Source organism: Bos grunniens, chromosome 15, assembly GCF_055505025.1.
Source record: "Bos grunniens cultivar Pamir isolate PY7600 chromosome 15, Bosgru_T2T1.0, whole genome shotgun sequence".
Classification (NCBI taxonomy): Eukaryota; Metazoa; Chordata; class Mammalia; order Artiodactyla; family Bovidae; genus Bos; species Bos grunniens.
The window spans coordinates 56,221,323-56,348,453 of NC_141179.1; the positions used below are offsets into that span (position 1 = coordinate 56,221,323).

Consider the following 127,131-nt stretch of genomic DNA (forward strand, 5'->3'; position numbering starts at 1 on the left):
CTTCCTCCTGAGATTCTGCTCCCAGTCTGGAGCTCTGGAGAAAGCACGCATTCCAAGGATTCCACAGCCCACACCTCTGCTCTCAGCCTCCTTCAAAGAGGCCGCTGGAACTAGGGTCCTCTTCACAGAGGTGCCAGGCAGTGTGCCCCTCCCAGGCCCCTCAGGCTTTACTGCTTAACTGCTTCTGAAGTTCTTCCAGGGGTGCTAAGAAAGTGCCATGCAGCATGCAACTAGGGAGGCCTGGCTGGGATGGTGGAGTTCAACCTAGATCCAAAGCCAGGGAGGCCCTGGTGAAGCCACTGTCCTCCTGGGACCTCAGTTTCCCTGAGAGTTACAGAGGTAAAACTGGTCAGAGACACAGGGTTCGGTGGTCCTGTGCTTGGGTTTTGGACTTAGATGCTTCTAGGCCCTGGTCCTGCCTTTGACCTGCACAGGGTGTGAGATCTCTGTAGGCCTCAGTTTTTTCCTCCATCAAACGGGGATAGTACCAGCACCCAGCTCACAGGGGACTGTGTGGTTTCGATGAGCTATATAGACAGCCCCCCCAGCTCAGGGCCTGGCCACATGAGCACAAAGGGGAACAGCCATCCCTAAGGGGCCTTCCAAACATGCCCCTCCCCTGCATCACCTCCTGCCACTCTTTGCTCCCCATCACAGGCTCTCCATGCAGTCCTGCCCTGTGCCTTTTGCCATGTTGACCATCCCATCTCTTCATCGAGCCCCAGCCGTGGACCTAGCACAGTACACACCACACAGCCACCCAGGGATGTGGAGGGAATGAGGGACCTTAAATAAGGGGGAGAATAAGAATTCATGGCAGCTTCTCAGGCTCTGGACTGAGCCTCTTTTATGCTCTCTGGCACTTCTCTTCCTGAGCAATCTCATCCCTCACCCTCACCTGGACCCAAAACAGCCCCCTCACTGGTCCCTCTGCCCCTGCAGGATGCTCAGATGTCCAGGTGGGCTTTTTACGCCTCTTTTCCAAGACTCAGTGTTCCTGGGGGCAGGGCCAGGACATGCTTATGGACCTGTCACTCCAGTGCACATCTGGGCTCGGGCAGTGAAGATGCTCAGTCATGGAAATCCTCCAGTGATTGTGACCCTACCTAGGATGGCAGCCTCACCTCGGGCCCTCTTCCCAGGCTCCGCTCTCCAGCTGCATTGACTTTGAACACGCGCTGCCTGCTCCTCTGGTTCATCCTCCACGGGCTCTTTCTGCCACTGGGACCACCCTTCCCTCACCCAAGACCATCCCTTTCCCAGAAGAGTCCTTTCTGACCCTCAGACTGAGTTAGCTGCCTTCTGTCCTTCCTGCCATCTTTCCCAGCAGAGTCATCTCCATCGTGGCCACTTGAGAGGTTAGATGATGGCATCCCTCCAGGGTGTAAGTCCCACAGGGCAGAGAGCTGTGCGGCTTGGGTCACAGAGCGAGCCTCACACTCCTTGACCCTCACTCAGGGCCGTTTCCAGAGCCCCTCTCCGCCTCCGAGGGGCTGGACAGGGCAGGGCCCTTCTGGTGGGTCTCACATGGAAAGTTGAACAGAGAAAGGACTGAACTCAGGCCAGCCCAGGGCCATATGGCCACTTTCCTGCCCCTCACCTGCTCCTAGTGCCCTCTGAGGCCTGAGACTTTCCACCCACACCGTCCCACATCCTCCTATTCCCACTTAAGACTCAACTTAGATGTTACCTCTCCCTGAAGCTGCTGCTGACCTCGGGGCAGGCTTGGTCACCCCAGCCTCAGGGCACCCCTGCGTTAATCATTGGCTGTCTACCAGTCAGTCTCCCCTCTGCACACCAGGCCTGGAGTCCATGGAAAGCAAGATCTGAGCCTCCTCCATCTCTGAGTTCCCCACTCCCAGACAGGGGGACCTCTGTTGCGTTTGGTGTTGACTGATGAGTGGACGGGGAAACGAGGATAGATGAATGAAGTGATTTGAAGGAACACACCCATCTCCAAAAGGCCTCCAGCCAGCCAGTCCTCCCAGCCCCTCTGGCATCCCTGCTGGGGCCTCCCAGGCCAGGCAGCAGTGGGCCTCATCCTGCCCTTGCTGGCCTTGATTTGCGGGATCCCTGAGGTGGTGAAAGGGGCCTGGGCCCCCTTCCCCTTCCTGCTTGGCCTACATGCACCTCTTGGAGGCTCTGAAGCTGAGAACTCCCTCAGAGGAGGCATCTCTCAACGGCATCAGGGAAGGGCCACGGTCAGCTTGGTCAGCCCATTTGTCAGCTCACTGGTCGACACCTGCCTGCTTCGCAGGAGATGCTGGCCCTGGCCCCTCCCTGCCCTGTTTCCCTTGGAGCCATTTCCCAGAGCTGTCTGCTCCCCATGATCAAAATCCACTCATTTCCTTCTAAAAATACAAACCACTTCCTGGCTTCACAGAGAACTGCCCTGGTGAAATGGGCCATGGTCTCAGGATAGTCTGGACACCCCTGTCTACCACCCAGCTGGTCGAGGATATGTCCCCGTCCCCATCCTCCATCCCAGTTCATGTATGTCCCCACAGACACACATGCTCAGCCCACCCACAGTCTCGACCCCAAGCCTCCCATCTGCCCAGCCCTGCACAGAGGACTGGGGCAGGTGCAGAGTGCTCTTTTATTCAATAGACTCCCACCAAGCATCTTTTCCATGCCAGGGCCTGGACTGGGCACTGGGATGACAGGAGGGCATGCCCTGGTCTTGCCTCAAGGCTTTGACCTTGTGGATAAGGAGACCTAGGTATGGAGAAAAGCCAGATCCTGTAAGCCCACATCTGAGTTTGCATCCTGACTTGGCCATTCACAAGGCTATGTGGCCAGGGGAAACCTGGAACCTCGTCCCTAAGTGCAGGTGGCAAAGGACTGTGCTGTGCAAAGGACCAGAGGTGGTGAGCAGATGCCATGAGATGTTCCAGAGGGGCTGTCTCCTGGGCAACCCTAGACTGTCCTTAGTTATAAGCCAGTTATAAGGCAACAGATACTCAGGGTGGGGAGAACAATTCACTCTGAAAGTGCTGAAGAGATTCCCAAGTGGGTGAGATTGCCTGGATCCCCCAGAGGTGGGAGCCTGGAGCCTACCTCTCACTACCTCCAGAAGGGCCTCTAGCCCAGGCCTCCCATTGGACAGAAGGGGGCACTGAGGTCCAGAGAGGAGCAGGACCTTATCTCAATGGAGTATAGCTCTGAGCGACTAGGAAAGGAGGCGGCCCTGAACCCAGGTTCACTGTGGGGTCCCCACACCCTAAATGAAGGGGAAGAGGAGGAAGTGAAAGAAGGGGTGTGGTCTGCAGAGGAATTGGTGGCAGGGGAGGGCACGGATGTAGGGTCCAGGGCGCTGATATAGAGTCTAACAGCACCTGGACATCCCTCATGCCCTGCAGACCCCACCTGTCCAAAACCTCAGCACCCACCCTTACCCCAGCTCTCCCCGCATTCTCTTTCTCAGCGGGAGTGCTCCTACCTCCTAAGCCAAGCCAGAGGTCGGCCATTCCTGGAATATCCCGCCTCTCCCTCCTCCCCACAGTGAGCCTGTGACAAGGCCTGATGGCCCGGCCTCTTGAAAACCTTTCCACGGTGAAGGTGTGAGCTCCTATAACTCTCACGCACTTCTGAAGGAGCGTGGACTGACACAAGTACTTTGGAAGATGGTGCTGCTGTTCAAGCTGAATGTATGCACTACAGCTCCCGTGAACCAGCACTAGGAATGGCCCCGGTGATGTGATGGCAAATGTTGACCACCAGCTCTTTTTTAAAAGCCTCGATTTATAGCACTTGGCAATGCCAAGTGCAGATGCCCCCCAGGGTTCGTTTTGAACTATGTACCCAGGCCATGGCACAGAATGCAGAGTTGGGAAGAGAGGCACGCCATGGGCCCCATTGTGGCACCGCTAGATACATCCCACACAAAGGACGAGAATATTCACAACAGCTCTGCTCCTAATAGCTCCAAACTAGATGCTGCTACATGCCGACCACAGCAGAAACAGTAAGCAAGCTCTGGTCTGTTCACAGTGAAATATCACGCGGCCACGCGAGAGGACAAGCTGCTGAGGCTCCGAGCAGCCCCGTGGGCAACCTTCACGTGTTCTGTGTTGAACGAGAGCAGCCAGACACAAGTGGGGACACGCTGCCCTAAGAAGCCCCAGCGCCGGCAAATAAGCCTGCAGTGATGGAAGGCAGGCTGTCCCTGGGTGAGGTCCTGCCTGGACGGAGCCTGGGGCGCTGTCCTCTCTCTGTTCCTGCTAAGCCGTTACCCAGGCGTGTCCACTTTTGCTAATTTACTGAGCCCTGTGTTTACAATTTGTGTGCTTTCCTGTATTGTGGTATACTTCAATAACGAGAGAAAAACCAACACCCAACCTTCTTGACTGCCCCAAACCACCCATACGCTAGCTCTACCAAACTTTTTTCTTTTTTCTCAAGGCATATCAGTGGACACAGCTTTTATCCATTTCCCCCCTTTTTTATACTGAGACATAATTGGCATACAATAGTAGTTTCAAGTGTACCACATAATGATTCAATATTTGTATATATTGCAAAATTATCACCACAATAAGTCTAGTTAACATCTGCACCACATATTAGTATAAAATTCCTCATCTTATGATGCGAACTTTTTATAAAATAAATTTATTTATTTTTGGCTGTGATGTGTCTTCATTGCTTCGCAGACTTTTCTCTAGTTGCGGTGAGCAGGGGCTACTCTCAGCTGCCGTGTGCGGACTTCTCACCGCAGCACCTTCTCTTGTTGCAGAGTACAGGCTCTAGGGCGCCCAGGCTTCGGGAGTTAGAGTGTGTAGGCTCAGTAGTTGTGGTTCCCAGGCTCTAGAGCACAGGCTCCATAGTTATACTCAATGTGGGATCTTCCCGGATCAGGGATCAAACCCCCATCTCCTCTGTTGGCAGGTGAATTCTTTCCCACTCAGCCACCAGAGAAGCCCTGTGATGAGAACTTTTATGATCTATTCTCTTAGCAACTTAAAATATACAATGTAGAATTTTTAATGACAATAGCCCCAAGCTTCTTCACATTCATTCAAAAGCTAGTCACTGAGGGCTAACCATGTGCCAGGCCCTCTGCCCCACCACTCTCTAAAGGACTGTCATTTTACATGTTCTCTCTGCTGTAAGGACCTTCCCGTAGCTTCGCTGCCTGATGAATTCATCTTCAAAATTCAGGCCAGGCTTCCTCTCGCCATCCTCCCAGGGAGCTCCCTGACCCCAGGCTGTGTTAGGGGCCTCCCCGCAGGTCTTCTACAGCCCCTGAGCTTCCCTTTGTCCCGGCACTGAGCAACTGGTTTGTCATTGTCATTGCCTGTGTCCATACCTGTCTCCCCACAAGACTGTGACCTCAAGCCGGACAAAGGCCAGGTCTGATTCATCTCGGGGTCCCCAGCCCCAGCTTGGGGCCTAGAATGGAGCCAGAATCAGGAAAGGTGTGTGGAGGGACTTCCCTGGCAGTCCAGTGGTTAGGACTCAGCCCTTCCTCCGCAGGGTGCATGAGTTCGATACCTGGTGGGGAAACTAAGATCCCACACGCCACTTGACACTGCCAAAAAAGCGTATGGAGTAAGTGGAGGAAAGGGTGATAAAGGAGCAGAGTCCTGGAGTTTTCCTGGAGATTCTGATTTCACAGTTTCTTTCCAGCTGCCCTCGTAAGAGCTCAGCTATTTGCAGACATGCAAACCATGTGTCTCTACTGATGTTTCAGAAGAGTCTAGGCAGAAAGCACAGTCCAGGCAGAAAGCATCTCTGTGCAGGCGCAGGGCCTGGGAGGTGGGGTGGGGTACGCAGTGGGCTATGAGGCTTGAGTTGGCGTTTGAGCTCTGATTCAGCCTCAGTGGGTCCTTGTTCCCTCAGCTCCCCAAATGTCAGTCCCCAGTCTGTGATTGGAAACTGGAAAGTGTTTGAGGGTTCATGCAGGCAGCCATTTCGGCCCTTGCTGTGTCTTCTCCAAGTTGCCCTTGGGTTTCACACTCTAGTGCCTGTGGCTCTGGGAGGCGAGACCAACAGCAGCAGAGGTGGAAGCCCCAGCGCATTAATGGGACTTGTGTTTACCCAGGCCGAGCCCATAAAATGCCTCAAGCGGAACTGTGCTTGCTTAGAGTGATCTGGCATTGTCCGTTCCAGCTCTTGAACCTTGGAATGGACCACCTGGATAGGCATCTCATTTCCTAGATACCTTGGGAAACTCCAGAGGGAAGCCTGGCAAGGCCTCGGAGCAGAGGAGTGGACAAAGTTGGGTTTGTAAGACTTGGGGACCTGAGGGGTCAATTTGTCCAGCCCCCAATCCCAGGCAAGGATCCCCTGCAGGTTGCATAGTGGCCTAAGGGGAGAAGGACTTGAGCTTGTCCTGCATGCTACCTCTCAGCAGAACCCTGCACTGGTGCCCAGGAGGCACGGCTCTCTGACACGTCACCTCTGCCCAGTCTGGCTTCTTTCCCTACATTTTTTCTGTGCTCCTGAGGGCAGGGATTTGAGTCTCTTCACCCTTCTGTCCCCAGCCTGGCCCTTCTAAGTTCTTCCTTTGTGCCCTGCCCTGTGCTGAGCTCTTGGAGTCAGAGAAGCATCAGATGCAGTCTTTCCTTTGGGTCATTTATGTCTAGCAGGAAAAATAGCTGGGTTTCCAATGCACCAGACGGTAAGTCAGGAATCCATCCATCCATCCAACTAACCACCCACTGTCCATCCCTCCATCTACCCATCCATCCTTCCACCCATCTCTTGACAACAGTCCCATCAGGTTCTGGGAAGCAAAGCTGTAAGGGAAAGCTTTGGGGTCACATGATTTCAAGTTCCAAACTGTCCTGTATTGCATGACCCTTGGCTTCTCTCTCCATCTCTCTCTGGGTCTCAGTTAAAAAACCTGCCTCACTGGGTAGCTATGAGATTCCCTGAGACGAGACAGGCAAACTAATGGGAACAGTGCCTGGCACCAAGGCACACTCAGCTGGAAGGTAATGAGTCCTCTGGAAGATACTCTCAAAACGTGTTCTCACAGCCACATGCTTTTTAAAACTTTTGTAAAAAGTAAGTAATTTTGGCCACAAAGGTAGCACTTTTTCTCCCTGAATTCCCTCCATCTTCCTTTCCAATTGAATGGTGTTGAGTGGCTGAGGCACTTTGGAGATCTGGCTAAAAGGGAAGTTAAGCCGAGGATACACCTATAGCACTGGGGGGTGAGTGATGTGTATGTATACCCTTTGTAGTCACCTATAGGTACAAATATTGTTAGCTGTCCTGGCGTAGAAAGAGCTTCCAGCATGAAGACCCCTGCCGCCCACTGCGCCAACTCCTTTTAGCCTTGGAACTGCACCCAGCCCTGGGAAGTATCAGTGAGAGAAAAACAAGTCTTGAAATGAATGCACCTGGAAGTTAGTCTGTGGAATATTCTTTCAAGCATTAGTTGGGCCAAACCACAGGCAAAGAATTTGGGCCTTATCAAAATAGAAACTCTCTCCCGTCAATAATGGCACTGATAACAAAGTCTGTATAATTAGAAATTATAAATACAGCCTTTTGTCTTGCTGGGAATCATGTGGAATAGAACTGATCTGAAGTTCTGTGTTTGTAGGGCACCATCTGTAGCTGTACACAAATGGTAAGTAGCTCTCCGTCTCAAGGGGCATATTGTATGTATCCCAACCAACAGTAAACTAGTTTTAACTGATCAGACAAGAGGAAAGACTGAAATATCTTTCTACAGATGACATTACAAAAGTTATTATAAGGAGGCAAAGAAAGAGCATGTAATCCAAAATTACATGGAAAAAAAGTGTTATAAAGATATTTGTGACAATTTTTTAAAGATTATATTTATATTTTTCCGAATTTTTTGGTGTTGTGGTATTCATCCACTTTTTAAAATTTGTAATTAGTTGTGACCTCTTTTCTCATTCTGATTATTTACTTTTGTACTTGGTTTTGTAGTTTTTTTGTGTGTATTTTCCTCTCGAAGATTGATCCCAGAATTGTGTAGTTTTTGGGTCCCTCAAAATTGTATCCGGCCCCACTGAGCACAAGTGCTCAGTGGTGCTGGAAATTTCTGAGTTGGTCCTTTTGCTCTAGCCAGGATGCCCGTCAAGGCCTTCTCCCTCCTCCCACCATAGAACCCAAAGCCTCCCACCCATGTTGCAATTATTGGCAGATACATGGCAGCAGAGAGCAGGGCAGATGCAAGGTCAACGCTGGCTCAGCCAGTCAGTGTCTCTATCACACATCTGTCCACCCCACCAGAAGAAGGAAGGCTCCCGGGCAGAGATTGACTTCTTTGGGTCCCCAGTGCCCAACGCGAGCCTGGTGTGGGTGAGGCCCTCAAACCCTCGAAGCAATCTGTCTCGGGCTCAGTGCCAGCCACAGCTGGCACTAGTTCCTTCACTTTTCATCCAATGGACCAAGAAGAGTACAGTTTGGTGGTGTTAAACTGAGACCTCAGGACCCTCAGAGGGGCCCAGGAGCAGCCAAGAGGGTGGAGGGAAGGCTGAGAGGATGGGTTTCTGAGGCCCCCCTCACGTCCCTCAACCCAGAGCACTTCCTCTCTGGTGGATGTATTCACTGGGGTTCTGCTTATGAGTTCCTCTGGAAATATGTTGTAATGCGAGAAACGGGATGGAAAAGCGGTGGTATGTCCCTGCCTCCCATGCCTCACAGGAGTCCAGCTGGGCAGAAGGGATGGCAGACCTAGGCACTACCACACTAGGCTCCCAAGTATTTGCTGAACAAATGAACGAGTGAGCGAGTGAGTGAGTAGGGTCCCCTTGGGCACAGTGAGGTCCAATAGAAAGGCGGCTCAGGGAGGGAGAGGCTTGGACCAGTGTCTATAAGTGCCTTCTGGGCAGAGTGGCCCCCACAGAGGCCCTGCCCTGGGAGGAGTGAGCTCCCCATCAAGGGAAGGCTGGGAGAGTCACTCTGTGAAGGACCCTCAGTCAGGATTGCTAGAGCCAGAGTTCTGGCTCCTGAAGATCTGGTGTCTCTGAGATTCTTTGCACGGAGCTGCTGGGGACCACAGCTGATCACGTCAGGAAGAGGAAAGTGCCTGCAGACTGGACACCCAGCAGGCTGGAAGGTGACCCCTCTGAAGGTCTGGAGGAGGCGGGGGCCCGCGGAGGACTTGAGGCCTCCATGCCAGACAGCCTCCTGGTCTAAACAGCCCAGGCCAGCCTGCCACCAGCTCACCGTGTGGCTTCCTGTAAGTCTTGCCCCCCAGTGCCCTCACCCACTCTGTCTGCTCTCAGGGTTGTTCTAAGGCAAAAAAAAAAAAAAAAAAAAAATATATATATATATATATATATCCTATCCTTCCACACAGTTTGCAAACTAAAAACACAGTTACATTATGCCACTTATATACAGTGGGGAAAAAAAAACACAACTCAAGCTTGGATATATGTCTCAGATGCAAGAATTTCTTACTATAGTGGAGGTGGAGGGCTGTGAGGTGGCCCCCAGAACCGGCCCGTTCTCGTTCTCATCTTCCCCAGAGCCACCTCATTCTTCAAGTCCCTTTGGCTCTCCAAACCTCAGTTTCATATTCCTTAAAATGAGGGTATAAGACTGTTTTACAAAATCAAAACAAACCGAAAAAAGAAAAAGTTCTTAAGAAAGGGATGGCTCTTACCTGACCCCAGGACCTCGAGGGCAGATGTGATGCCTAGAAGACGCCCACCCTGGGCCTGGCTCCCACGGATGCCCCCGTTGGCCCCCAGGTCAGGCGTCAGCGTGGAGAGTAGGCCAGCGTGGGGAGCAGCCCTACCACACGCTGCTTCTGAGCTGCTCGCTCCTCTCACTTTGGCCCCGAGCCGGGAAGACATGGAAACTCTGAGGGCCTCAGACTCCATGTGTTTTATGAGCTCCAAGAACACGGCAGCCCCATAAAGTCACTTCAGATGGCTTACAAGCCCCGAGACCTACCGGGATCACCTGACCCAGGGAGCCCTGAGCTCACTGGGGAGCAGTGGGGCCTCAAAACCCAAGGACGGGCCTCCAGGGCCGAGGGACTGGACCACCAAGGTGAATCCCCCGCCTGCCTCGCTGCTTCTGTGGCCTGACAGACTTGGGAATGCATCTCAGCCAGCCAGACCCAACTGAGGAGGTACTGTGAGACTGCTCCCCTGTGCGCTGGGTGAGCTGAGGATGGACTTGTCCCCAAACCCAGGCTGAGCCTGTGTGGCTCCTGGAGAGCAGTATTAGGAAGGGAGCCAGAGAGGCTGCTCTTCTGCTTCCATCCCACGGGGCCCTGGTCAAAGGCACAGGCTTCGCAGTCAGCCCCGGGTTTGATCCCGCTTCTGCCACTAACCCTGTGGCCTTAAGCACAGCACCCACTTTCTCATCTCTTCAGTGACAGTAAGAGCAGCTGTTTCTACCTCACGTGGTTGTTTTGGGGGTCAAACAAGATAAACGTGCCCAACAGGTGCTATTATTTCATCCCAGCTTTGCCCTCCAGGCACGATGGTGTCAACCCCTGACTCAGTGGATGGGCACATTTTGTTCTCATCACAGCTGCTTCTCTCAGGGATTCACCCCACTCCATTTGACTCGGTCTTGTTCCAGGATTGCCAAGATCTTCCAACAGAAATCTCGGCTCAAGTGTGCACTATCCACACACAGTAGCCCCCCTCAAACTCTCTAACCTGATTTTCAGGGGGCCCTCCTCCACCCAGCCCATGTAGACCTATCATTGCCCTCTGGCTCCCCCAACCTGAAGGACCCACCGTGCTTCACTCACACAGGTAATGTTACTACTACTACTACTAACAATAACTAGCATTTATGGAGTGCTCAGGCTTCCTTCCCAGGTGGCTCAGTGGTAAAGAATCCAACTGTAATGCAGGAGACGTGGGTTTGATCCTGGAGAAGGAAATGGTAACCCACTCCAGTATTCTTGCCTTGGAAAATCCCATGGACAGAGGAGCCTAGGGAGCTACAGTCCATGGGGTCACAAAAGAGCTGGACACAACTGGGCAACTAAACGACAACAATGAAGTGCTCACTCACCGTGTATCACATGGTACACATCATTGAGTTACATGAACAAACTCAATTAATCCTCACAACCACCTTATGGGATAGGTACCCATATTATCCCGCGTTTCAGATGAGGACACAGGCTGAGAGAGAAGTAACCTGCCCAAAGGCCACACAACTGAAAGGCAGCAGAGCTGGGTTTCGAGCTTGTGAAGTCTGGCTCCAGAGCCCCAGGATGCCCGCTCTTGGCTCACACTATATGTTCACTCACAAGACCTGAACGGGGACTGGAGGGCATGGAGACCACGTGGAGGAGGGGCCAATGTCTGGTCTTGGCATCCTGGAGCTGCCCTGTCGCCTGCAGTGTTATCGTCACCAAAGACATCAAAGTGAGGGTGGTGTTTCTGGGATATGTTCTCTGGACCACCTACCTGAACCGGAGCTTTTCACAGGAGCTCGTGGAAATGCAGAGTCCTTGCCCCCACTCCTGATCTGAATCAGAGTTTTGGAGAGTTGAGCTTGAAGGCCAGAAAAAGTAGTGCTAGAGTAGAAAGTTCTGCCCAGATGCTCCAATCCATTCAAATCCTGATTCAAGGGCCCCTGGGCAAGCCATTGAGTTTCTCTGAATCTATTTTTTCATCTATAATTAAGCAATGATGATAAAATTGACTTCAGGAATGGTGTAAGATTCCTTGGAATAACGGATATCATCACTGTCGCTCAAACCTGCCCTAAGGTCTCTCCCTCTCCAGCCCTAACAAGGACCTAGGCTGGAGCCCAGCATTCCTGCTCCAGGTTAGGTATAAAGTGACAGTCTCATTTTTAGGTGGAAATGGGTGCATTCAGTTTGACCTCAGATGGTCACTCACACACAATTTAAAGTTCCTTCTCTACCTGCTGCTGCTGCTAAGTCGCTTCAGTCGTGTCCGACTCTGTGCGACCCCATAGATGGAAGCCCACCAGGCTTCCCCGTCCCTGGGATTCTCCAGGCAAGAACACTGGAGTGGGTTGCCATTTCCTTCTCCAATGCATGAAAGTGAGAAGTACAAGTGAAGTCGCTCAGTCATGTCCGACTCTGTGCGACCCCATGGACTGCAGCCCACCAGGCTCCTCCGTCCATGGGATTTTCCAGGCAAAAGCACTGGAGTGGGGTGCCATTGCCTTCTCCACTTTCTCCACCTACTCAGGCCCATTTTCAGATTTAGCCACTGGGAGGGGGAAAGGAGCTTAGGGGCTTCTATTTCCTCACTTCCCTCCACTCTGTGTCACTCACTGCTTTCAGAGTCAGGTCTGGATGGGGGGACAGAGTAAAGGGGGGCATGGAGGGGGATAGACACAAAGTGACACAGCCAGGCTTGCCTAAGGGGTGCTGGAATCTGGCCTGGGGTTGTGGGGGAGTCCCTTTGCAGACTCTGGGACTTTGCAATGTCCCAGACAAGCTTTCTCTCTTTGGCTGTATTGTGGATTTTTCAATGACTCTCACTCCTTGCTAAGAAAAATGTGTTGACATAGGTGATGCCCCCTCTTCCAGTTGATGTCCATTCTCCCTTCAATGCCAGTTGGACACCTTTGGGTTGGGTCACCTGATCCTGGCAGACAGCAGACCCTTGACCGGTCCTTGCTATATGATTCGTGCTTCGCTCCATTCCAGAGCGCCCACTTGGCCCACAGAAATCTTGTGTTCTTTGTCTGCAAAGCCTAGTAGGGAAGGGTTGACCCTGCAGCCCGCTCTCCTCTCTCTCCAGTCTCAAGGCTTCAGATGCCATTTCAGGAGAGAATCAGACACACAGCCCTCTGCCCCCAAACTCCAGGACCAACAAGAGGAGGGGACAGTCCTTGCACATCAAGCCTGTCCTTCAACTCCTCCTTGGACTGGAAGTGAGTGTCAGACACAGAACTGGTCTGAGGTCATTCTTTTGTCCTGTCCTGCACAGATGCTTTTAAATGTGGGGTGCTGGGTATCAGTGGTATGCAATTTAGGGCCTCAGCATCCAAGTCAAAGAAGGTGTCCATAAAGAATTCCAGGCCCTTCTCTTCCTAAAACAAGAGGAGCTAGGGATTCAAGGAAGGAAACAGAAAAGCAGAAGCAGGGCTACACAAAGCATCAGGCAGAGCAGAGCCTCCGTGGGCTCCCGGAGATGCACATAAAACCAGGGATTGGATGGATTCGGTTTTAATTAAAGAGCAATCGAGGCCCAGATATAAAGTATCATGATACTAATGGTTCAGGAAATCTGGAACCTTAAATCACAGCAATCTCTCCCCAGAGGGCAGGCCTGGGACCCCAGGATTAGATAGGGGGCTCGACATGTGCCAAGGCAGGAAATGCTGAAGGTGAGTGCAGATTCCTCCCCGCTAAAGCATTCAGATAAACAGCGGGTGAGAGCTCAGAGGCCTCTGGGTCCAGTTTGGCATTGTCATTTCACAGATGGGGAAACTGAGGTTTAGAGGTGGGGTGGGTCCTGCCCCAGGTCACACAGAAAGCAGAAACAAAGCCAGAACCAGAACCTGAGCCAGAGGCCATGTCCCTGTATCAGCATTGTGATCACACCCCAGGATGGATGCTTTCCCGTGGTCCCTTACCAGGGTCCTCCAGTGGGGTCTGGGCATCTGTCAGGGTCATGGAGTCAAATGATTTTTTGAGTTTCTGCATGGCTCAGGTTGTGGTGGTGAACAGGGCTAACCTAGAAGCCTCGAAAACAGGGTGAGCCAGATGTCTCCCCTAGGTCAAGGGCCACCTGCACTTACATCATCCAGTGTGGTCCTCACCACTGGTGGAATCGCCTCCCAGCAGCGACTCACCCAGTGACTATAGGAAACCTTGACAGCATCTCCCTTTCCAGCCTCGGTTTTACCATCTGTATGATGAGAAGGCTGGGCTGGACCCTCTGTAGAGGCCTCTCAGTGCTGACAGCCTGTGAGTCTATGAGTCTATTAGCCTGCCATTCCATCCCCCAAAGAGGGGTATTGTGAAGACAGCAACCAGCAGGGTGGAGTGATGATGAATGAGGAGACAGGAAGCATTTTGAGCTCCCAGGGAAGGACTGCAACACAGCCCCCAGCTGCAGGGATCCTTCTGTGCCCCCCTAAATTCTCTGGATTTCCCTCCTTGGGGCTGGCCTGAGCCCAAAGTCAGACACTTCATTCATTCATCCCACAAGGATTTATCACTTCCTGGAATGCTCTGTGCTTCTACAAATCTTGAGAATGTCTGAGAGCATCTAGCCTAAGTGGGTGGGTCTCCCTGCTGTAGCTGAGTAAAAGGCAAGTGGCCAGCCATTGACTTCTTTGGCCATATCAATAGAGATTGTGTCCAAATCCAAGGAGGTGATTTTCTCAATCTACTCCACACTGACGCGATTCCTAGAGAGCAGTGATCAGTGTGGAACTGTGTGCCCAGAGGAGGTGACTAGGGAGGTGAGAACTCTGGAATCTGGAGAAGAGCAGGCTCGGGGGACAAAGGCACCAGTTCCAAACCTCTACAAGGGTGCTGGGATAGGTGGCCCTGTGTGTTTGGTGGAATAACAGACCCAAGAACCAGAAGACAGCAGAGAGTTCTGGTTCAAGCTCTCTTCCCACAGCCTCCTTGACTGATAAACCCCTACCTGGCATCTGCTTCCGTAGTAAGAAGAGTCTGGCAAATAGAAAGCTTTGTGATTGGTGGTGCCCCCACTGGGTACCTCTGCGCCGACCTCTGCCAGAACCCAGGTGGGGTGTTTACCGACCTTCTTTTATTTAATTCTCACAGCTCCCACATGTTAGAATTATATCCCATTCTCTACAAACTCTGAGGTTCAGACAATCCAGCAACCCTCAGAGTTCTACAGCTAGTAAGAGCAGTGCTAGGGTTTGATCTCAGGTCTCTTTGGTTCCAGAGCCATTTACACCAGGAAGAAGTCACCGCTTTCTCGATTCAGCAACATAGAACTCTGCACTCCTGTCCAAACCCACGATGCCCTTTCATGAGTCACTGCCTTGCCTAGAGCTTCTTCTGCCAGGAATGCCTTTCCTCCACACCGGTTTGAAAACTTCTTTTCTCAGGGTTATGTCTTTCTTCGTCTCTGTTTTATACACAGCATCATCTTCTTCATCTAGTATGTTTTATGACATAAAGTAGGTACTCACTCGATGTTTATCTAATCAATACATAAATGCATCAGCAATTCCATCCTCAACAAAACTCTCCCTCACTGTGAAAACTCTTTCCTGCCTTTTGTCTCCAGCTGAGTGACCTGGTTTTGGGGCTCCCCCAGAGAATCCCATGGATGGAGGAGGCTAGTAGGCTGCAGTCCATGGGGTCGCTAAGAGTTGGACACAACTGAGTGACTTCACTTTCACTTTTCACTTTCATGCATTGGAGAAGGAAATGGCAACCCACTTCAGTGTTTTTGCCTGGAGAACCCCAGGGATGGCAGAGACTTGTGGGCTGCCGTCTCTGGGGTTGCACAGAGTCGGACACGACTGAAGCGACTTAGCAGCAGCAGCAGCAGTGCGCTTCCCTGTCCCCACCCTCCCAAACACACACTAACAGGCCCACAGCAACTCTCTAGACCCCAGCACTGGCGGAAAAGGGGGCTCAGAAGGGAATGTGAATTGCAGTGGAACATAAGACCCCCTAATAAAACCTGTAGATGGCTTTATCTAACCTCCGATTGTTACAGAAAAAGAAACTGAGGCCCAGAGAAGGCAGTCCTGACCAGAGAATTGTGAAGAGGAGGCCTGTGGCAGCACAGGGCCGGAGCTGGCCCCAGGCTTCCCGCAAGTCAGCCTTTCCACAGCTCAGCCAGTGAGGCCTACCTCTGGGGCCCTGGAAGGGTGAGCCGGGGGTCAGGGGGGTTACAAAGGCTCCTGCCTCCTCACAGATGCCTTTCGTTTTCCCAGCCAAGAGCCTGCTCCCGCTGGCTGGAGGAAAGGACCCCAGCGGGCGCTGAGTGTGGGGCTGAGATTCAAAGGCTGCCTGCAGCAAGTGCTGGCCCTCCGCTTCTGCCATAAATTTATAACCCCGAAAAGGTCCAGTGTTTTTGGACGGAGGTGGGGAGAGTGAGTTTTTCCGTGGTCGGCCCCATGGCCCTACAGAGTCAACGGCTTGTTGGAAAGTCTGATGGAGATAAAGTATACTTTCCACACGGGGCTGGGGGGTGGGGGAGGCAGGGCCTGCCCAAAGGGACCCCACGTGTAGGAATCTTAAGGCAAGTTTATCGCCTGAACCCCAGTCTGACCAGGCCATTTCCTGTCTTGCAGGGACTCCCACATTTCTTAGGTGATGTTCATGCTTCCTTATCTGGATTCAAAAACCAGAGGGTCACATTGAGGGAGAAGGGGAAGTTGACTCCATACCCCTAGACTCTCTGGGGGGCTCTCTGGGGCTCAGAGCCATGCAGGCCTGCCTGAAATTCCCAGCCCTGCAAAGGGCAGCCAGGACCCCAAAGTGGAGTACCCCTGGCAGAAGCGGCAGCAGGGACCCAGCACACTGAGCATTTGATAAAGATCTGTAGAAAGAGCCCTGCCTGCCCAGGAGAATGCAGCAAGGAGGCCCAGTTCCTGGGAAACCCTTCGCGCTGCCTGGAGGCTGGGGCTGAGCCCCAGGGCCCACCGCTGCCACCCCTCATCACACAACATCAGCACCGGCCTCTACTCTCTGCAGCCAGACCTACACCAGAAACTGCTGGAATTCCCGAGCAGTTTCCCCAGGTACAGGGCACCGAGTGCCACACTCTGCAGAATAGGAAACCAAAAGGGGAAGGAAGTAACTGGTCTCGGGTCAGCGGCTGAGCTGAGTCGTGAACGAGGCACCTGGTTCTTCACCCAGTGTGGCCTGTGCAGCTGAGTGATCACCGGGGCCTGGGCTGGGGCCTTGGCAGGGTCGCAGTATTAGCGCTGTGGGCGACACTCGAGACAATAGAAACTTCCTTGGCACTGCCTCAGCAGCAGGTTCTGTCCTGGCTCTGGGGGTATAGGAAGGTGGGGGAGGTCAGATCTGCCCTGTGCCCCATTTTCTGGAGAGACAGGGCATTGCACTTGAGGTGTTAAGGGTAGGGATGGGGCAAGGATCAGGTGCTCTCTAGGAAAAGTAGGGGAGAGGACAGCCTGAACCAGGAAACCACAACGGCAAAGGCCCAGAGAGATGGGAACGGGTGCAGGCAAAGCTCGCCAGAGAACTATAGGTGGATACAGAGCATCTCTCGTGTCTGGTGAGAGCAGGTGGGACAGAAGGAGGAGGGCAGGGCAGGGGCTGGATCGGGGGAGGGCTCTAGGAGCTTGTTAAAGAAATGGGCTTCACCCTCAGCCCAGAGGGGTTCAATACATCCTTCACACAGCAAGTTGCAGGCAGAGCCCAGACAGCGGTCCAGATACCCAGCTCTCTCTTGCACCCACCCACTCACCACAAAGAGCCACATGTCCCCTTGCCTGGGATTGTGAGGGACAGAGACTTGGCCATGGGTGAGGACCTCCCCAAGTGACCCCTTCAAGCCCCCCACCCACCCAGACCTTGGGAATCGGGCCTTAGCCAGATCTGCCAGTCCTTACCGTCCCTAACCAGGAATTTGCTTCCTAAAGTCTTTGTTTAATTAGGGTCATTTTCTCCCAACTTGCACATCGGGCTGAAAACAAAACAACAATCCTGGCCTCTCCCTCTGCAGCTCTGCTTTCCCACCAAGGAAGGAGCAAGCCCCCACACCCAGCTCACTGCTGCCTTTCAGAACTCCCAGGGGTCAAGGTGTGGTGGGTCAGGCCTGCCCCACCACCGAGGGAGGGGCCCGAAGCATAGAATCCATATAAATTAATTTAATTGGGCCCTATTATCACTTTGCTCCGAGCCTGCAAGTCTAATCTAGCGTTGAAGTAATTCATTGAGTGTGAATGTTCTGGAGCCAAGACTTCCCTCTGCTCTCGGAACAGAACTCTCCACGCTTGGCCTGGGCCCCAGGCCGCTGCAGCCTGGCTCAGCAGAGGGGCTGTGTGAGGAGCAGGGCGGGCAGGAGAGGCCTTAAAATAGTTCTTTGCTTTGGCTGCGTCCCCTGACTTTCCCAGAATGAGGCCCCGGTCCACACCTCCAATACACACACACTCGGCCACAAATGCACACGCCTGGTGATACTTGGGCCCTCGCAGAACCCAAAGTTGGCTGAAGAGTTCCCCAGAGACCTCGGTAAACCTCAAATGACAACAAGAGGTTGGACAAGTCTTTCTTGCCCTTCTGTGCCTCAGTTTCCCATCCTGCCAAGTTCCCTGAATTCTCACTTTAGCAGCTGTGTGACCTTAGGTAAGTTATGAAATCCGTCTGAACTCAGCTTCTTCATCTGTGAGATCCAATGTTGATCCCATGGGGTCATTAGGGTGATGAAATGAATACATCTGTAAAATGATTAGAACCCTGCCTGGCATACTGTTAGTGCTCCACAGATTTCTCCCATCATGTCTGTGAGACTCGGATGGGATGGGGGCAGAGAACCCTTCATGCTACTGTAATCGGTGAGGCCAAGGTACACATTGTAGTTATAAATTCAGAAAAGTAGGAGGAAGCTGTATGGAGTGGTTCCCACGGAAGTTTTGTCCCAGGAGCAGAGCACCTGAGAGCTGAGAGAATGTGAGCTTTGCAGCGTGGTATTGTTATGCTTAGATTTGCATACTTTATGGTGCAATTATTCATACCCTGATGCCAAGCTCATTAAGCAATCAGGCACCATGAACAGAACCTACCTGGGTTGGGCCCCAATCTGAAGGAGAGACATGGCCTGGGGGCCCTGGTCTGCGGGAAGAAGCAGCACACCCATGTGTGAATGCAAGTGTGCATACCACACACCCACAGGGGACCCAGGCCCTGCCAAGGGCCCTCTCGTGAAGAGGCAAGGGGCACAGGCCCTAAAAGGGGTGGGATGTCCTTGTCCACCTGCTCCTTCCCTTGCCCACCTTGAAATACCAACCAACCTGGAGCACAGGACTCCCTCCTCAGCCATCCCTCAACCCCAGCCCTTGTGCGCCAAGCCCTCGGCGTATGCTAACCCCTGAGCCACACAGCGTCCAGAAAGGCAGAGTCTATATATTAGCACTACTCCTAGTATTAATACTGATTTACAGATAGGAAAAGTGAGGGTTGCCAGGTCCAGCCAAAATCTCTCCCCAATAAAAATAAAGTCAAACCAGAGGTTCTTTCCCACTGATATTTGCTCCCTAATTTAGGGATTATATGAGATGGGAGTTATGGTTTGGGGCAGTAATTAGGAAAAGTCAAGAGAACTTTAGGAGATCTGGGTAAGGCCCTGCATGTCTTTGGACCTCAGTCTCCCCATCAGAGCAATGGGAGTGATCAGCTCTCTCCCACTGGGCCCTGGTGTGCATTGGGTGAGACCACTGATTATAAGCCTTCACACGGGGCAGGCACACAAGTACACACAGGATAAAGCAGATGTGAACACAACCCTAGAGCTGCCAAGTTAGGACAACAGTCAAATTGCTCTGACAAGTCTTATTTATTTTTTTACTGCACTGGGTCTTCAGTGCTTTTCATGGGCTTACTCTAGTTGTAGAGAGCAAGGACTACTCCTGGTTGCAGTGCACGGGCTTCTCATTGTGGTGGCTTCTCAAGTTGTGGAGCACAGGCTCCAGGTGCGCAGGCTCAGTAGTCGTGGCACAATCGCTCCTGGTTTAATCAGCAGGCGGATTCTTATCCACCACACCACCAGGGAAATCCCAAGACTAGGCTTCTTGATAATAAATCCTTGACCCCTACATCTAGCCTTAGCTGGAGAATCTCTACAAGGGGTTGGAAGGTAGGAAATCAGGCCCCCAGCCTCCTTACCCAGGACGGAACTTCTCTTGTTCTGTGGCTAATGACTGTGTTGTCAGGGGAGGGCGTCTACTCCCACTTATTCTCTTCCTTCTTTCCGGGGCTCAGCAGACGCAGAAAAAAGATTTAGACAAGATTCATCCAGGGCTCTGTGGCTGAGGCAGCTTGAACCTGTCCCACTTCAACTTACCTCCAGGCATGGACTCGCAGAACTGGCCAGGCCTGCACTTGGAGGGGCTTCTGCTCCACCCTCCTGGGAGGCTGCCAGAGCTCCAGGAAAGTGTGGTGGCTCCCCCTCTGACTCTCCATTCTGAATTCTCTTCCTCTCACCTATGTTCCTTCTGTCCACCATTTATTAATTGGATACCACTGTGCAAGTTACTGCAGCTCCCCAAGCCTCAGTTTCTTCATCTTTCAAATGGGAAAATAAATTGTACATCTTCACAGAGTTGTGAGAACTGCCTGCAGTGTATACAGAGCACAGGTAAAGCACTGACAAATACTTCCAGATGGCTGGGGGCTTGGGCGTTTTGTTTTGTCTGTTTTGCTTTGTTGTTTATCCTGTCTAACCCATGATCCTGGGAATGGCAGGGCCCAGCTCTGCCTCCCCTGTCTTTCCACTAAAACACATGACTTACATCACCCGCTGGCTCTCTGCCGGTACCCAGGCTGTGCCTCTGAAGGGCGCTGGGGGACCAGGGATGGAACCAAGGCCCAAGTGAGGACAGTCCTGGGGCTGTGAACCACCATCGGGAGGTGTGAGATCATCCCCTCCCTCTTGGGTCCCCAGAAGTGGCTTCTGCAGTGTCCCTCTAAGCCCCGAGTGAGGTCACCTGGCAGAGGGAGCAGCCATTCACGGCCCCTGCACTGGATCATTTAATTATGTGGCACCCCCTCAGACCCGCTGGTACTCTGCTGCCCCCATGGCTCCCCAAGCGTACAGCTGGTGCCAAGGGCAGAAAGAAAGGTTGGGGGCAGATGGACGAGCTGAGACTGAGAAGCCATGCCATCACAGAGCAATCACAAAAGCAAATCTTGGAACCTCTGCAAGCCTCAGTTTCCCCATGTGTCACGCATGGGTGACATGTACCTCCCATGTACCATGCTGGGCCGGCCAGGACCTCCTTATGGAATGAAGTGCTGGGAATGCTGTGTCAGCCCTTCCCGAGGACTGGACGGCTCTGCTGACAAGGATCGCTCCCCCTTCTAGGGGAAGCCTTTGTCAAGGATGGACCAACTTGCAGGAGGGAGGGCCCAGCTCCCCACCATGACTGGGCCCAGTCGGAGGTGGTCCCAGCTCCAGAGCTCCCCATGGGCCTGGCCAAGGCCACCTTCTCCCTCTGCCCAACCTTGCTTTCTCCTTCCCAACCATAGCAGGTGGTTCCAAGAGCACACTTAATAAACACCTTGCAAGCCTGTCTCCATCTCAGAGAACGCTTCTCATGTAAGCCAACCCATGACAGATGCTGCCTGAGACATGATAAATGCCTGTCTCAGTGTGTCATTATTTACAGGGCATTCTTTGTCTAATTAAGCCTCTCACTGGACTCTAAGCTCCAAAAGGGCAAGGACCATGCTTATTCTTGCATATTTCTAAGCCTCATACGTAGGAGGTGCTTAATGAAGATGGGTAGAGAAGGAGGACTTCCCAGGTGGCTCAGTAGTTAAAGAATCCACCTGCAGTGCAGGAGACACAGGAGGCTCGGGTTCGATCCCTGGGTCAAGAAGACCCCTGAAGGAGGGCATGACAACCTACTCTAGGTATTCTTGCCTAGAGAATCTCCATGGACAGAGGAGCCTGGGGAGCTACAGTCCATAGAGTCACAAAGTCAGACAAGAATGAAGTGACTGAGCACCCAGGCACCAGAGAGAAGGGAGGTAAGAACCGGAGAAGTAAAATGATCCTGACAGAGGGAAGAGAGGAGGGAGTTGGAGAGTATACATGCAAACTGACTAGATTCGAAAGGGCAGGTAAGACGGCTTCAGGAAAGCAATGTTTAAACTGAGAGCTGATGGAGGGTGGAAGGTGGCCAGCAGTGGATGCCAGGAGGGGTGGATGGAGGAAGCAGAAAGACATATTCTTCCAGACAAAGACGACAGCCCAAGCAAAGACTGAGGCAGGAGTTTGGGGAGTTGAAAGAAAACTGGGCATAGATGACTGAGGGACACAAGATCAGCCTGGAAAGGTGGGCACAGCTGGACACAGATCCACAGAACATGGCTTTAGTCTACAGGCACTGGGAACCTGGAAGAGTTTTCAGCAGAGAGAGACAAGTTCAGGTGTGCATTGTGGAAAGATATCCCACTGCCACATGGAAGACAGGTGAGAGAGACCAGTCAGGGAAATTAGACCTGAGTGATGAGGGTTCACGGAGAAGGCAATGGCAACCCACTCCAGTACTCTTGCCTGGAAAATCCCAGGGATGGCAGGGCCTGGTGGGCTGCAGTCTATGGAGTCGCACAGAGTCGGACATGACTGAGTGACTTCACTTTCACTTTTCACTTTCATGCATTGGAGGAGGAAATGGCAACCCACTCCAGTGTTCTTGCCTGGAGAATCCCAGGGACAGCGGTGCCTGGTGGGCTGCCGTCTATGGGGTCTCACAGAGTCGGACACAACTGAAGCGACTTAGCAGCAGCAGATGAGGGTTCAAAGAGGGTAGTGCTGGTGGAGACAGAGAAAACTGGAAATAGCAGAAACATATTTGAAGGTGATATCCTCAGAAAAACTATGACAAACTTAATGTATTAAAAAGCAGAGACATTACTTTGTTAACAAATTTCCATCTAGTCAAAGCTATGGCTTTTCCAGGAGTCGTGTATGAATGTGAGAGTTGGACCATAAAGAAGGCTGAGCACCGAAGAACTGATGCTTTTGAACTGTGGCACTGGAGAAGACTTTTGAGAGTCCCTTGGTCAGCAAGGCAATCAAACCAGTCAATCCTAAAGGAAATTGGCCATGAATATTCATTGGAAGGACTGATGTTGAAGCTGAAGCTCCAATACTTTGGTCACCTGATGTGAAGAACTGACTCATTAGAAAAGACCCCGATGCTGGGAAAAATTGAAGGCAGGAGGAGAAGGGGATGACAGAGGGCGAGATGGTTGGATGGCATCATTGATTCAATGGATGTGAGTTTGAGCAAGCTCCAGGAGATGGTAAAGGACAGGGAAGCCTGCGTGCTGTAGTCCATGGGGTTGCAAAGAGTCAGACACGACTGAGTGACTGAACAACAACAACAATCCTCAGAGCTTACTGTTTGTTTGTTTGGGTGTCAGAGGCAAGTGGAAGGGAGAGAGGAGTCTGGAAAGATGCTGACATTTTAGGGATCATTTACTGACCTGGGAAAACTGGAAGAGAAAAATGTGGAGCTATTGATGCTCAAGTGTTCTGATTTGAGGAGCCTGGGGGCACCCAAGGAGTGAAGTTCAGGCATCTGTGAGATATAAGAACCCATTGTTCAGTCGCTAAGTTGTGTCTGATGCTTTGCGACCCCATGGACTGCAGCACACAGGCTGCTTTCCTGTCCTCCACTATCTCCCGGAGTTTGCTTGAGTTCCTGTCCGTTGAGTTGGTGATGCTGTCTGACCATCTCATTCTCTGCTGCCCTCTTTTCCTTTTACTTTCAATCTTTCCCAGAATTAGGGTCTTTTCCAATGAGTCAGCTCTTCACATCAGGTGAGAGAGTAAGAATCCATACCTGAGAATAAAGTCCAGGCTAGTGACAGAGATATGGGGACAGCTGGGAGATGGACTGTGGGTCTTTGAGGGTAGGGACACAGTGGGGATCTACTCTGCCATCATAGTATAGCCTAGGCTTGGGACAGCGACCCTGCTGGGTAAATATTTGCTGGGTAGATGGATGGACTAATGGATATATGTGTTCCCCCTTGGAGAACTTTAAGATCTCTCAGGCTGTGATGCCTACCACCCAGCCCAGGCCTGAAAAGTGACCAGGACACAGGATGCTAATGTATTCACCACCCTCTGTGTGAGGCTGAGAGAGAGAGAGGAGAATGGGGAGAAACAGGACATAGTCAGGGTCCTGTTTGTACAGACATGTTGCTGAGGTCCAGAGAGAGATAGAGCCAGGCATGGCTCCTGGTCTAGAGTTTTTTCCCCACAAACAGCCTCTCCATCTTTACAAGCACCTTCAGGAATACTGGGCAATAGTTATCTTCTTGAAACAGATAAAGAAATGAGGCCCAGAGGAAGTCATCCACTTGCCCAAATTCACACCTTCAGGCAGAACTGGAGGTTGTAGCAAACCAGTTTGGAGTTTAAGACTTTAAAAAAAAAAAAATGGAGTTTAAGACTTGATTTCAGACTTGCAGCTGGGTTGCTGGTCACTCAGTGCTAACGGCCCACCTGACCCCTCCCTCTGCAGGTCCCAGGTTCCTCACTGAGAGGCTGGCCCCCAGGCTGTGAGGAGGGCCGCAGGCTTGGTGACTTGCAGAGCACTGCAGACCATCCAACCCTGGGAGTGGATTCCAAGACCTGCCCCCAGCAAAGCCTTGGCTGATGTCAGTGGGACTGCTGGCCAAGCAGGCTTGCTCAGGGCAGAAAGATCAGAGCTGAGATGGAGCAATTCTGAGATGAGATTATGTGAAGCAGCGTGGGGTTAAAGCAACTTGGTAGGCCCTTCTCATACCCTGGCCTTGTGGGGCTCAGGGCTGAAGGGACAAGAACAGGGCAGGGGCTGGGGGTAGCGTCATGCTGGGCATGCACCTCACTCCCAGTTTCTGAGGGGCTGCTGGAGGATCCCGTCACCCCAGTGGACAGAAAGTGAAATTGAAAGTGAAGTCGCTCAGTCGTGTCTGACTCTTTGCGACCCCGGGGACAGGCTCCTCTGTCCATGGGATTTTCCAGGCAAGAATACTGGAGTGTGTTGCCATTTCCTTCTCCAGGGGATCTTCCCAACCCAGGGATTGAACCCGGGTCTCCTGCATTGCAGGCAGACTCTTTATCCTCTGAGCCACCAGTGAACAGATGGGAGACTTAAAGCCAGAGTGGAATAGGCTTTAACATCTTCAGGTGCCTCTACCCAACATCTTCAGGTGCCTCTTGGTATAACTGAGGCCCAAAATTTGCCAACTGGGAATATTTGACCTTTCTGATTCTTTCATACATTTATTTGTTCATTCATTCATTTATTCACCCATCCAACAACCTTCCTTCTTGGCTGCGTCATGCGAGCTGCAGACTCAGAGAGGAATCAGACAAGCCCTGCCCTCAGGGAACTCCTGGTCTGATGGGCAAACGACCACATTACTAGTCAATGACAACATGGAATTGTTGTGACAACAGTTCCCAAGGCTGGAGAGCTGGGAGTGAAGCCCAGCCCAGGCTGGAGTACAAAGTGGCTTCCTGGAGCAGGTGGAGACTGTGGGAGAAGAGGGGCCCTCAGGGGCGTGTTCCCAGCAGAGCGGGGAGCCCAGAGATAGGAGAGCCACACAGGAGGACGAGACACAGGAGCCCAGAGGGGACACCCCACTGCTAATTCAGAGCCCACCCAACCCTGGTTCTCGCCCCCTCCTCAGACTGGCACTTCTTACCCCTCAATGAGGGGGAAGTGGAGAGGAAATGACACTCCAGCCAGTTGCCAGGGACAAACGTGGCTCTGCGCTCAAGGCCCCAAGGGGCAGCTCCTTCCCAGGGCTGGGACTGAACACCGATAAGAGCAGGTCCCCTCATCCAGCCGCCTGTCCTTGAGACTTAGTTCATTCACTCACTCCTTCCCACAACAAACACTTCTTAGGCCCATACTACGTGGTCCATGGGGTCACAAAAGTCATATCAGACTCTCTGAGACCCCATGGACTATAGCCCACCAGGCCCCTCTGTCCATGGAATCCTCCAGGCAAGAATACTGGAGTGGGTAGCCATTCCTTTCACCAGGGCATCTTCCCAACCCAGGGATCGAACCTGGGTCTCCTGCACTGCAGGCAGATTCTTTACCTTCTGAGCCACCAGGGAATGGTTATTCTCACCAGTCACAATCATTTTAAGAAGGAGCAATCATGGTCTTTCCCTATACATGAATGGGGACTGCTTTTTTTAAAAAATAGGTATTTATTTGGCTGTGCTAGATTCCAGCTGCGGCACGCGGGATCCATTAGTTGTGACATGCTACTGGACTCCCCAGTTGCAGCATACAGGATCCAATTTCCTGACCAGTTATGAAACTTGGGGGCCCCGCATTGGGAACATAGAGTCTCAGCAACTGGACCACCAGGGAAGTCCTGGGACAGCTTCTAAATCTATAAAAGATTTAGGAAGACTCACATTCAAGTCCTGGTTCCCCCACTGAGTGACTTGGAAATTTGGGGTCTCAGCTGGTCATCGGAGTAATGATACCCACACCATTCAGAGTGACTGTGAGGTCTGCCCAGAGAAGGCAGCCACACCAAGCACCAGCGGGAGCTCAGAAGAGGCTTGTCCCCTCTCCCCCTGGCCGTCAGGGCGAGCACCCTTCCCCAGGAAGGGAGAGGATGCTTCAGGGATGAGGCAGGGCCTGAGGAAGAGCCAGGGGGCCAGGGGCAGAGGCTCTGGAGCATGCTGAGACTTGCCTGATTGCCCCACTTGGGGAAGGGAGACGCTTTTCCCCACAAGTCCCCCAAGGCGAGCTGGCGGCACCATCCCAGGGCTGATCTGACTTTTCCCACCAGGAAACCAGCAGGGATTCTCCACCAGAAACCCTGTCATCTAGAACCAGATGGCTGGAAGAGGTGCCCTATCCCGAGGCTGATGATCCACGGGAAGAGCTGCCTGCTAGAAGGGGCTGGGCCCCTTGGCTGAGTCCAGGAGAAGACCTGACTAGGACCCCATGGGAGGCCCCGGGAGCAGGCCTCCCCGAGAGAGGATGACCTCACCAAGCCGAGTGATGCCATTGGGTGGGCATGCGTCAGGTTGAGCTGGGCGTCACCACTAGGCAGACACCCCCTCCTCACCAGCAACTCCACACAACGCCCTGCCTCCACACATCCCCTGCAGCTAGTGTGGGCAGGGGTAGACCCAAGGAAGTTCTCCAGCACTGCTCAGAGTGGATTTAGGCCAGCAAAGCACTCTGGACACTACCTCCAAGAGGGTAAGGGTTAAGTCCAGCCATAGGGGCAGCCCTAAGTGACCCCCAGAATGTTCCCCCCAAAGAATCTGAGCACAAGTCTTAGAAGAACAGAAGGGAATGTGCTTAGAGTCATCACCAAGTCAGCCTGGGAGTCAGGAGACCAGGGTCCTGGGCCTGGCTTGTTGTGGGACTGGACAGGCACACCCGCTCTGTGCCTCAGTTTCTCCTTCAGACAATATAGGGCCCAGGTTTCAACACCAAGGGCCCTTCTATCTCTGACTTGTGCGTGGCTTCAAAACTGGGCACTAGACACAGGGGTCCCAAGGCGGACTCCGGGCTAGAATTTTCCTCACTGGCGCCTAGACCAGGCCAAGGTCACACAGCAAGCGGAGGACACACCCATCATTGTACTGCGACCCAGAAGCGCAAAACACTCTATGGGCCTGTCCTTCCACCCATCCCCAGCCCTGGGATTCTCTGCAGCAAATACTTGCAACTCGTTACCACGTCCTGCTCCTACTGGCCAGGTTCATGTGGGCAGCCTGACCTCTGGCTTTTCCCAGCATCCAGCCCACTCACCACAGGGCTCCTTGGAAAGTCCTGGTGTTTGGGCCTGGTCTGATCTCAGACCATGAGCCACCCACCTGCCCAGCAGGGCCTGCCTCTCCCCAGATCACCGGGTCAGCCTCTTCCCCGGCCTTGGCTGCTGCTCGCTGTCTCACAGCCATCATGTGACTGTCTGGTACTCAGGCCCCAGGGCCTTGCCTGACTCAGAACAACTGAGGGCCTCCCAAGCCCCAAGACAGGGAGGGAGCTCACTTTTGAGGGCCATCTGCCCCAGGCACCCCTGACGGCCCCACACGGGCCTTTACTCAGACCCTTGGGTACTTGTGGCTCCTGCTACCCTTCAGCTGAGACCTTGCCCGGCCTGCAGCCCCCTGAGCTCCATTCCACTCACTCACTCACCTTCTGCACTTCTATTTCCTGTTCTGCAAAACCAAGGTAATAACTGCAGCCTCTTACCTGCCCAGGCTTTGTTGGGATCAGAGAGGCTGTGAGTGTGCAAAAGCGCCTAGCTCGGTGCCTGTCTCGTGGCAGCATGCACTGACCTGGTTAACGCTCTGCCCTGAGTGTTCCTGTCAGTCACCCGGTCACCCAGAGAGGCTGCCTGAGCTCCAGCTGGCACCTCCCTGCCCAGGGTGCCCAGCAGAGGACCCAGGGCCAGGGGTGCCCAGTCACACAGTATAGTCACGGCCTCAGGAGCCCAGGAAGAGGTACCTAAACTCCCATACCTCAGAAGCCCCACCAGGTCATGGAGGTTGAATAGGAGTCTGACAGGACAGGGAAGGATCAGCTTGACGGACCCAGAGCAGATGAGGTCTGTGAGAGAGATGTGGGCCTTGTTCCAGGGCCTGAATTCCAGGCTCAGGAGCATTCCCCAGGGTTGGTGGGGCAGGGAAGTGCTTCAGCAGGGAGGATGAAGGTCAGATCTGTGTATGAGAAAAATCCTTGGCTTGAGTGGGGGCACGGTGGGATGGAGAGAGGCACAGGCAGGCGTGGAAGAGACCACCCTGCAGGGGCCTGCGAGGAGATGGGGACGAAGGTCCAGACCAGGCAGATGGATGAGGACTGAGCGGAAAAGAGGCAAGGGGGATGGCGAGGCAGAGGCAAACTGGAAGAGGGACTCAGGAGGAGGAAGGGACAGCAGATCTCCCCACATCAGGCACTCAGTAGCACCCCTGAGATACTAACCCACTTAGCGACTCAAGCAAGCCGCTCCCTCTCTGGATCTTAGTTACCTTACACATCCTGCAATTCTGTAAAGCAAAGCAAGTGGCCCTCTTTGCTCTTGGAAGAGGGGGAGTAAAGCCCACCCATCCCCGCCCCACACACATACACCCCAACCCAACCTTTCTCAGCACCTCATCAACAGAGATAGGGCCCAAGCAGGACTGGGGGTCTCCCTGCCCAGGTGAGGTGCAGGTAGCGCTGCCCACAGGGCTGGATGTGCAAGGAGGCAGCGCCACCTACTGTCGAGCTGGGAAGAGGTCACCATTCCCAGGAGCCTGGCTCCGACCTAAACAGGTCCCCAGGGACTGAAGCCTACGCAAGGGTTCCTACTGGGGCCTCTTCCCTGGTTCCCTCTCCCCTGGGCCTCTCCAGGTGGCTTACCAAATACATTCCCTTCTCTAGTGGATTCTGACCACATCATTCTCTTGCTCAGAAATATTTCATGGCTCCCCATTGCCCTGGGGTTCCATGCACACTCAGCTTAACAGTCAAGGCCCTATACCATTCCAGAGCCCCCAGCCTCAATTCCTAAACAGCAAAACACGCAACAGCCCCCTAAACTCTCCACATTTTCCCAATCCGCATGACTTTGCCTTTGTAGAAAATATCCTTCTCTGCATTATTGGCTTAGAAAACTCCTGCATAGCCATCAAGTGAAAGTCGCTCAGTTGTGTCCAACTCTTTTCTACCCCATGGACTGTACAGTCCATGGAATTCTCTAGGCCAGAATACTGGAGTAGGTAGCCTTTTCCTGGAATCAAACCCAGGTCTTCCACTTTGCAGGTGGATTCTTTACCCGCTAAGCCACAAGCGAAGCCCAAGAATACTGGAGTGGGTAGCCTAGCCCTTCTCCAGGGGATCTTCCCAACCAGGGATCAAATCAGGGTCTCTTGCATTGCAGGCAGATTCTTTATCAACTGAGCTATCAGTGAAGCCCACACAGACGTCGGAGGCCAATGCAAATGCCACCTCTTTGGTGAAGGCTTCCTTAACACATCTTATATCTGAAGTTCAACACTGAGCCCCAAGCCTGCTCTGCTGCAGGGATTCAAGCCAATCTTCTTCTGGGTACTCCTGCCAGTCCCTGGGCTGCCCTTTATTTCTGCATAAACCAGGAATGTTTCTGTGTTCATCTCTTGCTCTTCTCAGGCTCTGAGCTCCTTGAGGAAAGAGAATGTGGGTGTGAACCATTGCTTCCCTACATAAGGTCTGGTGTTCAATTAAGTAGCATTTATTAACCATCTACTCAGTGTCATTGGACTAGAATCTTTCCCATGCCTTATCCCATTTCAGTAACTCAATTTACTTGTGTTGAACAAAGAAGCCTTTACCATTTTGTTCCCACCAGTAGCCTGCTGCATGACCATGGGTGGCTTGCTTAATTTTCATTGGGGCAAAGAGAAGGGTGTGCTAACACCACGGTAGTGGTTCCTTTGGCTGGGATCTCCCATGACTCTGCTAAAAGATGCTCATCCTGCTGTTCCCAAAATGCCCGTGTCCCATGCCCTGATACCTGCTGCAGCCATTCCAAGCCAGGCCCTTGCCAGCTACTCCTCTTGGAACTGCAGCTCGGGGCTTGTGTTCCAGGTGCCTCTGCCTCCCAAGGAACCACAGGCCTAATCCCATGAGACTCCAAGCCCTCCTGGGGAACTAGGCCCAGGTCTGGCCTCTAGAGGTCTGAAGGAGCAGGTACTTTTGCTTCCCCATGAGGATGGCTATAGACGGAAACCAGATTCACAGGCTGGAGGAGGAGCTCATGGCAGCCTGGGAAAGAGTACCGCTAATCCTGCAGTGCTCAGGGCTTTCTGGGAGCTGTGGAACTCACTGGAATCCGGATGACTGAAGGGGCAACAGTGGGGACTCCAGGAGCTACCTTACCCGCCTCTGTAGTCCAAGGCGGGCAAAAGGGCCCTGATCTGCCTTTTGGGAGGTCCAAAGCAGAGCCTCATGCCTTCCAGTCCCAGCCTTAAAATCATTCTGCTAACCCACTCTGTGACTTCTTTCTGAAAGTTCCAGAAAAGAAGTTTTAGGAGACACTTTTAGAGACCTTTGGTTGGTTCACAGCTGACCAACTTTAGTGGGGGGAAGAAAGCTCACTCATTGAGCACACCCCTCATGCCTGGCATACAGAACCCTTCAAGGGAGGATTATTATCCCAATTTATGGATGAGGAAAGCAAGGCTAGAGAGAATGAATGACTTTTCCAGGTCACGGAGCAGGCCCGCTAGGATTCTGTGATCTTAACCACCATGCTGGGCTCCCTTGAAGGCTGCTGCACACAAATTAATTCCACAACAATACAAGACAGCAAATAATCAAACACAAGTTCTGATGTTCTGAAATCCATAAAGGAGAAGGGAAGGCTTCCTGGAGGTGGTGGGGTGAGGCACACTGAATAAGGCCTTAGATCTAAGCTGGATGGATAGGAAAGGAGGGGCACATCATGGGAGGAACACATCATCTTCCCCCTTGCTTCCTACTTGGGAAAGGGTGGGCCACCCACCCATCATCCAGTCTAGCACTGAGTCCTATCCACAACCCTCAGAAGTTTTCCAATCCATCCCCTTTTCTCCATTCCCACTGTAGCCACCTTGGCCCAGGCACCATGACCTCTGTCTACAGTCTCCTCACTCATGTCCTGCCACCCCTCTATTCCACCTCCCACACCATGCCAGAGTGCTCTTTCCTAAAAGCAAATAATCTGGTCAAAATACATGTCCTGCTTACAAGGCTACAGTGCCTGCCCCACAGGGTTTACAAGGTCCTGTTTTGGACTGGTCCTTCCCTGATGGCTCAGATGGTAAAGAATCTGCCTGCAATGTGAGAGACTTGGGCTCCATCCCCGGGTTGGGAAGATCCCCTGGAGAAGGGAATGGCTACCACTCCAGTATTGCCTGGAGAATTACTTCCACAAAGGCTACAGCATGGGGTCGCAATGAGTTAGAAACGACTGAGCAGCTAACACTTTCACACTTTGCCACTTTCTCCAGAGCCATCCTGACACTTCACCTTGAATTCAATACTTCATTAACACAAAATACCTGTGATTTCCCCAACTGCCACTCTCTTGGCCTTTGCATATTCTGTTCCTTACGTCCGGATGCGTTCATCTTTCAGAGCTTAGCTTAAATATCCCCAGGAAGTCTTCCCTGACCCTTGGGTCTAGTGCAGAACCCTCCTGCAGATTTCCCTCATGGGTCTGTTTGCCTCCGCTGCCAGGGCCCGGCACTTGGGCAGCGCGGGGCTGGAGCTCGGGCGCCGTACATTTACCCTACCCGAGACTGCGCATGCGCCCTCAGGCCTCCCAGGCGGAAACGCGCTGACTCGCGTCCAGGCTTCTCCTCGCACAGTTCGCGCCGGGAGGAGATGGTCCAGGTCCGGAAGGCGCGCTGGAAAGTCCGTTTCCGCCCGCTCTGACCCAGGGAATATTTATGGGCTGCTGGAGGCTGGTCAGAGGGAGGCGGGGGCCTTGGCTGCCCGGCAGGCGGGGAGCGCCGTGCACTTGGGTCCCCTGCGGTCCCCGGCGGGGGGCCGGCGCGTGCGGAAAGGGGATCCTGAGCCCCCAACCTCAGGGCACGTCCGCAGCCTATTAGGGAGGCGACCGCAGCCTGGAACCAAAGAGCCCCCAGCTGTTTCCTTCCATCTCCGGGCGGGGCGGATGATTGCGGCAGGGATCCTGGGGAGGCAGGCAGGTGTGGAAAGTGCCCGCGGCACTTCGGCCTTCGGATCCTCGCGTGACTCTCCCACTTCGCAGGCAGGAAAATGAGGCGGTCCCAAAACAAAGCCAAGAAGGGCAGTGCTGACTCCAGGGTCCCCGCTCTGCCCACTGCGCCCGTTTGGCATCAGTGCAGGCCCAGGGCGGTTCATTCTTTGGTGAGCACAAGAATCAAGGGGACAGTTGTTAAAATTCGGATTCTAGTGTCCCGTCTCCCATTGATTAGGTAGGTCTAGGATGGGAGCCAATAACCAGATTTTTAAAATAAGCAAGAGTCAAATATGAAAAAAGTTCTATTGGACTTAATGCACATTTGTCAAAGCCCATTGAACTGTACATTTAAAGCTTGTGAATTTTATTGTATGGAAATTATATTTCACAAAAGCTGAATTTAAAAAGTTGAAGCCCTCTTTCTCCCCCTCTAAAAAAAAAAAAGTAATAATAAAATAAGCAAGCGGGCCATATACCACGCATTGTGAAACATTGGTGAAGAGATATTTTGGAATGGGAAAGCTCCCCTCAACTGATGGCCAGGATAAAGCTAGAGTGAAGAGGGTGGGAGAAGCAGGCAACCTGGAATTAGAAGGCATGGATTTGAATTCTGAAACCAACATTACCAAGAGCTAGTGATAAACCTCTCTGTGCCTTCATTTTTTCTTGCCTAAAATGGAAATAACCTTCTGCCCACCAAGTTCTATGATATCAAAGAGATCTCTGTAAAAATGCTTTGCACACTGACCCACCACCATCATTATTATTTGCTGTCACTGCCAGTCCTCTAGGCAAGGAGAGAAGCCAGGCTGAAGTGGTGGTGGTGATGAGGTCAGATGCCACCTCCTCTGTAAAGCCCACAGTGGTTCAGTCACTTGGGATGAAGCCCTTCTTCCCCTGGACTGCACACCACTCAACTTCTTTAGCCCTGTTCGGTGCTCCTTCTCTGCCTAGGGCTGCCTTTGCAGTACATGTGCCATTTTTTCACCAGAATGTGAGCTCCTTCTTTGAGGAGCCTCTGAGTTAAGGATAATGTCAGAGAGGCTGGATAGTAGAGACAGGAGTTCAGTCCCATCACTCATTAGTTGTGGGATCTTGGTCTGCGGATCCACCTCTCTGAGCCTCTGTAGCTATAACCTATGAAAGATTAAGTGGAACGATGTCTGTAAGTTTCTGTAATGTCTATCACTCAGTAAGTCCAACTTAGGTAAAATAAGATATAAGCTTGGGAGACTGAGGAAGGCATCACAAGGGATGGCTTTTGACCTGCACTTTTAAAGCCAGGAGAGACTGTAACAGGTAAAGAACTGGTGGGGAGTGTCCCTACAGGCCCTCTTCATATTCTGGTTACACTCTATTTACTTCTGTAAATTGGAAGCAGAGAATTCCTGCTCTGAAATGTGTTGCTGTTCATTTAAAAATTGAAATGGGATAAAGATAGCAAGTTGAACACACACTGTGGTCTTTCCTGAAACCAACTAAAACAACAGTAAAGGGATTTAATCAAAATATTGGAAACCAGATGCAGCCAACAAAGAATGGTAACTGACTGACTCCTAAACAGGCAATAAAGAAAGTTGAAGAGCAGCCCAGTTTACATGTGAAACCCCCAAATGGTCCAGGAATTGGCTGTCCCAGGTATTTCTGGAAATTGGGTGGATGGGGAGGCTTAAAAACAGGAAAATTGTTTGAAAATCTATTTAAGAAGCAATCAGACTCCAGACTCTCTCCCCACCTGGTTGAAAAGTGAAGGTCTATTCTCAGGAGAGGGAACAGGATTTCTATTCTGGGAGCACACTAACAACAGGAATAAAGCCAACAGTTTGTATGCAATATTGAGGCCTCTAGCCTTCTTTCTCCACTCAGCTACCCAGACTCTGGCTGCCAGGAGAGTACCCTCCAGGCAGGAGACTGGAAGAGTTTTCTCTTGACCAGCTCAACAGATAAGACACGGAATGGCCCAATAGATCCATGCAGACAGCCCCAATCATGACCATCATGTATCAAGTCTTTTAGTGTCCCATTCTTAATTATAAGAAGACAGTACAAGATGAGTAAATATTTGAGGAAGGCCTCTAAGAGTGAAGTTAAATACTGGGACCAAAAAAGGAACTTAAAAGATAGTGACTATGCAAAAAGAAGACTTAGAAGAGAAAACTGTCATTAATGTCTTAAGAGATAAGATATTGCATCTATGAACAAGAATGGGATGCTACAGAAAAAAAGAAAAAAGAAGAACAACTCTTGGAAATTAAAACTACAAAAGCAAAAAAAAAAAAAAAAAAACTTAAAAAAAATGGTTGGAATATAAATTTGAGAAAACAGAGCAAAAGGGTCAAGAGATGGAAAACAGAAAAGATATGATAGTTTGTGGGCTAGTCAAGGGAACTCAACATCTGAATAACAGGAATTCTAGAAAGAGGGATTAGAGAAAATGTCCTAGAATTGAAATACATCAATTTCAGATTGAAATGCCCAGTTGAGGATTCAGCACAACTGATGAAAGTAGACTGACACCAAGACATCAAAATTTCAGAACCCTGAGAACAAAGAAGTCACAAAAGCTTCCAGTAAAAGAAAAAATAAGCAGACTTCATACAAAGGCTTAAGTATCACAATGGGGACTTCCCTGGTGATCCAGTGGCTAAGACTCTGCACTCCCAATGCAAGGGGGCCAGGGTGTGATCCCTGGTCATGCAAATAAATGCTACAACTAAGAGTTCTCATGCCACAACGAAAAGATCTCACATGCGGCAAATAAGCTCTGGTGCAGACAAATAAATATTTTTTTAAAGAAAAGAATCACAGTGGCATTGGATTTCTAAATAGCAAGGTGAGAACTGGGAGATAGTGGCAAGAGAAAGGTACTTAACACTAAAATGTCCCTTCAAAATGCTGAGGGAAATTATCTCCATCCCCAGATTATACCAGCCAAATGATCATAAAGATTAAAAACAGTCATGTAAGATCTCTTTGTGCATCTTCTCAGGAAGCTACTGGAGGATGTGCTTCAACAGGAATGAGTGAGCAAACCAAGAAAAAGGAGGACATGGCATTGAAGGAGGAGAAGAGAACACAAAGTAGTAGGCAGAGGAATGCCCAGGTCAGTGGTTGTATGGTAGAGAGTAGCTAATCCTGACTGGAACAGGATGGAAGACTCTGAAAGAGATTCCTTCAAGAAGGTGAAATTGGTAGACTATCCAATGCATTTAAACATATTGAGAGGAGATTACATAAGTGTAATTGTTACACAGGAAAGGAAAGGAAAAGTAATCATTGCCTATTACATGGCTCACTTGTCAATGGCATTTATACTGCCTAATAATGCACACAGTGAATACTGTTCCAACCAAACCTGTGAGGTAATTATACTGGGAGGGTGTCAGGGAACACAAAATGGACATGTGGGTGTGGAGAGAGCAAGGATAAAGGGGGTGGGTGGTGAGAGAAAGGTACTTAACACTAAAATAAATCAGGAAGTAGCAATATAAAGAAATAATTTAGGATTGAAAGCAATTGCCTCTGCAGAGTGCCAAGTGGCCTGTGTGTATGCGCTGAGTGGGGGACTGCTATCTTTTATTACCAGCCCTATAGATTTTCTAAACTACGTACATGTACAACTAAAGCTTGTAAAAACTGAGTGAATGGCAAAAAGCTCCTAAGCAAAGGTCACTAGTGCCAGAAGGGCAGTTTGTTTTCAGCACAAGGCTTAGTCTGACACTGACCAAATCTGAAATGCTGGCAGGAGAGGGACATCCTGGGGGACTCTGGGGAACTGAGTAAATGGAATGCAATTCATCTGTCAAGGGCAAATTCAAATACCACGCCTCCCAGAAGCCACTTTCTGTGGTTCCTACAGCCTCGTGAGTACTTCCTTTCCCCTCACCGCTTATCCCACTGCCATTACTGTGTTGTCTGGCTTCAACGGGAGATATTCTGTTTGTCCCACCAAGCTGTGAACTCTATAAGGACAGTGACTTCAGCCAAGTGACACGGAGAAGCTGCTCAATACTTAGCCTGCTGAATGCATGAGTGGTCAGCACCTAGTGAGGCCTGGGCACATGCTTATCGAACACAATAATACTTATTTGAACAAAAGGATCGTCTTCCCTAGAATCACTCTCGCCTGAGTTCTTGGGACAAATCAAGTCCTTGATAAATGTGCATTGCCTCAGTGGAGCGTATACAGTTTCCTGGATTCCCAGCTTGCTGTATGATTTTATCAAATTCCTTAACCTTTCAGAAAGGTGCCAGGATTTCCTCATATAACAATGAAGAGAAAAAAAGAGGTAAAGAATGATTTTCTACATCTAGGAGGGTTGACCTGGGAATTGAGTAGCGGGGAGAGGAGGTGGTGATGATGGTGCACAAAAGAGCCTCCAGGGATTCTTGTGTGTCCGGGGGGCAGAGAGAGGGGAGGCAAGTGGGTGGAAGAAAGAGTTACAGCTAATGAAAAGCAGCTAGAGAAAGGCCTCGATGGGAGCAATGATTCATCCCCGGCATCGCCTGCCCAAAAGCCACTCCTCCTCACTGTCTCTTGGCCCTGGCTTCCAGCAGCCAGCAGTGCTTAGTCCCACATCCGGAGGGACATTTGTCCAGATCCTCCTTACCTATCCCCCAGGACTGGGCGGCTGAATCCCAAGCCAGGACTGCTTCCCTCTGGTTGGTGCATCTCTGAAGATGCCAGTTCCAAGGACTCAGGTTGAACTGCAGAGTGCTAACCCTGCACAGGACATGAGGTCATCTAGCCAAATTTTAAGTCTTACAGATGAGTAAATCTTAAATAAAGAGAGGGGAGACCAGCCTAAAGTTGCCAACTTTTTATTTTGCTTGGTAAAAAAACAATTTTTTTAAAGAATTATCACAACATTCTGTTTCTTAATCTGGGAGGTGGTGATGGAGTGTGTTCACTTAGTGGAAGTGCATCAAGCTGGACACGTGTAAGTGAGACTATGTGTTAGAATTTGTAAAAAGTTCACTCGTAGAACTATCATGTACTATCACACCATCATTTCATCTTAAAAGACATTTCAATGCTATAAAATGGGAAAGGCATAATCTCAATAAAGGACAATCAGTCCTTCTAAAAAGGGGCAGTGGTAAATTCACAACAGCATAGTTTGCATGTATGAGAGTAAAATAAATCTCATCAGGGATGAAAAATTTCATCAGGGATGAAACAAAGCTTTATTTTACAAGATTACTCATACATCAGTTTTGTCAATTTAGGAGTCTATTTCCAGGCTGCACTTAAGCTTTGTCACAGTTCTTGTTTCATTTGATTATCTTGAGGGAAATGGAATGTACTTCCACTGAATTTGGAATGTTCCACTAGAGCTGAGAGAGGCTGAGAACCAGGAGAGCAACCACCAGCCCCTGCTCCCTCTACTGCTTGAGGGAACAGGTGGCCAGGTGGCGTTGGACTCAGAGCCAACAGGCACCCTGCTCACCCAGCACAGAGTAGTAAGACATTCGCCTAAAGGGATGCTGCAGACAGAGACTTTCTGGAGACCTTGGTCAGTAAGTGCATCTGCAAGCTTTTGGACTCCACCCCTCTATTAGATTGAGGCCCAGAGAGAGGGGGTGGTTTACCTGAAGTCACACAGCAAATTAGTGAAGAGTTGAGGCTAAAATCTGGGTTTCTGTCCTGTCAGCCCCATATTCTCCCCACCCCTCTTGCCTCTGGGGCCCCTGGTGGTCTCCTTTCACAATTCTGAAAGGGGCTCACAGGTCTTGCCGTGTTGCCATAAACTTTTCAAGGCTCCAGCTCTGGTGGCCAGAGATAGGCTGGTCCTAGGCTGCAGAGGATCAAGTTTCCTGCTTGGAGTGGGTCTCCCCCAGGAGCCAACCGCTCTCCAGCTTGGCTGGAGGACAACTTGGCGAGGCTGGGTTCATGGAAGATGCCAGAGTTTCTACAATGGAGGGCTTCAGCGATCCAACACCTCCTTTGAGGCTGCTGTCACCAAACCCAAGCTGACACCCTGGCTCCAGGCAGAGGATGGTGGGGGCCACTACGGGGGTGGGGGGTGGAGCACGGTGTGGAGTGGGAAGTGTTCAAAAGGCTCTGCCAGGTAGGGGAGGGAAGGAGGTGGGAAGGCCTGGTCTCTGCAAGACTTCTTTCCCTCCTTGAGGGCTTTGCTTAGGCCATGCCTTTTTCCTGCTTCTCTTTCCTCTTAGACACGCCTGCTTCTACAAAGCCTCTTTGACTAGGGCCCCGAGACCTGTTCTACATTTGGGGCCTTCATCACCTAATCTGTGAAATGGACAGTTGTGAGCATGGGAATATCTCTAAGGGTCCTTTCAGCATAGACATTCAGCCTCTCAGGTCAGCTCTGTGGTGGGTGGGCTCCCAGATAAGGACATGGACCTGGCAGCCCAGGTGGCTGATTCCAGCCCAGAGTGGAGAGGTAGGGAACCCTTACTTTTTCTGCCATATGTCAGAGTGCCTCAAAGCAGGAAGAAAATCTAGTGAACCGTATGTTCCAGGCACCTGGAAGGTCTCAATAAATACTTTGTTGAATGGATGAACAAATATTAAGGTTTAGCTATAGGTTAATTTTAAGAAAGTTACCACTGCTTTAAAAAAAAGACAATCAAAGACCTAGTCCAGCTGTGCTCATATAACAAAGAGGAAACACGCCTGATGAAGGCCTTTCCTTGCTGAAGGTCACACATGAAACACTCAGGGCCAGGCAGGTGTCCCGAGCCCAGCTCTTAGAGTGTTGCTTTTCTGATGGGTGAGAGCCCACTGAGGGTCAGGGCTGAATGACAGCCTCACTACTTCACTCTCAAATTTGTAATTTCCAGGGACACTCCCAGTTGGTACCCTGAGCTTCTTGAAAATCCCGTCATTCCTTGGGCTAGTTTGCTCCACTCCACAGCCCCCTTCTTTTGAATTTTTCCCAAGTTCCCAAACCTCTGCTGTGTGACCTTGAGCAAGTTGCTCAACTTCTCTGATCTTGCATCATTACATTGAGAGACACAGTACTGACCTTGAAGGGTTGCTGTGAGCTTCACTAGCTCTAGGAGAGAGAGTACATGACAAAGTCCACATTTGTGGGACACCCTTCCTTACTCTTTGCCAGACACATGGGAGACACAGGGTCATTTTTTGCACAAAGCAGTGTAGAGGTTAAGGAGACATTAGAGTCACAGGCAGGACTGACCTGAGGTAGAATTCTGGCCCCACCTACCCCTGATTCACCATGTGACTCTGGCAAGACATGTAGCCTTTCTAGGACTCTCTTCTCATCTATAAAATGTAGATAATAATACCTACCTTGCTGGATTGTTGAGAGGGTTAAGTGTGAAACCTATAAATGCCCAGTGCTTGACATATGGTAGGTGCTCAGTGAAGGGCAGCCTTCATGCATTTCTTTCTCCATGAAGTGCCCACTAGGCCAGTGCTGCACTCCAAGCCCCAGCCCTCACCCCCAGGTCCGCAGGTAAGCCCTGGCCCCTGGTGTTTCCTAAGTCCCCACCTCAAGGCTGTGGAATCCTACTTGGGTCTAACCAGGGGCACCAAAATATAGGAAAATGAGGAGGCCCCAAGATGGGGAGCTTGGAGTGGGGGTGCTATGCTCGGCTGGCAGCCAGCAGGCCTGGCCTTGAGCCCCAGGCAATCACCTTTCTAAATCATATCCTTCCCTCCGAGCAAGTGAGCAAGCAAGCAGGCCCTGGCGGAGGCCCTGGCCAAGCACAGCAGAATCTTTGTGAGCTCTTGGCTCTCCCTGCAGCTCCCCGCCGTCATCCTGTCATCACCTACAAGGAGCCCTGGGGTGGGGCTCCAGGCAGGGGAGCAGTTCCCAGGCTCCCTGGCCCCCTTTACCTCCAGGAATCTCTAACTGCCTGAGCCTGACATTCAAAGCCCAAGGTTCTGGTCTCAGCCCCTTCTCCTGTCATCTCCCTCCAGGGTCCTTCCTCCCCTACCTGCCTAGCATCTGGTCTTTGAGTCTCTGGAGAGGTGTGAACAGGGCCAGGGCTATGGAGAGGCAGGAAGAGGACTTCCCTCCAGGAGAGGTCAGCATTGTCTTCCCACCAAAGAGCAACACTTTATCGCCACCCTGGCCAGTCCTGACCACTCACACCTCGGTTTAAGTCTCCACTGGCCAGATGACTTCAGGCCCAAGATTCACTTTCTTCCTTATACACAGAGAGGAAATCCCTGCCTAGAGCAGGCCCTAGTGGAGCAGCTTTCAGTCTACTCAGCGAAAGGCTCAAAGAGACTCCTTGGACGCTGTTCCTTGGCTCCCAGATCCACCCAGGCATAGCTGTGCCAGGTGCCTCATCACCCACCGAAGGACCGACTGGGCTCCAGGAGCCTGCCTCTGAAACCTCCGTCTCTTTGAGATTTAGGCTTGTATGAGTCACTGCTCAGAACTTTTCCCCTGCAGCCTGGACCCTGGTTGTCCCTCCTCATTCATCAGATACAGCCATGGAGGTGCCCCTGTGACATTCTCACTGAACACTGCCTAATGCCCAACGCCCATCACTGCCATCATTGCTTGTCTCCTTCACCACTGGATTCCCAGGGCCTGGAACAAGGTAGGGGCTCAATGAAGAGAACTATCTATCTGACTTAGGACCCCCACTCCTTTTGCTGCCAGCACTCAAATGCAACTTCACTTCACTGAGAAGTGAGCATTTCCGCATTAAAAAAAAATAAAAAAAGACAAATGACAAATGGAGAAAACATACCCAACAGACGAAATGCTAATTCCCTTAATACTTTTTAAAAGTTACTTATTTACTTTTGGCTGTGCTGGGTCTTTGTTGCTGCACCCAGGCTTTCTCTAGTCACGGCAAGCGGGGGCTACTCTCTAGTTGCAGTACGCAGGCTCCTCTTGTTGTGGAACACAGGTTCTGGGCACATGGGCTCAGTTACCCCAAGGCACGTGGGATCTTCTCAGACCAGGGATCAAACCAGTGTCAATTGTATTGCAAGGCAGACAGATTCTTAACCATTCCTAGGAAAATAAGGAAAAGTTACACTTCACTTCCTCTGGAAGGAGGAATTTGCGAGACCAAGGGACCAAGGGTGGGAGGAGAACTTTTCAAAGCATACCCCATTGCTCTGTTTGAAAAATGTATTCATACTGTAAACAGATATTAACTTAAAAAACAAAATTAATCCCCTGCTGCTGCTGCTAAGTCGCTTCAGTTGTGTCCAACTCTGTGCGACCCCATAGACGGCAGCCCACCAGGCTCCCCCGTCCCTGAGATTCTCCAGGCAAGAACACTGGAGTGGGTTGCCATTTCCTTCTCCAATGCATGAAAGTGGAAAGTGAAAGTGAAGTCGCTCAGTCGTGTCTGACTCTTAGCGACCCCACGGACTGTAGCCTACCAGGCTCCTCCGTCCATGGGATTTGCCAGGCAAGAGTACTGGAGTGGGTTGCCATTGCCTTCTCTGAATTAATCCCCTAGTTCCCCAAATAAAGATGTCCCCTGAAACAAATGGATTTGTGGTGAAATAAGTTTGGTCCATGTAGGGTTAAGCAAAGTTAAAGTGTCTTTGTGTAGGATTTGGGGGTGAGGTGCCCTTTAAATACTACTGTGTCTTGTGGTTCCTGAGGAAGACACTGCACGTGCAGATTCCTAGGCTAATTGCAGGACAGTGTTTCCATAGAGCGTCTCTGGGGGCTAGTATTCTGTGACTAGATGCTGGGAATCCCCATCTCGAGGAGCAAACACAAATGCCTTCACCCTCCCTATATTCTCTCCCTCCCTCCTGCCCGCCTTCCCTCTCTTCCTCTCTCTCCCCCTCCCTCTCCCTCTCTCTCACACACATACACACACACACATGCAAACACACGATACCAAAGAATTCCCTCAAGGGCGTTCTCCAGGTCACTGATCTCACAAGATGCTCCATGGTCAAATATTCTTGGGAAATGCTGCTCTGCCAGTGCGGATGACAGATCACTGCTTACCCTTCTCCCAGATTTTACAGATTCTCTGTCTTTGCTCACACCATCCCTTCCATCTGGACTGTTCTTTGTTTTAACCCACTTCTTCCTGCCAAAGTTCTGGCTCATCTGTCAAGGTTTGGGTCTCATGTTTTCTGCACCATGATGAAGGCTTCTTGGATCCTGGCAAAATCCTAGAGATGCCTGACAAGTGTCCCAGACCCTTGTTGAAAGAAAGAAATAAATTACTGATGCAGCAGAGGAATGCCTGAGGGAGGGAGGGGGAAGGGATGCCTGAAGAATGGATGAGTGGAGGGTGAGCGTGTTGGGGGTGACTGTGATTGGGTTAATGAGTGGGGATGCAGCAGCTTGTCATACCTGTGTCTGCAGATCTATTCATCACGGTTGTTGCAGCACAACTTCAGCTCCGTAGATCTGACTGAGGGCCCCAAAGCAGCTTTTTGGCCTGCTCTTGGGCAGTCCCAGGCAGAGGGGAGAGGTCTCTCTCTCCAAAGCCTCTCCCCTGGGCCCTCATCCCTATCTAAAGCCCCACCAAGAAAAATGCCCACCTTTGGATGTGGATCTGGGGATGTCTTGCCACATTTTGTGCTCTTGCCCTTGTCTGCATGGGCACTCCCTAGGAGGTGGGTATCCTCTGAGTTCTTTTAACCAGAGAACCCGCAGGGGTCTGTAGAAACTAAGCTATCCTCACTCCCCACCCAGACTCCAGCCTGACAGACACCCCAACACACATGGCTCAGAGGCCATATGAGAGTGGACCTGCACAGGGACCCAAAATGGAGAGGCCAGTTCTCCTACTTACCTACTTATCTTTAAGCAAGTCTCCTTATAAGCAAGTTTCCTCAAAGCAATTCCCTCTGGAACCTTTAGCAAATTGCCTCATCTCTTTGAACACTCTTTTCCCTCACTCCACAATGGGTATGTCTACCTCACTACTTATGTGTATTAAACAAAGTAGATGAAAGTATCTGGCACACAGTAGGTTTTCAGCAGCAGTTTCTCACTCCCTTTTACCCCAGTGTGGATTCTGAGCTGCTGGAGAGGCTGCTTCTTAAGTTTTCCACTGTGTAGTGTCAGCACACTGAATGAAGGATAAACAGGGACTGATGGGAGAAGGCAGCTGTGGCCCAGTCTGTGCCAAGTACAGGTATGCAAATTTCAAAAGCAGCCTCAGCCCCAGGGAAGACTTCCTTGAGCTTTTCCCTGCAAGGGTTGCTTTGATCATTTTGCAAGTGATCAGCTGCTTTTCTCATCAGTCTCCACTCTCACCCCCACCCACCTTCCACAGATGTAGATTCCCCTCAGGTGCTGGGGATGACTCAGCTCTGTGTCCCCAGTCCCCCTCAGTGCTTGGCACAGAGCAGGCTCAGCAGATGGAGTATTGGGAAAAGCTAGTCTCTGCGGTTGTCACTGAAGTTCCCTTAAAAGACAGTTTGACTCGTTGCCAAGAGGGTATCATGGTCTCAGCCAGAGAGAGGAGGCACCAGGAATCCAGGCAAGAAGGGATGAGGTGGTAAGAGACAAAGATGGTCAGAGCTGGATGAGGAACAAGTTACTTTGTGACTTGCCCTTGGGTATTCATTCATCAAACACAATGAACAGATATTAAGTGCCTGGTGTTTGTCAGGCTCTTTGCACTTAATATTTGTTCATTGTGTTTGATGTTTGCTGGGCTTCCCTGGTGGCTCAGATGGTAAAGAATCCGTCTGCAATGTGGGAGACCTGGGTCCGATCCCTGGGTTGGGAAGATCCCCTAGAGAAGGGAACCACTACCCACTCCAGTATTCTGGCCTGGAGAATCCCCATGGACAGAGGAGCCTGGCAGGCTACAGTCCATGGGGTCATAAAGAGTTGGACACAACTGAGTGACTTTCACTTGCACATTCCAGCTTGTGAGACTACAAGGTGTTTGGTCAAGAGAGATGTGTATCTGGCTCTATGCATTCTTGGGCAAGTTGCTTACTGTCTTTGAGCCTCAGTGATAGCATCAGCAATAAGGCCATAATACTCAATGTTTCACAAAGTTGTTCTGAGAATTGTATTAATTTATGTATGTGAATTGCTTGACACAATCCCTGCTAGGTTACTGTTTACAGATATAATTGTTAAAGATGATAATAATCTTGACTCAATCCTGTGTGGTTAGAGGCAGGACTTCAGGAAGCCTTGGAGTCCAGGCCAGCAATCCAGTTTCCTCATCTGAGAAAACTGGGGCCACAGAAGACCAAGCAGGAAGAACAGATCCCTAGCCAGGGGCTTTCAGGGCACTCTTTCCATCTGAGCTGTTGTTCCTGAGTTCAGAGCCTATAGAGCAAGCGTGTATGATGATTCTCCAAGCACTCCTCTGGGAAAAGTGGTATGTGAAGCTGGGGCGCAGTTTGCACATAACAGCGCAATAAAGGCGACTTCCTGCATCCACAGCTGAGGATGTACTTAAGGCACAATCCACTGCTGGCCTGCAATGTGCTGCTCTGAGCACCTCCTCTCTCTGGCTGTCCCTTCTGCTGAGTTACAGCCTGGCCCAGGAGACTTGATTGCTTCACCCTCAGAACACTCTCCTATTGGAGTTGAGGCAATGATGATACAAGTGTATCTGTAAGACTTTCCACTGTTTCCTTTATGCTGCCATATCCATGATTTCATCTGATCTCCACAACACTTTTTCTTTTTAACAGATGGAGAAACTGAGGAACAAGGAGTTAAATAATTTATCTGAGGTCCTGGTACCAGTCACAGTATTCTCACAAAGTCTAGTGCTTATTCAACCGCTTAAAATAAAGAGTGGACATTCACTAGTTGCCTCGTGGAAGGCAGTCTCCATTCAAAATGCTCTACCAACATTAAGTCCTAGTAATTGTCACAAGCACCCTCTGTGTAGAAACTTATTATATTCTTTCCCAGATGACAGAGGTCAAGTAATTGACCCAAGGTTAGGGTTCAAAACCAGATAGTGGGCTCCACAATCCTCTTTGTTTTTTGACTGCACTGGGTCTTTATTGCTGCGCATGGGCTTTCTCTAGTCGCAGCAACCGGGGCTACTCTTGGTTGCAGTGTGTGGGCTCCTCTTGTTGTGGAGCACAGGCCCTAGGTGCGAGGGCTCAGCAGGTGTGGCACACGGGCTTACTTGCTCTGCAGCAAGTGGAATCTTCCCAAACCAGGGATTGAACCCATGTACCCTGTACCACCAGGGAAGATCTCAATCCACATGCTTAATCTCTATGTCAGGATTTCTTGTGCTATGCACATTTGGGGCCAGAAAATCCTGTTTGGGGGGCCTGTTCTGTGCAATGTAGGATGTTTAACAGCATCTGTAGGCTCTGAATATTAGATGCCAGTAGCCCCCTCAACCATAGTTATAACAACTGAAAACACTTCCACACATTGCCAGATGTCATTGGCGGGGGGGGGGGGGGGGGGGTAAAATCACCCCTCAGTGAGAAATACTGCTCTGTGTTATGCTCTTCTAAAATCATAATATATGCAGTGTTTTTTTTTTTTTAATATAGCAACCTCTGATTTCAGACAAAATATGTTCTATAGATCTCTCTCCAAAATGAATCAACATTCAAATTCAAACCACCTTCACTGCTCACCTCCTATGCCCAGGCAATTTATAGACCATTTTAAAAATGAATTGATGCTTAGGGAACTTAAGCAACTTGCCCAGAATAACAAAGTTGGTATGTGGCAGAACAAGAATGTGAACATCTGTCTCGATCTCTGCAGACAAACGTTTCTGGTAGTATTCATTCTAAAGTGACATATTCTGTATTTTCTCGATGCTAAGATACATTCTCTCCTTCCAATTTAATAGCTTTGAAACTGAGATGCAACTGAAAACCAATGTTTGTTTACGAAGAACTATTTTTTTTATTCTCTCCAAAGCTACTATTTAATTAAAAGTGTGTCTCACAACTAACAGCCTCTTAGAATTGAGACTTGAGGGCAGGAGCTGTGAATGTGGGAGATGCTGATGGAGTCAGATGGGAAGGAAAGAGACAGCAGTAGTGCTCCCTGCAATGGGATGTTGCCTGGTTCTCTGCCCCAGCTGTCCATCAAAACCCTGCATCCTTCCCTGCTGACCCCCATCCAGCCTTTGTGACCTAGCTCATACCACACTCCTCCAGGAAGTCTTTCCAGGTCCTTTGGCATGAAGTTCATCCTTTCTAATTTCATCTAGAGGTGTTTCTCCTTTCACAGCATTTCAGGGACATGATAGAACCAAGAGCTGACTTTCTCCTCAATCATGGGTGATATTTGCAAACTTGCCTTAAAAGATGAGAAGACTGAGACCCAGAGAAGGGCAGCAACTTGCCTAGCCTCTCTCTCAAGAGCACGGAAGAGAAGAGAGTGTCCAGGTTCTTCTCATCAGTGCTCAGGCTTGTTCTGGGATCGATAACCATAACCAGCTGGTTAGCCGTCACGTTAGCAGTCACTTGGCCTTGGAGAAAGTGGCATTCCATGCTGTGGTGAGGTCTGACCATGACTGTACAATAAACACCATGACATCTGAGCTCAGAGTGGTGAAGTGGTTTGCTCAAGGCCCCATAACTCCCAAGTAGCAGCCCTTGGACTGGGTCTCCTCCCACCAGACCTCTGCCCTTTCCCTTGTTCCTTATGGCGGGGTCGTCCAACCTTCTCTCACTCTGATGTTTCCAGGTCTTGACCAGGCCTGCCTCCACTCTCACCAGCAGGAAAGGGACAGCAGCTCTCCAGGCCTCCCTCAGAGAATTAGAACCCACCCCTCTGCTGTCACTGGGGCTGTGGCCTGCACACTCGCCCCCGCCATGCACTGCCCTCAATGATCTAACTCTTCTAGAGCTGGGTTCGAATCCCGCATCCAGCACAGTGACAAGCACGGGTCCCTGCCCAAGCCCCAGACTCCAAAGCAGAGGGCAATAGGGCTGGAGGAAGTCCCCAGGCTGGTGCATTGTGACAAGTCAGCTGGGGATGACTCTGCCAGTCCTACAGGTTGTCATGAAGACTGAACTGACAATGTCTGTGAAAACCTTGGTGCACTCTCAAGTGCTACGGCAGGGTTGGGGCTGGCTGTGCAGTGTGTATAAGGACACAGCCTCTGGCTCTGGACAGACACTGACTGCAGACAAATAATGTCTTTGAAATTCAGTTCTCTCATGGGGACAAAATACCAACCTCATCAAAATATGAGTCTAAATGAGATTATATACATAAAGCATCTTACACAGTGCCTGGCATATAGGAGGCACTAAATATTCAATTCTTCCCTAAGTATAAGCATCATTACATGAAGCACAGCAGAAATCAATACCTTAATTCTATTAATCACACTGACAAATCTTATGCTATGGGTAGGGACTCTAACATCAGTGAGAACTGAGACCACTAATGACTAAAGCACCAGCAGCCATCTTTGTGTTTAGTGATATTTCAGGAGGACTGCAAAGCTGGAAAATGAATTGCAGCCCAGAGGAAAATGGCACAATGTAATGGAGGTGAATTAACAATGCACATCTCCTTCCACACTGTTTCAGGTCTGCTCCCCTTTCCTATAAAAAGGTTCTAAAGAGGGCAATGAAAATTATATGGGCTGTGGTTTGAGAAGGGAAGGAAGAGAAGAAAAAAACAAGGCAAAAATTACTTGACTTGGAAAGGAAAGGGTAAGACAGGTGATAAATAGAAGGGTATTACATGGCAGGGAAGGGTGGTGAGTCACATGCCAAGGCTGTTATTGTGGCAGGGTCTGGGGGGACCAACGGGATCATGTCTCAAGACTTGGAACACTTTGGAAGAAAGATTATACAAATCACAGACACTATTAATTATGATTAACAGTGACCAATGTGGGATTTGCTTTTTAGTTCAACCATGTTCTCTTTTTCTAAACATGCCCAGAAACTGCAGGCCAGACATTACCATACACCTCACCTTTGAAAGGCTCCATTCCTATGGCCAGTTCACACAGACAAGGGACTGAGGCTCAGCATCTCTTGAAGGATTCCTCTGACCAGAGGGTAATGGCCAGCTCCTAAGCATAAATTACAAGTGTTTTCATGGATTGGTCCCTAATTGCCTTTACACCTTTATCTCCAGTTTCTTTCCCCTCCCCTGAATCTTCCAGCCACTCTGAATTTTCCAGTGATCCTAGAACACATCATTTGTGCATTCATTCAACAAATATGGAGCACCAGCTACACGTCAGGCACTACTAAAGGCAGTGGGATACAACCACATCAAACACTACAGTCTCCCAGCCCTTGTAGAACTTATATTACTAACGTAGGAAATCAACTCATTTCTAGAAAAAGGTAGGCTAGTTTCAAAACGGTCATCAGAGAAAGTTGCACTGTGGAGATAATATTTAAGCAAAAATCAGAATAGTGCAAAAAATGAGCTAGGAGTTAATTGGGCTAACAGCTTTCAAGACTCAGCACGTGTAAAGGTCGTGAACAGGCTTCTCTGAATGAGCCTGATGAATGATCATCATAGCTGGGCAGAATGAACAAGAATCAGACTAGAAAATGTGACCAGAGGTAGGCATGGACCAGGTTACATAGGGCCTTAGGGTCATGCTCAGAGTTTGGATTCTGGCCTAAGACCACTGGAAGGGTCTGAGAAGAGGAGGTTCATGATAACTCTGCCTGTTACATGGAAAATAGACTTGGAGAAAAAGGTAAGTGAGAGGTGATAGGAGTTTGAACTAAGGTGGTAATAGCAGAGGTCATGAGAAGTAACTGGGAGCAACTGATTCGCTTGCACTTGAACTGGGACTTGAAGAATCAGTGGCCTAACAAATGGCCACCAGGGTCAATGACTTTTCTTTGTAGACAAAACACCTGGCATAATGCTTGTCATGAAGTGTATTAAATGGAACTGGAAACAGCAACAAATCTTTTGGAAGAAAAATTTTCATGTAACTCATCTTGAGTTTTCCATTTCAGAATGCTACACAATCCTTTCAAAGATGAGAAAAATAAATATGTTGTGGAAAATAAGGAAAAGTTTTAATTCCCCATACTCTTACCACCTAGAAACAAACATTAGTAATTTGATGTACTTCCTTCCACTCCAGTCTTTTCACACCCACTTTTTTTTTTAAAGGTGAGGATTTCCATTCTGAGAAGCAGCCTGCTCTATCAGCTTCGGTTGGTCCGGATTTGACTCTCACTCCACAGCTAAATGGCCTTTTACAAGTCACTTTCAAATCTACAAAACAAGGACAGTAACACCTACTGCCTCAGGTTCCTGTGAGCCTAAATAAAATGATTCATACAAAGTGCCTAATACGACGCTTGGAACATAGTAAGTGCTCAATATATAGTAGTTGCTATTAATAAAAGGAAGTCCAAATCCCACAAGACACAATTATAAGGAAAGTTTTCAACATCTCATTTTTTAGGAAAAAGGCTTTGCAAACCCACAATCTAACCGCATGTACCATTCCAAAGAAAAATAATCATACCAAGAATAAGAATTTGCCAAATAAAGATGTAAGCAATACCAAATATTTTTAAAACCAAAATTTTACAGTAACACAAAATAGCAATGTGCCAAGAACTAACCCCAGGCTCTGGCCTGTATAATAAATCTCTCTCCTATAAACCTGACATACTTATGGGATTACCGTTTACATTAATAAGTTTTAAGGGTGGACACTGCTCACTTGCCAAGAAATGGTTCTTTCAGGCTTTCCATCTTCAGCTTTGGCTGTGTGGCAGGACAGACCACGGCACTGTTAGGCACTTCTGCTCTCCCTGGCCTCTGCCACCACCGAGTGGTGTGATCCTACACAAGCTGTCCTGTTTAGTCATCTGTAAAATGAAGTGCTGTCTATACAATTCTGCTGCTCTAAAGCTTCTACAACCATGCAGATTTTAATATGTATAATACTGGTTTAAGTAAGAACTATCACTTCTTAATTAGCAATCTTAAAAACCTTATATAGCATACTGAGTATCAGAATGATCATCTGGGGCTTTTTTTTTTTTTTTTTTTGGTGGGGGGGTGGCGAGAGATGATTCACATTATATGGATTTATTTCTATACTAAAATAAAATTGTCACATTTTCTTTGAGAAGGAAGTAAGAGGTTAACTTAAAAAATATTCGGGGTTATGTGGTCCCATGGTACATACCATTTTCAAAGGTGGATTTCTCTTGGCAAATGTTACTTTCTCAGTGGCTTCAAACTTATTCCAAATGGACCTCTTATTATGTTAGTGGTCAATTTGGCTTACTTTTACATACCATTATCACTCATTAATTAGATGAGGTAATATATGAGAAAATAAATGTTGCTGTTTTTGTAGATTCCTGCAAAAGCTGTTGCCTATCCTTTGAATTTCTATACTCAACGTTGGCCATCTACTCTTAGCTATATTCAGGGAGACGTGCTGGACCCACACAGGTTCTTGCTGGACTTACATCTAGTAGAAGATCCATCACTTGACTCAGATTTCAGGGGAGGTGAAGGCCCTAGGGAAAGTGATTCTCAGCTGAAGTCTGAAGGTGAACAGCAGGGGTATAAGGGTGATGACTGGAGACAAGAGCACATCTCACTCTCTTCTAGGTCTAGCTAGGGCACCACCTCCTCTAGCTGCTCAGGACCCTCCCTTCACACCATAGGTTTTCCTGAAGCTGGGTAACTAAGTCCTGGTTTGTTCCAGGCAGTCCTGCTCTGTCGTTCTGGCACTAACTAGTAATAGTGACCCCTTATGCTATCAAAATGGCACCCTACTCCAGTACTATTGCCTGGAAAAGCCCATGGACAGAGGAGCCTGGTAGGCTACAGTCCACGGGGTCGCAAAGAGTCGGACACGACTGAGCGACTTCACTTCACTTTACACTATCAAAAGTGCCCTGGTTGGGATGATCAATGATAGGATGACCCTATCCTAGTCCTGCTCCTGGCTTGCATGTCTGGCTCCCTGACATGACTGAGCTCCCTGAGGATATGGGCTCCATCTTACCTCTAAATCCATGGCGTGGGCTTCATCTCATTCATCTTTGTATCCATGACCTGAGTCTCATGCCTGAGGCTCAATTCAGATTGAATATCACAGACATTCAATACAATATTTGAAGTAAGAATGAAAAGCAAATATGAGACAAAGAATTAGACTTGCAATCTTTACATCATGTTAAAATCATGGTTACATCTTTCACTAGCTGTGTGGCCTTCTAATCCTTAGATTTTCACCTGAAAAATTAGGGATAATAGGTGGAAAAGTTTAAAGGAGATAATTCAGGTAAAGTGCTTGAGCACAGCACTGAAATTCAGTGAGATCCTTGTTTGCAGCAGCTGCTACTGGACAATGATGAGCACAGCTCCTGCTGCTGCAACCCTGCTCTAAGAAAATTAAACTAAAACCTAACAAGTATCCAGTAAGCACTCAAGAATTGTGCCCTAAACACATCTTGGCCTTATGCTAGACCAAGCTGGCAGCAGACCAGATTCTTGGATTACAAAATGCATTAAATTACAGTTTAGTGAGACTTCCCCAGTAGTGGTCCAGTCGTTAAGATTCTATGCTTCCACTGCAGGGGACACAGGCTTCCACTCCAGGGTTTGATCCCTGGTCAGGGAACTAAAATCCCATGTGCCACACAGAGCGGCCAAAAAGATTTAAAAAATTACAATTTGGAAGTCAAAAGATTGGACTCTTTTAAGTTCAGTTTAAATAATAACAGAAGAAAAACCCACCTCATATCCACAAGCAGCACAGAACACAGAACACAGAAGCACTACCTGGCCACATTTTAGACATGTTAATTAACAGCATTTAAAATTCATCTTTGTTAGAACCATGCCCTCTTTTAAAAGTTATTTTTCTGTAAGCATGCCAACTTGGATATTTGGGCCCATCTCCTCTCTTTTTGAACTGTCAGCCTCTCAAGTTTTATGTGATTAATGTATATAGAGAAAATTAGAAAAGGCTTCAGATTGAGTCAACAGTAGTTTTCTTGATCCCTCAATTATAATATCCTTTTTGCAGTATATCCTTGTTGAACATTTGGAAAGAATTAAAACTTTAAACTTCCAGATGTTTAAACTACTACTGTAAATTCAAACTCATTAAAAAGGGCAGATTTACTACCTCTACTTAGTTTTGAAGTCTGTTGTTCACCCTGTCCAAATAATTTATGAAACCAAATACAGTGGTAAGTAGTGTATTCTATTTATATAGTATTCATGGTAAGAAATAAGGGGCATGTAAAGAGGTCTGGAAATTAACTGCCATTTTAGCCAATCTATAGATCACATTTGTTGTTGTTTCTAAGCTAGTAATTGTTTCCTGAAACTGATCTAGAAGACTTTTATGCTAATCTGTACTAAAAATTACTTTGCTTTTTCTGGCCACAAAAAGCTGGCTACAGAAGAACATTTGATTACAGCAGAAGACAGCTGCACCCAGTCTCATGAAGTAAATGGACCTGGATCTACAGTCCTTTGTGGTAGTGCCTTGGCAGCCAAACAAAGGTGGCAACATTTCTACACCTAGTTTGTAAAGTCTCAGAAGTTTTGAGCTTCACTTTTTTTTTTTTTTTTTACAAGGAACCCATATTGACTATAATGAGCACATTTTTAGAGATGCTGAATGCTGGCAATGGATAAAGCGAGAACATGAAAGAAGCCCATTCCTAAAGCAAATATTTCTTTTACAAATCTTAAGAATGAAGTGGCTTTCACAATCAATTTTAAGACTGAAGGACTGGATTGAAGTACCTAGTTCTGGCATTTATTAGCTATACAATCTGGGGCAATTCATTTACCTCTGTGAACTTAATTTCTCAACTGAAAAATGGGGATAATTCTTCCCTGAATTTTTTTTAGAACTTGAATGATATATAAGCAAGGTGCCTTGTAAGTTCTAAAATATATAAATATTAAAAACATTCCAAGTACAATTTTTGTATGTTTAATGAATTACTTTAAATAGCACTTAAAAAGTAGCTATCTCTAATATGAAATAAAAACCAGATCCAACTAAGTTACTGCAGAGGAACTGGTCTCAAGAGGGGTGGGAAGTGGAGTCTCTTTCAACTTAATCAATTATCACTTACTTCATGGGGTAACTGCTAAGAGTTAAGTAAAAATTACAAAAAATTATCAATAAAGTATTTGTTCTCATTAATTTACAGGTAACAAATCCTATGTTAGGCTTTAACTTTTTATCCCCCAACATAGAGTGGATATGTCAAAAGCAAAAATTCCTCCAATTATATATGCTAAATCTTGAATATATTTCCTAGTATCTTTTAAAAATTGTTTTGATATGATATACAATCTTTTAAAAATTACACAAAGTTTTTATGGATACCCTATGTTATTTTCTTTTAACTTCAGTAATATGATCCACTTAACTCTGTGAAGTATGTTTGTGCGTGTGTGTGCAGTTATAAGTACAACTGTAGTCCCATGGGCCAGCTCTAGGCTATAAGTTCTGTAAGAAGCACATCTGTTATTGCTAGCAGTTAAGCACACAGAAGCCTGGCACACAATAAGCATTCAACTAATATTTGTGGAATAAATACTGACTACACCAACTACACCAACCAAAATCAGACTGATTTTATTCTTTGCAGCCAAAGATGGAGAAGCTCTACACAGTTAGCAAAAACAAGACTGGGAGCTGACTGTGGCTCAGATCATGAGCTCCTTATTGCCAAATTCAGACTTAAACTGAACAAAGTAGGGAAAACTACTAGACCATTCAGGTATGATCTAAATCAAATCCCTTATGATTATACAGTGGAAGTGACATAGATTCAAGGGATTAGGTATGATAGAGTACCTGAAGAACTATGGATGGAGGTTCGTGACATCGTAGCGGAGGCAGGGATCAAGACCATTCCCTAGAAAAAGAAATGCAAAAAGGCAAAATGGTTGTCTAAGGAGGCCTTACAAACAGCTGAGAAAAGAAGAGAAGCCAAAGGCAAAGGAGAAAAGGAAAGATATACCCATTTGAATGCAGAGTTCCAAAGAATAGCAAGAAGAGATAAGAAGCCTTCCTTAGTGATCAATGCAAAGAAATAGAGGAAAATAATAGAACGGGAAAGACTAGAGATTTCTTCAAGAACATTAGATACGAAGGGAACATTTCATGCAAAGATGGGCACAATAAAGGACAGAAATGGTACGGACCTAAGAGAAGCAGAAGATATGAAGAACAGGAGGCAAGAATATACAGAAGAACTATACAAAAAAGATCTTCATGACCCAGATGATCACGATGGTGTAACCACTCACCTAGAGCCAGACATCCTGGAATGTGAAGTCAAGTGGGCCTTAGGAAGCATTACTACGAACAAAGCTAGTGGAGGTGATGGAATTCCAGTTGAGCTATTTCAAATCCTAAAAGATGATGCTGTAAAAGTGCTGCATTCAATATACCAGCAAATTTGGAAAATGCAGCAGTGGCCACAGGACTGGAAAAGGTCAGTTTTCATTCCAATCCCAAAGAAAGGTAATGCCAAAGAATGCTCAAACTCCCACACAACTTCACTCATCTCACACACTAGCAAAGCAATGCTCAAAATTCTCCACGCCAGGCTTCCACAGTACATGAACCTTCAGTGAACTTCCAGATGTTCAAGCTGGATTTAGAAAAGGCAGAGGAACCAGAGATCAAATTGCCAACATCTGTTGGATCATCGAAAAGGCAAGAGAGTTCCAGAAAAACATCTACTTCTGCTTTATTGACTATGCCAAAGCCTTTGACTGTGTGGATCACAACAAACTGTGGAAATTTCTTAAAGAGATGGGAATACTAGACCACTTGACCTGCCAATCTGAGAAATTTGTATGCAGGTCAAGAAGCAACAGTAAGAACTGGACATGGAACAAGAGACTGGTTCCAAATAGGAAAAGGAGTATATCAAGGCTGTACATTGTCACCCTGCTTATTTAACTTATATGCAGAGTACCTCATGAGAAATGCTGGGCTGGATGAAGCACAAGCTGGAATCAAGAATGCTGGGAGAAATATCAATAACCTCAGATATGCAGATGACACCACCCTTATGGCAGAAAGCAAAGAACTAAAGAGCCTCTTGATAAAAGTGAAAGAGGACAGTGAAAAAGTTGGCTTAAAGCTCAACATTCAGAAAACTAAGATCATGGTCCTATCTGGTCCCATCAGGTCCCATCACTTCATGGCAAATAGATAGGGGAACAGTGGAAACAGTGACAGACTTTATTTTTTGAGCTCCAAAATCACTGCAGATGGTGACTGTAGCCAAGTTAAAAGATGCTTGCTCCTTGGAAGAAAAGTTATGACCAACGTAGACAGCATATTAAAAAGCAGAGACATTACTTTGCCAACAAAGGTTTGTCTAGTCAAGGCTATGGTTTTTCCAGTAGTCATGTATGGATGTGAGAGTTGGACTATAAAGAAAGCTGAGTGCCGAAGAACTGATGCTTTTGAACTGTGGTGTTGGAGAAGACTCTTGAGAGTCCCTTGGACTGCAAAGAGATCCAACCAGTCCATCTGAAAGGATATCTGTCCTGAATATTCCTCGGGAGGACTGATGCTGAAGCTGAAACTCCAATACTTTGGCCACTCGATGAGAAGAACTGACTCATTAGAAATGACCCTGATGCTGGGAAAGATAGAAGGCGGGAGAAGGGGATGACAGAGGATGACATGGTTGGATGGCATCATTGACTCAATGGACATGAGTTTGAGTAAGCTCTGGGAGTTGGTGGTGGACAGGGAGGCCTGGCGTGCTGCAGTCCACGGGGTCACAAAGAGTTGGACACAACTGAGCGACTGAACTGAACTGATTCATTGGAAGGACTGATGCTGAAGCTGAAGCTCCAATACTTTGGTCACCTGATGTGAAGAGCTGACTCATTAGAAAAACCCTGATGCTGGGAAAGATTGAAGGCAGGAAGAGAAGGGGACGATAGAGGATGAGATGGTTAGATGGTATCATTGACTCAATAGACATGAGTTTGAGCAAGCTCCAGGAGATGGTAAAAGACAGGGAAGCCTGGCGTGCTGTAGTCTATGGGGTTGCAGAGTCAGACACGACTGAGTGACTGAACTGAACACCAACCTCTATCTAATCTTGCAAAAATGATAATCTCTGTTTCATCTATGAAGAGACTACCATAGACTCAATCTACCTTCCAAGACCAGAGTTTATGAAGATGCTTAACAAATCAGGGTTTTCAAGCTTTTAATAAATTCCCCGATTAACCTGGAGAACATACATAAATTATGAAAACATGTGGTGGGCATCTTAAAAGCTTAACCAATGCTTGCTACATGAATGTTTTGGATGAATTATTATAGCACACTGAAAACCAGGCCCTATTTTACAGTTCTGGTCATAACGATGAGGAGTCTATTATCCTTATCCTTTCTGAGCCAGCCTTGTGACTTGTTTTGACCAAAATATGTGGTGACAGTGACATTCTGTGAGTTCTGGAGCCCATACTTTGAAGCTATTGCCTTTGGCTTCTTGTACTCTGAGACCAGAAGTGTTAGTAGCTCAGTCATGTCCCATTCTTTGTGATCCCATGGACTGTAGCCCACCAGGCTCCTCTGTCCATGGAATTCTCCAGGCAAGAAAACTGGAGTGGGTTGCCACACCGTTTTCCAGGGAATCTTCCCAACCCAAGGATTGAACCTGTGTCTCTCGCATTGCAGACAGACTCTCTACTGTCTGAGCCACTAGGTAAGTCCCTATAACCATGCCACAAGCCCAAAATAAAAGACCACATGGACAGGCCCAGTTGTCCCATCTAGGCCCCCAGCCAATCTGCCAACTGAATGAAGAGCCCAGATGAGATTAGCAAAAGAACTATTCAAAACTGGTGGTTTAGCTTTTTTTCTTTTCTTTTTAAGCCACTAAGTTTTGGGATACCATTAAGTAGTAATAGATGATTGATGATAAATTATCTAATCCTCATAGCGCAGCATGTGGTTTTACAGTTGAGGAAATATACCCAGATTACACAATCTGCCAAGGTCAAACTGCTGCTTAAGTGTCCTAAGAACTAGATGCAGCTATTAAAAGGCCTGCTCTGTGTCTCCTCCTCTGTCATCCTGCCATCGTGAACCTGAACAGTTCTGTCAAGGACAGAGGTACCTCTTAGAGCTTTGGATATAAGAAAAACCCTGTTATCATTTTTATAGCTTGCATGGGTAATGTGTCCTGATTTGACACATCTGCCCTGTTTGTCTACAAGAAAATGCACTACTATCAGTTCAGTTCAGTTCAGTCGCTCAGTCGTATCCGACTCTTTGCGACCCCATGATTCGCAGCACGCCAGGCCTCTCTGTCCATCACCAACTCCAGGAGTTTATTCAAACTCATGTCCATTGAGTTGGTGATGCCATCCAGCCATCTCATCCTCCGTCGTCCCCTTCTCCTCCTGCCCTCAATCCCTCCCAGCATCAGGGTCTTTTCCAATGAGTCAACTCTTCCCATCAGGTGGCCAAAGTATTTGAGTTTCAGCTTTAGCATCAGTCCCTCCAATGAACACCAAGGACTGATTTCCTTTAGAATGGACTGGTTGGATCTCCTTGCAGTCCAAGGGACTCTCAAGAGTCTTCTCCAACACCACAGTTCAAAAGCATCAATTCTTTGGCACTCAGCCTTCTTCACAGTTCAACTCTCACATCCATACATGACCACTGGAAAAACCATAGCCTTGACTGGACAGACCTTTGTTGGCAAGGTAATGTATGTCTCTACTTTTCAATATGCTATCTAGGTTGGTCATAACTTTCCTTCCAAGGAATAAGCGTCTTTTAATTTCATGGCTGTAATCACCAACTGCAGTGATTTTGGAGCCCCCCAAAATAAAGTCTGACACTGTTTCTACTGTTTCCCCATCTATTTCTCATGAAGTGAAGGGACCAGATCCCATGATCTTCGTTTTCTGAATGTTGACCTTTAGGCCAACTTTTTCACTCTCCTCTTCCACTTTCATCAAGAGGCTCTTCAGTTCCTCTTCACTTTCTGCCACACTTTTTAAGGGTGGTGTCATCTACATATCTGAGGTTATTGGTATTTCTTCCAGCAATCTTGATTCCAGCTTGTGCTTCTTCCAGCCCAGCGTTTCTCATGATGTATTCTGCATAGAAGTTTAACCAGGGTGACAATATACAGCCTTGATGTACTCCTTTTCCTATTTGGAACCAGTCTGTTGTTCCCTGTCCAGTTCTAACTGCTGCTTCCTGACCTGCATATAGGTTTCTCAAGAGGCAGGTCGGGTGGTCTAGTGTTCCCATCTCTTTCAGAATTTTCCACAGTTTGTTGTGATCCACACAGTCAAAGGCTTTGGCATAGTCAAAGCAGAAACAGATGTTTTTCTGGAACTCTCTTGCTTTTTTCATGATCCAGCGGATGTTGGCAATTTCATCTCTGGTTCTTCTGCCTTTTCTAAAACCAGCTTGAACATCTGGAAGTTCACATATTGCTGAAGTCTGGCTTGGAGAATTTTGAGCATTACTTTACTAGCGTGTGAGATGAGTCCAATTGTGTGGTAGTTTGAGCATTCTCTGGCATTGCCTTTCTTTGGGATTGGAATGAAAACTGACCTTTTCCAGTCCTGTGGCCACTACTACTATCAGTAACACCCAGCAATTGGCAAAGACACTCTCATCCTGTTTTCTAAAGCCCAAACAGCACTAACTTATCCCAACATAAACAATTCAATGTCTCTGCAATATTTATTCATTTACATTTTAGCCAGCAACAATTATGCAAAAATTAACTATATCAGGGGTCATATAACATATTTTAAAAGTTAGATAAATCTTACATTTAATAACTTCATAATTTAAATGGTTTTTTTAAAGAACTTATCTTCAATTGTGAAGGTGATATTTTTGAAAAGATAATTTTACCACAAGAATCTGTTTTGCCCCCACCAAAAAAAAAGTATCTGAACTTTACACAAAATTCACATTTTATTTAGGTTGAAATAAACTATACAAAATTGATTTTCTTCACCAAAAATAACAGCAATATTTTCTGTATTATTCCTAGATAAACTACAAAACACTTATTTTTGTAGGCTTTCTAGGCTTTGCTTGTAAATCAAGATGAGGCAGTAGATACAGTCATGGAAAAAGCCAGAAGAAAACAGACAAATCAGCTGTCAGTATCCATGGCCTCTGATCCTTTCTTGACCATGAAATTGAAGTGTTCAACATATACCTGCCAAAAAGCTTATGAAGACGTAGGCTCAATAAAGGAATGTAAACAGCAATACCAGATGTGGAACAACAATGGCAGGCTCTTCCATTCAAATTTTAACTTCATTTGATAAAGAGAAAATCTACACTGAAATCCTTGTTGGACAAGCTTACACATTTCTCTTAGAGTCTGATAATTTTCTTAACTGTCCTTTACAGATTTTTAATAGCATACTTATAACTCCTACTATTCAAAAGTCAGTCATGAGCTTCACTGTAACATTTTACAAAATGCATTCCTTCCTCCCATACCTCCTCTAATTTTATTTTTTCAAAGATCCGATAACTTAATACCTGACAATTTGATCCACAGTGATAAACGTAATGTCTAAAATCACTTAACTAAAACAATTCCAAAGTGCCATTAGCAGAGATCACATAAAACTGTAATATGGTACTTTCAATGCTATCTTCTGGAAGAACAGTTAGGTCTCCAAAGCATGGGCATTTGAACAGGCCATTTAAACAGGCAGATTATCAATGACTAATATACTCAATGGGAGGCCTACAGATCAAGATATTCAGTGATTAAGTGGCCTACCCTTACAACTTTTCTGTAAGATATTTTAAAAATTTCTTACATTTTTTTTTCAAATATCAAATATAAGAGAAAGTCTAGGTTAAAAGTCTCTTAGGTATTTTCAATGGTTTCTGAATTATCTGTAGGAAGCTCTGACTTACTTGTATACAGTTTGATATATGTATCCACCATTAAATCCAAATCGTGTTTTATATCAAAATTTATGTTAAGCAAAGCCAAGTTACTTGATCTTTGATCTGTTAAAGTGTTCCTCAGGTATGCTTTGAGACGCTTTCGCCCATTTTCATAGCGTTCATTCTCAACTTTCATCACAGGAAGAATACATAGGACCTTCAGCAATGCATAAACATTAGGAAAAAACTTGATGTCTGGTAGATGAAGGGCTTCATAAATAGTGGATGGAAGTTCTATATCTTTCCCTCTGTGTTTCCATTTAATTCTCCAACAATGCAGCTCAGCAGAGAGTGTGTCAGGATTAGGTAAGTCACTTCGGTACATGTCAGCATGGTGCTCCTCTGATGTATTGAATTTGAGCTGTCCCATGACAGAGGGTACCAGGGATAAGCATTTAAGCGCTTTGAGGTGCTGTTCTGAGAATATATCTTTCAGTTCCTGAATAATGTGTTCCACAGTTGGAACACTTAGAGTTTCTTTGTAGTAACTCTCAGAGGTTAGCTGAGATTCCAGGTTACTGTGCTGAGCTCTGCGAAATTTCCCTGGGAGTTTCATCTGAATATCAAGTTTGGTTGCCAAATTTGTGGCTTCCTCAAACCAAAATTCATGATAAACTTCAATATTTTCCATCACTTCATTTAGTGAATGTAACACTGCAGTCAAGCTACTGGCTGCAAAAAAGACATCAGAGGTTTGCCCCTGAAGATTCTTCCCAAAAGCTCTTGTAAAAGATAAAACATTTTTAAGAACAACAATGGTAACGATGAAATCAAAATCTGTTACCGCACTACAGAGCACAAATGCTCGGCCAGCTATACAGTTATTCCATCTAACATTTGTGTCACTATTTATACCATCTAAACATAAAACAAGTGCTTGTAGGAGGTCCACTAAGATTTCAAAAGCATCATGCCTGCCTGTCCACTGAGAATGGCAAATTTCCTTCAGTTCTTTGCCCCTTTCTTCATTGTTCTGAAAGAGGAGAGAAATTACATTTTCAAGCTCTAAAAGCAGTTGTGGTGATCGATGAAAAAAAGAACAAACTTCCTCAATTGTTCCTAATGCAACAGATACTCCCATAACAGGCACTGATTTTGCCAACCACATATTTAAGGCACAGGAAGAGCAGAGTGTGTAGATAGCTTGGGGATATTTCTCTAAAAGTCTAGAAGCAACAACTTTCATTTTGGATGAAAATCCACTAGATACAATGTAAGCCTGGCCACGACAGTACTCCATGTTTAATCCCCATTTCTCAGTTATTGTAGTGTGAAATTTCACAGCCAAAATTTCTGCATCAGCTTCGTAAGGCAGGAAGCCTACAAATTCCTCTCTCAGGTTGTGAGCTTCGTCGACAAACCTCACCAACACCGGCAGGTGCTCTTCCCCTGCTATGTCCACCACATCATCAGTGATGATGGAAAAGAAGTGAGAATCTCTCACTTCCCTGAGGGTTTCTTCCCGAATGCAGCTCTCACAGATCTCCAGCATCTGTTTCTGCTGTGTTTTGGAACAGAACAATGTGTTAACTGCTGTTGTCTCAAAGCGCTTTCTCAGAACCTCTTCACCAGAATTGATCCGGCACTCTAGCAGTGCTTGAAAGTTATCAGGAGTAAAAAGACCTTCTGGGATTTCATCAGTTTCATGTCCATCCAGAGGTATGTTTTGTTTTCCCATAAGAATCAAAATTTCAAATAAAGATTTTAAATATTCCTTGTTTTCCTTCTCTTCAAGAGTTAAAGGTAAAATGTCTTCATCCTGCTCTTCACCCACTTCTTCTGCACTGGGATTCTGAGCATTGCTGTTGTTTATTTCCTTATGTTTTGGTTCCTGTTCAGAAGTTTCATCAACTGGAAAACAAAGAATTAATTTTATAAACAGGTTCATAAGGAATCATACAAACAAAAAATTACATATTTGACTGGTTAAATATTTAAAATTCACAAATTCATTCATTCAACACTCACGAGGCACCTACTAGACCACAGACTAGGATGCAGAGATTAAATTAAGACACACTCTAGTGGAGGAGACAAATACTCTGAATGAATATATATTCATCCTACATGTCAATGCTATTATGAGAGGAACAATTTCTTATAAATTTAAGAAGGCACATTACATATACAGAGTAATAACAGACAGTTCACGCCGTCACAAAAAGGACCTGAAGGACTAATATTTACTGAGGCACTGTGTTGTCCTCTTATATGTAGCAGACTGCTCCCTCTACAGGCATGTTATCAACCCCATTTACAAATGAGGACAGTAAATAACTGCCAAGGTCACAGATAGAGGTGAAAATTCAAATCCAAGCTTGTCTGGCTCCAAGGTCCACGCTGACACTTTTAAGCAATACTTTTATATGGGAGATGAGACAATATACTACAAACTATATTCATGCAATTTCTAGGGCTCTATTAGTATATTATTAATAGAAATCTCAGCATAATCTCTTCATATGTGGATGGGAGAACTGAGGCCCTGAGGTTAAGGGTTCTGACCGTACTCACACAACCCTGTAAGTCCTGGCCCCTGTGGCCCCTTTTTTAACCATCATGGGTTCGTAGAAGCTCCAACCACAAAATGAATGTGTAGTTCCCCAACTCTGGCACCCTGTTTCAAGGCACAGAATATCCTTCACTCCTTTCTTTGCCTGACTCCATGTCTCTTCATCTATAAAGGAGGAAAGTAATAGTACTCAAGTACTATTACTAAAGTAATAATTACCTCAAGGCTACCGTGAGAATTACATGAATTAATATATGCAAAGCTTTTAATGACTTGGCACACAGTAAGCACTCAGTAAAAAGTTATGTTAATAATAGTAGTAGTAGGAAGAGATACGAAAGGAAGATTAAAAGTAAAAATTGATAAGAACAAAAACCCCTCTAGTTCTCATTCTTTGGTTACACAGCTCAGGCATCAGCACCTGGAGAACAGCTACTGTGACTCCCACTCTCCATAAAGCCAAGTATCTCAACAGCACTTATTCTTTTAAATATTTACCAAGAACTTAGTATGTACCACCGGAGAAGGTGATGGCAACCCACTCCAGTGTTCTTGCCTTGAGAATCCCAGGGACGGCGGGGCCTGGTGGGCTGCCGTCTATGGGGTCGCACAGAGTCAGACACGACTGAAGCGACTTAGCAGCAGCAGCAGCAGCAGCAGCAGTATGCACCACAGGTTGCATGGACAGAGATTCGGCTCCTTTCCTTCCCTACAATGAGATACTCTGCCTTGTGTCCTACCACACTGGGAGCACCTAGTGGAAAGAGAGAAGGCCAAGTGCGTGGCATAGTGATACTCAATAAAGACTAACTGAGCTACGATTTTATCTCACAGACAATTCCAGACCACAGGACAATGCCTACCACACTCTTACATCATTCTCACAATAGGTTTTTGGACATAAAACATATTTATTTGTCCTTACCAGGTCAAGGCCTTTTAAAAAGGCATTCAGAAGTTGAGTCATTAACACTATCACTTACTTTTTTTCTGTTTCAGTGTCCTGATTTCATCTTCACTCTAAATGATAAGAAAAAAAGAAAAAAATATCTTTAATAAAACTGAACTCCAGTATATCATCACAGACTCAAGTAAAAAGCATATTATGAGTCAAATTTAATTCTTTTTTTTTTTTGGCCATGCCATGCAGCATGTGGAATCTTAGTTTCCTGACCAGGAATTGAACCTGTGCCCCCTGCAGTAGAAGTGTGAGATCTTACTACTGGACCACCAGGGAAGTCCCAAATTTAATTCTTTCAAGAGCATAAATTCTTCATAAAGAATACATTCTTCAAATAGACAGATGACAAGAAAACTAGAATAATGTGCTAATGACTCCAAGTTTATAATAAAATAGTAGAGGGTAAAGAATACATCATTTAACTTACTTTATACCTAATCATCATAATTTGGGATTACAAGTATGTGCTGGCTAATAAAAGGCATGAACGTATATGATGGCATTTGAGGTCAAACTCAAGGTCCATAAATCATGTCCCTCTCCCCTAGTTTAACTCCAGGGGATGTCATGTAAAAGGGAGTTGCTGGAGTCCAGAACCTAACACAAAAGCTGTGAGAAATCTCTGAGAAGCAGAAAGTGACAATGCCAAAATGGAAGAGAAATGGATATAAACAGCAGAGAGAGCCAAGTGGCATCTTCAGGCTTAGACTGAGGGAGAACTTTCCAAATGTGTCCTTTTCTCGCTCTAACCCACTATACGTGACTGAGCGACTGAACTGAACTGAACCCACTATAATTATTAGCTCACAACCTACCCCATTACTATTGTAGGGCATGAAAGCAGCAGTACCAGTGACAGCTAGAGACAGCAGGGTACCTGCTGGGCAGCACAGGACACAGTACTGCTAAAATGTCAGCAGTTTAGCCAGTCTGGAACATTCCCTCCTTATCCTATGGGCTGCGGAGTTACAAGGATGGCAGATCCGGAAGTGAGCCTGCTGTATGATATCTGAGGTTCTTTGAGGGGCAGAGAACAGGAAATGATAGTTACAGGATGGGAAGTGATTGAGCTCCTCATCCTTGCTTCATATTACTAAGAAGAAAGCTGACGTGCAGTGTTAGCACTCATTTATGAGAGGTCCCAGAAAAAAAAACAGAGCAGAAGAAAAGCATGAAGAAATAAAAACTGAGGATTCCTCAGAACTGTACAATATAAGTCTGGATAAGAAAAAAACCTCACATTCAGATATAGTTTAGTCAAATTTGAAATATCAAACATAAAGAAAATATTTAAAGGAGGAAAATGCATTCACCTAAAAAGGAACATGAGACTCGCATTGACGTCAACAGCAATAATGGACGAAAAAAATCGAATCTAGCAGAAACCAATAAAATAGCTCATAAGTACAGCTATCAGTGATAAAACTCACTACTGTTTCTTTGAAAAGACTATTAAAGTAATTTTAGGAGCAGAAAAAGGTAAAACTCTAGGTGAAGCTCATAAAATTTTGGAAACATACAAAGCACAAGAAGAAAGAGAAACAAATAAACAAACAGAAATGATAATCAAAATATTCCCTCATCCACCCAAAGCCCTCTGATGGTTTTACCAAGTTCAACCTAACTTTCAAGAGCAGACAATATCTACCTTATATAAGTTTTTCTAGGGAAGTTAAAAGAGAAAAAAAGAAAAGTTATCTAACTCATTTTATGAGGCCAACGGATCCCTGATATCATAACTGTATAAGAAGAATACATGAAAAGAAATTACAGGCCAAGACTTACAAATGCAAAACTGACCAACTAAATCGAACAGTATATGAAAATGAAAAGAAATATACTGCAATCAATTAGGCAAAGATGGTTCAACATCAGCAAATCCATCAATGTTATCACTAAGCATTAAAGAAGGGGGGAAGAAAGAACAGATACAATGAAAATATTGATAAGTTCCATAAGTTAAGACAAAAAATAAACCTCTGAATATGAGGACTAAAAGAAAATAAACGAAAAAAAAAAAGAAAATAAAGGATATTTCTTTAACTTGATAAAAAAAATTACGTAACAATACCAATGGTAACATCACACTTAATGGAACAAAACAAGTGTACCAGTCGTGACATTCCTGGGACTACTCAATACAGTACTAGAGATGATCCTGACCAAACAATAATACAGGCAACAGAAAACATTAAAATTGGAAGACTGAAAGAAGAGGCAAATCTGTCCTTATTTACAGATGATACAATCAACTACATAGAAAACCCAGTAGACTATTAGAATTAATCTAAAAAAAAAGGATCTTCAAAATTGGTGGAGGAACTTTACTGGTGGCCCAGTGGTAAGAATCCGCCTTGCCACGCAGGTAGCACACGTTTGACCTCTACATGGGGAACGAGGACCCCACATGCCACAGAGCAACTAAGCCCTTGTGCCACAACAACTTGAGGCTGCACACCACAATTACAGAGAGTCCGTGGACCACACTAAAAGACCCCGCACAATGCAATGAAGATCCCATGAGCCTCAACTAAGACCCAACACAGTCAAACAAATAAATAAGTTCTTTAACTGGTGGAAACACTCTCTTAACCAGAAATACATAATCTTACCATAACTTAGCAGGTAATTAAGGAAGGATGTACACGTTCTCTTCTAAAGAACAACAAAAATCCTGACAATTTCTCAAAATTTTTACTTTCTGCACTTCTAAATTATTATAATTTTTTTTTTTAGTGTTTATTTACTTGGCTGCATGGAATCGTAGTTGCAGCACACGAGATCTTTAATCTTCACTGCTGCATGTTGTTTAGTTGCTCAACTCTTTTCAACCCCATGGGCTGTAGCCCACCAGGGTCCTCTGACCTGAATACTGGCGTGGGCTGCCATTTCCTTCTCCAGGGGATCTTCCTGACCTAGGGATCAACCTGAGTCTCCTGAAAGTCTCCTGTATTATAGGCAGATTCTTTTACCACTGAGCCACACTGCAGCATGCAAAATCCTTTAGCTGCGTGTGGGATGAGGGATCTACTGGGCCCCCTTCTTTGGAAATGAGGAGTCTTAGCCCCTGGACCACCAGAGAAGTCCTGTTTTGAAAGTATTTTAATAGTCTTTTCAAAGAACTAGTAGCTTTGTCAATGACTGCTCTGCTACTTGATAGCTATTTTATTGTTTTTTTTCCATTCATGGATATGACTAATTAACACTGTAAAAATACTAATTCAAAGTATTTACAATGAAAATCTCAACAGAATTTCTAGAATATGACAAAAGGATTCTCAAATTCACATGGCAGAATAAAAGTCTACAAATAGCTAAGACAATTTTGAAAAGGAAGGCTTAAGAAATCACTCTATTTGAAAATGATATAATATAAAGCAATGTAAGGGGCAGCATCTTATCCAGACTGATTAACAGACTATTGGGAAAACTTGATCCCTATAAATAGAAAGCTAAATTAGATCTCTACTGGACACTATACAAATTCAAATGGATCAAAGATCTGATTACGGAAGGTAAATATAGAAGAAAATGAGGAAAACTAGACAAATGTTATCTTTAAAAAGCACACAGCCAATGGACTGAAATGACTCATTAAGTACAGGAGCACGGATACAAAATGGAGGAAGGTGAGGAATGGGAATGGTTATAAGGAAAAAAAATGAGGGGCTTCCTGGTGGCAATGGTGACAGAAAGCCATGGCCTGAGGAGTCTGAGTAATTTCATTTTGTTCATTTGAGGCCAACAAAAAACAGGTAGGTTTTAAGGATATCAAAGGTTTATAAAAAACATGCACAAAGATGTCACATAGAGAGACTTAAAAGCTTTTATAAACCTTGTCAGTACTTAATAGTGATGGAATCCTTATCTCTAGTAAAACTACCCATGTCTTAACTTTCACTCTTTCCCTTTCTTAATCCCTTTGTGCCAAAATATTCTAGAAATATACTTCAGTCCCACTTTACCACAAAGGAAGAGGTGAGTTTTTTTTCCAGCTTCCCTGGAAGAAAATGATTTAGTAGCCCATAATTAACAGCATGAAATTAAAAGATGCTTACTCCTCGGTTATGACCAACCTAGACAGCATATTAAAAAGCAGAGACATTACTTTGCTGACAAAGGTCCATCTAGTCAAGGCTATGGTTTTTCCAGTAGTCATATATGGATGTGAGAGTTGGACTATAAAGAAAGCTGAGTGCCGAAGAATTGATGCTTTTGAACTGTGGTGTTGGAGAAGACTCTTGAGAGTCCCTTGGACTGCAAGGAGATCCAACCAGTCCATCCGAAAGGAAATCAGTCCTGAATATTCATTGGAAGGACTGATGCTGAAGCTACAACTCCAATACTTTGGCCACCTGATGCAAAGAGCTGACTCATATGAAAAGACCATAATGCTGGGAAAGACAGAAGGTAGGAGGAGAAGGAGCCAACAGAGGATGAGATGGTTGGATGGCATTACTGACTCAATGGACATGAGTTTGAGTAAACTCTGGTAGTTGTTGATGGACAGGGAGGCCTGGCATGCTACAGTCCATGCGGTGGCAAAGAGTCAGACATGACTGAGCAACTGAACAGAACTAAACTGAATTAACTGCATACTTTGGCTCAAGTCAACAAGTATCAACTGGCTAAATTTGAGGAAGATTTTCCAAAGCAAATACTAAAACAAACTAAATATCTTAGGTCCATGCTACTTCAATAACCATGGCATTAATCCCCCATAATGCTACACCTGATATAGAGAGTAACTTGGTTCAATGTTAACATGAATGCATCTATACTACATTTCATAATATTATAGAGGATAGAAAAGCTGGAGGAAGCACACTGACATACCAATTCTTTTATTCGTTTTCTGTGTCTACTATGTGGATTATTCAAATGGCTGGTAAGATCGAATATTGTTGGTATGGCATTATCTCGGAGAACTGTCCTGTAAGGACTCTGAAAAAGAAAAATGCATTAATGCAGAAACAGTCCTTAAAAATACATTACACACAAACAAAATTGATTGTTAATGATTTCCCCAGTACTACTTCAACTCCAATTCTAAAGTGTAGAGACTTGCAGAATTGATGATGTCAGTCCAGACCAGCTAACTATTTCTAACTCCTTTTACATTTGTCCTTCTGGCAATCTTATAAATGAAGGAACTGAACTGATGATAGGCATAAAAAGTAGAATGTATTTGTATTATATATATATTTTTCTAATTCAATCTTCCCGCTACTTTTCTGTTCTTCCATGAGCCTACAAAGTAAAGCAGGCACAGAAGTTTCTCAAATAAGCTATCCTCTTATACATTTCATAGTAACTCTTCCCTCCTTTACCTGCCATTCCCTCCTCTTTTGCTACTATTACTGAGAAGCATTAAGGCACTGTGAAATAGTACTGACGAGGACCCAAGAGACCAAGAGACCAAGACCTGGTGGCTCAGACAGTAAAGAATCTGTCTGCAATGCAGGAGAACCAGGTTTGACCCCTGGGTTGGGAAGATCCCCTGGAGAAGAGAATGGCTACCGACTCCAATATTCTTGTCTGGAGAATTCCATAGACAGAGAAGCTGGTGGGCTACAGTTCATGGGGTCAAAATGAACTGCACACTACTGAGCGACTAATACTTTCAGAGGAGGCTTAGGGGCTAGCCCTTAATCTACCAGTGACTCACTATGAGACCCTGGACAAATACTTTTCCTTTCTGGACTCAGTTTCTTCTTTTGAATAAAACTCAGGTATTGAATTAGATGAAGTTATTCACACACTAATGATCATAATGCTGACCATTTCAGTTACCCAACCACTTATACTTTTTCATAACTGACTCATTTTTTTAACTAACAAAATCTTAAGGAATAAAAACTATAAAATAATGATTTGATGAGCTAGTTGTATTTTTAACACATATTACAAAATTTAAGATAAAAACTGATTCATGTGCCACTTGTTATCACTCATGTGCCACAAGTTATACACATAATCACATTTTTGCAAACACTGAACCAGGTATTTCTAAATTTCCTTCTAATTATAATATTCTTGTCACTGAAGGATGACCATTCTCTATCCTTATAAACTAATTCAATCTGACTAGAAACTGAATGCAAATTTAGATGGTGACAGTCTCCCACAGCCAGAAAGACCAGAGGTCAGGTAGGGACAAGAAGTTTATTAAGAGGTAGAGTAACAGATGAATAACTGCTACTACATTCCCTTAGCTAGTCCAAAGAAACTGTGCCTTCCCAAATTTGCACTGATAAAAACAAAACACACTTCAGTTTAAAAAGCTTTTGTGGGAGCAATGATTGTTTCAAAGCTAATAAAGCACATTCAAAGTATATGTCAAACAAAAGTAACAATCCCCATATTTTTTTAACTCAAGGAAAGGTTAGGAAAATATGATGGAAAAATATATAATTAAAGAGAACACACTTAAGTTTTATCTAAAGAACTGTTACACACATTTGGGAAGAATTTCTATTTCTATTCAATATTTTCTAGTTCAATCACAAGCCTCAGGGAAAACACAAAGAAGAAAATCTATTTCTTGATAACATTCAACTTCTAGTGCTGGGCCAATTATTCTCAGTCTACTACGGAGTTTCAATCAGGGATTGATATGGTACACAATCACTGAAGGGCACAAACACAATACTATACCCTAAGTGCTTTAGCTTTCCTGCTTGGCAAACATCTCAAAAAGCAAAACCATATCCATATACAGAGTCAAGTCTTGATATCTTCCAATTAAATAAACAGAGGAGGGATAAAACACCATGAAGAACTTAAAAAATTGGTATAAAATTAATCTTCTATAAAGCAAAGGTATTACAGACCAAAAAACAACACATGAATGAAAAACATGCAATATTTTTACACCCACTCTAAGTACCCATGCCAAAAAAGGCTATATTCTATTCCTGTGCATGACAATTTTTATTCAGTATCAAAATTTAATCTTTGCTGAATGAAGGCTTGAGTATAAAGTAATGATCTTACTTTAGCATCAGAGATAATATTTAGCTTTGGTTGAACTAACAACAAATGTTTACTGATGAGATCTTAAATGCCAAACTAATGAATTCAAAACTCTTACGACATTTGGGTATAAACATTAGATAATCCAGCTTTTAACAGCAATATTTTCTATATGTGGAGAATGAAAATCTCTCACATTTGCAATAACGGATTCAAGATTAAAAAATTATGTGGAAATTTAAAAAGTAAAAATAGTTCTGTTCTATGCTCTGACTAAACAAGAACAGAAGTGAACTATATATTTTATATTTCTCACATTCTTGTTGGAATTAACTGATTAAGACATGGTATTTATTAATAAAATAAAAATTTTAAAATTCATATGGTGTGTGTATTCAAAATAATTTGGGATATTTTAATTTAAGGTCAAGAACATAAAGTTTGCCTTTTAAACATATGAAATCTTTTATTTTGATCATTACCCTGTTAACAAAGCAAGGCAAAAATATCCCTCAAATATTTGTGATTAAACTGTTGAACCGGAATAGGCTCACCTCCCAATGACTTCACAAGTATCTGCTTCAATTAATTTTGAGAAATAAAATAACCCAATCATTCTTTAGTTTCCTGATGCCTCTGCAAAATGTATCTGAAAAAAATATCAAAATAAATTGCTGCATAACAATATATAGTGTATCTTCAAATTAAGTTTATGTCTATCCCAATAACTGTTGAGTTATGCCTAAACAAGAATATTTGTTTTCATACCTAAGCAAGAATACTTAACAAAATTGTCTTCCTAACTAGTTTTTAAAGTGTTTCAAGTCTGCTTCATTTTAATCAAATCTGTCTTATCTGTGCCTTTTACGAATCAAAGCAGTAACAGAATCACAGACGGTTAAAAATCTTAGACCTCAGGAATTATCTGGTCTAAATTCTTCATTAGAAATTGGGGGGCTAAGAGAGGAAAAGTGACCTGGACAAATTTACAGTTAACTGTAGTAAGACTGAGAAACTCAGGTCTTGATATGAAATTGCAAATTACTGATGAAAATGTTTTTGTCACATGAACTGTATGATTTGCTTCCTGTTGTATCCAGCACATAAAAATTAAGGGTAGGTTTTAACAGTACACACAAAAATTTGCAAAGAGCTCTATGCCTTGATGAAGATTTCACTCATATAAAAGCTCTAGAGAAGCTGTTCCAAATAAAAATGCCAAATTCACCTTAAACATACACATTTATAATCATCTAAAATTTTCTGAAGGCTACAAAAAAGTTTAAAAAGTGGTGACCTTTGATAAAGTGGGCATGGGGCATCAGAAATAGAAGGGTTAAAACACACACACACATATACACAAAGGTTTTTAAGAACAAAATAGGTACTATTAAGTTCCAAATCTGTCTTCATCTTAAAGGAAAAAAAAAGTGGCAGGGTGTAAGGATACTCTCCAACATTAATATATAAAGATTTACATTTCCAACCAAATAGTGAGTGAAAACAAAACAAACAAAAAAACAAACCCTCTGCTTACTTACAGTTCTGCAGATCATAGAAGTTTCAAAGTGTTTGGCACACAATCGATAATGTTTATTTAGTTGATCAGGTGTTTTATCTTCTAAGTCTGCTCTCCTACAGTTCTCCACCCACTTCTGGCATCTACAAAAATAAAGCCAAAATAAAACTACAGAATATGAGCTTAACATTTAAATTTCAGCATTCAGTTTTAAGGTAAATACCTGTTATGGATAACAGACTTCTGCTCCCCTAGACCCAAAAAATATAATTTGGAGAAGTTGATTAACAACAAAATGAGAGCTGGTAGAAACCTCAGAAATCATTTAGTACATTCATTTACAGACAAGGTTAAGAAGTAACTTGTCAGAGTCATGTACAAAATTAGCAGTAAAACTAGAACTTAAACTTGAATCTTTCAACTCCCAGGACATCCTAGCATCAGAGAGGACTTAATAATCAGCAGTACAAGCAAAAAACTGCACAACCATGAGGCCGATGACTTAACATTCCCCTTAGGATTTCAACTTAAACAAGCATATGAAAACACATTGTCACTGTAGAAAACTACGAAGTAGATGTTCTATAAATAACTAGAGTTTATTATGGAAGCATAATGGCTATATTCATCTGCTTTATTATAAACATGGTTATCTACAACGATATGTGCAAACTAGATTGTAAGCTCCATGAACGCAGGAATTGTGTCTACACAATCTAGTACACAGATGGTGTTAAGAGATAGTGACTGAGACAAAGTCCAAGTCCTCTTGGTGCTTAAATATCTGTAGGAAAAAACTAACATCATCTTCATCATCATAATGCTTATTAAGCACTTATTAAGAGCCAGCTGCTGCTGCTGCTGCGGTTTAGTCACTAAATCGTGTCTATTTGTGACCCCATGGACTGTACCAGACACTGCTCTAAACTGTTTTGAAAGAGGATAGAAATGTTCTATGCACCTAAAAGAGCAAAACTAAGCTCTTGGTAGAAATTTCAGGAAAACAAAATTACCATGGTGAAATGTTGATTATCTAAAATTGTAAAGCATTTCATTTGACCAAGAGGTATTAATTACTATACAGTGACGATGCCTAAGATGTATTTTAATCACATTCTTACATAGTTGTACAATGTGATTATAAACATTTTGATTTCAACACCTAAATTATTTGGTATGAAAACTCAGTATAAAACAATTGCCATATTGCTAGAGTTAAGTTTGCTTTTTAATTCTTAAATCTCTGGAGATCTTCCAAACAGAACAGCACTGTCTGTATTATTTCTGAACCAAAGTGAAATAGCCTTCTGATAAAAAGAAGACTCAGATTCAATCAAGAATAAGTTGAGCAGTTCAGTTCAGTCACTCAGTCGTGTCCGACTCTTTGCAACCCCATGAATCGCAGTACGCCAGGCCTCCCTGTCCATCACCAATTCCCGGAGTTTACTCAAACTCATGTCCCTTGAGTTGGTGATGCCATCCAGCTATCTCATCCTCTGTTGTCCCCTTCTCCTCCTGCCCCCAATCCCTCCCAGCATCAGGGTCTTTTCCAATGAGTCAACTCTTTGCACGAGGTGGCCAAAGTATTGGAGTTTCAGCTTTAGCATCAGTCCTTCCAAAGAACACCCAGGACTGATTTCCTTCAGAATGGACTGGTTGGATCTCCTTGCAGTCCAAGGGACTCTCAACAGTCTTCTCCAACACCACAGTTCAAAAGCATCCATTCTTCAGCGCTCAGCTTCCTTCACAGTCCAACTCTCACATCCATACATGACCACTGGAAATACCATAGCCTTGACTAGACGGACCTCTGATGGCAAAGTAATGTCTCTACTTTTTAATATGCTATCTAGGTTGGTCATAACTTTCCTTCCAAGGAGTAAGTGTCTTTTAATTTCATGGCTGCAATCACCATCTGCAGTGATTTTGGAGCCCCCCAAAATAAAGTCTGACACTGTTTCCACTGTTTCCCCATCTATTTGCCATGAAGTGATGGGACCTGATGCCATGATCTTCGTTTTCTGAATGTTGAGCTTTAGGCCAACTTTTTCACTTTCATCAAGAGGCTTTTTAGTTCCTCTTCACTTTCTGCCATAAGGGTGGCGTCATCTGCATATCTGAGGTTATTGATATTTCTCCCGGCAATCTTGATTCCAGCTTGTGCTTCCTCCAGCCCAGAGTTTCTCATGATGTACTCTGCATATAAGTTAAATAAGCAGGGTGACAATATACAGCCTTGACATACTCCCTTTCCTATTGGTGATAGAAGCAATGTCCGATGCTGTAAAGAGCAATATTGCATAGGAACCTGGAACGTTAGGTCCATGAATCAAGGCAAATTGGAAGTGGTCAAACAGGAGATGGCAAGAGTGAACATCAACATTCTAGGAATCAGCGAACTAAAATGAACTAGAATGGGTGAATTTAACTCAGATGACCATTATTATCTACTACTGTGGGCAGGAATCCTTTAGAAGAAATGGAGTAGCCATCATGGTCAACAAAAGAGTCTGAAATGCAGTACTTGGATGCAATCTCAAAAACAACAGAATGATCTCTGTTCATTTCCAAGGCAAATCATTCAGTATCACGGTAATCCAAGCCTATGCCCCAACCAGTAATGCTGAAGAAGCTGAAGTTGAACGGTTCTATGAAGACCTACAATACCTTCTACAAGTAACACCCAAAAAAGATGTCCTTTTCATTACAGGGGACTGGAATGCAAAAGTAGGAAGTCAAGAAACACCTGGAGTAACAGGCAAATTTGGCCTTGGAGTACGGAATGAAGCAGGGCAAAGGCTAACAGAGTTTTGCCAAGAAAACACACTGGTCATAGCAAATCCCCTATTCCAACAACACAAGAGAAGACTCTACACATGGACATCACCAGATGGTCAACGCTGAAATCAGATTGATTATATTCTTTGCAGCCAAAGATGGAGAAGCTCTATACAGTCAGCAAAAACAAGACCGGGAGCTGACCGTGGCTCAGATCATGAACTCCTTATTGCCAAATTAAGACTTAAATTGAAGAAAGTAGGGAAAACCACTAGGCCATTCAGGTATGACCTAAATCAAATTCCTTATGATTATACAGTGGAAGCGAGAAATTGATTTAAGGGACTAGACCTGATAGAGTGCCTGATGAACTATGGACGAAGGTTCGTGACATTGTACAAAAGACAGGGATCAAGACCATCCCCAAGAAAAAGAAATACAAAAAAGCAAAATGGCTGTCTGAGGAGGCCTTACAAATAGCTGTGAAAAGTTGAGCAGAGGGCCCAATGAACTACACCTACCTGTTCCACATCAAATACCTAGAAATAAATCTAATGAAAGATGTATAAGACTTCTAATAGAAAATACTTTTAATTTTTATTGTTTCTTTTAGAAAAATTTTTTAAATAAATAAACAGAGCAATACACAAGTTCATGGACTGGTACACTGAATCCTAAAGGTATCAATTCTTCTCAAAATGATTTATTGATTTAATACAATCACAATCCCAACAAGTTCTTTTATGCATGTCTCTGTGTAAGAGAGAAATGACAAAGATAATTCTAAAACTTTTTATACAGAAATTCAAAGGATCAGCATAGTCAAGACAATCTTGGGGGGAAAAAGTTGAAAGACATATTACCAGATAGACTTATAACGCTTATTAAAACTGTGGTATTCGACTTCTCTGGCGGTCCAAAGGTTAAGACTTCGAGCTTCCACTGCAGGGGGTGTGGGTTTCATCCTAGGTCGGGGAATTTCCACATGACTCAAGGTGAAGTCAAAAAAATAAAATAATAAAATAAAAATGCATATATCTTTTTTTAAAAAGTGTGATATTGGCACAAAAGCAAACAAAAAAACAGAACAAAATGAAGAGCTGTGGATGCTTAAGACAAGGGAATCATTGCACAGCAGTGAAGCTAAAAGTTTTTCAATAGTCCTGAATTGGCCATCCATATGGGAAAAAATGAATCCTGACCTGCACTTTCATCTATGGAAAATAAATTCCAAGTGAATTATAGACCTAAATATGAAAGGTAATACAATAGAGTTTCTAAAAGATAACATAAAAGACTATCTTAATCACCTTGACACAAAGAACTCTTAAAAAGGCAACAGAAAAAAAGTCTAGAGGCAAAGATGAGTAAATCAGGCTACTTTATAGTTAATAACTTATTCATTAAAAGAATCATTTAAGAGTGAAATGGCAACCCACAAAATGGAAGAAGGGATCTGTAATATACCAATCTAACAATGAACTCATATCCAAAATATATATGAAGAACTCCCTACAAATAATTCAGACAATCTAATATAAAAATGAGAAATTTGAATAGGCCAATACACATGAAAAAAAAATGCTCAGTAAAAAGAAAAATAAAATTTTTTTAAAAGCTCAATCTCACTAGTCATTAGGAAAATACTAATTAAAACTGTAACTAAATTATTACCATATACTCATAAGGATGACTACAATGTAAAAGAAATAATACCAAATGTTGATGAGAAGGTGAAACAACTGTGCCCATCAAGGATAGAAAGGATAAACTGTGGTATACTATACATACAGACTACTATTTTGGCAATGGAATGAATGAACTAGCTAGATCTCACAAACGTGTTGAGCAAAATAAGTCAGGAGTACATACTGTAGGATTCTTTTCATATTAAGTTCAAGGGTAGGCAAAACTCATACATGGTGATTGTGCAGAAAAGGAGTTATTTAACACAGCAGGCCTCAAGTTGCTATCTTCAGAAAGACTTTTTTGTAAGGCTAGTCTTTTGGCTGATGTTGGAACTTGGCTTCTCTACACTGATATAAAAATTTCCTCTAACTGATAAGGTGACTTTTAGTGCCTTGACTATTCATGCAAACAGTATAACTTTTAATGAAAGTCTGTCCTTTTTCTGGGAGTCTGGAATTTTAGCATATGCTAAGCAGAGAGTGTCTAAGTGACCAGAACTCAATAAAAACTTTGGGCACTGGGTCTCTAAGGGCTTCTCTGGCACAAATGTTGCATTTTCACTGCTGGGGAAAAGTGGACTCTGAGTGACCAGACATGGGAGGGAGAAAACATAAGGAAGACTACACATAGATCCTTCCAACTCTACCTCTGTCTTTTCCCTCTCTTAGGATACAGATGTGTGCTCTTACTACATTGCTGTAAGAAACCTTAGCTGTGAGTACAACTATATACTGAGTATATACAGTACAGCTATATACTGAGCTGTGAGTACAACTATATACTTAGTACAACTATATACTGAGTTCCATGAGTCCGAGTGAATCTCTGAATATGGGGGTGGCTTGGAGACCCCCTCAACATAGTAATGATAGTGAGAACAATGGATACATTTAGGGAGAGGTTAACAACCAGGAGTGGGCACTTTCTGAGGTGCTGGTAATGTTTTCTATCTTGAACATGATCTGTATATATTTACCTTACAAAAATTCATAAAATTCTAGACTATCATTTTTGCACTTTTCCCTATGGATGTCATATACCAATAAAACAGCTTCCCATCACTCTTCCCCTCCCCGTCAAAAGCCAACTAATCTAATGTGCATGTAGTCAAACAGTGCCTACCATGGGGGAGAGTAGGATAATAACTGTAAGGACCACAAGGGAGAGGAAGTTCAGGATGTTAGTAATATTCTTCTTTTTTTTAAATCTGGGCAAAATTTTCATGCACATGTTACTCTGAAAATCTAACAAGCTATATACTTATGATTTGCGATCTTCTGTGTATATATGCTTTACATCAGTAAGTTATAAAAATTACGTATGACCACAAGTCTTTTTTTTTACACATACATATATTTGTGTACATGTTAAAATGCACATACACACTTCTATAGTTCTCTCTCAACCTTTTTTTTTAAAACTAATGCCTTCCCTGTCCTAGCTCTCCCTGTCACTGTTCTGTGTCCTTTTTTCCCCTTGGCACAGTGGAATGATTCCCCAAATCCATCAACTTCCAAACTGGTCTTACCTTTCTGTGACCTCTTCTCCAAGTGGAAAATGCTTTAAAAAACCAATTTGAGAATACTATCTTTCTCTGATTAAGATCCTTTAGTGACTTTCCATTACTCTTAGGATAAAGAACCAGCTCCTCATGTGTCTTACAAGATTCTGTACAATCTAACCCTTGTTTTCTTTTCCCTCTTCATATCACACCACCCTTCCACTTTGCCACCTCACATGCCTTATTTCAGTTTCATGAATGCACTGTGATTCCTTTCATCATAGGGCTGTTTCCTATGCTGTTTATTCAACCTAGAATACTCTTCTTGTTGCTTTTTTTCACTTCCTTTGCACAGGAAAATCTATGCAAAGATCTGTCTTTAGATCTTCACTCAAATGTCACTGAGGAAAATTTTTCAGATTTGAAAAGAGTACGTACAACACACACACACACACACACGCACACACCCACCCACCCACCCAGGTAGGTAAGACTATTCTCCCTCCATGTACAGTAGTTTCCTCCTTACCCATGGGGGATATATTCCAAGACCCTCAGTGGGTGCCTGAAACCACGTATAGTACTGACCCCTATATATACTATGTTTTTGCAATACTAATGGGTAGGTAGTGTATATAGTGTGGATAAGATAGACAAAGGGATGATTCACATCCAGGACAGGACAGAGTGGGCCAGTGTAAGATTTCACCATGGTTACCCAGAACAGCTAAAGGTTATGAATTTCACTCTGCCAAATCCAAAGGTCACTTCCTGTCTTCAACTTAATCACCCTTTCAGTACTAGTCAACCATCACTGACCACTCCTTTTTAAAGTTTGAAATTTTTTCTTTCAATGGCCTCCTACTAATGCAAGATTTCCAAAACATATTCCAAAGAAGACTAGTTAAAGAATTGCTCCAATTAAAAACAAAGGAGGTTTCATGGTCAAATAAATTTGGATAATATTACATACTTTATCCTACATTTGGGGTTTTAAATATTTCTCTGGGATCTTGAATAATTTAGCTAACCTCTCTGTGCCTGCTTTTCTTATCTGAAAGCAGAGACTATCTCAAAATTTATTGCAAGGGTTAACTGAAATAGTCTACATAAAACACACAGAATAGCGCCTGACACACAGACTATGATGTATTCTATAAGTATTATTATTATTATTACAATTTGCAGCATCGTTTGGAGGATTAAATAAGATCATATGAAAGTACTTTAAGATTGTATCTTATAGAAGTGATTCTCAAACATAATCGTCTCAGGAGCCCTTTACCCCTTGAATTATTGAGTAACTAAAGAAATTTTGTTTACATGCATTTTATCTACCAATATTTATGACTATAGAAACAACTTAGAAATTTAAAAATATTAGTTCATTAAAAATAGCAATTCCATTACATGTTATCATAGATAACATTTTAATGAAATAACTATATTTTCTAAAACAAAAACCATTTAGTGAAAAGAATGGCACAGTTCACCATCTTTGCAAATCTCTTTTATGTCTAACTTTATACAAGAAAGCTACAGTCTCACATCTGCTTTTGCATATAATCTGTTGCCATACACTGTTTTGGCTGAAGTACAAGAAAGAAACGACTTCTCAATGATACGCAGTTTAAAAGACTATTTCAACATTCCTGTTTCCTACGTAATTGTGGATGTTCTTTGATAGGACACCGAAACTCCACAAGCAGTGGTTTCTTAAAGATTAGCTGCAATGTGGAATCTGAAACCAGACCAATGAGCCTTTTCATACTGTTTGATTAAAATCCACTAGTCTAACTTGCACTTTGAATAGAACTTTCATCCATGTATATCTTTGTAAAATCATGAATTTATCAGTTTGGAAAATCTTAGTTCAGTAAGTTTGGCAGACTGGTTAAATGGTAACATATTTCATTATATGATATATATATATTTTTAAGTCACATTTATCAATATCACCATTGATCTCATCAGAAAAGTCTAATTAGAGAGCTGTCTAGCTCAAGGTAATGAATATAAATTTTCCAAAATTCTAACTTTTGCTTGAATGCTTGGCTGTCAGTTGTTTTTCTTTAAGTGGCAAGCTTATTTTGTTCATTTCCAAGAAAATGTCTGCTGCTGCTGCTGCTGCTAAGTCGCATCAGTCATGTCGGACTCTGTGCGACCCCATAGACGGCAGCCCACCAGGTTCCCCTGTCCCTGGGATTCTCCAGGCAAGAACACTGGAGTGGGTTGCCATTGCCTTCTCCAGAAAATGTCTACTAAACACCTATATCTGAAGTCATACTTAGAAAATTTTATAAAATACAATATATAACTTATCTGAGTAGTGACTTCATAATGTTATAATGTCCCTGAAAAACTCCACGGTACACTCCTGAGATAATGAGCACAAAAAAGGCAAATAATGTCCGTGTATTATGAAGTAGTTTTCACCTTTTTGACTCCCTGAAAGGGTCGTGGGGACCCTCCTGAATTCCTGGAAACCACCATTTTACATTTTACACATTAGAGTATATCAATTTTCAGTTAACTTTGATTAAACTACCAAAGAATCTTACAAGACCTCACTACCTCAGGGGAAAGTACTGTCTGAGAAGAAAGAAGAATGTTTCAACTGCCCAGTTCAGTTCAGTTCAGTCGCTCAGTTGTGTCCGACTCTTTGCGACCCCATGAATTGCAGCACGCAAGCCTCTGGATGAAAGTGAAAGAGGAGAGTGAAAAAGTTGGCTTAAAGCTCAACATTCAGAAAACGAAGATCATGGCATCTGGTCCCATCACTTCATGGGAAATAGATGGGGAAACAGTGGAAAGAGTGTCAGACTTTATTTTTGGGGGCTCCAAGATCACTGCAGATGGTGATTGCAGCCATGAAATTAAAAGACGCTTACTCCTTGGAAGGAAAGTTATGACCAACCTAGATAGCATATTAAAAAGCAGAGACATTACTTTGCCAACAAAGGTCCGTCTAGTCAAGGCTATGGTTTTTCCAGTGGTCATGTATGGATGTGAGAGTTGGACTGTGAAGAAAGCTGAGCGCTGAAGAATGGATGCTTTTGAACTGTGGTGTAGGAGAAGACTCTTCAGAGTCCCTTGGACTGCAAGGAGATCCAACCAGTCCATTCAAAAAGGAGATCGGTCCTGGGTGTTCTTTGGAAGGAATGATGCTGAAGCTGAAACTCCAGTACTTTGGCCACCTCATGCGAAGAGTTGACTCATTGGAAAAGACTCTGATGCTGGGAGGGATTGGGGGCAGGAGGAGAAGAGGACGACAGAGGATGAGATGGCTGGATGGCATCACTGACTCGATGGACCTGAGTTTGAGTGAACTCTGGGAGTTGGTGATGGACAGGGAGGCCTGGTGTGCTGCAATTCATGGGGTTGCAAAGAGTCAGAAAAGACTGAGCGACTGAAGTGAACTGAACTCATCTTCTTGCCACTGCCCTAAGGTGAGTGGATTTTATATATATATATATATATATATATTTAAAGTGCATTAATGCTACTTTTTCTAAACTAATATGAGGTATTAGGGTATGAAATTCCACAGAGTGCCATGTATTAATTATACTCTTGAATTTTAAGTTACTTCTAAACAATTGTTTTAAAAAGTGTGCACAGGGACTTCCCTGGTGGTACAGTGGGTAGGAATCCATCTGCCAATGCAGGGGACATGGGTTTGATCCCTGATCCAGGAAGATTTCACAGGCCACAGGCAACTAAAGCCAGTGTACCACAAATGCTGGAGCCCGCATGCTCTAGGGCCTGCGAACCACAACTAATGACCCCCTGTCAAAGCTACTGATCCCTGTGTACCCATGCTCTACAACAAAAAAAACCCACAATGAGAAGCCTGTGCACCGCAACAAAGAGTACCCCTCACTCAGTACCCCTCACTCACTACAACTAGAGAAAGCCTGCATGCAGCAACAAAGACACAGGGCAACCAAAATTCTTTTTTCATGTGCATGGAATTTATAAATATAATGAATGGGAAATATACTATTTAACAGCTTTAAATATATTTATATTTATGTTAGTTAACAATGTGAGTTAACTTTTGTATAATACATGGGCTGGCCATGTCACCTTTTATCAACCTTCCCTACAACCCATTTACAGAAGGAAAAAAAAAACAACTATAACCACTAACCCTAAGAATACAATTATTAATTCAGTAAGCAACTCTGGAAACTATTTCTTTATTATAATAAACTGGGCAGGGTGAAAAACTGTTAAATACAGTAGAATTTGAAATCCTCTAGTATTGATTTTTGGTTCTGATACAAAGTTAAGACCTTTACTACATTAAGTAAAATTTGACAGACATAAAAGGACTATTACTGTATGACTGACTTAGATAGTATGAGTATAAAGTACCTAGAACAGAAAAATTCATGAAGACTAAAAATGGACTGGGGTAAAATGTTACTGCTTAATAGTTAGGTTTTTGCTCAAGATAATGAAAAAGCTGTGGAAGTAGACAGTGGTGATGAATGCAGAACACAATGAATGGTAACTAATGCCATTGGATTATACACTCAAATATGCTTTTTAAAAAAAATGATTAAAATGGCAAATTTTACACTACTGCCGTTTACATAAGGGACTTGAGCATACATGGATTTTGGTATCTGCAGGGGATTCCTGGAAACAATCCTCTATAGACACCAAGACACGCCTGCATATTTTTATCAAAAAATTTTTAAATTAATAACATGATACACCAAAAGCCACTTAACTGCACATTTTAAAAAGGTGAATTGTATGGTATGCAAATATCTCAATAAAGATGTTTTTAAAAGAGTTTTTAAAAAGCTCGTAATTTGGTCATGAAACACTCAAAGGGCTCTTACATATAGGTTGGTGCAAAAGTAATAGCGGTCTTGCATTGCTGAACTTTGCTGTTTGACAGTGGAATACATCCTTATATAAATGTGGCTATACATCATTTTAATGCTACCCGTCTGATCCACTACAGCTTTCTGAATCCTGGTTAAACTATTACATCTGAGAAGTATGCTCAGCAAATCAGTGAGATGCACCAAAAACTGCAATGCCTGCAACCAGCGTTGGTCAACAGAATGGGCCCAATGCTCTTCCACGGCACATCACACAACCAACGCTTCAAGAGTTGAACGAACTGGACTACGAAGTTTTGCTTCATCTGCCAGATTCACCTGACCTCTCATGAACCAACTACTACTTCTTCAAGTATCTGGACAACTCTTTTGCAGACAAAACGCTTCCACAACCAGCAAGAGGCAGAAAATACTCTCCAAGAGTTCGTCGAATCCAGAAGCACCATTTTTTATACTACAGGAATAACAAACTTATTTCTCGTTGGCAAAAATGTTTTGATTGTAACTCTTCTGATTAATAAAGATGTATTTAAGCCTAGTTATAATGATTTAAAATTCACGGTCGAAAACCACAGTTACTTTTTCACCAACCTAATAAAACTGGGCAGAGTCCAGTGCCAGTCCCTGACAGTCCAGTGGTTAAGACTCTGTATTGCCACTATAGGGGGCACAGGTTCAATCCCTAGTCAGGGAACTAAGATCCTGCATATCACAAGGCCAGGCCAAAAAACAAATTAAAAAAATAGATAAAATAGGACACAGCTTTGTTCATTGTCACCTGAGAACAAAAGACCTCCAAAGCATAAATTATAAGCGGGAGGCACATTTCCACTCAATACAAGGAAGAAACAATAGTCAATCCTGTCCAGAATCCTCAAGTATCCCCTCACAAAGCAAAGGAACTGACACTAGAGGTGGTTTAGCAAAGGCCCACCTGTCAGAAATGTGCAGAAGCCTCTTAAGGGTCCATCAATAACTTGATATGAAATCATCTCTATGTCTTTTCTTAACAGTCATTACATTAGATTCTCAAAAGGAACACAGATCCAAAAAAGTTTAAAAGCCACCACTCCTGAGGGAATTCCAATACTTCAAAGGACACTGTACTAGATCTACAAACTCCTTCCAAATCTGAGACTATAAGCCCCTACAAGCCATACTCCCCAACTACGGAGTATAATGAAAAGAGTATTCACTACCTATAAAGATTAACAACCTGTGGTCCAGAATTGACTAGTGGTGCCTTCATTATGCAAGTGAAATATACTTCCAATTGGGCTCAAAGGAAGATAATGCTTAACAGAGCGAGGCCCAGTCAGATTAAGATGCTCCTCTTCTCTGCTCTCACAGAACCCAATGGCTATTCCTCACTCTCCTGAGCTAGTAGTTCCTTCTTATCTCCCTGAACTATGAACACTAAGAATACTCCAGGGTTCAATCCTCAGACCTAGTCTACTTCACTTATCCAGTTCCATGGTTTTAAATACCCTCTAGACGCCAGAGCATGAGATGGCTGGATGGCATCACTGACTCGATAGACATGAGTCTGAGTGAACTCCGGGAGTTGGTAATGGACAGGGAGGCCTGGCGTGCTGTGATTCATGGGGTTGCAAAGAGTCGGACACGACTGAGCGACTGAACTGAACTGATAAACTGAGAATGACCATATTCACAATCTCCAGTCTAGAAGTCTCTAAATTCCAGACCTGTATATCTTTTAATAGTTTTGGCTCTTAAATATTTAGGTCATTGATCTAAATATGGACAATTTTGAGTTCATTTATGGATATGTATAAAGAAAGACATCTATTCTTGAATGTCTATGAGGCCTCTCAAACTTCACATGTCCTAAACCAAATTTTTTATAGTCCTCCACTGAACCTGCTCCTCCCAGTCTTCCATAGCTCAATAAAGGCTCAGGTTAAAAATCTTAAGAGTCATTCTTCATACAGATGGCCAACAGGCACATGAAATCACTAATCATTAGAGAAACGCAAACCAAAATCACAAAGTACCACCTAACATGAGTCAGAATGGCCATCACTAAAAAACAAATAACAAATGCTGAAGGGGGTGTAGAGAAAAGGGAACCCTGCTACACTATTGGTGGGAATGTAAGTTGGTGCAACCACTATAGAAAACAGTATGGATGTTCTTCAGAAAACTAAAAACAGAGTTACTGTATGCTCCAGCAATCCCACTCCTGGTCATTTATCTGGACAAAACTGTAATTCAAAAGATACATGCACCCCAATGTTTAAAGCAGCACTATTCACCATAGCCAAGACATAGAAACAATCTAAATGTCCACTGAAAGATGGTTAAAGAAAATGAGGTACATATCTATAATGGAATACTACTCAAGACATAAAAAAGAATTTACTAATGTCATTTGCAGCAACGTGGATGGACTTGGAGATTACCATACTAAGTCAGAAAGAAGAAGACAAGACCATATGATATCACTTATATGTGGAATCTAAAACATGACACAAATGAACCCATCTACTAAAGAGAAGCAGACTCACAGACATAAAGGACACACTTGTGGCTGCCAGTGGGGAGGGTGGTGGAGGAGGGCTGGACTGGGAGTTTGGGGTTAGCAGATACAAACTATTATACATAGAATGGATAAACAGCAAGGTCCTATTGTGTAGCATAGGGAACCACATTCAATATCCTGTGATAAAACATACTATAAAAGAATTTTTAAAAGAATGTGTGTACTGGAAAAAAATTTTTAAAAGAGTGTATGTGTGTGTGTGTATATATATATATATATCTGCATCACTTTGCTGTATACCAGAAATAATACAACACTGGAAATAAACTATACTTCAATTTTTTTTTTTAAAGCAAAAAAATCCTAGAGTCATTCTTGACTTCTGTTTTTCTCTTACAACCTATATCTACACCATTAAAAATCCTGCTGGCTTCACCTGACAAACCTCAAACGCAACTACTTACCACCTCCACCTCTATAAACTTAGATTACTGCAATTAAACCTGGATTACTGCAACTGCCTTTAACTGGTCTTTCTGCTCTCACCTTTGCTTCCCTACAATGCACTCATCGAGTTCGCCAGTGATTCTGTTAAACATATAAGTCTCTCTCTTCTAAACCCTTTGATGACTTCCTATTTCACTCAGGATGCCATTGTGCTTTCCGCAGCCTACAATAACCTACACAATTTGCACCTACCACAAACACACGTACATTTTTCTGGTCTCATCTCTTCCTCTCCCACATCCCTTTGGGCTTCCCTGGTGGCTCAGAAGGTAAAGAATCTGCCTGCAATGGGGGAGACCACGGTTCAATCCCTGTTTAGGGAAGATCCTCTGGAGAAGGGAATGGCAAGCCACGCCAGTACTCTTGCCTGGAGAATTCCATGGACAGAGGAGCCTGGTGGGCTACAATACATGAGGTGGAAAAAAGAGTCAGACGCGACCGAGTGACTGACCTTACATAAATCAGCTTGAGGACTCCTGCTTGTACCTCTAACAAGCATGCCCTGCCTTTACATTTACTGTTTCTACAGACTGAAATGTACTTCCCCTGGATGTTTCCATGGCTGACTCCCTTACCTACTTAGGGTCTTTGCTCAAATAGACTCTCTTAGTGAGGCCTTCTCTGATAATCCTATTTAAAATAGCAACTGTGCCTCCCCTGCTGCTGCTGCTAAGTCGCTTCAGCCGTGTCCAACTCTGTGCAACCCCATAGACAGCAGCCCACCAGGCTCCCCTGTCCCTGGGATTCTCCAGGCAAGAACACTGGAGTGGGTTGCCATTTCCTTCTCCAATGCATAAAAGTGAAAAGTGAAAGTGAAGTCGCTCAGTTGTGCCAGACTCAGCGACCCCGTGGACTGCAGCCTACCAGGCTCCGCCATCCATGGGATTCTCTAGGCAAGAGTACTGGAGTGGGGTGCCATTGCCTTCTCCGGTGCCTCCCCTACTACTCCTATTCCCCTACCCTCCCAGCCCCCTCCAGTCAAACATTTGCTTTCTCTCCATAATATTATGACCAACCTAGACAATATATTAAAAAGCAGAGACATTACTTTGTAACAAAGGTCAGTCTAGTCAAGGCTATGGTTTTTCCAGTGGTCATGTATGGATGTGAGAGTTGGACTATAAAGAAAGCTGAGCGCCAAAGAATTGATGCTTTTGAACTGTGGTGTTGGAGAAGACTCTTTGAGAGTCCCTTGGACTGCAAGGAGATCCAACCAGTCCATCCTAAATGAGATCAGTCCTGGGTGTTCATTGGAAGGACTGATGTTGAAGCTGAAACTCCAATACTTTGGCCACCTGATGCGAAGAGCTGACTTATTTGAAAAGACCCTGATGCTGGGAAAGATTGAGGGAATGAGGAGAAGGGGACGACGGAAGATGAGATGGTTGGATGGCATCACGACTCAATGGACATGGGTTTGGGTGGACTCTGGGAGTTGGTTATGGACAGGGAGGCCAGGCGTGCTGTGGTTTCATGGGGTTGCAAAGAGTCGGACACGACTGAGCGACTGAACCGAACTGATCCATCACCATCTGATACACGGTGTATCTACTTATTTTCCCCCACTAGGACGGAGGAGTCTGGTGGGCTGCCGTCTATGGGGTCGCGCAGAGTCGGACACGGCTGAGCGACTTCACTTTCACTTTTCACGTTCACGCATTGGAGAAGGAAATGGCAACCCACTCCAGTGTTCTTGCTTGGAGAATCCCAGGGACGGGGGATCCTGGTGGGCTGCCATCTATGGGGTCGCACAGAGTTGGACACGACTGATGCGACTTAACAGCAGCAGCAGCAGAACGTAAACGCCATGAGAACAAAGTGTTCGTTTTATTCATCTATTCTCTCCCAGTGCTCAGAACAATGTCTAGTACACAGTAGGCCTTCTATAAATATTTGTAGAACAGCACACTATATTATAATCGCCTACTTATATATATTGTATATCCATATTAAATGGATTGTAAGCTTTCTGTAGGCAGGAACGCTGTCTCATAAACTCTGCATTTCCGGGACCTCCAACGTTAGTGCCCTGACACACACTGTAGATACTGACCTGAAATGAATGAATCAACAAGACATGCCAAGGAAAAATCCTCAGACTTTCAAATACAGTCCCTACTCTATCACTCTCTAAATATAAGTGAGAGCGGGTGTGTTACCTCAAGGATGACGTTTCAATAACTACCACCAAGCCCTCTCGCGTACCCCGTCCTCTCCCACGCCCGTTATCCCCAGATTAACCAAGTGAGATAACGAGTAACGGTCAGAAACAGAATTTGAACCATGAACAAGTCCGAAGGAGGGAGTAATTGTGATTGGAGATCAAAGGTGGTCAGACTCCGAAAAGAAACATTGTCCCGGGGGTAGAAGGGCTCCGGAGACACAACCATGATTCCAGGTCCCTCTTTTGACAGCTAGGCTAACCAAAGCCCAGAGAGGCGAGGACCCACCTTACCCACTCGCGCCGCCCAGTTGCCTCTTATTTCGGGTGGTGCCCAACACGCAGAGCCCCCGCGGACGCACGTGCTCCGAGGCCCCCGAGCGCCCGCCCGCCCACCGCTCGAGGCCCGCTCCCCACCTCGGAGCCGGGTTGGGGTCAACAATTGTGCCCCCCTACACGCCCCTCTTGTCCCGGAGTCTGCCCACGGCCAACGGTTGGCAGCACGAACCGCGGAGGAGGGCCCGGGCTGCCAGCTCCGCGCCCGCCGCTCACCTGGTCGGATCCCGCGGGAACCTGAAGAAGGCCAAGTCCGACTGCGTGCTCTTCCGCGTGCAGTTGGGGGCCGCGCAGAAGTTCGGCATCGTTGACTGCCAGCCGGCCGACCCAGCCCTCCCCTCCCCGCCTCCTCAGGGCAGCCCGCCCGCCCGTCGGGGCCGGGGAGGGGAGCCAGGCCGGCCGGCCGGCCCGTGAGAGCCGGTTCGCTGGGGGGGAGGGGCGGGCAAGAAGCCGCGAGGGGCAGGAGGGGCGCCGCGGTCCGAGGCCGGGCTGGAGACGCGGCTCCACAGTGCTGTGAGCGGCCGGGAGGATTTACCGCCGCCGCCGCCGCTGGTGCACCTCCCGCCCGCCCGGGACGCTGCCGCCTCCTTCCCACAATGCACCCTGGCGCCCGGGGGTGCCCTCTCTTCCCTCAGCCTTCCTTCCCCGCCCCCTCCTTTCCGCCGACTTCTCCGCGGGCGGGTACGCGCAAGGAAGCGCGCCCGCTCGGGTGTGGCGAGGCAGAGGCGGGGCCTGTCGCAGGCTGCCGCAGTGCGCCTGCGCGCGGCCTACCCGCGAAGGGAGGGAATGGCGCATGCGGGCGTGTCTCCAGGGACTCCAGAGGCTCCAAGCCCTCTGCAGCTCCGGTAGGTTTGGCGTGCACGGGTTTCCGCAGATCTGGAGCGAGCCTGTACGTTACAACACCGATGCGTCGTTTCTTGCTTCTTTAAATTGCCACGACGTAGGCTTCTACTGCAGAAATTGCCTTAGACTCTTCAGAGCCGCGGGCAACGGGACGATCTTGGTGACTGATTTGCACACCCCCATCAGATCTTCGTGCCCGAGTTGGACGCAGACGTGGGTTGTAGGAGATTTCATTTTCCCCAGCTTTGCAGCTACACTGTGGCCCCGTTAGCTTCTAGATTGGAAGCCCCAGGGGCTAAAATTCAGAAAGGCAATTACTCTTACCTCATGAGGCTTCCAGAAGAGCAAGAATAGCGACATGATTCCACCTACACCCCTATAGAGATTGGTCCCTCTGTCTTTCCTTCACAGTTGTGGCGTTTTAACGTTCTTGTGTTGCTTAAGCCCCAAAATGAGTGACCGATACCTAGAACAAAGGATTAGTATCAAATTTTGCGTGAAACTGAACAAGTCTGCAAGTGAGACTCACCATCTTTTAAAAGAAGCTTACGGGGATGAAGTCATGTCAAGGGCCAGAGTTTTCGACTGGCACAAAAGGTTTAAAGAAGGACGCGAAGACATTCGAGATGATGCCAGAAGTGGTCGTCCTGTCACCCACCGGACGGATGAAAATATTAAGAAAGTCAAGGACTTGGTCTGTTCGAATAGGCAGTTAACCGTGAGGATGATGGCCGAAGAGTTAAATTTAGATAAAGAAACTGTTAGGCTCATTCTGAAAGAAAACTTGAATATGAGGAAAGTATCTGCAAAAGTTATATCGGGTATTTTGAAGGATGAACCTAAACCTCGAAAACTTGACTTTTGCTCTGATCTTTCAAAGGAAACTAGGAAAAACAGCTCATGTGTGAGGGAAAAGGTAAGGAGCTCTGAAGCATGTAGTCATCTCCAGTGAGAAGCTGATGAGGAAATGCCTCTGCCTGTATCCCATCCCAAAATCCGTTCCCCTGCCAGCCAGCTGCTGCAGACTTCGTCTTCAACCACCCTTCCCAGCAGGACAGCTCAGGGTTGGTTCACACCTTGGTGAAAGGAATGTGGGGTGGCTGAACCCAAACTGGAAAGCTGCCTAGCAGTTGGTCACCTTCATTTGCTGCTCATTTATTTTCAGCTTCTTTACTCCTCCTCTCTGTATGTCATATCTCTGCTAGTTACTCTTTACTGAACTCTTGGGCCAGCTTCCTTGCTGTTTTCCACAACTTTGAAGAACTTTTGACTATTGACTTCTGGTACTTGCTTGTGCTTGATTTTTCCCCCTTAACAAGTTTTTTCTTCACTGAGCAGACCTTAGCTTGATGTGGCTGTCCTCTTCCTTTGTTCTCAGTATTCTGCCTCGGGATCATACGAATGAAAGGTGGGAGCATCACCTCTTGGAGTCTCTCTCTCTGTGTGCCCAGGGAGGCGTACTCTGCTGGGAGGACCCTGAAAGAAGGCCTACAGTTCTGACTTGCTTCACAGTCAGGGCCTGAGGTATGGTACAGAAGGCAGTGGCATGCTGACATACAGAGCAATGCTAAGGGCCCGTCCAGACCAAATGACTCAGAGGGAGCCCCTCAGAACTCAGGGGTTAGCCTCCCATTCTGACCTTCTCACAGACCTACCCCTCACAGAAGAGCTGGGTTTGTTTCATTCTAATCTTGTGCTTTGGACTCCCCTCCACCCACTTCATTTGGGTCATATCCTGTCTCATGGAGAAGGAGGATCTGGTCCTGAAAAATATAATATAAACCAGAGGATTCAGGTCCAGGCTGTGATGTGTATAGAGTAAGAAAAGGTAACACTCTAGACCTTGAATTCAGACAGTCTTTTGCCTCTGTGCTGATTCGCACATATCAGCTGTTTTTAGTAACTAATACCAACATTGTCAGGTATTTTTTTGAACACCTTCAGTGTTTAGAACACTGCTGAGCATTGACTGTGTGAGGTTATAAAATAAGATCACCAAAGGTTGGATGGACTTCATGCATGAGATGGTTCCTGGACTGGATCCTTAGGAAATTAGGCACATTTCCAGGCAGGTAGAACAGGATGAGGCTTCGAACCTCTTGTCAGTAGGAAAATGAGGGCACTGTTGGCTGAAATAGCAAAGTCTAAAGAAGAAGATAATAGTGTTGTGCAGAAGATGAACAATTTGAAATAATTTGCTTCCTCTCCTCTGCCCCAAACTCTGTTCTAATAGTTTATAAATTGCTTCCCCCTGAGTCTGTAGGCAAGTTTGTAATAGCCCACTTATTTGATTATCTAATTTTCTCATCAAACCTTCAAAAAGAAGCAGTCTTTACTAGTTTAGACTCCTTTATCTCTTCCTGGCTGTCTGCCAGGATTTATGGAGTAGAACTTTTCCCAAATGGGTTCCAAGAAATACCACATAGACTGGAAACATCTCAGAATGCCTGGAGGAGGAGTGTGTGTGTGTGTGTTGGGTAGTGGTGCGGATGGTTAGTAACAGCATTTCACAGAATTGGCCAATGTCTGTGTTTTAACCCAAGGATTTTTATATATAGTAGCTCCTATTTTTTAACTGGTAAGTTAGTAAACAATACTGGTTGATGGCAGAGGCACAACATTTATTCAACACAGTTGTTTTTAGTTCTTGCACTCTTACCTTCAAAAAATTACAAGTTTCCAACTAATACCTGTCAGTTTTGAGGCACCCTGAAAACTAGACCTTATCTCGCAAATAACAGATATTTTCAGGAAAACTCTAAGCAACAGCTCACAGACTCCTGCCTGCAGAGCAGCTTCTAGGCATTTCATCTCAGGATCATTATATCTTCCTACATCAGATAAAGCCCTGGGCTCCCCATAAGGCCTTTCCAACAAGGACACTGCACTTCTAGGAAGAAAACCCCACAGCTGGCAACCAGAAGCGGGTAATCAGGAGGGTGAGTTCAAATTGTTCTAAGTAGCTGTAATGAGAAAGACTTATTTATTACCTACCTTACCTTAGATCATGTCCTAGGCAGTAGTCAGGTTGAACTATATCACCTGAACCCATTACCCTTTTGCAAGGTCTCTTAGAAATTAGTAAGATCATAATACACTCTAGAAAGCCTCAAGTTTGGAGGGAAATAAAGATACTCATGCAGACTAAATCATTCACGTACAGCTTCTCAGGATCTCTACACCCCATTTTAGAGCATAATCTCTAAGGATTATCCCCAGACAAGAGAGTTCTCATGTAACAGTACCCCTTTTGTGTCCACCCGTCAAACCTGTTTTGTTTCTGACAAGAATTTTGCCTGGCCTGCACCTTGCTGCCTAGGCCCCTTGAGCTTTTGATCTTATAATCTCAGGGATCCACCCATCATCAAGCCCCAGGCCCTTGGCCTTGACTTTTCTCAAATATTACTCAGTTCATTATCCAGTCTACTCATGCTCCTCTGCTTCCCTGGGCTTTGTTTTCAAGTTCTGGACTACACCTCCAGTAGCTGCTTTTGGCTTCTTTGATATGTTGACCTTGAATTCCCCTTTTGGTCTTGATTTTCCACTCAGCTGCAGCTCTTCTCTCTTCTAATTTTTAGATCCCTCTTTGGCTCCCTAGTTCAGCCCTATAGTCTTTCTTTTTTTGTTGTTAGTTTGGTTTTGGCCATGCCATGTGGCTTGTGGGATCTTAGTTCCCCAACTAGGGTTTGAACCTGGGCCCTTGGCAATGAGAGTACAGAGTCCTAACCACTGGACCACCAGGGAATTCCTGGCCCTATAGTCTTAAGTAAAAAAATTAGTCCATCCCTGGCCCCAGATTGCCTTCCTATCCTCAAGAAGAGGGGTGGGGGAACATGGGGAAATGCAATCTTTTTTGTTTGTTTCTAGCCACCTGTCACCCTTAGCCACCAGGGGTTCCATTCCCCAGAGGCAATCAATATTACTAGTTTCTCAAGGCAATTTAGTTACCTCTGGTACTCAGGAATTGTAAAAGGATTTCAGAGGTATAATATGCAAATCCATTCTCCCAGCAACTGTATTTTCCTGGTCAGGAGAAGCTCCATTTAACCATAAGAGATGAAGCCTGGCTCTCTATAGGTTGTCAGAAAGAGAGCTGGCCATCTGCAAACCTTGAGTATAATTCTCAAGCTCAACACACAATCAGGGAATCTCTTTGGATTTCAGGCTGATCTTCCTTATCCCTATTATGGTTCAAAATCCACATGGAATGTTATATATGTTACATGTATATATGTTATATACCATGGCTGCAAGTCTGGAAGGAACAAACACTTTCCAGGGCAGATCATCCCATCATTGAGTTTATCCAGTTCTTTCTTCTCCCATTATCCCACCTTCCTTCCACCTGTCCCACTGGTACTGGGACAGAATAAAATATTCACCAATCTTTGATTTCAAAAAACATGAGTAAGTTCTGCAGTCTTCTGAATTCTGCTCCTGGCTCTGAATTCTCATTGAAATGTCATTGTTTGGGAAGAATGTGTACCTGGGACCTGCTTTCCAGAATCTTCCTTTCAGATCCGTTTCTTAGCATTCAGACTTGCCTTTGGAGATGCCTAAGTAAATCTGGATGCTGAATGACTTGGAAGATGTCTAATACAGGAATGGGGTACTATTGGGAACTGTCTGTCACTATATCACATGTACTGATCAGCCAGCCTGCTATCTGCATATATCATTGCCAGCAAGTCTCACTGGGCTCATTGGAATCGGTTACTAGGGTCCTATGTGGCTCACTTTAAGAGTCCTTTTTGCTGCTGGGATCGTATATGTAACCCTGCATTCTCCAACTGCTCCTTAGTTGGATTAGACCTCTCAGATTTTATCAGGCTTTTGCATCCTATATGAGGCAACTCATGTATTTATCTTCTGTCGTCCTGCCTTGTCAGGTTCTTACAAATCTGTCCCAGTTGCATCACCCCTCTCCAGTATTAATATCCAGGAACAAAAATTCTGTAGGGAGAAACTTTAATACCTCTAAGGACACACTTGGATTTAATGAAGATATCAACAAACTTCTGTAAAGGAAACGTCCTAAGTTGTATGAGTAACTTTCTCAACATTTTAATGCAAAACCAGACATAGCTAATATGGAAACAGATGAGCATGGCTGTGTCCTAATAAGGATTGATCCTTTTCCATCAATAACATTGTTAATGTTAAGTTGGTCTGGCAATATCTGGCAATTTACTACTATAGAAATGGTGGAATATTGAAGGGAATCTCTATGGTGCCAGGAGAGTGAACCTGAGCTGAGTGATTGACTATTTTACCTTGACCATATTCTGATTCACAAAATAAATTTTATGCCATCCTTTACTAAAAATTACAATATACAAACTACTACCTATATTTTGCCCTTGTAATATCTCAACAAAAAAAGAAATGGCAATACTGAAAATGGTGCCAAGTTACAACCAGTGATAACAGAATGAACTGAAGATAATTCCAAAACTGCCTTGACCATGGATGGCGTTTGAATAAGTTTGTTATCAGGAGGTGACAAAACTCATTGAATTACATTTTTTGCATGCTTGTAAAAAAACTATATATATATATACTTGTAACTGATACTAAGCTGTGTTCTTTCAGATATGTTTACTTGTTTTTCTCCCAAAGAGAGCCATATTGTGTCACCATTTAAACTGATTTTCCAAAGTTGAAATAGAATCTCAGGATTGAACAGACATTTGCAGGGGTGTTTAATCCAACCAGTCATGTTTCCTTTGAATCCAGGAGTGGCTAAATACTACAGCTACTGAGAAACTGCATCTGAAAGAAGATTCTGTGTTAATTTTAGCAAATTTTTATTGAGTGGCTCTATGTGCCAGGCACTGTCCTGTGTCCTGGGGTACAGGAATAGACAAAGGAGACACAAACCTTAGATTTGATGGTCTGAAATCTAATTATATTACTCTTCACTCTTGCAAAACTGCTGTTCCATGTGCGCATACTAACTCTTTTTCAATTGCATACCTGGAGAACGATATGACCTTTGCCACAGACCACTCTGCTGTGGTCATGACGCCTCTCCAGCTGCATTAATAATTTAAGGAACGTATTATATTTTATTATCCTTTAGACCAATCTCTATTGATAGAAAAACACGCTGGCAATGTTGGAAGTATAAATTGGCAACAGCTTTCTGAAAAGCAATTTGGCAGTATCTATTAGGAACTTTAAAAATGTTTATATCTTCTGATCCTCTAGTTCCACTTCTGGGAATCTGTCCTAAAGAAATAGTCTAAAATGTGGGCAAAATTTATGCTTTAACAATCCAGAAGTCCAACAGTAGAAGGCTGGTTAAGTAAATTACAGTATGACTGTACAGTAGACTATTATGCAGTCATTGTAATTAATATTTGAGTGAAAACAGCATGGCAAAATGCTTAGAATGTTAAGTGAAAAGTGATACACAAAATTACGTACATAAATCCAAAAGTATTTTTCTAAAATATTATTACTTTTATTATCAGAATACAACAGTAGCACCAAAAGTTGGCAATGGAGAGAGTCGGGCCAAACCATGAGTTTGGCCCAGAAACTGTTAACTGGCTGGGTCCACATAGAGACTGTTTGATACTGTTGTGTTGGTAGCAGGCGTGGAACAGGAGGGAAAAGGGCCTTTCTGAAAGGAGAAGGTGACCAGAATCCCTACCAAAATCCCAGCTGGCATGAGAAGACACCATGCATGGCATGTTCCTGTTACGTGGTCTTAGGGAGGTAAGGAACACATACGGACCCAGTATGTCCTGACAAATGGAAAGGATTTGAAGTACTCTCCTGGGTAAAATTAACCTCATTCTTGCATTCTCTCATACAAAATGAATATTCTTGAGAGATTTTATTACAGCTGATTCTCCGAAGAATCCTTGGGCCATCCATATAATTTCTTTAGGACAGGAATGACTTTCCATGTGCCAAGTCTACCTCCTCCCATACTGGGACACTCAACATGGATGTGCACAAGAATATTGGATATTCCGCATGGAGAATACCACACACATATTAATAGTCATCTTAATGGTGTAACTTACAAACTCTAAGGCTTGCAAATGTTTTATGATGGTATCCAGAATTACTGTGCGTTTATTTATATCTGAAGAGTAATCGTGTCATGGTATTTTCAAGTGAGAAATGATGTCGATAATGTATAGAAGAAATGTTCTGTTGGGGAAGTGTGTCTTTCGTTGTTACTCTAGCAAAATGTTTGTCATTAAAATGCCAAATACATCTCCTTGGTGACTTTCTGACTTTCAAGTGAGTACACAAGGTAAATACATGTTTTGTAAGCATTAAAGGTCTTCAAGGTCTAAGTCTCTTGGTCGATAGAGCAAGAGTGAAACTGGGGTTTTAGTCCTGCTCCTTAACAAGCCATGTGACTTCAGGCAGTTCATTTGCACCACTGGAGCACTTGAGGTTATTCATCCATAGAAGGGGAATAATAAAACCTACCTCTTGGAGGTGTTCATTTGGTTCATTCAGCAAATATTTATTGATTGCATATATGTATCTGCCTCTCTTCTAAACACTGAGACAGCAGTAAACAAGACAAAAAAAAATGTTCCTCTTTATGAGCTTACCTTTAAGTAGGGGAGACAGACAAGAAATAAGATAAATGAGTGAAAATATGGTATGTTAGTGATTATTAGATGTGAAGCTTACATTAGAGTAATGTATGTGAGGTGCCCAGCACAAGATCTGGCATGTAGTAAGTTATTCAATAGAGAGTAATTTCCTTTGCTTCTTCAGTCTTCCTAACAGCTCCTCAATTAGTCTGTAGCATGGTAGTAATCAGCAAAAGGCCTGACCCAGTGCCTTCTACCTCTAGCCAGTTAATAAAACCTACTTTGTTTAAGAAGACAAAAGAATTCTTACATTTACTTGTGAATACACACCTCTGGGAGAAGTAAGTGTTTTGCACTTCCTGTGTGGCAGGTTAATCAAGGTGGTGCCACACTGTTGATAAATATCCTTTTCTGAAACCAGTTGGCGAGGGCCCTTGCCTGGAGCTAGGTGGCATTTGTCCACAAAGACAAATGCATAGTGTCTTTTAAGCAGAATGGACTAGGAAACTATACTGGCTGTTTCTCTTAAAGAAAAGATGTGTGACCTATATCCCGTTCCAAACATTGGAGAACTAGGCAAAGTTTACATTATTTATGGGAAACCAGGGTATTGACTAAAAGCCAGGAAAAGGAAGGTTTAATACTTGTGGTTTCTATATATTTTTTGCCCATTGTAGAAAATTTGGGGAGTTCAGAAATGTTTAAAAAAGCAGCCAAAAGTTCACCTCTAGGGTTCAGGAATTTCACCGTTTGCAGTGGCTTCTCTTGGTGTGGAACACAGGCTCTAGAGCACGGGCTCAGTAATTGTGGCACATGGGTTTAGTTGCTCCGCAGCATGTGGAATCTTCCCAGACCAGGGATCGAAGCTGTGTCCCCTGTATTGGCAGGAGGATTCTTATCCACTGCACACCAGGGAAACCCCTGAGTTCCTTCTTTAGGCCTGCATCTGAACTAGGCACAGAGGGTATAGCCCTTGCCTTCAAGCAGTACCAGCCTTGTGTGGTAGGGAAAGGCCAGATGTGGAGAGACCCCTGAGAATGGGCTCCTGCCTTAGACTGTCAGGCTTTTTCCCACAAGTCAGCTCTAGAACAAGCTTTTGTAAAGAATTGGGAACAAAAGTTGGAATCGTCACACTTAGGGCGATTGTGGGGATGAGAAAGGGGAGTATAAAGAGGCAAAACAGAGAGCAGTGGTAACTGCCTGACTGGCATTGACATCCCCAGCTCCTCTTGTGTAGAAGGGCCTTCAGTTCTGTCCTGTGATGTTACCTCTCAGAAGAAACCGGACGTCAGGCTGTGGGCCATCACTCCTGTGACTTGCTTTAAGAACCTAATAAGTGAAAATTCAGAATTACAACACAGATTAGATGAGGAAATTGGCCCAGGGAGATTGAGTGAGTTTTTTTGAATCACACATCTAGTTGGTGACAGAGCCAGGATAATAATGAAGGATGCTGAATTTCACTCAGTCCAGTGACTTTTTTTCCATTACTCCTTTGGTAATAATTTCCTTCACTAAAGTGTACATTCTTCAGATAACTTTAAAATAATGGTCACTCTTGCATTTGATGAATATGGTTTTAAAATAATGGTCACTCTTGCATTTGATGAATATGGTTTATCAATAACTGATTTACATGCAATTTGGGGAGAACATATTTATGGCATATAAGGTGGTAAAAAGGTTTTTCCAAGTTTTCCTGGGATGTCTGGGCCTTCTCCTTCTCCCAGAGGTGTGTATTCATAAGTAAATGTTGGCATTCTGTCGTTCATTTTTTCCCCAGATGTTCTTTCCAAGTAGTGTGTTAATGTTTTGTGATTTTAATATTTATCACATTTTTTTTAAATCTGGGCACATAAATCTTAATAAAATTCTCAACTATCTCGTCTCTGCTGTCTGAAATTTCCGGGTGTATTTATATTCATGACGGTATCTGAAAGCATGAACGCTGTCACATCATTAGGGCTTATATTCCTAAACCCTAGATTTGTGTTTCTAGATGTTCTGAAAATTCTTTACACTTCACTTGTAAATGCCGCTATACTGCACCATGACATTTCTATAGTAACATATGTTTCAGACAAGAAAACAGAAGAAGCCTAAGAAAAAGGGAAGGAGGTCTCAAATACAAAAAAAATTAAAAGTAGACTACATAAGATGGGGAGGAGTATAAATTCTAGTTTGATGTCCCATAAGAATTGAATGTCCTTCAGGCCCACTTTAAGGACTGGCAATTTCCACCACCAACAAAGTAGCCCAATTTTGGAGTCACACTTCCTTTGACCCTTACATCCTGTCAAGTCCAGGGCATTCCCCTAACACGTCTTAGTGTCACATACTGCATCCAGACAGGGGTGGTCACCTACCTGTCACATCACTGTTCTGAAGTCCATTCTCTGCAGTGCTGCACACATCCTATTTAGTTTGGAGTTTGCTTTTAAAAAAGCCATAGGCTTTTTGATGCCAGCTTTTCTAGCTTGATTAAGTCACACCCTCTGCCTGGAATCCATCCGTGCTGCCATCCACCTGGCAAACTCCTACTCAGCATTCAAGCTTCAGCCTTACCATTGCTGTCCTCCACCCCCTACGTCTTGGTAAAGCAGACCCCACAATGTACAGTGCCCATTCTTATGTCAAGGAAACCATAACACTTATCTGAACTTAATTGTCTGCAGAATGTTCTTCCTCCCCTACCAACCCATGAACTTATAAGCCAATACCACATTTGATTACTTTCTGTATTTCTTGCATCCAGAATAAAGCTTGCCTGGAACTGTTCAATAAATGTTTGATAGATGAATCAAAGAATAGACTTATGGAAATTGTTTTTGTGTGTGTGATTAAATTCACCATTTTAACCAAAGTGTGCATTTCAGTAGCATTTGGCCCATTCACGGTGTTGTGCGATCATCACCACTGTCTAGTTCCAGAACATTCCAAAAGCAAATTTTGTATCCCTCAAGTATTCACTCCTCATTTAACCACTTCTGCAGCACCTGGCAACCACTAATCAACTTTATGTCTCTATGGATTTGCCTATTCTTGGCATTTCAAATAAACGGAATCATGCAATATGTGGTCTTTGTGTCAGCTTTTTTGACCTAGCATAATGTTTGCTAATTCACCCATGCTGTAGCATGCATCAGAACTCCATTACTTTTAGGGCTGAGTAATAGTCTATCGTCTTGATATACCACATCTTCTTTATCTGCTGCTGCTACTGCTAAGTTACTTCTGTCGTGTCCAACTCTGTGCGGCCCCATAGACGGCAGCCCACCAGGCTCCCCCGTCCCTGGGATTCTCCAGGCAAGAACACTGGAGTGGGTTGCCATTTCCTTCTCCAATGCATGAAAGTGAAAAGTGAAAGTGAAGTCACTCAGTTGTGTCCGACCCTCAGTGACATTGATCTGATAGACATTTAGGTTGTTTCCACCTTTTGACTATTATCAATAGTGCTGCTATGAATATGTATGTACAAGTTTTTGTTTAAATATTTGTTTTTAATTTTCCTGAGTATATACCTAGGAATGGAATTGCTGGGTAATATGGTATTATATGTTTAACTTATTAAGGAACCACCTGAGTTTACCACAACAATTACACCATTTTATGTTACCACCAACAGTGTACAAGGTAAGGGTTTCAATTTGTCCACATTCTCTCCAACACTTCATTCTTACTCTATCCATGCTAATGAGTATGAAGTGGTATCTTTTGATTTTGATTCCCATGTCCCTAATAACTAATGATACTGAGCATGTTTTCATGTATTTTTTGGCTTTTGTGTATATTTTCTTTGGGGAAATGTTAATTCAGGTCTTTTGCCCATTTTATTTGGGTCATTTATCTTTTTGTTATTGAGTTGGAAGAGTTCTTTATATATTCTGGATACTAAACCCTGATCAGGTATATGCTTTGCAAATACTTTCTGCCATTTTGTGGATTGCCTTTTTATTTATAAAATTTCTTAATTTTATCTTTTTGGCCATGCTGAATGGTTGTAGGATCTTAGTTCCCCAATCAGGGCTCAAACCAGTGCCCCCCTGCAGTGGAAGAGCAGGGTCCTAACCACTGGACCACCAAGGAATTTCCATGGATTGTCTGTTTACTTTCTTGATAGTGTCCTTTGATGCACAGATTTTTTAAATTTTGATGAAGTCTGCTGCTGATCTATTTTTTTCTTGGTTGCTTATACTAAGAAAACATTGCCAAATCCAAAGCTATGAGGATTTACCCCTATGTTTTCTCCCAAGCGTTGCATAGTTTTAGCACTTATATTTAGGTATTTCATCCATTTTGAGTTTGGTTTTGTATGTACTGTGAGATGAATGCCCACCTTTATACTTGCACATGTGGCTGTCCAGTTGTCCTTACACCATTTGTTGAAAAGCCTGTTCTTTCCCTATTTTCACATTTGTTTTTGAAAAATATTTTCAAATTGTAAGTAAACAATTCTTTGTTCCTTTCTTTCCATATTTGAAAGATTTTGCTTCACTATCTTCTGGGTGAATTCTTACCTTTGTTCCTCTGTATGTACTGTTTTCGCTCATGCTGCTCTTCAGACTTTATCATGGACCTTAGCAATTTTATTAAGATATACCCTGGTGTAGTTTTCTTCATGTTTCTTGTGCTTGAGGTTTATTGGGATTCTTGAATGTGTGGCCCTAAAGTTTTCATCATTTATGTCTATCATTTCTTTCAAAAATTTTTTTTGCCCCTCCTTCCTTTAGGGTCTCCAATTACATGTATATTAGTCTGCTTGAAGTTGTTCCTTAACTCATTGATGCTCTGTTCAATATTTTCTGTCTTTTTTTTCCCTCTTGTGTCTTTTTGTGTAGTTTTTATTGCTATGTCTCCAAGCCTATGAATCCTTTCTTCTGAAATACCTAATTTATTTTTATTTCATTTAATGTACTTCTCATCTGTAGTTTCTATCCCTAGAAATCTGGCTTGGGTTTTGTTTGATTTTTTTAGTAGCTTTTTAGTTTTGGAATAATTTTAGAGTCATAGAAAATTTGCAAAGCATTCCACATGCCTCTCATCCAGTTTCAGTTTCTTCTAATGTTATTTTCTTACATTACCATAATACACTTATCAAAACTAGGATATCAACATTGGTGCATTAATAGTAAATAATTAACACATTTTATTCAGATTTCAATACTTTTTCCATTAATGTCTTTTTTATGTTCCAAGAATCAGCTGAAGATGTCACATTTCATTTAGTTGTTATGTCTTCTCTTCTCACCCACTACAGTTTCTCAGTGTTTTTTTTTTGGTTGTTTTTAATGACTTTGAAAATTTTGAGGCATACTGGTCATGTATATTATAGACTATCCTTACTTTGGATTTGTCTGATGTTTTCCTCATAATTAGACTGGGGTTGTGGATTTGGGGAAAGAATAACATAGAAGTGAAGGGTCCTTATTGTTACATCAAATTAGAGGGCACATTATATCCACATTTCATCATTGGTGATGTTATTTTAATCACTTGGTTAAGGCAGTTTTGCTAGATTTTCCTACTGTAATGTTACTATTCTTCTCTTTCCATACTTTGTTCTTTAGAAGCAAATCACTAAGTTCAGGCCACATTCAAGGAGAGGGGAGTGATTAAGTTCCACCTTTTATGGTGGGGGGTAGTATCTATATATATTATTCAGACTTCTTCTAAATGGAATAGTTATTAATATATTTTCTCCCCAATTTATTTATTTATTCAATGACTGGTTTATATCAGTTTGGATTCATGTGTATTTAACATTTTATATTATAATTCAATACTATTTTATTTATTTTATTGATCATATGGTTCCAGCTTTGGCTACTGGATGCCCTTTAAGATTGATTTCTGTGTCTCTTTGACGTGGTCCATCCTTTCATTTTCTTAGCACTTCCTTACTTTATACTATTACATTATGCTCTGAGATCATCTTATATTTTCCTTATTCCAAATCTGTAATCAACCATTTCTCTAAAGTGCTTTGGTTCCTTTTATTGGAGAACGGTGTTTTGAAACCAAGATATGGACACTGGTTGTAGGGAAGTCCCTGGGTCTTTTTTTTTTTTTACTGTCCATGTCTCTATTATCAAGTGCACTCTTTTCTCTAGTTTCTTATCATGTGGAATATAATTATAACTATTTTAATGTTCTTATCTACTCATTCCACCTATCTTAATCAGTTTTAAGTGACCGGTTTTTCTCCCCTCATTAGGGGTCCTTTTATATGGGTCCTTTGGCTTTTGGAAAAGAGATTTTGGCTGTTATTTTTAAGCTTTGTTAGATGGTACTAGAGCAACTAGGTTATCCTAGGGCTAAATTTGCCCCACTATTGTGACGAAGCCCATCTGATGCCTTGTGATTTATGCCTTGCCACTCTTAATGTTGGGAACAAGCACTGGACCTCTGTGATATTCAAGAATTATTCCTTCTAATTCTTTTGGATGATTCTTTTTCTGGATTCAGGTAGTTTCCTCACATGCATGCTGAAGACTCAGGGTGGACCCGCAGCAGATAGCCAGGGCTTCCTTTCTGTTCAGCTCTCTTCTTTTTGGCATTCTTCTCTATGAACTCACCACCTTAACCACCCTGAGATTCCCCACTCCATCTCCTCAACTCAGGGAAACTATTGAGTTCTGCCTGGGTTTGCTCTCTTGGTACCAAGGCTAGGAAATCTTCTCCAGGAGGAAAGCAGAGATAATCATAGGGCTTACTTCACTTATTTCCTGTCTTTTAGGAATCACTATGTTTAGTTACCTGATATCCAATGTCTTAAAAGTCATTGTTTCATATATTTTGTCCAGAAATAGGTCTAATCCCTATTCCTACATCTTGGCCAGAAGCAACAGTATAAACACAGAAAATTAATAGAGCTAGGGCTTATAATTAGCTCATGGGCATGCATACCATAAAACTTAAAGATGGAATATATATAGTGGTTAAGAGTACAGACTCTGGAAAAAGACTGCCTGGATCCAGATTCTGGTTTTCCATCTTACTAGCTATTGTCAGCTACAAATTGGCACTTGCTGTCTACACGGATTAAATCATGTACTGCTGCAGCTGCTGATTTTCAGCACCCCCTGAAAGAAGCTCAGAGTGGAGAGCAGAAATGAGGCACTCTATATTCCAGGAAAAACTGGCAGAACAGTTCTTCAGATATTTGGATATTTTTAGGAGCTGATTTTATGAGCCCAATTCTTATATCTCCTCATTTCTAGAACAACACTAAAATCCTTCATGGTGATGACTTCTCGTGACTAGCAAAAACCTTCTGCAAAAAATATGCTTGATTGCATGTAGTTTCCCTTCACCAAAATCACATATATATTGACCTTCCCCTCTACCTCTCTGGAGCAGTTTCTTAAGAGTTATCTGAGATGCTGTCTCCCAGGTGGTAGTCCTTATTTTGCCCTAAATAAAACTTGACTCACAACTCTAATGTTGTGCTTTTTCTTTTTTTTAAGTCAACACTATAAACCCTGGGCCAGTCATGTAATCTTTCTGGGTCTCAATTTCCTCATCTTTAAGAGAGGATCTTAATGATCTATTCTCACTGGAATGAGATGAGGGTGAAATAGATTAGTACGTGGAAAGCATTTGGAACAGTGCTAGGTTCAGAGCAAGCATTCAATAAATATTAGATATTATTATTCTGAATACAGTATTCTCCACCTCTTATTTGCAGGGAATGTATTCCAAGACCCCCAATGGATGCTTGAAACCACAAGTAATGTGAACCCTATATGTACTGTTTTCCTATACATACATATTTATGATAAAGCTTAATAAATTAGGCACCATAAGAGATTAACAACAACAACAATGAATAACAAAATGGAACAATTATAATGAGGTACTATAATAAAATTTATGTGAATATGGTCTCTGTCAAAATATATTGTTGTCCTGTACTCACTTTACTTTTTCCTGTGATGCTGTGAGATGATACAATTTCTATGTGATGAGATTAAGTGAGGTGAGTGAAGTTGATATTGTGATGTAACGTTAGGCTACCACTGACCTTCTAATGCGTTGATGAGAATCATCTGCTCCAGGTGATACTGGATAATTGAGAACTATGACAATGTTGATGGTTGGATGTCAGGAACGAATGACACTATGGTTGGGGATCCTGAATAGAATAGACCAGGCAACATGAGATTTCATCAAGCTACTCAGAATAGAATGCAATTTAAAACTTATGAATTATTTCTAGAATTTTCCACTTAACATTTTCTGACTGTAGTTGACCACGGGTAACTAAAACTGTGGAAAGCAAACAACAGATAAATGAAAACTACTGTACTTATTAAAAGTAGCCAGCAAGCTTGGCTGTGAGTTCTCTACTGACCCTAGTAAAGTGGAAGTATTGGTTACTTGATTTAGTGTTCATAAAATACGTACAAACTCTTGCATAAGAGACATACAGATTCCAGAATATTTCCTCCCAATATTCCTCACAAAGAGGTTACAGTGTGTGCCTGGAATAATATACCAGGCAGAAGGAGTTTCCCAGGATTCTGTCTTTACCATCCCGCCAAATAGCCGATAACCTAACACCAGAGCTCAGTTCAGTAAAAGTAATTCCACTGGGACTGAAATATGGTAGTACTTTTGGTCTGGTTTAATCCAACAATAAAATGTATAGTGTCAACATGAAACTCCTAAAACACATGTCGTCTGGGCAGTTCTCCATAAATATTGGGGGATCACTTAGGAACCAATTACAATGGTTCAGGCAAGACAACTAAAGCCTGAGCCAAAGAATTAACTCCAGGATGAAAGGGTGTTGGCAGGAAACCAGCCCACTTTACAGTGAAAATCCACAAGGCTTGGCAATTAACTCAATGTAGAGCTACAGGAAGGAGGAACTTTCAAGGCCCAGGAATGGAAGTATGGAAAGATAGAAAAAGTGATATTTGTGTTGCTCAAATCTTCTATCAGTTCAGTTCAGTTCAGTTGCTCAGTCATGTCCGACTCTTTGCAACCCCATGAATTGCAGCACGCCAGGCCTCCCTGTCCATCACCAACTCCCGGAGTTCACGCAGACTCACGTCCATTGAGTCAGTGATGCCATCCAGCCATCTCATCCTCTGTCGTCCCCTTCTCCTCCTGCCCCCATTCCCTCCCAGCATCAGGGTCATTTCCAATGAGTCAACTCTTCACATGAGGTGGCCAAAGTATTGGAGTTTCAGCCTCAGCATCAGTCCTTCCAATGAACACCCAGAACTGATCTCCTTTAGGATGGACTTTTGGATCTCCTTGCAGTCCAAGACTCTCAAGAGTCTTCTCCAACACCACAGTTCAAAAGCATCCATTCTTCAGCGCTCAGCCTTCTTCACAGTCCAACTCTCACATCCATACATGACCACTGGAAAAACCATAGCCTTGACTAGACGGACCTTTGTTGGCAAAGTAATGTCTCTACTTTTTAATATGCTGTCTAGGTTGGTCATAACTTTCCTTCAAAGGAGTAAGTGTCTTTTAATTTCATGGCTGCAATCACCCCCAAAATAAAGTCTGACACTGTTTCCACTGTTTCCTCATCTATTTCCCATGAAGTGAAGGGACCAGATGCCATGATCTTCGTTTTCTGAATGTTGAGCTTTAAGCCAACTTTTTCACGCTCCTCTTTCACTTTCATCAAGAGGCTTTTTAGTTCCTCTTCACTTTCTGCCATAAGGGTGGTGTCATCTGCATATCTGAGGTTATTGATATTTCTCCCAGCAATCTTGATTCCAGCTTGTGCTTCTTCCAGTCCAGTGTTTCTCATGATGCACTCTGCATAGAAGTTAAATAAGCAGGGTGACGATGTACAGCCTTGACGTACTCCTTTTCCTATTTGGAACCAGTCTGTTGTTCCATGTCTAGTTCTAACTGTTGCTTCCTGACCTGCATATAGGTTTTTCAAGAGGCAGGTCAGGTGGTCTGGTATTCCCATCTCTTTCAGAATTTTCCACAGTTTATTGTGATCCACACAGTCAAAGGCTTTGGCATAGTCAATAAAGCAGAAATAGATGTTTTTCTGGAACTCTCTTGCCTTTTCCATGATCCAGCAGATGTTGGCAATTTGATCTCTGGTTCCTCTGCCTTTGCTAAAAACAGCTTGAACATCTGGAAGTTCACCATTCACGTATTGCTGAAGCCTGGCTTGGAGAATTTTGAGCATTACTAGCGTGTGAGATGAGTGCAATTGTGTGGTAGTTTGAGCATTCTTTGGCATTGCCTTTCTTTGGGATTGGAATGAAAACTGACTTTTTCCAATCAGTCAAATCTTCTATAGCCTTACAAATATTTTGTCTTCTTACTCTATCAGCTACTGAGGGAGATGTGTCAAAATCTCCCACTATGTGGATTTGTCCATTTCTCCTTGTAATTCTCTTATATATTTGGAGGCAATATTTCCAGTTGGAACAAATATGTTCTGGTCATTATATCTTCCTGATGAACTGTCCCTCTTATCCTTAAGGCATTTGACTGTATCCCTAACAATGCTTTTTTACTTAAAATCTATTATTGTTGCATTACTTCATTTTGTATTTGCCTAGTATATCTTCCCCATCCTTTTAACACTTCTGTGTCCTTAACTTTTGAATGCATTCTTGTAACCAACATACAGCTGGATTTTTTAAAATCCAGTCTAAGAATCTTTGTCTAATAAGCATGTTTATATTTCTTCTCATTTTGATATATTAGAGATATCTTCCCCCTTTGTTTTGTCATTTGCCACGTGTTTTATTTGCTGTATTCTCTTATCCTGCCCTCTTTTACTTTGGTTATTTTCTTTATCCCCTTTTTAGTCTCACTAGTGGTTTGGAAATTATACTTTCTAATTATATTCCTTCAGTGGATGTTCCTCCATTACTAATGTGCATACTCAACCTAAATTGTTAAGTTAATCACTAGCTCATTGTGAAGATTTCAGGAACTTAGAATTCGTTAATTCTGCTCTCCACCCCCTTTTATCTTCCAGGTAATTTGGTTTTCAGTATTCTGGTTCCAACTTACTTTTAACCACTCAATTCCCTCCATTAGATGTTTTAACAGCCGGTATTTATTTAGATTTACAAATATACATACCAATTTCTCTGCCTACCTTTCTTTATTTCTTTCTCATTTTAACTTTTTATTTCATGTTGGAGTATAGTCGGCTAACAATGTTTTGTTAGTTTCAGGTGTACAGCAAATGATTCAGTTATACAGGTATCTAGTCTTTTTCAAATTCTTTTCCCATTTAAGTTGTTACATAACACTGAACAGAGTTCCCTGTGCTATACATAGATCCTTGGTGGTCATCCATTTTAAATATAGCAGTGTGTACATGTCAGTCTCAAACTCCCTAACTACCCCTTCATCCTTCCCCAAGTCCTTTCTTGCATACAATAAAATTCACCCTTTTACAGTTACAATTCAATAATTTTCAGCATATTCACAAGATTGTGCAATCACCACTATCCCCCAAAGAAATCTCATACTCATTACTGGTATTACCCACTACCTCCCCCCACCTCCTATCCCTACACCCTCAGTTCAGTTCAGTTCCCTTGCTCAGTTGTGTCCAACTCTTTGTGACCCCATGGACTGCAGCACGCCAGGCTTCCCTGTCCATCACCAACTCCCGGAGTGCCCTCAAACTCATGTCCATTGAGTCAGTGATGCCATCCAACCATCTCATCCTCTGTTGTCTCCTTCTCCTGCCTTCAATCTTTCCCAGCATCAGGGAAAGAGTCAGTTCTTCTCATGAGGTGGCCAAAGTATTGGAGTTTCAGCTTCAGCATCAGTCCTCCTCATGAGGTGGCCAAAGTATTGGAGTTTCAGCTTCAGCATCAGTCCTTCCAATGAACATTCAGGACTGATCTCCTTTAGGATGGACTGGTTGGATCTCCTTGCAGTCCAAGGGACTCTCAAGAGTCCTCTCTAACACCACAGTTCAAAAGCATCAATTCTTCCATGCTCAGCTTTCTTTCCCTAGCCCCTGGTAACCATTAATCTACCTCCTGTCTCTACGTATTTGCCTATTCTGGATATTTCATATAAATGGAATCATATTGTATGTGGCTTTTTATGTCTAATTTCTTTCATTTAGCACAATGTTTTCAAGATTCATTCATGTTAGAATATGTACTTCAGTACTTCATTCCTTCTTATGCCTTAATAATACTCCATTGTATGGATAAGCTACGTTTTATTTGTCTGTTCATTAGTTGGTGGACATTTGACTTATTTCTACTTTTTAGCGATTATACATAACGCTACTATGAACATTTGGATCTAAGTATTTTTATGGGCATATATTTTCAGTTCTCTTGGACATACACCTAGCATTGGAAACCATTATTTCTTATATTCAGCAGTATGCTGATGCATGCTAAGTCACTTCAGTTGTGTCCAACTCTGCAACCCCCTGGACTGCAACCTCCAGGCTCCTCTGTCCGTTGGAATTCTCCAGGCAAGAATACTGGAGTGGGTTGCCGTGCCCTCCTCCAGCAGATCTTCCCATCCCAGGAATTGAACCCACATCTCTTATGTCTGTCTCCTGCCCTGGCAGGTGGATTGTTTATCAGCAGTGATACCTGGGAAGCCCCATGTGCTGATTCAGTTCAGTTCAGTTGCTCAGTCATGTCCGACTCCTTGCAACCCCATGAATCGCAGCACGCCAGGCCTCCCTGTCCATCACCAACTCCCAGAGTTCACTCAGACTCAGGTCCATTGAGTCAGTGATGCCATCCAGCCATCTCATCCTCTGTCATCCCCTTCTCCTCCTGCCCCCAATCCCTCCCAGCATCAGAGTCTTTTCCAATGAGTCAACTCTTCGCATGAGGTGGCCAAAGTACTGGAGCTTCAGCTTCAGCATCATTCCTTCCAAAGAAATCCCAGGGCTGATCTCCTTCAGAATGGACTGGTTGGATCTTCTTGCAGTCGAAGGGACTCTCAAGAGTCTTCTCCAACACCACAGTTCAAAAGCATCAATTCTTCAGCTCTCAGCCTTCTTCACAGTCCAACTCTCACATCCATACATGACCATTGGAAAAACCATAGACTTGACTGGACGGACCTTTGTTGGCAAAGTAATGTCTCTGCTTTTGAATATGCTATCTAGGTTGGACATAACTTTCCTTCCAAGGAGTAAGCGTCTTTTAATTTCATGGCTGCAGTCACCATCTGCAGTGATTTTGGAGCCCCCCCAAAAATAAAGTCTGACACTGTTTCCACTGTTTCCCCATCTATTTCCCATGAAGTGATGGGACCAGATGCCATGATCTTCGTTTTCTGAATGTTGAGCTTTAAGCCAAATTTTTCACTCTCCACTTTCATGTGCTGATAGATAGTAACAATCAGCTCTCATGTGGTAGGGAGTAAGGGAGTCTTTTTTTTAAAATTCATTTTGGCTGCACTGGGTCTTCCTTGCTGCATGCAGGCTTTCACTAGTTGCGGAGAGCAGGAGCTGCTCTCTAGTTACAGTGCACTGGGCTTCTCATTGTGGTGGCTTCTCTTTTCGCAGAGTGTGGCTCTAGGGCTCACAGGTTTCAGTAGTCATGGTGCACGGGCTTTGTTGCCCTGTAGCGTGTGGAATCTTCCCAGACCAGGAATCAAATCCATGTCCCCTGCATCGACAGGTGGATTCGCATCCATTGTCCAAAGGGAGAAGTCCAAAGGTAGTCTTGATTTGTAGCATTTGCTGATCTTTGAGGTGCTCAAGCCATAATCAAGCTAGCAATGTGACGTCACTGAAGTCTAGAGAAAGGGAAAAGATGCCCAACAGCACACCATTACATAGTACTTCTACCATACAGATGCGTGAGATATAAATAACCTCAGGAGCATAGATAATAGCAAAGTTGTAGTAAAATAATTAAGAAGTGAAACATTGTGAGGATTTTAAACCTGTATTTTAAAGTAATTCATTTAAATGTAAGTTTGTGTGATTTAACTTTTAGCAATGACTGTTTAACATCCAGTTCTCAAAATTCCTGAAATTTTAAGAGTCGGCTCTTTGGGCTGATGTGAGCTGACTCTAGAACCTTCGTTGCATCCCCCTCCTTACATCTAACTTATTTTGCTGGATTGAATTATTTTCTTCTTACTGAAGTATATCCACTTGTATTCTTTCAGCAAAGTTTGTGTAAGGTAAACTCATCATCTTCGCTTGTCTGCAAATGGCTGAAAATTTGGTGTCACTTATGAATTTAACTTGTGCAGAATTGTAGTTTGAGGTTTATTCTCTTTCCACATTTTGAAGATATTATCCTCTTGTATTTTGGTTCCCATTGTTGCTGATGAAAAGGTGCTGTCATAGTTAACATCCCTTTTGGTAATCTGGCCCTTTTCACTGAGGGCTTTTATAGTTTTCTCTTCGCCTTGTGGTTTTGCAGTTTCATCAGGGTCATTCCCTCTATTAAATCTTTCTGGAATTCCTATTAGACATCTGCTTGACTTTCTCTTTTTATCACTCATATCTCTTAAATTCTTGTTCAGGTTTTTTTTATTTCTTTCTCTCTTTTTATTCTGTTTTGGGTAATTTCCTCAAATTTTTCTTCTAAGTCCCTCTTCAGCTAGATCTATAGGTAGTTTAGTATCCTTTGAGTTTTTAATTTCAGTGGCAGTGTCTTTCATTTCAGGAAGTTCTACATGATTATTTTTTAAATCTCCCCACTCTTTTCCTCTTATACTATTCTATTATTTTATTATGGCTTCTACTGCTTCTCTTATATCTATATTAATCATCCTAATTCATAGTCTCTTTCAGATGGTTCTGTTTTTACCCTTCTTCTTTCTAGTTTGTTATGTCGATTGACTCTCCATTCTGCTCATTTCTTTCCTCATGGGGTTGATACTTTTTGTGAGCATCTTCATCAAGGATTGCTTTTTCTAGTGGATCTGCAAGCCCTGAATTGTTAAGCATTCTGCAGAGCTATTTTGAATTCACTTCAGCCTAAACCTAAGAATTTTAATAGGTCTTACTTCAGCCCTAATCCAAGAATTTTATGTTAACTTCTCAATAGCTGTTTTCACATACAGGTAGAGTAAATTTAAACCCCCCATAAGCATTTGGCCATGATTAGAATTTCTATTTCTCATGAGTGCCATTTTTTCCCCTACCCAAGGCCTCATCAGACATATAGCTTCCTTGAACTTCTCTGACCTTGGGATAGAGTTTAGCTAGTCTCCTTTTCATGGAAGAGGACAGAGCTTCCAATGTCAGGGCTTTTTGCAGCGGGCTCTGTTCCAATTTTCTTACTTGTCCAGGACTGAAGCTCCATCTCTACTCCTTAGTATACAGTGTAACCCTGGCCTGCAGCTCTCAGGATCTATAAGTGTGAAATCTCTGTGGCAGCTCAGGCACATCACCTGGCCTGTTCTGGCTTTGAGTTTTCCATTTCTTTTTCATTTATTTTATCTAGAGATTTCTCTTTATATTTTTTTCAAAATTGGCAATAAAAATATAACTTTTCTGTTATAGTTCATACAGCATCTCCACGTGTCTATAGTTGGGAGGGGCCCATCTATGTTAGGATAATTGGTCATGTTTCTGAAGTTTCTTAGATCAGAAACAATCATCCTATGAGGAAGACATGTATTGTCTCCATTTTGTTCTCCAAAACTGAAGCTCAGAATGGTTGTCTACATTGCCAAAGCCATAAAACTTTAAATGGGATTTTTGTCCAGTCTGTTTGCAAAATCCCATGCAAGATATCTAAGCATCTTCAAGTTGACTTGGTACCACTGGCTTCTCTCCATCATTAACTTTTATGGATAATTCATCTCTGGCATTTTGCTGAAGCAAATACTTTCTAAAAGATTCTTCCTGCTTCTTTAGGTAAGGCTGTTTAGAAGGGAAGGGAGTACAATGCAGGTCGTGGAAGCTGGGCTGTCCTGAGCCCGAGAGCCCTTGGTAGGAGCATTTGTCTGGGAGGAGGTGAAAGCCAACAGGCATTTCTGCCATCATCCAGAAGCACTCCCAAACTCACTCGTGCAGTGGGTATTGAAGGGGACATACCGAGGGTCCTGCCCGTTGTCTCTGGCTTGCCTCTGGAAAAAGGAAGAAGCCCAGGCAATGGCAAGACTTACCTGTAAGTTTTGCTGAGTTTAGGGATCCCTCAGCAGAGACCATTACATGCTGAGGCTTTTCACTTTGCTCCTTAGACTAGCACACCTCTTGCCCTGTGCGTCCTGCACAGAACCTGACCCCGAGTGGGTGCCCTAAAAAGGTGATATGGATCAATGAGTGTAACTGAGGAAAAAGAGGACATGTCAAATATTTACAGTGGAGGGACCTAATGAAGTGGACTGGTTACACAGGTCGTAGGATAGGGGATGGAGAGGCAGCCCAGAGCTTAGGGAAACCACTGCTATCCATAAATCAAAGGGGCAGAGGGAGGAGGCAGTCTCACGGGGGATGGGGAGCCAGGAGATGGAAGCCAGGAGCCACGTGGTCAGAAGCTTGAACCCTAACATTGGGAGCAGGAGCCATTGAAAATATGCAGCCAGAAATGCCCCTGAGGCAGATGGTGGTGGGGGGCAGAGGGCAAAAAACATCCCAGCATCTTCCTTCCAGCCCCCACCTTCCAGCCCCCACCTACCCCCAATCTCCTGCTAGTATGATACTTTCCCTAGGCCAAAGTCAGATGTGTTGGGGCCTGGATTCCCAGCCTGAACGGATCAATGTCCCTGCATTACAGAGCACAACAGAGCAGAAGAAGCCTGAGGGGTGAGTCTGAGAGAAACAGGCCCAGGGTTGGCATGGAAGGAAAGAAGGAAGGAAAAAGGGAAAAGAAGAAAAGAAGGCAAGCCTATGTGTAACATATGAGCATTCTAAAATACTTATTAAATATCCTTTTGCAATTGAAAAGGATTTTTCAGATAAAAAGTTGCCTTCCTTACAGAGTTGTAAGGAACAAATGACAAAATGGATGTGAAAATCTTTTGAAAATTGCCAAGTGCTACATAAATACGAGATGATCATCATTCATATCATTAGTTCTCTGGATGGAGGAACTGTGTTTGAATATGAGTATCAATGGAAACACTTCATAGGGCATCTTATTATGTGTGGATATCTTTTATGCATGTGTATTAGAATATTATTAGCTGTAAGCAATAACTAGCAGTGACTTAACCAAATAGGTAGTTATTTTAACCAAATAGGTAGTTATATACTTTCTTATATAACAAGCTCCTTTGGTCTTTCCATCTAGATTACAAGATGGTTGCGATGCCCAACCTTACCTCCAAGATCAAGGCAGGAAAGGGTGGGGGTGGGAAAACAGCTCAGACTTAGCAGTCCTGTTTCCTTAGGAAAGCAAAAGCGCTCCCAATAACTCCCATAAGAGTTTTACCTAAATCTCACTTGCCAGAACTGGGCTACACAATCACCCCTAAAGAAGTAGCAAGAGAGAAACAGCTTCTAGGTGGTCAAACAGCGGTGTTGGCCACATGCATATAAAGCACAGTACTGGGCACAGAGTAAGTGCTCGGTACACCTTAGCTATTTTGTGTGACTGTGCATCTGTGTGCGTCTATGTTGGTGTGGTTCTATGTAGTTCCCGTTTCTAACAATCCTGTGAAGTAAAATCATCTAGGTGCCTGCTCAGTCTCTCAGTCATGTCTGACTCTTTGTGACCCCGTGGACTGTAGCCTGCCAGGCTCCTCTGTCCATGGAATTCTCCAGGCAAGAATACTGGAGTGGGTTGCCATGCCCTCCTGGAGGTGATCTTTCCAACCCAGGGTTAGAACTAGAGTCTCTCACATCTCCTGCACTGGTAGGGCGGTTCTTTACCACTATTGCCACCTGGGTGAGGTAGCTGAGTGGTTAAAGCGACAGACTGCTAATCCATTGTGCTCTGCAGGCTGTGGGTTTGAATCTCATTCTTGAATGCTTGCCGCTTCCGTGGCCTTTGTTGTTTTCCGGGGGTTTCCCAGGGATCGCTAGCGGTAATTACCCACCTGCCAAAGCAGCAATGCAGGAGACACCCTCCCCCTAAACTGGCCCTTTAAGATCTTGGCCTTGGAGTCACATCAGGGCCAAGCGGGCTAGATGAAGACAGAAAGTGGAACAGGACCAGCTCTGAAATGAATTGACGCCTGTACCTGGGGCTATAATGATGAAGTCCTGGGAGATGGGCCATATACGAGCTAGACTCATGCCTCCTCCTGCCTGTACTCACTTTGGAACGGTCCTGTAGAGAGGCCTGGCACTTGTGATGATGCCACTTCTGCCCAAGAACTCCTGTGGGAATCCTCTTTACAAGTCACAGAAAGATCTCAATCTCATTACTGTAAAATTACACCTCATTTCTGACTCAAACCCAGCTGCAGCTCCTCATCTCATTTGCTATGAGTTCCAAATGGCTTTTGATGGTTGCTGAAAATAAAAAATCATTCCCCAAAGACAGAATTATATTGCAATTGAGGTGCAAAAGAGTGAAGTTTCTGCTCTTTGGGCAATTTTCAAATCAAAATTATAGAAATACTTACAGTAGTAAAAGATCTGTTCAAACAAATATGCCCTCCTTAGGTTATTATCTCAGAAGAAGACAACTCTGTATGGTTGAATAATTTTTGCTGTGTTTGAGAAAATTACCCACCCTAAGGGCAATTGTGAGAAGATCACTGTGGTTGGTGAAGATTCCAATGGGATAATACTAAATGTAGGTGAGGACACTGTAAGATGGGCACACTCATGTACTACTGGAAGTGTAAATTGGTTCTTAGAGCAGTTTGGCAGTGAGCATCAAGAACCAGCTTAAGGAGTTTAAACCAGTTGACCTAGACATTCCATTTCTAGGAATCTTCCTGAGGGAAATAGTCAAAGATGTAGATAAAGACTTATGTGTACAGCTACTCATTTTATTTGGAAAAACAGTAAAAAGAAGTAACTAGCCTAAATGTCTCTCAGTGAGGAAACTGTCAGGTAAATTGTGGTCAACTCATTAAATGAAAATAGTGCAGCCATTTAAAATGATGTTTTTGAAGAATTGTCAATGATGTGTTTATGTTCACAATGGAAAGATGCTAAAGCCAGACTGTGAAACTACACGCATTATATAGTCCATTTTTACTTTCTATATGCTATGAAAAGGCTCAAGATATATAAAACATGTTGCTGCTGCTGCTGCGTCGCTTCAGTCGTATCCGACTCTGTGCGACCCCATAGACGGCAGCCCACCAGGCTCCCCTGTCCCTGGGATTCTCCAGGCAAGAACACTGGAGTGGGTTGCCATTTCCTTCTCCAATGCATGAAAGTGAAAAAGTGAAGTCGCTCAGTCGTGTCCGACTCCTAGTGACCCCATGGACTGCAGCCCACCAGGCCCCTCCATCCATGGGATTTTCCAGGCAAGAGTACTGGAGTGGGTTGCCATTGCCTTCTCCGATTAAAAATGCTACCAATGGTTTTATCTGGGTGATGAAATTATAGGTGATTTAAAATTTTCTTCATTATACATTTATATATACAATTTTGATCATTATAACTATAAATGTTACTTTTATAATTAGAAAAATATGTATGATGAAAAGTACTTTTTAAGAAAGAAATGTGTTTAACTAGGAGAGAAGAGATCTGTCATCAAGAGATTGATGATTTAATGAAGGAAATGAGACACGTATACAAATTCATTACAGGGTAATAAGGGGTCTAATGGACGCTCTACAAAGTGTGGAGGGAAGGATTAGCTCTGCCTGGGAGAGTTGAAGGTGAGTGAAAAGAGGTGCAGGGTCTTGAGGGATGAACCGGAGTTCTCTAGGGCTTTGTAAATTGTCGAGCACTGTGTATGTATAAGTTAGTTTGGGGCCTTTATTATGACCGTCAAAGCTTACCTCATACAAAGCTCTCTTTCTTGTCTCTCCTGTGCTCCCTAAAGCCCAGCATCGCTGGGACAGGAAGCAGAGGCAGTTAAATAGTCACACATCAGTGCCCCAGCAAGTGAACTGAGGTGCATCCAACGAAGAAGCAGATTCAGGACCAGAGGACATGAAATTATCTGGGAGCAGGGCCAGGAAGGTGCTGGTAGGTAAACAGTTCCACCTTATTTGCCGCCCTGTGGAAAGGCTATCCTTGTGTGGGGCCCCCACCCTGAGTTATGGGGCCATCTCCATGTGGGGGATGGTAAAAACTGAGAACAAGGTCACACGTCAGTTCATGATTTTCATTGGCAGGAAATGGTGTGTCAGATGTCCTTACAGACTCCAGACAGGGTGGGGTAGAAAGGAGGGGTGTGATGAGGAGACCCTGAAGGGTGGCAAGAGATGATTTGTTTGGGAGACAATCCTAGAAGCTCAAGGTTGGAAGAGATTTAAAAGCTATCTTACTTAATCCTCCTGATGCCCTTCTAACATCCCCATCATGTTGTCACCCGTCTTGGCCTTCAGGGAGCAGCTCGGAGACCACCTCTTCTGTTACTTCCCATCTCAATTCCTCCAGCCTGTGCTTTAGGTGAGACTTTCCAGGTGGCTCAGCAGTAAAGAATCTGCCTGCCAATTCAGGAGACGCAAGAGACAGCGGGTTTGATACCTGGGTCCGGAAGATCCACTGGAGAAGGAAATGGCAACCCACTCCAGTATCCTTTTTTTTTTTTTTTTTAAGAATTTGTCTTATAGATTAGATATAGCTGAGTTCTAAACCCATTTGGTTTGAATGCCATTTTTTTAAAGAAAATGATTTATTTACTTGGCTATACTGGATCTTAGCTGTGGCACATGGAATCTTCAGTCTTTGTGTGGCATGTGGAGTCTTTAGCTGCAAACTTAGTTACAGCATGTGAACTCTTAGTTGTGGTCTATGGGATCTAGTTCCCTGACAAGGGATCGAGCAAAGGCCCCCAGCACTGGGAGCTTGGAGTCTTAGCCACTGGACCACCAGAGAAATCCCTTTATTGTCATTTTCAATGGTAGATTTTTTGGGTCATTACTCAGCCATTGAAAAGAATACATTTGAGTCAGTTCTGATGAGGTGGATGAAGCTGGAGCCTATTGTACAGAGTGAAGTGGGCCAGGGGGAAAAACACCAATACAGTATACTAACGCATATATATGGAATTTAGAAAGATAGTAACGATAACCCAAAAAAAAAAAAAAAAAAAGATGATTATGGAATCAACACATTTCTTCTTTTTGTAAGCAACCTTCATCAAGCCTGAAAATGGTCTTTTTAGGTAAAAATTGGCATTACATCAATGTTTACACCCATGTACATCTGACCACATATCTGCTTTGTAGACAGACGGCTGTTAAAAAAAAAAAAAGAAAGAAAGAAAAATGACCCGAAAAATGACCCTTTTTTTTTTTAATCTTAATTTATTTATTTTAATTGGAGGCTAATTACTTTACAACATTGTGGTGGTTTTTGCCATACATTGACATGAATCAGCCACTGCTCCAATATTCTTGCATGGGAAACTCCACGGACAGAGGACCCTGGCAGGCTACAGTCCATGGGGTCACAAAGAGTCAGACACGACTGAGCACGCCTGTGCTTTAGGTATTTCTTGCTCAATTTTATGAGAAAAAAAATTCAATGCCAACAGTGCAGCAGGCAGTGTGTTTATATTTCCTTGATAGCAGTAAGCCTTCCTGAGCCTCCTGGTTTATTTAGTTATTCAGGCAACAAACATATATCAAACACCTACACTGTGTCAGGCAGTGTTCTAGATGCTGTGATAGAGTGAAGAGAAAAGACAAGATCTTGTGTTCTCTTGGATCAGTCATTCTAGTGAAGGAGAAATACAAGAAACAAAAGAATAAATGAGAAAATACCAGGTTATAAATGTGAAGCAGTCACCTTTGGGAAAATCTAAGGAAAGAAGTTTCCATAAAAAGAAAGAAGCTGATTCCAAAATCCCCAATATCCAGGGGACAGATTGGAAGTTTATTCCAAATTCCAATAAACAAAAAGAACATTGTATTATTGTGCGGGGACTACCCTTTTGTGTTCTAGCTGCAAATGAACATCTTCTCATTTTTCAGGACTTGGCCTAAACATTGCCTTTTTAGGCATATCTATCCTATTTCTTTACCCTCAGTAAGAGTGACCATTGTCTCCTTTCCTCCCCACTGACTCAGAGCAGGCTTCTGTCAGCACACCTAGAACGATTTGCCATTCTTACCATACATAGCAGGTTTCTCCAGTGGTTCAGGTTAAAGAATCCGCCTGCAATGCAGGAGACACAGGAGACTCGGGTTCGATCCCTGGGTCAGGAAGATCCCCTGGAGGAGGGCATGGCAACCCACTCCAGTATTTTTGGCTGGCGAATCCCATGGTCAGAGGACCCTGGTGGGCTACAGTCCATAGGGTCGCACAGAGTTGGATACGACTGAAGCGACTTAGTATGTACACGCACGGGCCATACTATATAGCATTGCTACTACCTAGTGGACCTGTCTCATTGCTGGCAGAACTTCTTTTCTTAAATCCCTAGAGCCTGGCACAGAGTATGTGATTGGTAAACATTTGTTTCCTGAATACATGAACTCACATAGCACTTTCTTAGAACCTCCCTTGTGATGCTTATTCAGAATTGGCAACCCTTTTTTGATCAACGCCAGGCCCTGGACCCTGTTCTTTCAACTCTGCAACCTCTTATAAGCTTCATGATTACCCAGTGCAGTGTTGTTATCCCATTCTGTAGTTAAAACTCAGAGAATCAGAGTGACTTCTGCGATGACTCAGAAATAAGAATCAGAGCTAAGATCTGAACCCCAGTCTTCTTGATGGCAAATCTCAGTGTTTCATTTTCTGTGATGCAACCATTATGCATTAATTCTTCTGTGGACCTGCCCTCTATTTTCCCCTAGTTAACTGTTTTCCTTAGGGAAGGATCTGTACTTGACTCCATTCTGTATTCCCCATGACACCAGAATAGTGCCATGTATTTAAGACACACTCAATACAAATCTCCAAGGAGGGAAAAGAAAGAATGAATGTGTGAATGAATGCTTCACCCAAAGTGGATCAACATCTGATATCAGTTCAAAGGATGTTGATGTGCTGGAGGAGGAGATGTTTCTGAGGGGAGGGGCCTTCCCAGATACCTCTGCGCCCATCTGGGAAAGCCGAGTGTGCCGTCTCCACACTAAAGCACTCATTTCTCAGAAATCACACCTTTCACTCGGTTGTACATCTCAGCAGGCAGGCAGGGGCACAGAGGGGAACATGCATGGCTTCCAATGAGTTGGGAAAATGAGGTTAGGTTTCGATTCAGATAGTTATTTGTGTTTTCTGGGTCTGCACGGTCGATAAATTTTCAACGAGCAGTGATTCTGTTCCTCATCTTTCATTGCTTTATGGGACTTCAGGGAATGAAAACATAACATCCTGCTTTCCCATAAGTTCTCTGGCCGCTACCCTGGCACCAATTAAAGACATGTCCATGCAATTAATCAAAACCAATTTAGAAGCACTCTGGCACTGCTCCTCTGATGTGCTGTCTGCTCCACATACAGTAGTTCCTCAGCCACAGTGATGGAGCCAGGCACATAGGAGCTTTTGATGAACTGGTTGTGCTGGCCCCAAGTGTTAACTATGTCATCTGACATGACTAATGAGGCTCCTAACTTGATCCGTGTGAGCAGAGCAGCCCTGCTGTCTGGAGGAGGCTCAGTTTCCATGGCCAGCTTGGAAAGAGGCTGTGACGTGCGGGGTACACACTCCATCATGTCAGCTGGAGTCCTGGAGGCCTCTAGCGTTGGAGCTGAGAGTCGTCCACGAGGAGGGTGATGGAAATTGTAAGCCAGGCTCTGTGCTGGGCGCTGGTGGGAATGTGACCTGATTTAAACTTCTAGCTCAGCCTCCTCATTTTACAGACATGGAAACCAAGACCCAGCAAAAGTGAGGGGCCTGCCAAAGGACTGAGCTGTGGGAAGAGGAATAAAGGAACAGGCATAAATTCTATCTTTGAGGAACTGAACCCCTAGGTGAGAAAATAAACATGCATGATAACAATTGGAATCTGATGTAGGTAAACCTTCTCAAGGGTTAAACTGTGGGTATTCTTCTTTCATTCCACAAACATTTATCAAAAGTAATAGAGTCTGTGTTCTTGTCATCTCTGCAACCACATGAGTGTGTGATTTGAAATCAACAGGTCTGGCTTGGAGTCTCAGCTCTCCTTTCAGTTGATGTAATCTTGAGCAAATCATTTTTCTGAGCCTTTGGTTCCTCAGCTGTACATTGGGACAAGCCAAATATTGCCTACCCAGCCTACATCCTACAGTCCTTGTGAGACCCAGCAGAGTTAATGGGTGTGAAAGTGTCAGAGTCCATGCACATGTTAGTTATTATTCATATTACTACCCTCTCCAAGGACCCCTGGCTGAAATCTCTGCAATATGGATCCACAGATAGCTTTAACTCTCTTCCTCTTCCTGCCCCTTTCAAAATACACAGGAAAGAAACAGAGAAAACCAACTGGTCATCTGCCTACAATCTCAACAGCTTTCCCAGAGAGTCCATGACACAAAAAGAGGAAGAACTCAGCTGTTTTAATTTAATGTCATTCCACACTTTGATTGAGTACCTACCATATGCCAGGCATTGGCCAGGGTGTGTGGGGAATCAGAGTTGGATAAGACAGGCTCTTTGGCCACCTTGAGAAACTCACCATTTAGTGGGAGAAACAGACATGGACATAAATAACTATAACATACTGCAGAAAAATACAATTGCCATAGGAAAGATACAAATCAAGTGCTGTGGGAGTCAGAGAAGGGAATGATCTATTTCTGAAAAGGAGATGGGGAAAAGCTTTATCAAGGAAGTGCTATTAAAGAATGGGTGGGTTTTGGCTCTGTCAGGAAACACCATAAAGGGTACTCTAAACTGAAGGAATAGCGTGGCCAGTGCATGGAATCCTGAAAGGAATGGCGATCTAGAGGACAGAGTAAAACTGAGTAAGATAGGGAGTGTAACGGCTTCCCAGGCAGCTTAGTGGTAAAGAATCCACCTGCCAATGCAGGAGATGCAGGTTTAATCCCTGGGTCAGGAAGATCCCCTGGAGAAGGAAATGGCAACCCACTTCAGTATTCTTGCCTGGGAAATCCTACTGGACAGAGGAGCCTGGTGGGCTACCGTCCTTTGGGGTCGCAAAGAGTCAGACACAACTTAGTGAATAAATAACAACAAAGGAGTGTAAGCCCGAACAAAAGACTTGCTGGACCCTAGCTCTGAAACCAAGGCATGGATATTTCTATTTCACTATTCTCTTTGCTGGCTGAGGTCACCTTGGCCTCTGTCCCTCAATCAGAGAGAATCCTATACTGGCTCTTCCTCTAGCAAGCCCAAATCCAAGCCAGGATAGCTAACAATAAAAATTAATGGGGAACAGCAACAACCATCAGATACAAAGTCGCCTGGTCTGGGAATCCCTGGTTACAACGATGTCTCCTCGGTCCAGGTGAGAGGTTCACCAATGCAGTCATGACACAAACATATGAAGCATGACAGCGAGGACCTGAGGCCTCCTGGCTTGGGTTGTGCAGTACATTTCTCTCCTTTCCTCCTTTGTCCAGAAGAAACCAACTTCTTTAAGTGTGTTGCCATCCAAATGGCTTTGGAAGGCCAGGAGCTGCTGCTGGTCTCAAGGCATAGCCACGGGACACCCCAGGGTTTCATATTTTCTCCCTGTTTCCATTTTTCATTGTAAATTGGTTTTTTATTGTGCAAATAAAATAGTGATAAAAACAGAAACCTCAAAAATAGGAGAAAGAGGAAAGAGAGCATTCATTGCCCCTTCCTGCTATTGACTGTGAGCACAATTTGAGGGAGGCAGCTTTTTTTTTTTTTAATGTAAGACCTTCAGCTCAGACTTCCTTGGTGGTTGAGTGGTTAAGAATCTCCCTGCCAATGCAGGGGACACAGGTTTGATCCCTGGTTCGATCCCACACGCTGCAGGGCAACTAAGTCTGTGTGCCATAGCTACCGAAACCTGCAAGCCCTAGATCCCCCGTGCTCCACAAGAGAAGCCACTGCAATGAGAAGCCCAAGCACCGCAATTAGAGAAAGACTGCATGCAGCAACAAAGATCCAGAGTAGCCAATAAATCAGATAAAATACAAAGACTTTCACCTCATGCACTTTATTATTTTTTAATATTTATTTATTTGGCTGCATCAGGTCTTAGTGGAGGCATGTGGGCTCTTCATTGCTGTGCAGGCTTCTCTGCAGTCTCCAGAGCATGCGGGCTCAGTAGTTGAAGTTTGTGGACTTAGTTGCCCTACATGTGGAATCTTCGTTCCCCAACCAGGGATCAAATCCATATTGCCTGCATTGGAAGGTGAATTCTTAACCCCTGGACAGCCAGGAAGCCCCTGGGGTGGCAGCTTTGATCACTGATACAATTGTATACCCTTATTGCTCAACATCGTATTGTACAACTTTTTCTGTTTTGCTACTTACTGTCAATCTCTGGTGTCCACACAATCTTGACCTTGTTTGTTCACTCAAGACTGAAGAAAGATTGCCAGCATCATGTAAAAGGGATGCCCCATAGATAACATAGTGGTCATTGACTCTTGACATCATGGTGCATAGGAAAGCACTGGCTGCTCAGCCATCGCATAGACTTGGGCTGGAATCTACTTTGAAGCTGGATAGCCCTGGGCAGATCACTCCATTCCTTTGAACCTCAGGTCCTTGTCTGTATTGTGGGGATGCAGTTCGTACCACCCTCATAGGATTGCTACCACTGTGAGGATTAAATAAAATACCAAAAGGCAAATGCCCCATAATGGTGGCCCCCCTGCCTCTGCCCTCGCTGGGACTGACACAGGGTCTACTCTGCTCTGCCATTCTTCTCCTGCCCACTTTGGACCTTCTCACCTCCACTGAGCCCAGAAAGCCTCCTGGATGAGTCCACCTTAATTTCGACAAGCACTCCAGCCTGTATATTTATTATTCACTGGATGAATGCATCATCTTTTACTTAGGTATTCTCCTCTGATGGAAATGTTGCCTGTTTTCCAGTTTTTTGCTGTTTCCAATAAGGATGCAATAAATATCTTCATATATATTGCTCACTCCATCCTTTTAAAAAAGTATTCCTTAAGAATAACCCCCAGGAACAGGATCACCAGAACAGATGTTAGACTCATTTTAACAACGTCTCATGTATATTTGCAAGTTTTAAAAATATTTTAATTTTCACTTATTTGACTATGCCGAGTGTTAGTTATGGCACACAGGATCTTTGATCTTCATTGTGGCATGTGGGATCTTTAGTTACAACCTGTGGGATCTTTACCTGAGGTATGCGGGATCTTTTGGTTACAGCATGCAAACTTAGTTGCGACAAGTAGAATCTAGCTCCCTGACCAGGGATCAAACTGGGGCCCCCTGCATTTGAAGCTTGGGCTCTTAGCCACTGGACCACCAGGGAAGTCCCTTCAAGTTGTTTTTCAGAAGACTTGTATCTATTATTTTGCCACCAACTCAAGAAATAGGACCACTGGGACTACATTACAGGCTCTTGGGTTCTGGCCACAAACTCTCATTCCTGCTTTATTTTCCACCATTTTCTTCCCCAAGATGTCTCCCACACTGCAATTGCACAGGACAACTCAATATTTTCCCTCCAAAATAATACTCCAATACTTTTGTGCCTTTGTACTTCCTATTACTCCCCATCACCCTTGCCTGGAATATCTTTTTTCTTAACATATCCACTCACCACAGATCTCATCCTCTGTGAAACTGAGAGCTTCTATGCTATCTTCAAGACCCAGCTCAAATGTCCCTTCTCTGTGAACTAGTGCCAAGCCTCCTCAGTAGAGTTAGTTACTCTTGCTGCATGCGGTGATGGGAGGGATCCTTGGCATCCAAATGCTTTCCAGGAACAGTCATCCTTGTGATTTCCCTGGTGGTCCAGTGGTTAGATTCAGTGCTTCCATTGCAGGGACCCCAGGTTTGGTTCCTGGTCAGGGAACTAGGCCCTACATGACACAGCTAAGACCTGGTGCAGCCAAATAAAATACATAAATAAAAGCACTGCATCTCCATGTTAAAGAAAAAAGGAAAAAAGCAGCAGTCCTACTCTAACCCCAATTTACACCCCCAAATCTGTGTGATTCTGCTCTCTCCTCCTCCCTCATTCTCTGCACCAGGCAATTACCAAGTTATACTAATTTAAATCCTAATTATAATTTTGGATCCATTTCTCTCTCTCCTTGCCATCACCATTGACCATCACCTCTCATCAGGATTCCTGGAATAGTCTCCTAAAAGAAAAGAAAAAGAATGTGTACACAGTTCAGAAGTCAAATGTTCTCTAAAACTTATAATAAAAAATGGTAGATTATTTTGGGAGAGACTAAGATGGGAGAGACTTCCCATCTCTCCCCATACTAAGCCTGTCTCCTCAGAGATAACTAGACAATTTCAACTCTTCCAGCTGTTTCTTTTGGGATTTACTTCTGTTTTCCAAATAATACAACTATGCTTTTGTTTCTCGATTTTTAAGTGCACTGTACATTGATTTTGAACAATGGAGGATTTCTGTAACACCACTTCCCTGCCCCATCTTCCAATATAATCATATCACAATTTTTTGTTACATATTATGACCAAGAGTACCATTAAAAATATTTGCCTTCTGAGATGCCAGCATTATCTCTAGGACCATTGTCTCTAGGGGGGTGAGGTTTGAGCCTGCTGGGGGAAGGCAGAACAATTAGGAAAGGGGGTTGCAGTGTGGGAGGAGGGGCAGGCTGAGCACTGGCTGACAGCCTGGTGTTCCTATGTAGAACCTCCTGGGCCATGTAAGTGTAGCAAGCAAGGCTGAGTTAAGCGTTCTGGGGATGCCAAAGGCAGTGCCCAGGAGGGGCTAGAGACTGCCTACTTACACAGGCAGTGACTGATCCAAACAGATGCTGGTCTTTCCAGCTGTGCTAGCTGTTGTCTCCGCAGTTGTGAACCCTGGGAAGGTTCAAGGAGTTCTAAGATGTTGGGGGCAGGGGGGTGAGGGGTGGGCAGTGAGGGCAGCTGGAACAGTGGCAATGGGGTACTCAGGGAGCCTGGGGTAGCTACTGTTTACTAACCACTGTAGAAAAATGTAAAAATGTTAACAACTTATGAAGTCTAATATAATTAATACAGTCCTGTTGACCCTGATTTTGACTATGTAAATGTTATTCATAGTCAAGCCTCATAGGACTTTGTGATTGCATTTCCATTTTTGTTAAGATTTTTCCTTGGACTTTTTCCTAGAGTTAATAATTGTCCTGTTATTTTCTTTTGCTTAGTTTCAGTACACTCATCACTAAATCTTCTACCAAACTCTTTGGTAGGATAATATGATTACCAAATCCATCAAGTCAACTCTCACTTTCAGTTATATCCCAGGCACCGTGCTAGGCACTGGGGACTGTGTCTAGAAACTGTGAACAAGAAAGACATGGTCTCTGCTTTCACTGAGTTTCAGTCCAGCAAGGGTTAAGATATAAGTAATTACAGTAATTTTTAGTCACAATGAGAGAGGTCTGGGTTCCTCTTAGAACATACAGCAGAAATACCTCACTCAGCTAGAGAGACAGGAAAGATTTCAGACCCGAAGAATGGAAGGAAGCAATTCATCTAGATAATATGTTTATTGAGAGCCTCTTGTATGCCAGCCACTGTTCTAAATGCTGAGAACACAGTACCAAAAAGACAGACCAAGCCCCTGCCTTCCTGGAGCTTACATTCTAGGGAGGGGAGACAGATAATAAACACAAGATAATTTTCAATTGAAACAAGGACTATAAATAAACAGGATGATTTAATGGCTGAAGCAGGATGTGGGGGAGATGAGGCTAGTTCAAACAGATTGGCAAGGTCGTGGAAAGTTGCTCTGAGGAAGTGATATCTGATGAACAAAAATAGGTATGTGAAGAGCCAGAGACAGCGAGTTACAGGCAGAAAGAACAGTATATGAAGACTCTGAGGAGGAGAAAATCACAGTTTTAGAGCAGAATTGAAAGCAATTCCATGTAGCTGGAACACAAAGGGCAGGGGGCAATTGCTGGAGAAAAGAGGATGGATGTGAGCTACAGGGTGGGAGTTCTGGCATCTCCTAAGATTATTATTTGTTGTTCAGTCACTCAGTCGTGTCTGATTCTTTTCAACCCCATGGCCTATACCACGCCAGATTTCCCTGTCCTTCACCATCTCTAGGAGCTTGCTCAAACTCATGTCCATTGAATCAGTGATGCCATCCAACCATTTGTCCTCTGTCATCCCCTTCTCCTCCTGCCTTCAATCTTTCCCAGCATCAGAGTCTTTTCTAATGAGTTGGCTCTTTGCATTTGGTGGCCAAAG

The 127,131-nt window shown here is 44.4% G+C and overlaps 2 protein-coding genes, 1 long non-coding RNA gene and 1 other non-coding gene across 8 annotated transcripts; 1 reads left to right on the forward strand and 3 right to left on the reverse strand.

The window, feature by feature from the left end:
• Positions 1 to 41,009: 41,009 nt before the first annotated feature.
• On the reverse strand, positions 41,010 to 42,427 carry LOC147358307 (uncharacterized). Its single transcript, XR_015141572.1, has 2 exons — positions 42,229 to 42,427; positions 41,010 to 41,265 (listed from the first exon to the last, which is right to left on the reverse strand). It is a non-coding gene; the product is annotated as an uncharacterized LOC147358307 (long non-coding RNA).
• A 16,685-nt stretch (positions 42,428 to 59,112) lies between these two features.
• Positions 59,113 to 88,868, reverse strand: THAP12 (THAP domain containing 12). 5 transcript variants are annotated; one of them, XR_015141569.1, is made up of 6 exons: positions 88,654 to 88,868; positions 72,123 to 72,243; positions 68,443 to 68,550; positions 63,629 to 63,665; positions 63,144 to 63,399; positions 61,073 to 61,984 (listed from the first exon to the last, which is right to left on the reverse strand). XR_015141569.1 is itself a non-coding variant. In XM_086338482.1 (5 exons), the coding sequence occupies exons 1-5, from the start codon at positions 88,740 to 88,742 to the stop codon at positions 60,051 to 60,053; spliced, it is 2,289 nt and encodes a 762-aa protein (XP_086194608.1). In that variant the 5' UTR covers positions 88,743 to 88,868; the 3' UTR covers positions 59,113 to 60,050. The 5 variants fall into 5 exon arrangements, 2 of the variants coding, with proteins under 2 accessions (XP_086194608.1, XP_086194609.1); XR_015141570.1 differs by lacking the exon at positions 63,144 to 63,399 and having other exon boundaries at positions 59,113 to 61,984; positions 63,571 to 63,665; XR_015141571.1 differs by lacking the exon at positions 63,144 to 63,399 and having other exon boundaries at positions 59,113 to 61,984; positions 72,119 to 72,243.
• A 726-nt stretch (positions 88,869 to 89,594) lies between these two features.
• GVQW3 (GVQW motif containing 3) lies at positions 89,595 to 120,307 on the forward strand. Its single transcript, XM_086338484.1, has 2 exons — positions 89,595 to 90,196; positions 120,047 to 120,307. Exons 1-2 carry the CDS (start codon positions 89,732 to 89,734, stop codon positions 120,305 to 120,307), a joined length of 726 nt encoding a protein of 241 aa, XP_086194610.1. The 5' UTR covers positions 89,595 to 89,731.
• On the reverse strand, positions 92,952 to 93,024 carry TRNAE-CUC (transfer RNA glutamic acid (anticodon CUC)). Its single transcript has one exon. It is a non-coding gene; the product is annotated as a tRNA-Glu (tRNA).
• Positions 120,308 to 127,131: the final 6,824 nt, after the last annotated feature.

Bases quoted from the DNA above. Each gene is read 5' to 3' on its own strand.
- THAP12 (XM_086338482.1), bottom strand. From the start codon at position 88,742: ATGCCGAACTTCTGCGCGGCCCCCAACTGCACGCGGAAGAGCACGCAG. The intron at 68,551-72,122 runs GTAAGTAAGCAG...TTTCTTTTTCAG, and splicing joins CTTCTATGATCTGCAGAACT to AGTCCTTACAGGACAGTTCT. The intron at 63,666-68,442 runs GTATGTCAGTGT...CTTATCATTTAG, and splicing joins GAAAACGAATAAAAGAATTG to AGTGAAGATGAAATCAGGAC.
- GVQW3 (XM_086338484.1), top strand. From the start codon at position 89,732: ATGAGTGACCGATACCTAGAACAAAGGATTAGTATCAAATTTTGCGTG. The intron at 90,197-120,046 runs GTAAGGAGCTCT...GTTTCGATTCAG, and splicing joins GCTCATGTGTGAGGGAAAAG to ATAGTTATTTGTGTTTTCTG.